The sequence below is a fragment of the Mchenga conophoros genome, linkage group LG3 (genome assembly GCF_057382185.1).
Source record: "Mchenga conophoros isolate Kocher_MC1m ecotype Shallow Benthic linkage group LG3, M_conophoros_male_GT1.1, whole genome shotgun sequence".
Classification (NCBI taxonomy): Eukaryota; Metazoa; Chordata; class Actinopteri; order Cichliformes; family Cichlidae; genus Mchenga; species Mchenga conophoros.
The window spans coordinates 28,579,383-28,723,561 of NC_140528.1; the positions used below are offsets into that span (position 1 = coordinate 28,579,383).

General features: G+C 43.4%; 5 protein-coding genes and 1 pseudogene across 7 annotated transcripts in view; 4 read left to right on the top strand and 2 right to left on the bottom strand.

The window, feature by feature from the left end:
- The window catches only part of LOC146577994 (muscle M-line assembly protein unc-89-like), an 11,354-nt gene extending 8,663 nt beyond the window's left edge, over positions 1–2,691 (bottom strand). For both annotated transcript variants that reach the window (XM_085256347.1, XM_085256339.1), the window contains exon 1: positions 2,533–2,691. In XM_085256347.1, the coding sequence (XP_085112473.1) occupies positions 2,533–2,569 (37 nt within the window). In that variant the 5' untranslated portion in view covers positions 2,570–2,691. The remainder of the gene's footprint in view (positions 1–2,532) is intronic.
- A 25,132-nt stretch (positions 2,692–27,823) lies between these two features.
- LOC146577995 (uncharacterized) lies at positions 27,824–90,798 on the bottom strand. The gene is made up of 10 exons (XM_085267744.1): positions 90,762–90,798; positions 79,294–79,335; positions 78,900–79,166; positions 78,589–78,825; positions 78,257–78,493; positions 41,008–41,085; positions 40,796–40,852; positions 30,452–30,517; positions 28,134–28,178; positions 27,824–28,047 (listed from the first exon to the last, which is right to left on the bottom strand). The coding sequence occupies exons 1-10, from the start codon at positions 90,796–90,798 to the stop codon at positions 28,040–28,042; spliced, it is 1,074 nt and encodes a 357-aa protein (XP_085123870.1). The 3' UTR covers positions 27,824–28,039.
- A 1,605-nt stretch (positions 90,799–92,403) lies between these two features.
- Positions 92,404–97,305, top strand: LOC146577996 (zinc finger BED domain-containing protein 4-like). Its single transcript, XM_085267745.1, has 5 exons — positions 92,404–92,420; positions 92,619–92,655; positions 94,127–94,724; positions 94,920–95,007; positions 97,233–97,305. Exons 1-5 carry the CDS (start codon positions 92,404–92,406, stop codon positions 97,303–97,305), a joined length of 813 nt encoding a protein of 270 aa, XP_085123871.1.
- On the top strand, positions 93,025–94,032 carry LOC146577997 (E3 SUMO-protein ligase ZBED1-like; annotated as a pseudogene).
- A 7,537-nt stretch (positions 97,306–104,842) lies between the features above and the next one.
- Positions 104,843–118,674, top strand: LOC146577998 (uncharacterized). 2 transcript variants are annotated; one of them, XM_085256708.1, is made up of 11 exons: positions 104,843–104,904; positions 105,276–105,361; positions 109,448–109,542; positions 114,676–114,717; positions 115,147–115,428; positions 115,503–115,742; positions 115,838–116,077; positions 116,599–116,667; positions 116,824–116,853; positions 116,937–116,978; positions 117,843–118,674. In XM_085256708.1, exons 3-11 carry the CDS (start codon positions 109,488–109,490, stop codon positions 118,067–118,069), a joined length of 1,227 nt encoding a protein of 408 aa, XP_085112834.1. In that variant the 5' UTR covers positions 104,843–104,904; positions 105,276–105,361; positions 109,448–109,487; the 3' UTR covers positions 118,070–118,674. The 2 variants fall into 2 exon arrangements, with proteins under 2 accessions (XP_085112834.1, XP_085112824.1); XM_085256698.1 differs by lacking the exon at positions 104,843–104,904 and having other exon boundaries at positions 104,912–105,361.
- Positions 118,675–131,190: 12,516 nt separating this feature from the next.
- Positions 131,191–144,179, top strand: part of LOC146577999 (uncharacterized) — a 14,341-nt gene continuing 1,352 nt past the window's right edge. Inside the window, exons 1-7 of the mRNA XM_085267746.1 lie at positions 131,191–131,221; positions 134,125–134,166; positions 134,364–134,633; positions 134,820–135,062; positions 135,146–135,340; positions 135,776–135,823; positions 135,989–136,045. Coding sequence (XP_085123872.1) covers positions 131,191–131,221; positions 134,125–134,166; positions 134,364–134,633; positions 134,820–135,062; positions 135,146–135,340; positions 135,776–135,823; positions 135,989–136,045 — 886 coding nt within the window. The remainder of the gene's footprint in view (positions 131,222–134,124; positions 134,167–134,363; positions 134,634–134,819; positions 135,063–135,145; positions 135,341–135,775; positions 135,824–135,988; positions 136,046–144,179) is intronic.

The following is a 144,179-nucleotide window of genomic DNA, read 5'->3' on the forward strand; positions in this document are numbered from 1 at the left end:
TGGATGGATGGATGGACAGAAAAGATAACATCATATATGTATATGTATTATGATTTATTCAACACACACACACAGTTAGGTATTGTAAGTTGGATGTAGACGGGCACATCCAGGCACAATTAGACTGGAGAAGGAGAGACCCCTATTTTACCTTGGGGAGTGGTAAGGGGGCCTCTCGGGGGGAGGCCTTGGAAGGTATATCTTCATGTGACTGTAAAGTGAAAAACAAGCTTGTAACGCTCTCTCTCTCTGGGGGGAGGAGTCAAGGATGAGCTGAAGGTATAGACCTCAACTTGCGTCTGTGAGCGTGTGTGGGCATGCTGCTATGAATAACATCAGCTGGAAGTGACTCAGGCTGTGACAAAAGATAAAAATGTATTTTACTAACTGAATGATTTTATGCTCTTCAGCATCAGTACTACATATATGTAGTATTTACATGTAGTACTCATATAAGATAGGATAAGACTTTATTGATCCCACAGTGGGGAAATTTGTGCGTTACCTCAGCTCAGGGACTGAGTACAAAAAATACAAAATAAGTACAAACAATGAAAAATAAGTAATATAATACACTATATACAACGGTAGCATACACAGTATGTGATTATGGATATGGTTGGAAATATGCAAGATATAAATTTAACTATTCTGCCACTACTATTCCTAAGTAAGTATTAGATATCTATAAGTACAGACATGTACACACACACACACACACACACACACACACACACACACACACAGTGCGCCCCAGGGTTGCTGTGGCTACAATGTAGCTGCCATTAGTGATGTGACGTTCTGTATCGAGGCTTCGGAGCGTGTGTCGAGTAATGGAGGGGGCGTTTCTGCGATGCGCGTATCGAGGCTTGCTTCATTTATGGGAGGAGCTGAAAATGATGACGTCCGAAGCCTCGCTGCCCGGCTGTACCACGTGACTGGTTCATGAAGTGGTTCGAACTTTGCCGCGAGCTATGACAGCGATATAAACCCCTCAGACTTCATTCAAAATGTGGGTGTTTGATGGAGAGTTGCGGTTAGTGAGAGTTTGGAGACAGTTTGGAGGTTTATGAGAGTGAGGAGAGAAAGTCAGGAGAGAATGGAGCCAGCTAAGAAGAGGAGGATGTCCTCCCCTGTGTGGGAACATTTTGATCTTATTCATCCCAACAAGGTATGTAAATTTCTACAGAAGATGTATTTCCATGATACTGATGGTGCAATAAAACTTATGTTTGTCTGTACTTTTGTACAAGGTGAAGTGTTTGCTATGTGCCAGGGAGCTGGGATATAACAACAACACCTCATCCATGCTTAGGCACTACAGAGCTTTGCATGAGAATAAGGGGGACACCGATTGTGGAGCAAGACCAGGTGAGCCATCAAATGCAATGATAATATAGGATGCAGTAATGTTACTAAATGATATAACAATATTATACAACTGTAATAAGTTACGTATGTGATATTTATATTTGTGCTTTGTCTTTATTGTCTTTCCTCAGGAGAACAATCTCAAATAGATGAAGACCTGGTTACCATGGTGATTGAGGACTCCCAGCTATTTAGCATTGTGGAGGACAAAGGATTCAAAAGATTTGTTAAATCATTAAATCCCAGCTATGTTCTCCCCACTAAAAAGGTCATAAAAGCAGTGAAAATTTAGTTTTTAGAGAATGAAATGTGGGCAGGACTGAGGCTCAAAGCCTCAGTGTGTAGCTGTCCATACCTCAACGTTACAAAAGCACAACTACTGTCCACACCCCAACCACACCTCACCTCACAGTAAATGATCATTTCCATTTTAGGCATTTCCAAATAATCATTTCCCATACTGCCAGCATAAATATACACAGTATACTGCCATCACTACAATATACATGTTTTACACACTCCTTTTGTTGTTGACATTTACAGGCTGTGTGCAAAATGCCACACTCTTCAAATTCATGCCAGCTATTATTTTTACGTCCAGTAGGTGTCCTGCTAGAGCAAATGAAGCTTCATGAAGCTTCGCGTTGGGGTGAACCAATTGGATGAAAAGCTTCAGTGCTTCATGAGGCTTCATCTGCCCATCACTAGCTGCCATCACCAGTGTGTGAATGTGTGCGTGAATGGGTGGATGACTGGATATGTAAAGCGCTATATAAATACAGGCCATTTACACACACGCGCGCGCTGCTCAGTATAACAGTGAACACTGGATCCAGAGTGCAGCCAGAGTCAGTGGGTGGAGCAGGAGGCTCACAGAGCGCCGCAGGCCCATGCTCGAGTCCACACAGGGCGTGTCCTGCCTGTTAGCCTTCACACTCACGGTTTCCTGCTGTCTGTACAATACACACGTTTAAATACACACACGATCGGTGTGTGTGTGACAAAACCAGCGGGAGGACGAGTTTCACAACTTCAACGACCTCCATGACAGATGATAGAATAATGAACGTAGCAGAGGACGGTTTTACTGACCCGCTACACACTCCGTACGAAGCCACACACCTCTGTGTGTGTGTGTGTGTGTGTGTGTGTGTTTCTTACCGAGTAACAGGAGCACGATCATCATCAGCAGCTTCATCCTCGTTAACAGTCCCGTTACAGCTGATCCTCACTGAACCACCGACAGCTGAATTCACCACACAACTCCCCGTTACTCTGCAGAAGATGGCGCACAAAGAAAACTGACTTTCGATTCCACCGGAAGTCTCCTCGCTGTGACCCTTCACAGTAAAAGCACTTTATCGCGTCGAATGCTGTTAATCTTGTGTGTGCTTGTGTTCTCGTTGCCTTGTGATACGTCAACAGTGACAGACCAAGTTCATGCTGTGTCCACATTCAGGGGTAGCATGCTTCGAAGGATCCGACTTACCTGGTCCACGGAGGAAGGGTCATTCTAAGGCCAGGTAGGCCGGAAGTGAGCGGCTGTGAAATTGGACAGCCTTCTAGCCTTCGTTTATTTTTGTTGTTGTTTTTTTGTATTAGCAAACAATATAACAATACACCACTTATTTGACAGTTCCACAAATTAACATGTACAAGTATAAGTGAATAAGAACAAAGCAGTAGTCAAAAACAAACAAAAAACATACAAAGAACAGTATAGATGAGGAATAAGCTCGAAGCAACATACATGTACAGTAAGGTGACATAATACATAAAGATACATATATACAATCTTGTTACATCAATCGAAAAGCTGCATCAAAAACTCAAGTAAGGCATGAGCTTTAAGTTGCACCTTTCTAATGAAGCCTTCCACAGCAGGACTTCATTTTTAAAGCCAACAAAAATTGGAGTAATTTTCAAGAAGCAACATTTGTGAATGAAAATTTTGCAAATATAATTAGGTTATTAATTCCAAATTAAATTTCTTTTTTATTTTATACTTGAAGACCAAATCTAATTACTTGAAAAGTTAGAAAAGGGCAGTTAATATTTTTAGAGGTTATCCCTTACTGAAAATCATCCCCAAAAGATCTGGAACTTTCACATGAATAAAAAAGATGCTCTGCTGTTTCAATATCATTATTGCAGAAGGTGCATGTGTTCGTATCTATGTTGAATTTCTTGTGAAGATAATCATTGGAAGGATATATGACATTTAAGATTTTGAGTTGATTTCCTTTTAATTTGGGTGGAATTGGAAAGGAGAGATATCAAGTCAAAAACTAAACATATATTTTCTTTTTGGTTGAGAAGGGAAAATTTGTTTGGTGAGAATTGTCTTTAAAGATTTATTATTACCTGTCTTTCCTTTAAATTGGCAATCATCAATTATCAAGGATGGTTCACTAATTATACGGGAAGAATGGGTCCATCTGAATCATTGCTGGGGGAATGGCTTTCACAACTTTAATGAATTTACTTTCAGTACATAATATGGCATATTTATCTATGAATTTGTAATATGATAACAAATTTCTGTCATTGCCTAACAGGTGTAAAACTGTCGAATTTTTTCTTTTTATCAATACACATCTGTTGTTCCAAATCGAATTTGTATGTGGAGAAAAATTATGCTTATATATCATTTTCCAGTACTAGAGGACCTGTTTGTGAAAATTTGATAGTTTCATTGGTAATTTGGAGATTTCAAAGTCACACTTTATAAGAAATTCAATGCCACCAAGCTTCTCGAAAATTACTTTGGAGAAATAAAACCAAATACTGTTTAAATTTGTTGTGAAAGATAGCAACCATTTTAGTTTGATGGAACCATCCATTGCTTCAAAATCAATTGCATTCAAACCTCCTTCTTCAAATGACTTCACTATATCATTCTTCCTAATATAATGTTGCTTGTTTCTCCAAATGTAATTGAAATTAATTTGATTTATATTATTGATTACTTTATTGGAAACATATAAACATTGCGATGGATAAATCAATCGAGAGATACCTTCTGTTTTAGTAAGGAAGACGTGTCCAAAGATAGAGAGGCCTCTTTGTAGCAAAAAAAAAATTTTTTTTTTGATTTTTTGATAATATGCTCAAAATTAAAGTTTTCTCTTAATTAATTTCTCTTAATAGCTATGTTAAGAAAGCTACCAGGTTGAATATCATGAATAGTTCATAATTCACATTTTCTAAGATTCAGGTACAAACGAGAGGCCTTTGAGAAAAGTGAAATTTCATTTAGTGCGAGAGTAACCTGTGACATTTTCTTTAAAAACAGTGTGGTATCATCTGCTAATTGACTTATGATCAATGGGGCTCCCATCAAATTCAGTGGTTGAAAATTTGGAGTGTGTTTCATAAAAATAGCTAAAGGTTCAGTTACAATAATGAAAAGTAAAGTAGAAGCTGGACACCCCTGACGGATTCCTTGTCTAACATTAAAACATTTAGATGTTCCAAAAGGTAAAGAAATAAACTATTGATGTCAGAGTATAATAAAGAAATTAAGTCTATGAACGTTTTACCAAAACCAAAATAGTTTAGAGCTTTTAAAATGAAAGGATGTTCGACCGTATCACACCCCTTATAAAAGTCTAAAAAAAGGATCACACCATCATTTTCGATTAAATGACTATAATCCAGTAAATCTAAAACCAATCTAATGTTATTGTGGCTAGAACAATTCTTAGCGGACAGGTCACAGGATCTTACTGGGAAAAGCAGAGGCGGTGGTGTGTGTTTCATGATCAACAACAGCTGGTGTGATTATGCGAACGTGCACCCGGTCAAATCCTTCTGCTCACCGGACCTGGAGTACCTGATGATTAAGTGCCGGCCATTCTGGCTACCGAGGGAATTTACAGCAGTGATTATTACGGCTGTTTACATACCCCCACAAGCCGACACTGACCGAGCACTCAGGGAACTGTACAGCGCGATCAGCAGCGAGGAAACCGCACACCCAGAGGCGGCGTTTATCACAGCCGGAGACTTTAATAAGGGAAACCTGAAGAAAGTCTCACCCAAACTCCACCAACACATCCATTTTAACACTCGTGGAGACCGGCTACTCGACCACTGCTACACCTCTTTCCGGGATGCGTACAAAGCCCTCCCCCGCGCCCCATTCGGCCAATCAGATCACCGCTCCATCCTGCTCCTGCCCGCCTACAGGCAGAAGCTGAAACAGGAAGCTCCAACCCGGAGGGCGGTGCACTGTTGGACGGACCAATCGGAGTCTGCGCTGCGGGACCGTTTTGATCACGCGGACTGGGAAATGTTTCACGTGGCTGCTAGGGACATTGATGAATACACAGACTCAGTCTGTGGATTTATCAGGAAATGCGTGGAAGATGTCGTCCCATCCAGAACAGTTAAATCCTTCCCAAATCAAAAACCCTGGATTAACGGAGATGTTCGCGTGGCACGGAGCACCGCTTTTGCCTCCGCGAACACATCGGACTACAAACACGCACATTACCAACTCCGGAAGACGATCAAAGCAGCCAAACGTGAGTACAGGGACAGGGTGGAGCAACAGTTTGACAACCCTCGGAGTAATATCAAAGCTGAATGTTTTTGGAAGTAGTTTTTAGTTTGTTTTTAGTTTGAGCTATTTTAGGGGGATATCTGTGTGTGCAGGTGACTATTACTGTGCAGAATTATTAGGCAACTTAACAAAAAACAAATATATACCCATTTCAATTATTTATTTTTACCAGTGAAACCAATATAACATCTCCACATTCACAAATATACATTTCTGACATTCAAAAACAAAACAAAAACAAATCAGCGACCAATATAGCCACCTTTCTTTGCAAGGACACTCAAAAGCCTGCCATCCATGGATTCTGTCAGTGTTTTGATCTGTTCACCATCAACATTGCGTGCAGCAGCAACCACAGCCTCCCAGACACTGTTCAGAGAGGTGTACTGTTTTCCCTCCTTGTAAATCTCACATTTGATGATGGACCACAGGTTCTCAATGGGGTTCAGCTCAGGTGAACAAGGAGGCCATGTCATTAGTTTTTCTTCTTTTATACCCTTTCTTGCAGCCACGCTGTGGAGTACTTGGACGCGTGTGATGGAGCATTGTCCTGCATGAAAATCATGTTGTTCTTGAAGGATGCAGACTTCTTCCTGTACCACTGCTTGAAGATGGTGTCTTCCAGAAACTGGCAGTAGGACTGGGAGTCGAGCTTGACTCCATCCTCAACCCGAAAAGGCCCCACAAGCTCATCTTTGATGATACCAGCCCAAACCAGTACTCCACCTCCACCTTGCTGGCGTCTGAGTGGGACTGGAGCTCTCTGCCCTTTACCAATCCAGCCACGGGCCCATCCATCTGGCCCATCAAGACTCACTCTCATTTCATCAGTCCATAAAACCTTAGAAAAACCAGTCTTGAGATATTTCTTGGCCCAGTCTTGACGTTTCAGCTTGTGTGTCTTGTTCAGTGGTGGTCGTCTTTCAGCCTTTCTTACCTTGGCCATGTCTCTGAGTATTGCACACCTTGTGCTTTTGGGCACTCCAGTGATGTTGCAGCTCTGAAATATGGCCAAACTGGTGGCAAGTGGCATCTTGGCAGCTGCACGCTTGACTTTTCTCAGTTCATGGGTAGTTATTTTGCGCCTTGGTTTTTCCACACGCTTCTTGCGACCCTGTTGACTATTTTGAATGAAACGCTTGATTGGTCGATGATCACGCTTCAGAAGCTTTGCAATTTTGAGACTGCTGCATCCCTCTGCAAGATATCTCACTATTTTTGACTTTTCTGAGCCTGTCAAGTCCTTCTTTTGACCCATTTTGCCAAAGGAAAGGACGTTGCCTAATAATTATGCACACCTGATATAGGGTGTTGATGTCATTAGACCACACCCCTTCTCATTACAGAGATGCACATCACCTAATATGCTTAATTGGTAGTAGGCTTTCGAGCCTATACAGCTTGGAGTAAGACAACATGCATGAAGAGGATGATGTGGACAAAATACTCATTTGCCTAATAATTCTGCACTCCCTGTATTTATAGGGTTGCACCAAAGAAGAAGAAGAAAAGAATGAGGAGGGGCTGATAATGAACATAACTACAGGCTTGGAGGTCCCAAAAGTCAGGTATAAAAGGAATGGTCTGGGGGTTTAGAACACATTTTGTGTAATTATAACAAGATGTGATTTATGACCCTGTTACATAAACACAATCACAGACTTTAGAGGGAAAACCAGCACACCGCAGACCACGGCTGTCTCTGTGTGAGGATCTAAACGTATTCTATCCTAGATTCAACACAGCGAACACCACGGCTGTATCCCAATTCAGGGTCTGCAGCCTTAAAGGCTGCATTTTAAGGCCGATTACGTCACAGTGGCGTGCCGAAGGCTGTCCCAATTCAAAGGCTGCTCGAAATGCGGCCCTCAAATGCGTCCTTCATTTCCCTGAATTTGGCCACTGTTGGCCACATGTCGGCAAAGTTATTTGCTATTAGCGATGTTTGTACGTTCAGCTTTTACTTGCTTTTAAAGCCTTTAAAATATAATAATACAATAGTCGACCTTAATCTTACAGAGTGTTACGTCCCCTGGCTAGTCTAGGGGGTTGAAGGGACGAACATAAAGGTGGATAGAGAAGGAGGAGCCAAGATGGTAATTTTAGAAGGTTTATTTAATACTGGTGATGGGGTCAGACTGAGGTATAACGTCAGGGAGAGCCAAGGCCAACATAACAAACAAAACATCCCTGATGTAGGAATAAAAGAAACTTACCTAACTCCAAAGAAACAAAAGATACAACCTATAACCATAACCTACCTAACAACACATAAACAGGAGAAAACAGGGTGTCAAAACAAAAGGCAGCTCTCCCCTACAAGCAGTCTGAACATGAAAACAACAATGCTCATGCAAGATACAAAGGCATGCAAGCCTGCACAGGTATGGCAACCAAAATGGCCAGAGGGCCCAGAAGCACAGCTCCACAGGCCTTAAATAGTGCTCTGCTGATTACCAATTAGCCGGACTCTGCACAGCATCCAATCAGAACAGAGGAGGTGGAGCCTGGACAAAACAAAGGGTTAGTAGGGAGAAGAGACATCCTCCTGGGGGATGTAACACAGAGAATCTGATGATTTTATGGATAATTAAAGTCAGTCATATATCCACAAACACAACAAGCTGAAAGTCAGTGATGCTGCTCGGTTTGCAGTCCTGAACATCACGGCACAAGCAGGATCCACTGCACTGTTAATGTGAGCTGTGTTATATTGCTGCCTCTGTTCGGTGGTGTCGAGCCAAACGGACTTTAACGTGTGTTTGAACGAGCTGACGGTTCACTCGTTAAGCTGAAAGAAAGATGCTTTAATCACAGCAGTCACACATGTGTCCACTGCACCATCTGGAACTCTTCTTGTTTACACTCGTAATAACACAAACACTAAATCCTGCTTCTCTGCTGCTGTTGTGTAGCAGTGTGTACACCTGAGACTGCCACCTGTCTGTCTGTCCTGCACTCTCTCTCTGTTTCTTTCTCTCTGATTGTGGAATAAAAATATGAACATGTGTTTATAAGTTACACTTGTGTTTGAATCCTGCAGCTTATCACACATTTGATTTCCATGTGTGACAACTGCAAGTGTCCAGAGTGAGGACAGACTGAGGGACCCACTGCTGCACATCATCTGTGAGGCTTTGCAGCCCTGATGATCCACCAGGACAAACTCAGCAGTGTGTGAGGAAGAGGAGGAGGAAGAGCCAGCAGCAGCTGACAGATGGAGAGAATAGACAGACTGTTCCCTGTTTGTGAAGGACTGCTAGGAAAGTTTAACATAACTGTCTGTGCTGAATCAGTCTTATTAGATAATGTTCAAATAATGTTATCATCCCAGTGTTTTCAGTGTGGGAGAAAGTACTCAGAGTACTCAGGGCCTTCAAGTTACACACTATGAAAGGCAGCAACAAGTTTAATGTTCAGAAACCTAAAGTCTGTATCAGCAGCAGGATGGAGCTAAAAATAAATGTTGGTTTCAGTTCTATGAAGCTTTGAGTATTTTGGATCAGTAGCTGCTGTGTTTGTTGCATCATATTGCTGTAATTGTTTATATGCTTTATATATTCTGAGCTAAGTTGATCTATAGTGTTACATCATATTCTATAAGGATGTTATGTGTTTGTAGACTTTCTGCCCAGTTTGACCCATTTAGCAGACGTCAGCCTGTTTAAGGCTCTGATATCTATTCTGTGTGACTTACAGCAGTTATGACATGGTCTGATTTTCTCACCCAATAAAGGAATATTTCATATATCAGTCGACTCTTCATTCTATCAGACACAGTTTTCATGGCTCGTACATTTGCTTTTTACACATGTATGTAATCTAGTACCAACATATTAAACAAACAATAATTGTCTCTTATATATAACACATCTGTATACACACTGTCACAGATACTCGTCTTTGAGTGAAGATTTAAGGTGATAGGGCATATAAATAACTGCAACTTGAATCTGTACTGTAGCCAGGGCTGGACTGGGACAAAAAAATCGGCCCGGGCATTTTGACTAGAGACCGGCCCACCAAAAATGTGACGTCATTCAGGGGTAAAACCGCAAAGGATTCTGGGAACTTGTGGCAAGAGGTACTAGCACATGCAGGCTTCCAATTGAACTCAGTTACACAGCGATAAAAAGAAACACAAAAAATGGCAAGAAGCTGTTGTATTATTAACTGCAATAGCCGGTGTTGTGCCAAAAAGGGATTGCTCTTATTTAAATTGCTATAAGTAACTTGTTGGGCTATAATATGTGAAACATATGTCAAATGCATCGCTCATGGATGACATAAAGTCATCTCTCCATCTCTCTCTGCTGCTCTTCTGTCTCCTCTGTCACAGACTTCTCCACTTTTGATGATAAATCAGCTGGTGCAACATGTAAGGATTGGCACAATTTGTTAAGATTTTGAGGAATTTGAGAAACTAACCTTAAGCATAAAATAAGATTTACTATCAGTAATTTCATAGCACCCGCCCAGCAGTATATAAACTCCGTCATGCTAGCTATTACGCAGTACCAGTTATTCTAAGCGCCTGTAAAAAGTCAGCACAACGAAAACAAACTCCAACTAAACTTGGTTTATATCTGACACAGACAGCAGGTCATAACTTCTTACCTGAAGTTCAGTTCCTCTGCCACTATGACCGGCGGCCGCCTCGGGTCTCTCCTCCTCTTGCCTCCCCTTTCCCTTATCCACCTGCTGGCCTCCACCACTTGCTGATGTTGCTAAATCTGTGGAAGCTATGCCATAGCTACCGCCAAACAATTCAGTTATTTTTACACATTTGGCAGCGTCTGCCTGAAGGGCTTGTTTCTTTTTGGCCCTAATTTTTTCTGCACCTCCTTTCTTTTTTTTGTTCTCCATTTTCTTTAGTTCGTCTATAAGATTGCTAAACAAGGGGGAGGGTGCATCTGACCTCCTCGGCTGTAATTGGTCCAGCCCAGAGTCGATCATGACCAATTGGCCAATCCAGCACCTTTCATTATTTATACCCTTCCAAAAAAAAAATCGATCGGCCAATAAAAACAAAAAATCGCCAGCTATGACTGTAGCTCAGTATTTGACAGAGTTCACTCACATGTGCTGTACCTGCACATGTGATGTGACAATAGAAGTGATTTGATTTGAGAGTTCAAACTCACTGCTGTAATAACTAATATTGATTAATATAATAACCATAATATTGGCCATCTAATATTTACACTGATTTTAGTCTCATGAACAACATTAACTAATTGTTATTTACTAACTAATCTTAAATGACTGTTCAGTACAGATATGAAGCCCAACTATCATGTTTTACAGTCCTGTGGTTTCAGCCTCAGATACTTATCAAAGCACACAAAGCTTGTGTAGAAACAAACAAACTAATGAACAAAATATGTTCTCCTTCATTTCTGTCAACCACACGTTTCCAGCTATCATGGTTGCTAGGCAACCTGGGCAGCGCGACGGAGGTTAGACCGTCCCATTTCACAAGCCTCGCACTTCCGGCCTTAGCGCTTTTTGAGCACGCGGCCCTTGAGGACCGTTGAGGCTGCGTACTTTAAGGCTGCAGACCCTGAATTGGGATACAGCCCATGAGACGGGACAGTGTGCGCACCGCGGATGACGTCAGTGCGCACACTGTGTCTGAGGAGGATGTGCGGAGGTGCTTCAGGAAGGTGAACGCGCGCAAAGCTACTGGTCCGGACGGGATTCCCGGCCGCGTCCTCAGGTCATGCGCGGCTCAGCTGGCTGGAGTGTTCACGCACATCTTCAACCTTTCCCTCTCTCTGTCTGTAGTCCCAGCCTGCTTCAAAATGGCCACCATCGTCCCTGTACCCAAATCCTCCACCATCTCCTCACTGGCGACCTGTAGCCCTGACCCCCATCGTAAGCAAATGCTTCGAGAAGCTGGTCAGGGACTTCATCTGCTCTGCACTACCCGACTCACTGGACCCTCTACAGTTCGCATACCGCCACAACAGGTCCACTGATGATGCCATAGCCCCAGAGGTGGGTCGAGTATCCAAAAATTGTACTCAAGTAAGAGTAGCATAACTTTAAAATATTATTACTCAAGTAAAAGTGAAAAGTAGTCGTCAACAAAGTTACTCAAGTAAGAGTAAAAAAGAACTTGGTGAAAAGACTACTCACGTAGCGAGTAACTGTTTGAAATGTCCGATTTATTTTTTTAAATAAATGCTATCAGACAAACAAAAATAAATAAATATACAAATTTTAGTATTTTCAAAAGGAATAAATGTAAAAACATCAACAAAATAAGGCACAACAATTCTAATTTACAGATTTCAGATTTTCACAACATTTTTCAAACAAGCTTTTTTCACCAATACCTACATTAAATAATATAGACATAAACAGTGCAAATAATTTCCAGTGACAAGATATGCTGTAAACTTTATATTCATCTTTGCTCCAAATGGCACAGCAGCCTCAGAGGAAACAGAACGAGGCATCTTCAACATGTGTTCATACAAGGCAGCTCAGGTTACCATAAGTTGTATGGGTGTGCATCTATTTCTGCATATTCATCAAAAATGTGCCATTTCTTCACTCAGTGAGGTGATGGTTCAGCTTCAGCAGCAGTTTGCTCTCAAGGTTCTTTCTGTGAAGCTGTAACTGTTTAGCAGTGAACAGGAGTCCTGCATGACTGAGACGTCCTTCACAAGCTCCAGATGCAGGAAGAGCTGTGTTGATTTTGATCGACAGCTTCTTGATGTGAGGAACGCCATGCAATAGATCCACACCTCCAGTGAATGGACCTGACCCCATGGATCCATCATCTTCGTCGGTTAGGCTGCTGTTTGTGCTGGCCTCATCCAGCTCTGAGTCTAGGTGATGTCTGATGAAGTGGAGACCTGTGGAAAGATGTAAGGTTTTCAAAAGAATTAGGTCTGATCATTATAGTGCTGTACACACTGCCAAGCTGCAGATGTTTGCTTGGAGCTAGCCTCCAAAACCTGGCCATACACTGTGTGATTTTTGGCCCATTTTGAGCCAATTTTTCAGTCGCGCAACCGTTTTGGGGATCGGCCCGTGTTTTGCCTTAATCGTGTGTAGTGGAGATATCAAAGATAGGCACGGCTGTGGCACTGACTCAGTCTTTGAGCACTACGGTCACCCCGGTGTGTCGGCCAGAACACCACTTAAGGCCAAATTGCCCAGAGTACGAAAGAAGGAGGGAGCTTGAGGTTCCGTTTGAGGCACTTTATTGTCACCGCTTAATTTCTGGGGCTGTAACACAGCGGGTGTACATAAGTGTGTGTCTGGGTGTGTGTGGTTTCCTACAAAGGAAATAAACAAGGGAAATAACAATAAATAAAGAGAATAGACAAGTCAAATACTCAAATATAAACATAATACAACATAGTTAACATAATCAAATATAAAGATCAGAAAAATATAACACACTTCAAACTGCTCACACTATGCAACTAAATAGCATTAGTGCGAGGTTAAGCAACCGTCAGTACACAGGAACTACTTCCGGTAGTTATACAAAATAAAAGCATCCCCCATTATAATCCGCTATCATGCTCTTATTGCGAAGGGCAAGCGGGACGCTATACTTCCGGTCAAACTACGTTCGCTATTTTATTAATCCTCGTACCTAATTGTTCGCTACAAACTCCGCTACTTCAAAGTAAACAATCACAAGCATCACATACAACATACAGAGAAGGTCTGATAACACAGGAATGACATTATGGACATACGAGCGACCGTACATGCGTCAACAAAGCTAAACCGGGGGCAAGCTAACAACATAAGTTAGCATATGAAATGAGGGTGAACTCAGGCGTTGCATGCGTGTCCTACCACTCCAACTATGGACTACATTAGCTCCTAAATGGTAACATACTACAGTACTGACACAACAAAGGCAAAATACGACACAGGTCACTACTTACTTGTCATTTACGCACACCTAACATGCCCCAGGAATCAGTGCACCCCCTCCGGACCAACACTGCCCAGCCGCCATTAAACTGCCCACCTTACTAACCGGATGATGTCACTAGAAGGTGGGCTGGCCCAAACTGACAGAAGATGGAACATTACATGAACTTATATAAACTTATAAACACCGGTAAAACTATTATATGAACTTTGGGGCCTTTTATACATCGTGTGTGCATTGTTTAGTATACATTGGGTAACGAAAAGCAGTTAACACCTCACGACCAGCTCCCAATCATCAATCGTATGGTTGCATGATAATCAAATCTGTTTGAAATCCTGTCGCCCCTCAACGCAGCCTCTCACACTGCGCACGCGCAAACACAGAAATGAAAGAGAAAAGGTGGAGCAGCACGGCAGTGCAGCGTGTGATCTGGACACAAGAGATGGAGGCACAACTTGTAGGATGAGGCAAGCTCATCCGAGTACGTAAGCGTAGAGCTGCCACTAGGGCTGCCACGATTAGTCGACTAGTCACGATTACGTCGACTATTAAAATCACCGACGACTGATTTAATAGTTGACGCGTCGTTTGAAGCTTTGTAAGATCCAAAAGACGCAGGAATAAGTAGCAGGATTTAAGAGTGTAATAACGGACTGAAACAGAAGATGGCAGCACTGCATGTACAAGGATGCCAGCTGCCGTTAAACCCCGAAGAAGAAGCAGCAGCTCTCTTCTGCTCTCCCAGAATTCATAGCGCGGCCCTGCTCAGTTTCCAACAATGGCGGCAGCTGGTTAGTTTTAATATTACTCTTATTATTCTTTCTGGGTCACAAAATAAACGTTTAACATATTTTCAGGCAGGAATGTAGCTGTGTAAACCTCAAATATCTGCTCAGTTTATCAAGACACCACATATTTTCAAAAGCGCTCCGACGTTTTCGGAGACGTCTGTTACCCACTAGCTCGATAGCTAGCCGGGGGCTAGGTCACTAGAGCCGTGAGAACACCGGACTCCCCGCAAATCGTTTTCAAACCCACCGCCGTCTTTCGCTACTCAGGTTAAACATGATATATGAGTCACTTAGATAACTTAAAATGTTATTGTTTGGCTTTTTTCAGTATTTTATTTGTTCCTGAGTAAATCGGTTTGGCTGAGATTAAAGTTATAGTTTTTGCACAGCTGAATAAATGTCAAGCTGATTGTCAGAAGTGTGAGATGCTGAGAATTTACTCCGGTGTCCTGTTATATTTTAGATAGCAAGGAGTTTATTAAACTTCACCGAAACAATCTGCAAATGTCATTAAAATTTAATAAACTATCATCTTGTCTTTATTTTTAGTTAGCACCTGAAACACTTCAAGCTGTAAGCTAATGATAGTTATATAAGAGCAGATACTGCTGGTGCAATAACCTGTAGTTTTACGTCCAATGGATGATGATCTGATTAGTCGACTAATCGCAAAAATAATCGGTGACTAGTCGACTATCAAAATAATCGTTTGTGGCAGCCCTAGCTGCCACCCAGGCAAAAGAAAAATAGAGCTATATCACGTTATAACGTTATAAAGTTTATTGTTCTAACAATAAACTTTTCATTTTCGTGCAATATACCTTTCAATATACCTTTCGTTATTACAATATACATAATTATCACGTTCGTACGAACGTGATAATTATGTATATTGTAATAACGTGATATTATATTGTTCAAACATGAAAAGTATATTGTTAGAACAATATACTTTTCACTTTTCTATTTTTCTTTTGCCTGGGTGGCAGCGCTACGCTTCCGTATCCGAGGCTTTTCTATGTGGCCTCACAAAATTATCACGACTACAACAACCATGAAAAGAGTTGGATGGACATTGCTGCTCAATCACAGCTGCCTGGTCAATGTTTTTCATTAGCAATTTAGCAAAGTTGATGGTGTGTGTGTGTGTGTTTGTGTGAGTAAAAGAGAGAGGGAGAGCCAGAGACAGATTTTGTATGATAAGCTTCATGTTACGGACGCACAGTTTGAGCACTCAGGTCGCATCAGAGCATCAGGCCGTATAGTGTGAGACCTGCATCGTGACCTATGAACTTCTAACCTCTGCGATTTAATTGTACAGTTTGAGCAGGAGCTGAATAACGTGACTGAAAAAAATCGCACAGTGTCTGCCCAGCTTAATGTAGACTGTTTAAACTAAACAAGCTGCTGCTTCACATAATAAACCCTGTCAGCCGCAGTATTGCTTCTGTTTTAACAGTTAAAGCAGTAGAGACGAGCTGTTTGCATGTGCGTGGAACTCTAGCGTCATTAACCAGGCTAGCTGTTAGCTTATAGCTCACGCTAGCTAACCAGTTAAAAGGACAGGTGCACAAAACACCCACAAACGTATCTCACTACAACGTAGCGCCGAAAATATGACTCGTAGCTCGAGCTCGACACAGCTGCCGTAACATCAGACTGACATCCAGCAAACCACAGCTAAAAAGATATTTAGAGAAAACTTACCGTTTCCTCAGGTTACACAGCTGAGTTGTTTCACGCTGAAAAGTTGTTGTTTTGGCTCTCACTGAAGACACCGACGCTGAAGACATAGCTGTTCTTTTGTGCTGCTTTTAAGAGAAACATTCTTAGTATCTGAGGAAAATGCTGTTAATCCTCTTCAGCTCTAGCGTAGACTCTGCCATGTTTTACTGGTGTCAAGCCAGCCTCCAATTCGAGACTTGCAGTCAAGCCAGCCTCCAGTTTGTTTTACGTTCCCTGTGTATTCAAAGTATTACGGGAATGGATGTGGAAACCGGATTTCAAAATAAAAGCCAACTTCGAGTGAATTAACAGATATGTTAAGAACATAATAACATATAATTTAGGCTTTTTTTTTTCTTTTTTTTCACAAACTCTAATGTTAGATCTATATGACACAGCCTTGTACCCTAATTGTGCCCTGTCACTATCAAGGCCATCTTATTTTGGATTTCAAAGTAAAAGCCCTGTGAATCTTCATTTTTGAACTACTCTTTCAATGACTTCATAATGCTCTTAAAAGCAAAAGTCGTATTTCCAAATACTATTTGAACTTTATATCAACACTTTCCAACCGCAGTCTTTTTCACAGTAATACCATATCAATATCAAGTCAGTCTGATTTTGCTTTTCATAGTAATGGCCCTTTGAAATTGCCGATATTTGACTTAATCTCCTAACGATTCAAAATGCTCTAAAATGGAAAATTCCTGTTTCCACAGGGTAATTCCACCTTAGATCAACAGTATACAGCCCCACAGTGATACCATATCAATATCAAGTCATTCTGATTATGCCTTCCAAAATAAAAGACTTTTCAAATTGTCCATAGTTGACCTACCTTTCAGTGATTTCAAAATGCTCTAAAATGGAAAATTCCTGTTTCCACAGGGTAATTCCACTTTAGATCAACAGTATACAACCCCACGGTGATACCATATCAATATCAAGTCATTCTGATTTTGCTTTCAAAAATAAAAGCCCTTTCAAATTGTCCATAATTGACCTAACTTTCAGTGATTTCAAAATGCTCTAAAATGAAAAATTCTTGTTTCCACAGGGTAATTCCACCTTAGATCAACAGTATACAGCCCCACAGTGACACCATATCAATATCAAGTCATTCTGATTTTATTTTCAAAAATAAAAGCCCTTTCAAATTGTCCACAATTGACCTAACTTTCAGTGATTTCAAAATGCTCTAAAATGGAAAATTCCTGTTTCCACAGGGTAATTCCACTTCATTCTAGGCGTAACTGAAAATTCTCTAATTTTAAATTTAAAAAATTCCCATCTACACGTGTAATTGCCAATTGTTTCATCATTATAAATTTTGTGGAAGAGCTCTTTAACTATTTTATTTACTTATTTCACAATTTTAACATACCCATCATCCATTAACAGATCTGCATTGAATTTCCAATAATGTTTTCTAAATTGCACTTTATTTTCAGGGTTAAGTTGAAGAGTAATAATACTGTGATCTGTCAACGGGGCTGCTGAGATGGAAACGTGTGAAACATATCTATATTTAAAAAGTCGAGCCCAGCCATAGATTTAGTCCATGGTTACCATTTGGTTTTATCCAAGAGAATTGCGTAACTGCAGGGTTTTTCTCTTTCCAAATATCACTTAAATTGTTTGAATCAATGAACTCTGTCAGAATTGGATTCCACTGATTAAAACTGTATCTGGGAGGATTTCTATCCTGCCATTCATTTGGAACAAGATTAAAGTCGCCACCTAGTAATACATGGTCTGTGTGATATAAATGTTTATACTCAGAAAGAACATCTGTTATTTTTTCCAGCATGAGCTTATTTTGAGTTACAGAAGCATACCCATAAACAATTACTAAAATCACGAATGATTCATCAATATCTAATACAACTGCCAGCCAGTGTCCTGAATTATCAGCCTGAAAAGTCATGACCTTCCCTGGACATCGGTAGAAACAGAGAGCTACTCCAGCATTGTGGTTGTATTCGTAGCTAAAGAGGATTCCCCTCCCCCCCACTGGTTTGGCCAGAAGGTGGCATCAGCGTCACCTGAGTGAGTTTCTTGTAATAAAGTGCAATTAGCTTTTAGTCCTTTGATGAACAGAAACATTGCTTTTCTTTTAACATTATCCCTGACACCTCTAACATTCAACGATATAAAGAATAAGCATGAGCATAACATTCATAATAAACAAAAATTTCCGTCTCACAAATCTGAGCATTTTTGGACTTATTCCATATTCCGTCTCAGTGTAGGCGCTTTGTGAACTGAATTATGACCAATTTCTGCCCTTCCGATCCGATGCTCAGTGTCCACAATGTCCTCCATGTTATCCGACCATTCTGGGCCAATCTTGGCAAGAATTTTAATCACCTCTTTTCTAATATCTTTGCCCATGCCTTCTTTCATTCCTTTGATCCTTAGGTTCCACCTTCGTGAATTCCGGTTTGCTCTCTTGCTTTTTCTTTGAATTCATCAACTTTTTTCCATAAGGTTGAGACTTCCTTCTCCAAACTGGCAATTTTACTTTTGCAGTCACAAATTTCAGCTGCATTGAATTCAATGGAATTAACAAGATTGGCAATCAACAAGGCATTCTCCGATAATTTGTTGTTAATGTCCGCCATTTTGTCATCTTGTTTATCAAATAACACATGGAGAGCTTGAATAGCTGGCAATATGTCACTCACTGTGGGACTGGGTTTAGCAAGTTTTTTCAGGTGGTCACCTTTAGACGGAGTTGAGAAAGGCGAGTCATTCATTTCCTCAAGATTTCTTTTTTCCCCCTGGCCACTTCCATGCTCCATGTCTGAGAGGTAGTAGTCATGGTCATCCGCAGGTGAAGGTTGTGTTTTTTCGTTGTGGGAAGACTTGTGTAAATGACCACGGCAGACCCGGGTGCACGTTCATGCTTTACAGCATACTTTATTAATATGCTGTAACAGTCGGAGGTTCTGAAATGGGACTTTACTGGATTATTAAATACTGTAAACTCTCTGAATGCAGCTGTATTCATCAGTGGACCTGTACCGCCGGTCAGAGGAGGAGACGAGAGATTCAGTTTTATTCCATACGTCATCCATCTGTGCTTGGTGCCAAGGCTGAGATAAACGAGGAGTTATCTCATAAAGAGGAACAAACAGTACTCCAAGAACAGACAAAGCCCAGCAGAAACCTTGAGGAGGAGCTCCATCTGCCCCCACCTGGGAAGAGCCTCAGAAAGGAGAGACATCTGAGGCAAGAAGAGGGGTCCCTATTTGCCTCCAACTCTCTCAACAACACCAACGACCAGGACCAGGGACCACGACCTTCCCCAGTCCCCAAAACCCCTGACAGGCCATCACCCTCCTCCCCCTCCCTTTCTCCCTCCTCCCCACACACCTGAAATTCACTGAGGAGATGATGGAGCGGGTCAATGCTGGGCTCAGATCTACCCCCCAGCCCAATCCCTTTTTGTCCCCCATAAACCCCCCCACCAGAGCAGCCAAAGGGTCGCCATCGAGCCCCACCCTCAACAGAGCAATCGAAGTCACACTGCCCAGCCTCGCCCCCCTTAGTTCCTCCTTACCACCTTCATGCCCTGTCTCCGCAGTCTGATGTGTGATGTGTGGAGGGTCCGAGCTGCGAGGATTATGGCAGTGGTGACTTTTCCCAGGAGAAGCTGGGACCCTGTTTACTAGAAGGTTTTAAAATCTCTGTACTTTCAGGTGACAGGAGACATGTGGCCTGGTCAAAACACAGAGAGCTGCACTCTAAAAGATCTTTAAACATAGTAAACATACCTTGTGTGCCACAGACTGCTCCCAAACACGAGGGGACAAGTAATGCCTCTAAAACACTTAAGTTGGCTTTATTAAACGTTAGATCTTTAGCTGGGAAAACATTTTTAATTAATGATTTAATCACTGAGCACAGCCTTGATTTTATGTTTCTAACTGAAACTTGGTTGGACCAAAGTAACAGTGGAGCTGTTCTCATCGAGACGACCCCTCCTAACTACAGTTTTATCAGTGAGGTCAGGGCGAGCAGGAGAGGAGGAGGGGTTGCTGTCTTATTTAATGAATCATTTCAATGTAAGCAGCTATCTCCTGGAAGTTTTCAGTCTTTTGAATATGTGGCTTTACAGCTGAAGGCCCCATCCAAAGTTGTGTTTCTTAATGTAAAAAAGAGAGTGTAGGAAAGCTGAGCGCAGATGGAGAAAAACAAACCTCCAGGTTCATTATGACATTTATAAAGAGAAACTTCACAATTATAATTTACAACTGAGGAATGCAAGGAGGTCCTACTTCTCTGACATCATCACTAAAAACAGCCATAATGCTCGGGTCTTATTTTCTACAGTTGACAGGCTAACAAACCCTCCTGTGCCAGTGGCAGCTGAACTTCATTCGACCATGGCCTGCAATGACTTTGCCAAATTCTTCACTGAAAAAATCCAAAAGATTAGACAAGCAATTGGTACATCAACAGCAGATCCAGGATATGTACTATGTCCACCAAAAAACCGTTTAAACACCATGAAACAGTTTCACCCTATTAACAGCAAAGACCTGGAGGACATCTTAGGTCAACTGAACTCCTCCTCCTGCTGTTTAGATGTCCTGCCAACAAGTTTTTTCAAAAAGGTCTCAAAGACTTTAGAGTCAGACCTGTTACAGATCGTCAACTTTTCTTTATTATCAGGTGTGTTTCCAGAATCACTAAAAGCTGCTGTAATCAAACCTATACTGAAAAAGGACAATCTTGACAAGACACAAATGAACAACTACAGGCCGATCTCAAATCTCCCATTTTTAAGTAAGATCATTGAAAAAGCAGTTTCTCAACAGCTCAGTTACTTCTTAACACAGAATAATTGCTACGATGCCTTCCAGTCAGGTTTTAGACAGAACCACAGCACTGAAACCGCTCTGACCAAAGTGTTTAATGACATATGTCTGAATACAGACAGTGGAAAAATGTCAGTCTTAGTTTTACTGGATCTCAGTGCAGCATTTGATACAGTTGACCACAACATATTACTCAAACGACTGGAGAACTGGGCAGGTCTTTCAGGAACTGTACTAAACTGGTTCAAAACATACGTAGAAAACAGGAAATACTTTGTATCAATAGGTAACTTCACATCTGAGCAGACAAGTATCACATGTGGAGTTCCCCAAGGTTCCATCTTGGGACCCCTTCTGTTTAACATCTACATGCTCCCACTGGCACAGATTATAAAGAACAACAAAATAAACTATCATAGCTATGCAGATGACACACAAATATATATCACAATGTCACCAGGAGACCGAGGCCCTGTACAGGCTCTTGGTAAATGCATTGAGGAAATTAATGACTGGTTGTGCCACAATTTTCTCCAGCTAAACAAAAACAAAACTGAGGTAATAGTCTTTGGTGCCAAAGAAAAACGATTACAGGTCACCAGAGAACTTCAATCTATACATCTAAAAACCACAAACCAGGCGAGAAATTTGGGTGTAGTGATGGATGCAGACCTAAACTTAGAAAAACACATTAAGACAATAACAAAGTCAGCTTACTATCACCTCAAGAATATATCAAGGATAAAAGATCTGATGTCTCAACAGGACCTGGAAAAACTAGTCCATGCATTCATCTTTAGTAGGCTTGATTACTGTAACAGCATCTTTACAGGTCTACCTAAAAAATCAGTCAGACAACTACAGCTCATTCAGAACTCTGCTGCTCGAGTCCTCACTAAGACCAAAAAAGTGGACCACATCAGTCCAGCTCTGAGGTCCTTACACTGGCTGCCTGTCCGTCAGAGGATAGACTTTAAAGTTCTGATGCTGGTCTATAAAGCTCTGAATGGTTAAGGATCAAAATACATCAATGACCTCCTGACCCAGTATGAACCTTCCAGATCCCTCAGGTCATCTGGATCCGGTCTTTTATCAGTTCCCAGAGTCAGAACCAGGCCAAAATCTACTCCCCCCTCCTGTGCTCTCTGCATGCTGACCTCCCGCTCGGGCTGAGCAGGTGGGTGAGCTGGTGGTGGTGGACCCAGTGGTTGCTCTGTGGCCCTCCTCCGGGGAGCAGGAACAGGCACATGCCCCGGACCTGTACAAGCCGCCCCCACCCGCGGACTGGGGATGGGTGCGGTGGCAGGCTGGGTCCCGGCTGGTCGCAACCTGGGGGCCGGCACGGGCACCTGAACAGACCGGATCTCCTCCACCCCAGCGCCATTGGGGAGCGCTGGTGGGGGTGGCGGCGGTGTCGGGCAGGACTGGATCAGCGCCACCAGATACTGACACCATCCTCTGCAGGTGGCGTTCAATCTGGTCCTGCAGCTCTTCCCGCCGGCGGCGCCACACCGCCGCCTGCTCCTGCTGCGTGGCCGCCAGCTCGGCCACTATTTGCACCAGCTCCTCCCTCTGGTGGCCCACTCCTGGGTCTGCGTGCCTCTCGTACTGGGTTTCGGCACCACTGTGAAAGACCACGGCAGACCCGGGTGCACGTTCATGCTTTGCAGCATACTTTATTAATACTGTTACGGTTGCTGTACATCCGCACCCAGAACTGCAGCTCTCCCGCTGCCAGCTCAACATAACAACAACCCCAACCACAGGACCCAGTATAATATTTAAGTCGATGTGGCGTGATTGCAGATGCCGTGCACGTGCGTCCGCCCTCCTTGCACGGCACCGCAGGCCATGCCCCGCCACAACTTGCTTTCCCTCTATCCTTTTTCTGTTATTTTGGCATCTTTATGAACTCAGCTTAAACTTTACAAGGGAAAAAACCAACAGAAAAAGAGGAATAAAAGGTACCTCGTGACAGAGCTACGTTCAAGACAACCGCTTAGTCTGCCATCTTTTCTAGATCAACAAACAATAATGTTTTTTCTTTCTAGCCTTTGTTCTACTTCCGCTTTTTCCCGCTCGCTAGCTACCCAGAAATGTCGCTGTTTTTTTGGACATTTTTGATTCTCGCAGATCTAGAAAAAGTTTATCGTCGTCGCTGGCATATTTTGTAACTTAGGCTCATCAGAGACAATCATTTCCAGGTAAAATCATTTTATGTAATCTACATGCATTTAGGAATTACTTAGTTACTTAGCCAGTTTCATGGATACTTTCAGTGACTGAGTGATTCCTACAAATTTACTGTATTATATAAAATATGCAGTGCAATATGCAATTACTTAAACTAAGTTTAAGAATATAATCCACCAATTGTTATCATCTTCAACGCCCTGTACCAACATAGAGCATAGCAGCTACCTGATCGCTACGCCAACAGAGTTCAGTTATCTTGTTCTTGATGCATGCTCAATCATCCAGTTAAGTAAATCTCCAGAAGTTGATTCTGTTCATGTGGATATAGCTACACTACGCTATGTCCAGATGAACAGAATCAACAGATGAACAGAATCCACTTTTGGAGGTCAATTATCTTGTTAATAATTTTACCTTCTCACTATGCATGATTCTGGATACTGTAGCTCCTGTGAAAAATAGAGCCTCAAATTAGAAGTACTTGACTCCGTGGTGTAATTCTCAAACACATATCCTAAAGGAGATAACTCGTAAGCTGGAGAGAAAATGGTGTGTCACAAATTTAGAACCAGCAGTCTTAGCTAATTATAGGCTAACCTTCCTCCAACCTTTCTTTCATTAAAAATCCTTGAAAGAGAAGTGGCTTATTTGAAGAGTTTCAGTCAGGTTTCAGAGCTCATCACAGCACAGAAACAGCTTTAGTGAAGGTTACAAATGATCTTCTTATGGCCTCTGACAGTGGACTCATCTCTGTGCTTGTCCTGCTAGACCTCAGTGCAGCGTTCGATACTGTCGACCATAATATCCTATTAGAGCGATTAGAACATGCTGTAGGTATTACAGGTACTGCGCTGCAGTGGTTTGTATCATATCTATCTAATAGACTCCAGTTTGTGCATGTAAATGGAGAGTCCTCTTCACACACTGAGGTTAATTATGGAGTTCCACAGGGTTCAGTGCTAGGACCAATTCTGTTTACATTATACATGCTTCCCTTAGGCAGCATCATTAGAAGACATAGCATACAAAACCAGAAAGACTGTCATGAGAAAATTTTGTCACTCCTCACTGACAAAAAATACTTATGAGCCCCTGAAACAAGACCTAGGAAGTGGTTACAGTAAGAGGGTGATAGTCTGTCTGAAGCAGTTAGAACAAGACAATGCTATTGACCGGACCTCATACTTAACTTCTCAGCACTGTGCTCTCTCGCACTTTTCTTGTTTTTACTTATTTTCTGCGCTTTTGGTCACTCAGACTACATCACTTTCTCCAGAGATCAATTGCTAAACGTCAGGCAGTCATCTCAAAATAGTTCATATCCATTTTTCATAAACTCAGAAAGTTTTTCAGAGACTTTAGTCGGCTCTCTGTGGCTCCCAGAGGAGACGCAGACGGGGGACTCACGCTGGTGCGCTGGTGAAACTACGTCTGCGAGGATTCCACACAACACTCCCCTCTATTCACCTAGCCAATCTCTGGTCTCTTCCAAACAAAGTTGAGGAATTACTGCTTTTAAAGTGGACTAACAAGGTCTTTGCACGCTCTGCTGCCCTCTGCTTCACTGAAACCTGTCTCAGTCAGACGCTGTGTTTAATCTGCAGGGCTTCCAACTTCACTGGGGGGACCGCGAAACGGAGCTTTCAGGGAAAACAAAGGGTGGTGGAGTCTGCTTCTACATTAACGAAGGTTGGTGTACTGATGTCACAGTGTTACAGAAGTACTGCAGCCCAAACCTGGAAACTTTTTGTCATGGTCCTGAGTCTGAGGATTCGGTGTTTTGTGTTTCTTTATATTATTCTATGTTCTTGTTTATTCTGTTTTGTCTTTTGTTTAGGTTTGCTATGTGTTAGTGTTTTTGTTTCATGCCTGCCTGTGTTACTCCGTGTCAGTCTTCACTACTCTGTGTAACCCGGTGTTCATTCTGCGTCTCTCTGCCATCCTTCTCTGTGCATTTTTCTCCTCCTCCCGTGAGTGTTTGGTTTCTGGTTAGGTCTTTAGTTTTCCCCAGTTTAGGTTTGTTAACTCCCCGCTCTGCTCGTCCGGTTTTTGTCACTTCTGTAAATAAACACTCACTCGCACCCTAGCCAGTGCCTGCATTTTGGATCCTTTTCTCAATACACCACACGACTGCTCCTCAGCTGTGACACTTTTTTCATCAACTGCAAACCATTTTATTCACGGCGGGAGTTTTCTTCCTTCATGCTGGTCGGTGTTTACATCCCTCCTCAGGCCAATGCAAACAACGCACTGTGCGAGCTGGCTGACCAGATTACCACCCTCGAAAGGGGCTCTCCAACTGGTGGGGGAGGCTGTTACATCTTCAGGAACTCACTCTGCAGAAGGGGGAGATACAGGAGAGGTGGAGGAAGATCTCAGCCTGGGTGTTTATTGTCTTGTGTAGTCTGGAAGATGAGTGGATGATGGGGTGGGTGCAGTTTTCTCTGTGGTGGGGTTGGGTGGACTGTCCCGGGCTCTGTGGGGCTGGGTGGTGCTTCTGAACTGGGCCCCGGTCCGGATGGGCCTGGGCCCCCTTTCCCTGGTGGGTTGCAGAGTGTGGGGGTGCCTACTGGGGTCAGCGGGGGAGCTGGCCCCAGGGAGGGGTCACTTGCCCCTCCCTTCCTTCCCTCCCCATCTCCAGCTGCCTCCCTCTTCCTGCTCCACCACAATCACCCACACATGCAGAGCCTTGGGGTAAAGGTGTGTCACCAGGGTGCAGAGGAGGCTACCCCCCCCCCTCTGTCCCCTTCTGTCCCCTTCTGGCTGCCTCTGCCTCAATTTTATCCCACAACTTAGACATTCACATTACTCACACTCTCCTTACACATACATATAGGATCTTGGGGGTGGGCACGCTACACGGAATCCAGGTTACCATCAGGGTGTACACCTCACCCCTGGCGTCGTTGCCCACCTCTCAATTTTAAATACACGTAGACATTGAGGGCTAGCAGGAGGGACTATGCGCTTACCTGCTGCTCTCTGGCAGGTAGCTCCATGCCCTCCTGGGTTTTAAATGCACCTTAGAACACACATGCATCAACACTACAGGGAGTGCAGAATTATTAGGCAAATGAGTATTTTGTATTTTGTCCACATCATCCTCTTCATGCAGTCCAGGATGAGACAAGAAACATCCACGAATACATCACGAAGATGGCCCCAACTGACAGTGTGCTCAGTGAATACCTCAGGCAGCAGAAACCCAAGAAAGTGGAGTAAGGCGAGGAACCATCATGGAAGGACAGGCCCCTGCACGGTATGTACCACCGGCAGATAGCGGAGGTGGCTGATACCCAGAAATCCTACCAGTGGCTGGACAAAGCTGGACTGAAAGACAGCACGGAGGCACTAATCATGGCAAAACAGGAACACAGCTGGGGTCTATCACACCAGGCAAGACCCCAGGTGCAGGCTGTGTAAAGATGCCCCAGAGACAATCCAGCACATAACAGCAGGGTGCAAGATGCTAGCAGGCAAGGCATACATGGAACGCCATAACCAAGTGGCCGGCATAGTGTACAGGAACATCTGTGCCGAGTATAACCTGGAAGTCCCGAGGTCAAAATGGGAGATGCCCCCAAGGGTGGTGGAGAATGACCGAGCTAAGATCCTGTGGGACTTCCAGATACAGACGGACAAGATGGTGGTGGCTAACCAACCGGACATAGTGGTGGTAGACAAACCGAAGAAGACGGCCGTAGTGATCGATGTAGCGGTTCAGAATGACAGCAATATCAGGAAGAAGGAACACGAGAAGCTGGAGAAATACCAAGGGCTCAGAGAAGAGCTCGAGAGGATGTGGAGGGTGAAGGTAACGGTGGTCCCCGTGGTAATCGGAGCACTAGGTGCGGTAACTCCCAAGCTAGGCGAGTGGCTCCAGTAGATCCCGGGAATAACATCGGAGATCTCTGTCCAGAAGAGCGCAGTCCTGGGAACAGCTAAGATACTGCGCAGGACCCTCAAGCTCCCAGGCCTCTGGTAGAGGACCCGAGCTTGAAGGATAAACCGCCCGCAGGGGCGTGCTGGATGTTTTTATATATATATGTGTGTGTGTGTGTATATATATATATATATATATATATATATATATATATATATATATATATATATGAGAGAGAGAGAGATATGGAGCTGTCAGTCTGAAATTATTCACAGTATGAAGGTAAAGCCATGCATACCTCCATTAAACATAATAAAGTTACACTGGGAAAAGCATCAGCTACCGATTGTGAGTGGGTCAGGAAGTCACTAACTGTCCATTTACTAACTCTGATGTGTTTAGGACAGCAAAGTACCAAACAGCGTGCTCGATTATCAAATTACTCAGGACTACAGGACTCAGCTCTGTCTGAGACACATCAGGACCTCACAGGGACTGACTGACACTGGCTGTTAGATGTAACAAATACAAACACCAGTCTGGGATGTTGGAATCAAACTTTTATTAAACACAGGTCCTTTCTTTATTACATGTATATGGATCCTTTAAAGTCATTCACATGTTTGTAGAAGAATGAAAACAGCAAAACTAATGATCCATGATCAACACTGACTAATTTAGATTCAGGAATAACTGATGATGTCTCAGTAGGCTCTGAAAAAGGAGCAGAGTGAAGGATGAAGGTCGTCCATCAGACTGAGTGTGTCCTCAGCTTCCTGTTCAGAGACAAACACCACTGATGTCAGCTCTCAGCTGTTCACCTCTGACCTTTATTTAAATAAAACCTGCGTGTAAATGTTACCTGCTCTGACTGATGAGTACACAGCACATGGATCAGCTGACTGCTCTGTAACACACACACACACACACACACACACACACACACACACACACACACACACACACACACACACACACACACACAGGGTTAGAGTATCACACACCTGTACAGTGGGGCAAAAAAATACCAGCTACTGTGTGTGCAAACCTGGTAAAGACCTATAGTAAACGTTTGACCTCTGTTATTGCCAACAAAGGTTATGTTACAAAGTATTGAGTTGTATTTTTGTTATTGACCAAATACTTATTTTCCACCCTGATTTACGGATAAATTCTTTACAAATCCTACCATGTGGATTCATGGATTTTTTTTTTTCACATTCTGTCTCTCACAGTTGAAGTGTACCTCTGGTGCAAATTACTGACCTCTGTCATCATTTTAGGTGGGGGAACTTGCACAATCGGTGGCTGACTAAATACTTTTTTGCCCCACTGTATGTGTGTTTCACATGTTTCCCACATAGCAAGCAGGTCTGGCCCAGATCTGGTATCAAGCCGGCACTGCTGGCTGACTTCTGGCATGATAAGACGTATGTCATCCATATATGGGCCAGGCCTGGCATACATGGCACTGTCTAGGTGATGGCATGCCATATCTGGTTCGATTGTGGTTTGGTTTATGTCGCCCAGGCTCATAGAAAACAGGCCTGGCCGGGATCCGGCATCAAGCTGGCACTTCTCACTGACTGGTGTCATGGCAGAGTGTATGTCAACCACATGCGGGCCAGGTCTGGCAATGATGCACTATTTATGTTCCTATTTTCCTATTTTAGTTAGAAGACCCAAATGCCATGTTGCAATACTATACTGCTATGGTAGCCAATGTTTCAAATGCAGGTTTGTGAGTGTATACTTTATCAAAAACCTAGTGAGGGTTTGCTCATCTTTGCCATTGGGTGGCTTTAGCTCAGGCGGTAGAGCAGGTCACCTATTGATCGGAAGGTTAGTGGTTCGATCCCTGTTCTCCTGTGTGTGTGTGTGTGTTGTTGTATAGAGCACTTATAGTAATCTGGGAGAGTTGAAAAATGCTATATAAGGTTCACTGTCCGAACAGAGTTTTGTCATGTTACTTTTGCACTATTATGCACATGTTGTTATTACATGGCTTAATTAAGGTACACATTAGGCTGACATCAGGGGCCAGAGCTGAAACTGTTCTGGGCCAGAATAGGGCCAGCAGTGTGTCTGCAACTGGCCTTGTGCTGGCCCATGTGTGGGTCACCTTTGACAAACCAGAGGGCCACCAAAGGGCCATCATTCTTTGCGGTATGTGGGCCATGTGTAAGCACATTGTGTGGACCATAGCTGGACCATACCAATTTTGCTATGTGGGTTATATTCCACAATTCCTCAGTGGTGCTCCTCACTCCCCCTACAGGCCATTCATGTATAGTCTACTTCTGTTACACACACCTCTGAGTCAGTGCAGATTTTTATGTATGCCAAAGAAAATCAGCTGGTGTTCTAAACACACACAGCCTGGAAGTAATGCATTTATTACTTCCAGGCTGGACTACTGTAATTCATTATTATCAGGAAGTCCTAAAATCTCGCTGAAAAGCCTTCAGCTAATCCAAAACGCTGCAGCAAGAGTACTGACAAGGACTAGAAAGAGAGAGCATATTTCTCCTGTTTTGGCTTCCCTTCATTGGCTTCCTGTTAAATCCAGAATTCAAAATCCTGCTCCTCACATACAAGGTCTTAAATAATCAGGCCCCATCTTATCTTAATGACCTTGTAGTACCATATCACCCTATTAGAGCACTTCGCTCTCGCTCTGCAGGCCTACTTGTTGTTCCTAGAGTATTTAAAAGTAGAATGGGAGGGAGAGCCTTCAGTTTTCAGGCTTTTTCAGGCTCTCTTCCACAGCATGTCTTTATCCTGTTTTTCTTCTCTCACCACAAATGGCCCCGCCCCTCCCTGAGCCTGATTCTGCTGGAAGTTTCTTCCTGTTAAAAGGGAGTTTTTCCTTCCCACTGTCGCCAAAGTGCTTGCTCACAGGGGGTCATATGATTGTTGGGTTTTCTCTGTATCTATTATTGTTGGGTTGACCTTACAATATAAAGCACCTTGAGGCGACTGTTGTTATGATTTATATAAATAAAATTGAATTGAACTGAAATTGAGCGGTGTCCTGTGGGGGCTGCTCTAGGTGTCTTTCCCATTGCTACGAGCCATTCAATCCCAATATATAAATAAATCAATATCAATATATAAATAAAATTGAATTGACTTATGGTAAGTACCATGCTTTGTCGTTATGGTGGTTACTATGGTTACCTTTCCTCTTGCCAGCTTTTTTCTTGCTTTTGATGACCACCTGACCATAAGCGACGTCCTCAGGACCTGAAGACAGAGAGATAGATTGAGTGACTCGAGACAGAGTCTGGTCACAGCCGATATCTACAGGCAAGCTGCTCTGTGAGGATTTTCAGTCCTGAAGGTAATGTTTTTTATTATTATTATTTTAAGATTTGCAGTTTTCTTTTTTTTAAATAGTTGAATTTTTTGATTGGGACAAATTTAATCAGTTGTTCATAAAGTTTGTTTCCATATTCTTGAAGCAGGTTGTAGCTGTCACATTGAAATGTAATTATTATGTGATTGCAATGTTCAAAATTAGGTGTTTAATCTGGTTCCGATGTTGTGTTGTTGCCACCTACTGGTAGACTTGAGTATGGCGCTTAGTGGTGCGAGTGTTTAATTAAGCGCACATGTCGGCATTGACTGAGAACTCCAGCAAGAAAGAGCAGGCTGGCTTATGTGCGGTGAACATATGGACAATATGGACTGCAATTGTTAATGAATGTTCAGTAGAAAGGTGCACACGGTATGTTTGTGCATTTAATTTGTTTGCACGTTTTTATTTGAGTTGTAATTTTATTTTGCTGATATAATATCTGTGTTTTCATTTCTTATTTAAACATAGTTTTTCCAAGGTGTTTGCTGGTGAAAAGAAGATTACTGGTTAAACATCAGTTGGACCATGGCCCTTTATTCTACTCGAAACATGAAAAACTCTCAGGAGCAGTTATATAGATTGACCTTTAATTAGACTGTCTTTGTCTTCAGAGAGATAGATACAGAGATGAAGAGATAGCGATAGAGATATATATTATATATCTCTCTCTATATATATATGTATACACAGAGGATGCAAAACTAACAACTCAGGAACTTCAGCAACACTTAACCCTGATGCACCCGCCAGGGGGAGAGCGGCGGGGTCGGGGGATGCGGGTCCCCCACGGAGGGAGGGAGGGATGGAGGGAGGAGGTCGGGGTCACGAGATCCCCCCGAGGGGATGGGACGGGATGGGAAGGGAGGGCGGGGCCGGGGGATGCGGATCCCCCGCCGAGGGAGGGAGGGAGGTCGGGAGGGAGGTCGGGAGGGAGGTCGGGAGGGAGGTCGGAGGTCGGGGTCGCGAGATCCCCCCGAGGTGATGGGACGGGATGAGAGAGAGAGAGAGAGAGAGAGAGAGCGAGAGACATGAGTTTGACAGAGAGCACACGTGCAAGCACGGACGATAAAGTTTTGTAAAAGGTGGCCGAGAAACACCCCGGCGAAAGCACAGCGCGTCGCGCGGAGAGATGATAAGAGCTCGGATGGCGGGTACTAAGCGCGTCTGGGTTACAGGTTACAGAGGCGGTGTCCGGGCGCGTGCTGTACAACAACAACAACAACAACAACAACAACAACGGCAACAAGGTGCCAACGAGAAAGAAGAAGACGAAGAAGACAATGTCACGCACTAGACCGTGGGAGCCAAAGAGCACTAAGGTCGGTACAGGCGGATCGCAATCGCCGGCGGTGTCATCGTTCTCCTCCTCCTCCTCCCGCTCACCATCACCGTCACCGTCGCCATCGCCAGCGCATTTGGCGTACGCTGCGTGGTCGGCTCCGGTCGCTCCATTGTTGCGACCGGCCACGTTTCGCTATCGAGGGCTAGGGGTCGAGGAAGACCAAGAGCAGCGGCGGCAGCAGCAGCAGCAGCGGCGGAAGCAGCAGCAGCAGCTACAGGAGAACTTGGAGGAGGACGAGAGCGAGGAGGAAGAGGAGCAAGAGGCCGAGGGGGACGACAACAACGACTCGACGGCCCGAACGCTCGCAGACGACGAGGAGGAGCGCTACTCGGAGGATCAGGAGGACGAAAACGATGGGGTGGATAGGTATTTCGGGGAAGAGGATCGCGGTTACGAAATGGCGTCGCAACTCTGCCAGGACGGCGGCTCGCAAGGCGAGTCGAACCGCCGAGAGGGAGAGGAAGAAGCAGGCGCCGACCCGGGGCGGGGGACTCGGGAGATTTGGCGAGAGGACGACGCCGGCCGCGCTGCAGGTGGCGTTCATGATCCTGGGCGCGATCGCGGCCGCGGCACTGTCGGTGAAACTCGCGACGCGGATGTAGCCGACGATTACGACTACGACGATGACGAAGAAGACAAAGACTATGAAGAAGAAGAAGAAGAAGAAGAAGACGTCCTCGCCGATGATGATGATGATGAAGAAGAAGAAGAAAAAGAAGAAGATGTCCTCGCCGATGATTATAACGATGACAATGAAGAAGACAAAGACTATGAAGAAGAAGAATTAGAAGAAGAAGAAGAAGAAGAAGAAGACGAAGACGTCCTCGCCGATGATGATGATGATGAAGAAGAAGAAGAAAAAGAAGAAGATGTCCTCGCTGATGATTATAACGATGACGATGAAGAAGAAGACAAAGACTATGAAGAAGAAGAAGAAGAAGAAGAATTAGAAGAAGAAGACAACGACGACCTCGACCCGCCAGGACGAGGCCCCACCGAAGAGGCCGTGGCGGCGGCGCGAGACGAGGCCTCCGCGTTCATGGCCTACTTCCCGCCGGAGATAGAGGACTCGGTGATCGCCATGACCAACCTGGAAGCGGACAGGCGCAGGCCCGCCATCGACGGATGGAAGCCCATGGGCCGCGTCGAGTTCCGAGCCTACGTGGGGCTGCTTGTGCTCGCCGGCGTGTACAGGTCCCGGGGAGAGGCCTGCGAGAGCCTGTGGCACGCCGAGAGCGGCAGGTCCATGTTCAGAGCCGCGATGCCGCTCAAGACCTTTCGAGCCTACTCCAGCGCGCTGCGCTTCGACGACAGAGAGACCAGACGGGCCAGGCGAGGCGACGGCGGCGGCGAGGGCGATAGCTACGACAAACTGGCCCCCATCAGAGCCGTGTGGGACGAGTGGTGCGCGAGGTTGCCCGCCATGTACCGCCCGGGACCGGAGGTCACCGTCGACGAGAGACTGGTGCCGTTCAGAGGTACGTACTACGTGGTGTGTGTGTGTGTGTGTGTGTGTGTGTGTGTGTGTGTGTGTGTGACTGGGGGAAGAGAGGAGGAATAGGAGCGGGAATGGCGAAAACAGGCTAGCTCGCTTTGTTGTATACTCGTGTTGGGTTCCGCGTTTGTGCTTTCGCATGACTCTTTATGTCTTCCACGCTTGCAAGCAAGCAAGCGCGTTCTCTGTCAAACTCACGTCTCTTCTCCTTGCGTTTCTGCCCCAATCTCCCCCACACTTTCCCACATCTCTCTCTCTCTCTATCTCTCTCCATCCATCCATCCATCCATCTCCATCTCTCTCTCTCTCTCTCTCTCTCTCTCTCTCCATCTCCATCTCTCTCTCTCTCTCTCTCTCTCTCTCTCCATCTCCATCTCTCTCTCTCTCTCTCCATCTCCATCTCTCTCTCTCTCTCTCCATCTCTCTCTCTCTCTCTCTCTCTCTCTCTCTCTCCATCTCCATCTCTCTCTCTCTCTCTCTCAATCTCCATCTCCATCTCTCTCTCTCTCTCTCTCTCCATCTCTCTCTCTCTCTCTCTCTCTCTCTCTCTCCATCTCCATCTCTCTCTCTCTCTCTCTCAATCTCCATCTCTCTCTCTCTCTCTCTCCATCTCTCTCTCTCTCTCTCTCTCCATCTCTCTCTCTCTCTCTCTCTCTCTCCATCTCCATCTCCATCTCTCTCTCTCTCTCTCTCAATCTCCATCTCCATCTCTCTCTCTCTCTCTCTCAATCTCCATCTCCATCTCTCTCTCTCCATCTCCATCTCTCTCTCCATCTCTCTCTCTCTCTCCATTTCCATCTCTCTCTCTCTCTCTCTCTCTCTCCATCTCTCTCTCTCTCTCTCTCTCTCTCTCTCCATCTCCATCTCTCTCTCTCTCTCTCCATCTCCATCTCTCTCTCTCTCTCTCTCTCTCTCTCTCTCCATCTCTCTCTCTCTCTCTCTCTCTCTCTCTCTCCATCTCCATCTCTCTCTCTCTCTATCTCCATCTCCATCTCTCTCTCTCTCTCTCTCTCCATCTCTCTCTCTCTCTCTCTCTCTCTCTCCATCTCCATCTCTCTCTCTCTCTCTCTCAATCTCCATCTCCATCTCTCTCTCTCTCTCCATCTCTCTCTCTCTCTCTCTCTCCATCTCTCTCTCTCTCTCTCTCTCTCTCCATCTCCATCTCCATCTCTCTCTCTCCATCTCCATCTCTCTCTCCATCTCCATCTCTCTCTCTCCATCTCCATCTCTCTCTCCATCTCTCTCTCTCTCTCCATTTCCATCTCTCTCTCCATCTCTCTCTCTCTCTCTCTCTCCATCTCTCTCTCTTTCTCTCTCTCTCTCTCCATCAGGACGGTGTCCGTTCAGACAGTACATGCCCAGCAAGCCGGCCAGGTACGGGATCAAGATATGGGTGGCGTGCGACGCGCGTTCCAGCTACGCGTGGAAGATGCAAGTCTACACCGGCAAGCCCGACAAGCGCGGCCCTCCCGAAAAGCACCTGGCCACTCGAGTGGTCGTGGACCTCACCGAGGGACTGACTCCGGGACGCAACGTCACGTGCGACAACTTTTTCACCTCGCGCGAGCTCGCCGACAGGCTCTATCGCGAGAGAGGCCACACCGTGCTGGGCACTCTGCGATCGAACAGACCCGAGATCCCCAGAGAGCTGCGCTGCGTCAAGGGCAGGGCCGTGGGCTCCGTCGAATCCGTGGTACTCGGCGGCTCCGCGGGACGAGGAGGAGGAGGAGGACGAGGGCCCGACACGATCATCCTCTCCTACGTGGCCAAGAAGAACAAGAACGTGCTGCTCCTCACCACAGCTCCTCGTTACCACCATCGCTCCGGCCCCGAGCCCCGGCCTAGCCGCTGCCGCAGCAGCAGCAGCAGCAGCGGCGGCGGCGGCAACAGAAGCAGCGGCGGCAACAGAAGCAGCGACAGAAGCGGCGCAAAACCGCCCTTGGTGCTGCATTACAACCGCACCAAGGGAGGCGTCGACAACCTGGACAAGGTCGTGAGCACGTACAGCTGCAGGAGAAAGACCCGCAGGTGGCCCGTGGCCCTTTTCCACAACATGGTCGACGTGGCGGCCTACAACGCGTTCGTGCTGTGGAGGGAAATTCACCCTGACTGGATGCCGGGCAAGCTCAACAGTCGACGGCTCTTCCTCGAGCGACTGGGCAAAGCGCTGATACAGTGGGATGCAAACGTTTGGGCAACCTTGTTAATAGACATCATTTTCCTGTATAAATCGTTGGTTGTTACAATAAAAAATGTCAGTTAAATATCATACAGGAGACACACACAGTGATATTTGAGAAGTGAAAAGAAGTTTACTGGATTTACAGAAAGTGTGCAATAATTGTTTAAACAAAATCAAGCAGGTGCATCAATTTGGGCACCACAAAAAAGAAATGAAATGAATATTTAGTGTATATCAATGTGTGTGTCTCCTATATGATATATGGGGTGCCTTTGTCTGGACGTGCTTCCCATCCAGAGCTGCACAGCACAGAGGGAAGTTCCAGCGCTCCTGGAATCCCTCTGTGATGGACCGCCAGTCTCCAGGTGAAGGCACAGCCATGAAGTCGTCCACTAGACAGTCCCAGATGGCCGTCGCTGCCTGGGGGGTGATCTGACACACCGACTCTGTAACTGAACGCTTGGTGCTGAAGGAGTCCGCGGTGACAAGGAACCTGGACAAAATTGTTCAAAATCAGTATTATGAGTACTGCAGTTACAAAATACATTATTCAAATTCCAAAATACTTTTGTGATGTCAGATTTAAATCACAAAACTTAAATCTTACATAAAACATTTTGTAATTATAAGGATAATTACAAAATGTATATTAGATAATATCTAAAACAGTTGTGTTTTATTTTAACTTTAACATATCATAATTTGATTGGTAGCAACTTTCACAACTACAGTGAGCCAATCACTCATAATTCCTAAACATGTCAATCAGGTAGGAATGAAGTAAGACATTAATAGAAATAAAGAGTTGTGTGTTGACATGTAGCCCTTTCCTTGCTTAAATCATTAATATTTTTGAAAAATTAATCTGTGATAAGACAGCTTATCAAGATAGAACCATGTAACTAAAGATGAACCAAACTGTTCAGTTTTATCTAACTCTGTTTTAATAAAGGCTGGTGACCCCTGCTATAGAGTCTGACAGCTGCAGGGATTATATACAAATATTCAACTATCCCAGAATTAAACCAGGTCTAAATAAAAAGGAGTGAGTATCACTACAAAGGTTAACTCAGTGGTCCTAATGCTACAGTTTGATATCAGCAAACACCGAGCGCATACATTGATGTGACACCACAGCCATGCTATCATTCAAACACTGATAACAGCATAAATCAAATTAAATCAGGACTTGATGAGACCTTCTGAGTATCACTAGAAATATTATAAAGAGTCGTCTCTATACCACAGTTTGCTTTCAGTAAACACCGACAGCATTCACTGTTAGCATAGCACATCCATGTTAGCAGTGTTAATATGGATGGTTTAGCATATATTAGCACAGGTATCAATAAAGGACTACCGTATTAAACACTTTTACTAACCTCAGGCAGACGGACAGGCGCTCTGCAGGTGGGATTGAGCGCCTGTAATTGGTGTCTAGGCGGGCGATTCTGGGACCGACGCGGGACAGCAGGTCCTCAAACTGGCCGACGGTGATAGCGCTGGAATCGACTGTCATCCAGGCGCAGCTCCTGGAGCAAGTGGTGAAACTCACCAAACTGCTCACACCTCTGGAGGACCTGATGGACCCAGGTACGGCGAGGACGTCCTTAACGCCGCTACTCTGCTCTCCACAGTAAATAGAGAAGGGAGACTCTCTCTTCAAGCGCTAGCTCGACAGCTGCCATCTTGCAAAGATACCAGTCTGGCACAACTTCCTCCCACATCCCTCCCACATTTCCGGTTCACGCGCGTTAAAATATGATATTTTGGGGCGCGATGGATTTTTCTTGGACACGCGTAGAGGTGCGAATGTGCAGGCGTCAAGTTAGGGGCGTTTGGGGCTTTTTTCTCGCGCCCATCGCGTTCGGTGTGAACACACCGTTAAAGACTAAGAGCGCACTCTGGGGAAAGAATAACATTGGACAGGTTAAGGGAAAAAATACTAAAATCTATCCCCCGGGGGTTTATTGTATGTTTTGTATATGTGTGTTTTCATGAAGGTAAAAAGGGTTGTATGTGAATTTCCTGCAATTGTTTAATACATTTTCTAACCCTGAGATCCTGTGCTGGGTTTATTGCATGGTGTCTTATCATTTGAGTATTCAGATGTATTGGCCTTAATCGGTTAAGTGTATTTCCTTAGCCTCCGCTTGTCTGTGTAGACACGAGAATCATATTGTAGCGACCGTGGGTTAGTGGAGCTAAACTGGCTAAACTGCTCACTAGCTAAAACGGCTAGCGGGGCGCTAGCAGCTATCGCTAAACTTCACAACGGATGGAGAGCGCTCGTGCCTCATACACCGCACGACCCCGAGCGTCTCAGCAGCAGACTGATAATCCCCAAATGATCCAGCAGGAGGCAGTAGTGGTTCACACCAGCCATTTATTTACAATCTTTTTCTACTACAACGTAACGCTGCTGACACCGAACCCCTATCACGCTACCACCACATAGAGTCGCAGTGTCAGCCAACCATGCCAATTCAACCCACTCCACAGAACACACATCAACTTCACTGTGGCTTACATTAACATAACACTAACACAACATGCGAATCAAACACATAGGAACTAGCAGAACGATAGAAAACACAGACAACACAATACCCAGAATGCACCTGGCTAACAACCCCAGCCAGGTCATTACAATATGAACCCTAGACTGATATTTATTTTTGAGATGTATCTTTTATCACAGAATGTTTAAGTAGAGTCAAGACTGCACCCGAGGGCATAAGGGGGGTCTTATCAGCCGGTGGTAAAAGTGTTACACAAATATAAATTTATTTTACCAAAAACGCCAGAATCTCAGGTTTAACCTCACAAAATGTCGACAACAACCAAAAAGCTAAAACAATAAATGAGAGCAGATACACGGATTCTGAACAAAGACGTAAACACAGAGCAAAGACCCGCCAATGCATCAGAATCAGTGAGATGTCAGCTTTCTCACCCAATGGCACATACACGGACACGCTGTCTGGGCTGAAAGCCGACAGCTCACAGATCCTGATGCTTCAGCGGGTCTGTGCTCTGTTTTTCATCCTTTCTGCGCTAGATTGTGAAACTGCAGGTTTCATCTCTCTCCAACCAAAATTGACTGAACGGGCAGCCAAAGAATATCCAAACTATACTTCACATAAACATTGCCATGAATTCCTTCTTACTTTTGCTGTTTTGCTTCTACCACAATAAAATCACACTTCATGCACAGCTCTCTCTCTCAGTGTACTTCAAGAACAGTTTCTCATCTAAAAAGCTGTGTTATCTGTATTATTTGCTTGCCTATTACACACCAGTCTACCGTTATGTACAGCGCTTGTCATGGTCCTGGGTCATTAGACCCAGTGTTTTGTGTGTTATGTTTTGGGTTAATTCTTGTTTTCTTATTCTTAGGGGTTTTGTGTTTACAGTTTTGTATACCTTCCTGTGTCCTCCCCCAGTGCTCTGTTTATGTCCCTGAGTTTGTGTTTGTGAATTTCCTATTTTACTTTTACAGTTTAGTTTATGCAGTCCTCATTTCCTGTTTGCCACTTTGCCACTCAGTCAATAAAGCTCACTTGCAGCACAGCTTTTGCCAGCATTTGGGTCTTTTCTTCACAACACCACACAACTGCCGCAGCGGCCGTGTGCCGTTTTTTTTTTTTTTTTTTTTAATTTAACTGACTCCTGACAATAAAGTCTTATTTCTCCTGTTTAATATTGAAGAAATTTAACCTTTTTAAAATTATGCGAAGTTGTAAAACGGTTAGCTGTGTCTATAATCAAACCTCTGTAACTTTGCTCTCCTTCACTTCAGCAGCATCAGGTAATGTTTATATGTTGATTCATGGTTTTCTTCAGTTTTTGTTCTACTGCAGAATATTTTTAAGGTTTTCTGCTATAAAAAGTCAGGCCAGGAAAATCTGCTTCATGTTCTTCTGTTTTATCCTCAGTTACTTTGACACATCTGCTGTGATGCTCACACCTCTGATGAAGTCTCACAGTGTCAGCTTAGTATTTATAGATACAAAAATATGGATATGTACTGATTAGTGATCAGAATTATAATATTTCTGACTGAGGCAAAATTTCCCCGATTCAAATCAAATAGATCGAATCCATTCAGGACCTTGTGAATCACAATCAAACTGATTCTAGAAATCAGTGATGACACCCAGCCCTAAATATTATACAACAATCTTATAACATGTTGTGAGTATGCTTGTGCTGTCAGGTCCCTGCCTCCACATGATTATGTAATTAACCACAGGTACGTTTATATATAATATACTATATTATCAACAGGGATCAACAGGGGGTCCATGACCCTCTTGGGGGCACTCCCAAAGGACCTAAAGTAAGTTACTCTTAGAACAGAAGAAGCTTTTTGGATGAAACGTCTTCAAGAAACACAAAGTTCAGATGCTTTTCTTTCCAAGCTCCTTAGACTGAATCAGTTACTGAAGCAGTGACGTGCTGACTAAAGATTTGGATGTGATTGGTCACGTGACTCTGCTCAAACCAAACCTCGGCACAGTGTTTCTGAAACAGTGTGTTGAATTTTTTTTCTACACATGTGCTTCGGCTTCAAACGGGTCATCACTACTAGTCGTGAGTTTGTGGGTGTTACAGTCTTAGTTTCTAGTTTGTCTTTTGTTTGTTTCTTTTAATGTTTCTTTGTAGCTGACTTTGACTTTAGTAAATCAGTAATAAAGCTGGTACTTTATTTCTGCTGCCTCCGAGTCCTGTGTTTGGGTCCTACCCATGCCTGCCACACAGCCAACCGTAACATCTACAGAAAAGGTCTGATTTGAGCTTGGTGTCTTAAAATCTATTTCTTTTTCTAATATTTCTAACAGAACACAACCTTGTACAGCTAAGTACGAAATTACTGAATAAAGTTACCTGAGAAGGTAACTTGGATTGCCTGCATGTTCCTGTGTTTAAGGCTCACAGTTTGTACATGTCCCTTATGAACATACTGATGACACAAAGCTAACTGTGGAAACAGACATGCCAAAGGGGAAAACTAAGAGTAACAATAACAGAATATTAGAATAGTAATAATGATAATAACAATCATAATAGAACAACAGAACAAACATGTAAGAGAAAATAATCGCCATCATCATCACCACCTGTTTTATGTTCATTTGTACCTGAAGTGTGAGTCCTCACATCAGAGTAGACGGCTCGTGGATCAGCAGCATGTTTGTCTGGAACACACAGATTTACAGACATTCATAGAGGCAGTAGTTTTCAGCCTTCAGTAGTACAAGCAGCCCTTTTAACACAGATTTAAAGAGTACAGTATGTGGCTACATAACATGCTTGTCTTATTTTGATGACAGCACACATGGTGACAGCCTACCTCTCCTGTTGGCTCTCTGCTTGATCGTGACATCAGCATAGGTCACATCCACAGGAGGAGGAGACGGGTTTTTACTTCCTGAGAAGAGAGGAGGGGGAAACACATGAACATGATTGTGGTGACCCTCAGTATGTGTGAAATCTGTGTTTAGGACTGATCTTTGTGGTCCTTGTTGTGTTAGCCAATGTTGGGAGACATTATCTTCAAAAGTAACTTATTACTTTACAACATAATTAAACATTTATGCTAAGTGTTACTTACTGAGAAGATTAGCTTGTTAGAGTTTTTTGCTTTTCCAAGACAATCATTTATCTTGTTGACACTAACATGTTATTACAGACTGAAGTACTCTGTGCTGGATATGATGGACTCTATGAAGAAACGTTTTTAATAAAATATACTTATTCTAGGAATCAGCTGGAGCACTTCTGCCTTGCTCTACAATAAATCCTAAGATAAGATAAGATAACCTTTATTAGTCCCACACGTGGGAAATTTGTTTCGTCACAGCAGGAAGTGGACAGTGCAAAAGTTATGAAGCAAAAATTAGAATACAATAAGAATAAATACAGTACACAGCTGTACAGAATAGAATAGAATAAAATACTATATACAGTAGAATAAAATAGAATAAAATATACAATAAGATAAAAATAGAATACAAATGCTATATACAACTGAGTAAAAATACAACGATAAAGAACTGAAAGGTGATGAAACGTAATGTCACCAATGTATTCTTTTTACACTACATAGTGACATCTTCCTCACTAAAAGAATAAACTGAGACATAGTATAGCTTTTTGTGTCAGGGGCGGCCCAAATACACATTTTATTTTGAAAGGTCACAGAGGAAATTGCCCGCCATAATTGCATGTTTGGATGAGTAAAACCCACTGATCTGGACAGAGGTGACCCAGTCAGTTAATTTTTATGTAGGTTCAGAGGGTCAGCACAGTAATCAGATTACACCTGTTCATATCAGGTGAGTGAGAGCTTTCATACCTTTAAGTTTACTGCAGAGGAACAGAAACAAAACCAGAACCAGAACCAGGAGAAGCCCAGAGACCAGACCTGCTACAACCGGGACCAGGAGAGAGGGAGGAGGACAGGGAGGACACGTAAGAGCAGTTTCTACAGGACGATGAACGTTTGTGGAGGTGCTTGGAGGAGGACAGTGAGGAGGAGGAGGACAGTGAGGGGGAGGAGGATGGATGATTTTGGGAGGATCTGGAGGAGAGATGATGAAGATGGTTCAGTCAGTTTATTATCAGGTCACAATGTTATCAGCTTTTAAACAGGAAGTGATGTCAGTGTTCTGACCTCTGACCCTCAGAGAGCTCTGAGGAGACTTTCCACCCTGATTAGTAGAACAGTAGAGACCTTCATCAGCCTGCGTGATGTTAGTGATGATGTGCTCTGGTTTATGACCAACAGAACTTCCTTTGATGAAGAAATAAGCTGCGACTGTGGCACCATTCCTCTGTCTGCAGCGCAGAATGACATCACTTCCTGTCCTCACAGGAAGTGCAGGGATCTCCAGGATGACAGCTTTATCTGACCATCAGAGACAAACAGAGTTAATGAGAGCAGAGTCACACAGAGACAGAGACACAGCTGGAACATCTCACCTTTAGTGTCTGATTGGACACTGAAGGAGACGTTGTCACTCTGCTGTCCAGAGGAGTCCTCACACCAGAAGGTTTCACTGGGAGGACAAACAGCCACAACAGAGTAGGAACCAAGAAGCCTCCCAAAGTCTGCAGCTGCTCCACAGTCCTCAGTGAGTCCTCCTCTGCTCCTCTTCACTGTCCATCCATCAGCTGTCTGTCCATCATCAACACAACTCAGATACACTGAAGATCCTCTGAAGACCTGCTGAAGGTTTGGACTGACAGACAGAGACACTGGAGGACACACACACACACACACACACACACACACACACACACACACACACACACACACACACACACACACACACAGTAAGTGTATTTGTGTTCTTGTTGGAGTCTCACTGATTGTTTCACTTCATCTCCTCACCTGCAGAAACAGTCGGTGCAGACAGCAGCAGCACACACACACCTGCAACAGGAGGTCAGAGGTCACTAAAGGTAAAGGTCAGAGGCTCCACCACCACCATGTGTACCTGCACAGGTGAGGAGCTTTTCCCTCTCTGTGAACAGGACCAAACAGATAAGCAGATGTCTGTGACAGTCACACTGATGGGCCTGCAGTCATTACAAAATCACATTAAAGTTAGAACAGTTATGAGGGAGATGAGTGTGAGCAGAGAGGTGGCATTAGACACCAGAGTCTTGGAGGGAAAAGTGAATGTTAGCTCAGAATTGAACATGTTTTAACACTCAGATTAGACCACAAAATCTGATAGGCACCTAAATACATCTGCATAATCCTTCCCAACACCCTGGAGGACAGCAGGGAGAATTTAGATGCTCTCCACGATTAGATTAGATAAAACTTTATTAATCCCTCTTAATCGATCCTGCATAATCCATCATACAAAATGTAATCAAATGGAAAAGTCTCTTTTTAAAACTTGTTTTATTAGTTTTAATCTTTTAACTTTATGCATCAAGCAAAAATTTAATTATCTGCAACATTTTCTGCACATTCCAGCACATAAAATAAAATATTTTTTGTGTTTACACTCAGTCTTTCAAATAGATGCAAGTAAAACACAGCAGAAAATAAATAAAGTCAAAGACTCAGCGGTGCTGTTGCTCTATTTTCACCTGTAAAGCAGGAGTGGGGTAGGCGGAGGGTTACCCTGGTGCAGGTGTGCCGCGGTCAGTGGAAGAATCCGTGAGTTTCTCTGTGAGTTTCCCATTACGTCGTAGCTACTCGGTGCTTGTTGGAAGTTTAGGGGTTTTTTCGCTGTAAAAAGTTTTCTTCCCACGCACGATGGACGCTAATGTTTTTGTCACTTTTTATGGAATCAAACTCAAAGTAAGGTCAGTACTTCCACGCTTTAAACGCTGCACGCTCATACTCTCTCCCACAATCGATATGTGATCCATTGTTGATCTGCACACAGCTGTTGTCACTAACGTCGCACTCGCTTACGTCACTGTCATGAGACATTCTCGCAAAAAAATCACGGTTTTAGTAACGCAGTAACGCAGCGTTCCTACGGGAAAGTAACGGTAATCTAATTACCGTTTTTGCAATAGTAATCCCTTACTTTACTCGTTACTTGAAAAAAGTAATCGGATTACAGTAACAGGTTACGTGTTACTGCCCATCTCTGGTGCTAGGTTTTGGCCCACATCAGTGTAAAATTGTATGTAACCATGAATAACATGCTGCTGTGTGTCCACCAGGAGAGACTGGACAGTACAGATGTAAAACAAATATGCCAGCAGTTTATTTCAGCTAACGAGAGGAGCAGGCATGTGTTTGGCTGCTTCACATAGTGGACATTGAGTTGTTGTGTGGGACATGTAGTCCATGTCTGTTGCTGTAACAGTAGTTCATGTTTAGAATAAGAAATCCCAGCTCACTGAGTTGATCGGGGCAATAGTGCCTAAAATGTTGCATAATTTTGCTGAGAGATCTTTTACTCTGTGTTAATCTTAGATGAGTAGTTTTATGTAGAAAAGCCACCAGGTCATTCAGTGTTCCCTTAGTGCTGATGTATCAGAGATGTTGGTGTAACTGAACTTAACTTAAAGTCATATTCTGTTATTGTCATGACTGTATTTGAAGCTATTTTTATGTTTGTATGATACCTGATTCATATGGAATATGGTTGAAGTAAACTAAAGCCTAAAATACTTCAGTCAGTCATTTGTTTAATAGTAATTTAACATTATATAATTCACATATAAAACTATGAATTATCATTTTGAATGGTTTAAAAGCATGTAGAATAGGATATGTAGGCAAGTATATTTCTCCTTTTTTATTAAGAAGCAAAGACAAAAAGGAAAAAAATAAGAAACAGGGCAGGTTCGGTGGTTGAATCATCCGTCCCCACCAACGCCAAAACCAAATCTACGCCCTTGGTTGAAACATTTTATGATCCTCTTTAACAACATGGATCATCCAGTTGTCTTTATGTCTGCCGCAGTACATGCACCACATTTGCTCACTATCAGAAAGAGCCAAACAGCCCTCGTGCAGTGAGGAGCTGTAAAGAGAAGCAGATGCTCTGTTTCTAAAAATGTTTTAAGCTTGTTTCAAAGATTCTGTACAGCAGCTTTAGATGTTTTCCAAAAGCACACACACACTTATCAGTGTTTCTCACACTTTTTACAGTGTGGACCACCTGAGAAAATGTCAAGCTCTCCCAATCACCACTATAACAGCATGAAACTCATAAATCTTACAACACAAAATTAGTCTTATTAAATTAGTAAAATTAATATCTGCAGTAAAGAGTTTTTTTCATACATTGCATACATTGTACCATAGGCAAAGTTGCCTCCATTTTTTTTTTATAATTTTTTAAAATATTTTGTACATTTTAAGGGCTCTTCTGTTTTTGGAGTGCATTTCTTTATATTATACAAACACATTAAAAGTGAATCTCTGTCCAAAAAATGCACTCAGTTTACTTTTGACTCACTATGAGCATCACTCATTATTCTCTCCCAGTAATTAAGGTTAATATAATGTATTTTTGTATTCTATGTATTCATTTATATAACCATTATCTGATTTGATGGTTTTGTTACAGCCTTTTTATTAAAAAAAAGTGTTTTTCTTTTCTTTCACAAAGGTGGGGATTAAAATGTGTTAAAATGTACAAAGCAGTGATGTCATGTTTTGTGACGAGGACCCAGGCACAGAGAGACTTGTTGAATTTAAGAATCTTATGATTTAAATAATCAGGCCCCATCTTATTTTAATGACCTTGTAGTACCATATCACCCTATTAGAGCACTTCGCTCTCGCTCTGCAGGCCTACTTGTTGTTCCTAGAGTATTCAAAAGTAGAACAGCTCGATCCAGTTTAATGACAGTTTAGATCAAATTTCATCTCCAGCTTTGTGAGTCAGAAAGAGCTTCCTGTTATTTCTTAGTTCAGTGCAGTGAATCTCTATTAAATGGATAATAAATAAATGAGCGCAGCAGCTCTGAGTTTGACTCACCGAGGAGCAGAGAGACACACGGAGTCTTCATTATGTCTGGATGACGACTGAACATCAGTCTGAGAAGCACAGAGACGCCTGCAGCTTCATCACTTCCCCTTTAACACATGCAGTCTCACTAAATGTCGCCACACTGAGGGGTTGGTGAGGGCGGGGCTTGCTTTAATGAGCCGCAGCCTGTAGTTTTCATTTACAAAGATTAAAATCATCATGTTACCATATGATCTGTCCCACCACCTGATACAGGTGCTCAGGACGTTTCCATTCATCCCTTTTCTCAAACATTTATCCAGTTCACCGTTGTAGAGTGGGCTGAAGCCTGTCCTGTCATACGATGAGAGATGGGGTGGTAGAGGCTGGCAGTCCACCTTTACAAACAAAGCTTCATTCTTGTGTTTCTTCAGGTAAAATTTCCCTTCACCAAAGTCCTTATATCACAAATTTAAAGTTTGTGGTTGGCTCAGGTTGAACATCAAACACTATTTCCTTGCCAACAGTGAAGATAAATCCTGAACTCTCAGTCACACATTATAAAGTGTGTGATCAGCAGTAGTGATGGGATTTCCGGCTCTTTTTAGAGAACCGGCTCTTTCGGCTCCGAACCGGCTCTTCAGGTTGTTTTGTTGCTTTAATTAATTTATTATTAACAACAATATAAAATTATGCACAAAAGGAATTACTAACGTAAAAAAAAGTGGTTTTATTTATATATGTTTATATATAAATATATGCGGTGGCCCCTAGAGACAAAACACGTACAAACTCCAAAACACATTTCTAGCATGAACTGAACTTCCAAAGCAGAGCTACTAGATCACTTAAATTACACAATTGAAAGCATGTGTGTGTTGTTTGTGTATTTATACACAGGCACTCGTATATATTCAAATAATTTTAAAAAAAGTTCATTTACCTGTTACTACCACACACCAAATCCCGTTGTTGGTACTTGCTGGCTTGTGTAGCCACAAGATAACAAAAGCTCAACACTGCGCCCAGCATCCTGGAGCACTTCTGTTGTCTTTTGTACGTGTTTTGAGTTTTTATATGCTTCTGAGTTTTTACGTGCTTCGGAGTTCGTACGTGATTTGAAGTTTGTATGTGCTTTGTCTGTAGGGGCCACTGTAAATATACTTTTATTTTTTCACGCCACATAAAATGTAATAAATAAATCATATAATACAAAAATCAACTATTCACATTTCAACTTTTAACTATTTAAATTTTCAGCTGTTTCCTTTTACAAATTTAAAGTGAAACAACACAAAACACTGCAAAACACAACACAATTAAATATAAATTATAATATGAAAACACAAAGAAGATGCATATTCTCTGTCATATGGACCTGCATGAATAAACTTTCTGAATCTTTTATCATCTGCAACCGAAAATAGTTGTGGATGATTACTATACCTTTCTAATGTGACGTTGTTGTCCCTGCCTCTCTTTCTCTCTCCCTCCTGCTCTGTTCCTGTGCTACTGAGTGTAACTACCGCCCCTCCCCCCTCTGCCCAGCGTAAAGCACAAGGCTCACGTGCAGAGTGAAGCGGGAAAAAAGTGCGAGAGAGAGAGAGAGAGGCTGAGAGAAAGAAAGAAAAAAAAAACCCACGTGACGGCTCGCGATAAGGAGCCGGCTCTCGTCGTTCACGTCAAAGAGTCGGCTCTAAGAGCCATTTCGTTCGCGAACGACCCATCACTAGTATGAGGTGTAATTTTAGACTACCGTATTTTCACAACCATAAGGCGCACTTAAAAGTCTTAGATTTTCTTCAAAAAGTACGGCGCGCCCTATAGCGCAGTGCGCCCTGTGTGTTGTAAGGAGGACGTAGTAGAGAACACCATGAGAACGCTAAAGGGTGAAGTGTGTGCGTTGACTTTATCGCACATACCTGTATAAAAGAACAGGTATGTGCATTATGCAGGACATCGTTGTTTTAACAACCCTGAAAATGGCAAAGAGACACGCTTACGAAGCACAGTTTAAACTGAAGGCCATCAGCTACGCGGAGAAACATGGAAATCGAGCAGCGGCGAGAGAATTTAAGATTAACGAATCGATGGTTCGCAAATGGAGGAAGCTAGAAAACAAGCTCCGACAGGTCAAGAATACGCAGCTGAGTTTCCGCGGACATAAGGCGATCATCGAGCAAAGAGCGAGCGGGAGAAGCGTTTCGACGGTCACCATTTGGCTAAAAGCAGTTTCACTTTCACTTTTTATGAAACGGTGCCATTTTCCATCCGGACCAGGACTACGGTAGCGCAGCAACTTCCAGCGGATTATAAGGAAAAGCTGGCCATCTTCCGCTCCTACTGCAGCAAACACATCGGCGACAAACACATCCAGCGATGGATGACCGATGGAGACCACAGTTTCACCAAGAGTGGAAGGCAGCGCCGGGCGAGTTACGCCACAATTTGCCAATGGATTGTAGATGCTTGGGCTAACATGGCTGCTGGCACTGTTGTTCGAGCTTTCGCAAAAGCCGGCATCATTTCCGAGGAGCCGCACGGCACGGAAAGTGACTCTGACGGTGAAGAAAGTGAACCTGGCATGTTTGATGGAGATTTAGCGCAGCTGTTCAATTCAGAGGATGAGGACTTCGATGGGTTTGATTGATGATAAAAATGTGAGTACCAAACTTTGTTTTGCTCCTGCTTTATTTTTAAATACGCACACTTGTATGCTTGTGTGTTGTTGATGATGACGATTACTGGTAATAAAAATGTGAGTAAGGTACCGAACTCAGGTTTGCTCCCACTTTATTTTTAAATACGCATACGGTACTTGTATGCGCCCTATGGTCCAGTGCGCCTTATGTGTGTGTTAAATACAGTAATGGCACACATAACTGAGACTGCGCCTTTTAGCACAGTGCGTCTTATGGTCGTGAAAATACGGTAATAACATACTTTGTTCAACTCATATTTCATATTCAGATAAATATATTTGTTTGTGACTAATGGCACTTCTCCATCTTTGTCTTCATCCATTAAATGCAAAAAGAAAAGAGCAGCTGCTGAAAAGCTCCAACATCACAAATTCACCACCTGACATGTAACTTTGTTTTGAAATATTGAGTATCAAATGACACAGAAAGACATCTGGAACATGTAAATCACCCTGCTTTGTGACTGAAATCCGTGTTTTATCTGAGTGCGTCTGAACTGAAAAGGAGGCTTACAAGCATCACATGACAAATTGATTAAAAGTGGTAAGAACATGAAAACAGGAACCAAAGAGAAAAGGAGGAAGCAGCACAACAGAAATAGACAGAAGTTACTGAGAAAGGAAACAACACAGAGCTGAATGATGGTGTTAGATACATTCTTCTTCTTTTGTTTTTGCCTGTCCTCCCCAGCACTTTAGCATCAGAATTATTGTTTGAAGGCCAAGAAAAATACCCAACATTTTGACCCTTTACTACGCTGGTCCACTTGATTTTTGAGTTTATTAGATTTCTGCTAGGACTTTTTTATTATTTTGAATTATTTTTTATTTTCCGTTACTACAATCAGAACGGACAGGACCAGAGGATGGGAAAGAGAAAGACAGAAACAATGCATGGACATCCCAACAAAGATAGTTTGTGCCTGTGAACACCTGTGTGTGTGAGCGCGCTTATACTCAAAGGTTTCTCCATGTTACTGTTTAATAGTAGGTGTGGGGAGTCATAGCCCTGCCTTCCAGGTTAGGAAGCAGGCACGGAGGAGAACCAGGCCCCGGACATCTAGAGGCCCCAAAGCACTTGTAAGCGCCCAAGGAGGACCACTGGAGGGACAGTTGCGCCACCCACCTAGAAAAGAGCTGCCGGGCTACCCTCGGATGGCTACTCCAGAGCAGACCGAGCCCCAGACCAAAGACCTGAGATCCAAGGGAAGGCTGCCGTTTAAAGTTTTAAATGCTTCAAAAAAACCATTCTAACTAAAGTTCAACGTACAGCACTCCGTGGTTAGTCAAAGAGCCGAAATTGTCTAAACATTTAAATATTTTATCGACTCACTCAAAAACAGAGTGTACTTTATGTAAACAAGGTCTGGTGGCCTTATATTGCAAAATGAAGGGTGATTTTGTGGTAATGTGTTAATCTTAAGTAAAACTAAGGTGTAACGCTGAATTGATTGACAATTTATACTTTGTACTTTAAAAACCACTCAAAAGAAGTGAGGATATTTTTGACTCCTGAGGACCACAGGTGAATGGCAAATGGGAAGACATTATGAGGGTTAAGAACAACCCTCCTGCTGATGGAGAGAACAGTGTTTGAGTCTGTCCACAGTGAAAAACACCGGCTGACCTCTGATGTTGGACAGAAGCACAGGAGTACAGGAGAAATCCTCACAGACACTATGTTTATGGTGTTTGCACTGCACGTTTGTGAAGCTCTGTCAAATATTAACTATAGATTCCTGATAACCTTTTGTTTATAAATGAAGGAGCTTCAGTGTGTTTAAGTTTAGCTCTCTGTGGCTCCAACCACTCAGCGTTCCTTCTTTCTTAAAGCCCTCTCACACACTTAGACTGGTCCTGCTTACACATCAGTATTCTGCAAACATTAAAGGAGTCATGTTTGCTTCTGCTGTGAGTTGTTGTGTGAAGCAGGCAGGACTGGACCCAAACACAGACTCATGGATGCAAAAATAAGCTCAAAACTCAACGAACGGAGAATACAAAACTAGACTGGGGAACACAGGAAGCTAAACCAACAAACACAGCACACAGCCAGGTATGAGGGAGATACCTGGACAGAGGGAAACACAGGACTTACACAAGGAATAGCAAGGGTAGAGAAACAACAGGGAAACACAGCTAATCAGACACAATGAGACAGAGGAAGCAAAACCGAACATAACACACATTACAAAGTAAGAGAGGAAGTCACATGTACACGCAGACATGAAAACATATGACTGACATGAGACTGGATGAGACGGAAGACAGGGAGACAAACACAACACCAGGTAAGAGAGACACACAGAGACACACCTGAGAGGGCGAGGGAGAGGGGGGAGGGGCATGAAACATAGAAACAGAAAAGGGACACAAGACACAAGGACAGCTCGGATCTCAGCTGACCCTTCTCACCCTGGACACAGTCTGTTTGACCTGCTCCCCTCAGGCAGGAGGCTCCGGTCCATTCGCACCAGAACCTCTCGCCACAAGAACAGTTTCTTCCCCTCTGCTGTTGGACACATGAACAATAAACGTATGACTGTTCCCGCCACTAACACATGACCCTACGCTGTGTTCACTGCATCATTCCATGTTTGGCACTGATCACCACCTGCACTCATGTATATATCTTTCTACGTAGCACTCTTAATTCTTATTCTCATGTATATATCTCATGTATATCTCATGCACATATCTTTCTACGTAGCACTTTTAATTATTATTCCTACTTTTATTTTTTCATGTCTATTTAAGTGCTATTTATGACACTATGTTTGCACTGAAGCACCGCAGCAATTTCCTAATGTTGTAAACCTGCTCAACATTTGGCAATAAACCCCTTTCTGATTCTGATTCTGATTCTGACAGACACACAACTGGAACCTAAATGAAGAAGGAACTAAAACATAGGAGACTAGTATATTAACCTTAAATAATAATACATAACAGACACCAAAATACAAGAAAACACAAGAAAACGCTGTGTCAAATGATCAGAACCATGACATCTAATATCTCTATGTTGTGTCTTACTTTCTGTCTGTTTTCTGCTTCTCTTGTAGCTGAGACTTGTTTGAGTCTCCAAGGCCTGCTGACCTTCAGTTTCATTAATAAGTACTGTTAGGTACAGATGAATGAATGCTGCAGTTTAAATACTGAACGATTAATTGAATTTATCATGAGTTGCAATATGACAGTTGTATTTATAAAACCTTTATTAACACACAAAGCTCAATTTATGATCCGTATATGTATAAACGTTCATGTAAATACTAATCACTCACACAGACTTTATAAATGACTCCATATATCATTAAGTTTCTAAATAAGCAGATTGTGTTTGATTGTTAATCAGCTAAACATTTATATCCAACATTGACAATGTGAAAGTATATAAAGCCACAAGAGGAGGGAGTCCAAAACCCACAAACAGATTTAAACATGTGTGAAATCATTTGTGAACAAATTTAAAAACATATGAAACAATTTTATAAACACACACGCATCACAACCTGAGTAAATATGAGTCATTTATGAGCTTTAACTTTTTTTGACTTTAACATCAGCGGTCCCCAACCTTTTTTGCACCATGAACTGGTTTATGTCCACCAATATTTTCACTGACCGGCCTTTAAGGTATCGCGGATAAATACAATAAAATAAAACGAGTACTGATACAAAAAAAAGAGAGGAAAAGATAATTTATTCATAACACACAGGAAAATACCCAGGGAATCTGAGTTAAGGATGAAAATCCTGAAAAACCATAAATTTCACACCTGAGCCTCAACTCTGGCGGCCCGGTACCAAACGACTCACGGCCCGGTACTGGTCCATGGCCCGGGGTTTGGGGACCACTGTTTAACATTCAAAAACTTTCTGGTAAATTTCAGTTTCTTCAGGTTTGAGATCTTTTCATTCAATAAAGCATGAGTTTTGAGACTCTTTAATGCTCTCGGCTCTGCAGAACTCAAGTTTAAGATGTACAATCTGAATATTAGTTCAGGTTTTGATGTGTGCTCTAATTTAATTTAAATATCTCTGCAGATGCAACAGTCACAGGCAGAGTGCAGACTGTACGGCTCCACAAAGATAAGGGTTAGGGAGCCTAGCTGTTTCTTTTATTAACACAGCCAAAAATTATCTTGATTAAATGATCCATGGAAGGAAAGAAATGTACCAAAACTTTTATCCAGATTATAATTTTGAAATAATGGACCCAGATCACAGGAAAGGATGAATATGAATGGGTGGAGAGGGTGGAGAGGAGCTGCAGGCTGAAAATCAGACATCACCACCAAAGTTCGTCATCAGCCAAGAAACACACGAAGCAGGAAAAGAGACAAAAACTGATTCAGGATCAGAAGGTAGAAACATGCAGGCTACAAATCCAGACTGAGGAGAATCCTCTGCTCTATGACTAGGTAAAAGCATCAGAAAGACCTCTGAGACATTTCATTGGTCCCACAGCCAACAGAGGGTGGAGTCATTACAGGTGCTCCACCCTTAGCAGCTGAACACTCTCAGGCACGTCAAAGCAAACACAGCTTCAAAGCTTCAACACAAACACTCTACAGCTCAGAAGGCATGCTCAGTGGTGACATCAGCAGTGACATCATCACCATCTTTATCCAGTCCCTGGCCTCCTCTATCACGCTGGCTCATCTCTATGGAGACGGATGGTTTGTTCGTTGTCTTCCTGCTCCAGCAGATGGACAGCAGCAGACCAGTGGAGATGAAGTATGGACAGAAGATCACTAGATGGCAGACGAGTCTGAGCACAGACTCACAGGGAAGAGGAGGAGGACCTAAAAGAGGGCACAGAGGAGTTAGGCAGTGTTCTTGTACTCCAAGTACTGCATACAGTACACATATAGCTAACCTGTCTTTAACCACACTGACCCTGTTATCTGGATGTAACAGAGTTAGAAAATAGCTTAATGAATTTCCTCAAAATTGATGTGTTTTGTGAATAGTTGGAGCCACCTGGTGGACAAACACAGCAACTGCAACTGTTAAGGTTCCAAATTGCTGCACAGCGCATGCCTCAGCAAAGGACAAAAACTCCCAAGCTGGTGGTAGGTGCTTGTGAGCGATACTGTTGTCAATTTGTATGTGTATTAATGAAAACATTCTTATAGTGGTAATTGTCAACATGTATTTTGATTATAAGCAGTACTAGCATGTATCCTGAAAGTTACAGGCATTTTGATGCATGGGTAGTAACTTTATTCACGAGTAGCATTTTAGTTAGCATGCTAAGCTGATACTCGTTAGCTAGTCGGGTGCTTTTTGACTTGCACTCAGCTCTAATGCTTCTCTATGAGATTGTAATTGTTCTAATTCTTTTTAACAGAACTGAATGTTGCAGTTGCTTTGCACACTGTTAATGAAGACTGTGTGCTGTTTTCTTTGTACCAGGTAGGCGCTGTTAAGTATAAGTTTTAATAGAGATTGACAGACCACGTGACTTTCGCGCATTGCATGCCGTGAACTCGTGGCAAAACAATCCAAGTACCGCATCAAATGCAAGTATTTGCAGCACCGCAAAACGTTCATTCTTCAGTTCCAATAAATTCTTGCTTTTTCTTTGCCCCCCAAAAAGGTATGTACAAAACGAAGGAGAACAATGCCGGTCCGTACAAAGACAGACTTGATGAAAAGTCAAAGAAAAGATACGAGGAAAAAAATCAAACCAGTGAAAGGGTCAGACCCATACGAGCACACAGAGGGACAAAATACATGCTGCCCAACTTTCACCACGCTCATATTTATAATTATACGGTTCTTGGAGTGAGTGCATGCACTCATGAAGTTTAGTAACTTCAGGTCACTGCAACAAGCCCAGGTACAGTTTACCGACGGATGGGTGCAGGACCTTGAAATGCACCGTGTAGAAAGTAAAGACCATCGTACGTATCATAAGTTTACCAGTCTCACAAATCGTCGTCATAAATACACATTCGTTAACCGTTTATTAATATAACCTTTGAGCTCAACGGTAATTAATTAGTAGTGGAAATAATTTCTGGTAGCATCACAGAAATGTAGCAGTGACAACAATACTGTATGCTGTAATCGTACTGGGCAATTAGTGATACAAAACAACTGTTTTATCCTGTGAATAAAAGTATATGTTTTTGTCAATGTACCATAATAACAGAAGCGAAACGCAATATTGTGTCAGGACAATTCACTATTTATGCACAATAAACAAAGGAGCATAGCGCGACAATTTCTGTTCAGCGCCAGACTTGCTTGTAACCTATATTACCAATTATGTTAAGAAAAATGACGTATTAACTACAACAGCAGACTGACCTTTGTGTAAATGCTTGGAGCAGACTAACCTGTGAGCTGGAGGGTTCTGGGACGTTATATTTTGTCTTTGAATGGCTGCAATCCAGTCGCCTCTTTGTTACTTCGGAAACATGGCTCGAACAATTTCTCTTCAACGACGTAATCCGATAACAACCGATCTCTTTACCCGTCGGCTTTCCGTGGCTGTCATGCGACCGGCTATTGCAGTTAAGAATACAACAGCTTCTTGACATTTTTTGTGTTTCTTTTTATCGCTGTGTGACTGATTTTAATTGAAAGCCTGCGTGCGCTAGTACCTCTTGCCACGAGTTCCCAGAATTCTTTGAGGTTTTACCCCTGAGTGACGTCACATTTTCAATCTCTATTGATGCTGTTGTATAGAGAAAACAGGTTTTTTGTATCACTAATTTTCCAGTGCGATTACAGCATACAATATTATTGTCACTGCTACATTTCTGTGATGCTACCAGAGATTATTTCCACTACTAATTAATTACCGTTGAGCTCAAAGGTTATATTAATAAACGTTTAACGAATGTGTATTTATGACGACGATTTGTGAGACTGGTAAACTTATGATACGTACGATGGTCTTTCGATCTGCATGGTGCATTTCAAGGTCCTGCACCCATCCGTCGGTAAACTGTACCTGGGCTTGTTGCAGTGACCTGAAGTTACTAAACTTCACGAGTGTATGCACTCACTCAAAGAACCGTATGAGCGTGGTGAAAGTTGGGCAGCACGCTAATGTATTTTGTCCCTCTGTGTGCTCGTAAGGGTCTGACCCTTTCACTGGTTTGATTTTTTTCCTTGTATCTTTTCTTTGACTTTTCATTAAGTCTGTCTTTGTACGGACCGGCATTATTCTCCTTCGTTTTGTACATACCTTTTTGGGGGGCAAAGAAAAAGCAAGAATTTATTGGAACCGAAGAATGAACGTTTTGCGGTGCTGCAAATGCTTGCATTTGATGCAGGTACTTGGATTGTTTTGCCACGAGTTCACGGCATGCAATGCGCGAAAGTCACGTGGTCTGTCAATCTCTATAGGAAAACAATGATGAACAATGATGATTGTTTTATAATAGAAAAGCTGTTTTTATATGTTATTGTTTTTGTTGGTTAGGAAAAAGGAGAAAAATAAATAAATAATACTGCTACTATACGATCACAGGTTTGGTTTCAGCTAGAACTTTTAAAGGAAAGACTGTTGATGTTCTGTTGTATGTGTTATATTTGCAAAAGGACAAAAACTCCCAAGCTGGTGAACTGAATGTTGTAGTTGCTTTGCACACTGTTAATGAAGACTGTGTGCTGTTTTCTTTGTACCAGTTGCCAGAATAAAGAGGGAGCCCAGAGTAAGGGCAAGTCCAGCGTTGCAGTGCCGTCCTTTCTACATGGGCATATCACACCACTTGCACAATAGACTCACAGAACAGCAACAGCTACTGTAGTATCCTGACTGGTTTTATGCTCAGAAACTGGACTATGAATCACAACTTAAACTGCAACTGTGAGACTCACCAGGATATTCTTCAAAGAAAACATTAATTCCGTAGCGCAACAGGTTACAGGACTGAATCTCCACACAGCTTTGCGCATCTAGCTCCATGCAGGCGGATGCAGTGGGGGAACTTGCACAATCGGTGGCTGACTAAATACTTTTTTGCCCCACTGTATGTCACTCAGCTTGATTTAGCCTTTGGAGTTGTTGAGGACGGTGAAGAGCTTTACACTGCCTTTCTTGGCTCGAATCAAAACAGCGGAAAAAACCCATCTGCCTTCTTGAACCGTCTTCACAGCCTTCTCACATGAGTCATTTCTAGAGGGGGAGCCCCTCCTGCAAATGTAAATGAACTGCTTCTTAAGCAATTATTAGAGGTTGCTGGGACCAAAGCTTGATAATAAGTCTCCAGCTTGAAGCAAAAAAGAGCTTTCCACCCTCATTTTCAGAGCTTCTCCTCATGTTAAGGACTGAGGAAGAGCGTCATTTCGCCAAGTTGGACCGCATGAAGAAACATTTGGGTGCAACAAAGGCTGCTGCACATGCACACTCAGTTTTTAGTATGCCTGCCTTTGGCCAAGCGCCACTTGCGACTCCTACTCCAACCGACAGTGAAGCTGCGAAATTCGAACAAAAAGTTAATGCGCTCACAAAGCAAGTTGAACAGTTAACTTTAACTCAAAGGCCAAGGAGCACCACCCCAAGTACTGAACCTCTTGTAAGTACTAAATCCAAATCTGTGAACCCAAAACCGAATGAAACTGCCAAGCTTGAAAGTCAAATAGCCGAGTTGACGAAACAAGTCCAAATGCTTGTCCAAAGCCAAAGACATTCAACCAAACCTGAGAAATATGAGCCCAAAATTCTCTAGCTGTCAACACCAGAAACTCACAGGCATTTGCTAAAGTTCCTGGCACACCTAGGGCATGGTTTTGCTTTACGTGTGGGGAAGACAATCACATCGCAGTAAGCTGTACAAATGACGCTAATCCCACACTTGTCTGAGAAAAGCATGCAGAGTTGAGAAAGAAACAGACTGATTTTGCAGCACGACAGGCCACAGCCCCGTTTGCTTTAAACTAGTGGCAGCTCCTGTCGTGGGACACCCAGGAGCTGAAACCCTTGATTCCCCCAGTCCCGAGACATTAGCTTGTGGTCCTGAAGTGCAAATCACAGAACCCATTCATCCCATAGACAGCCTAGATCCTAACTTCCTCTTCCCTCAAGGTCTCATAGGCCCACACTGTGCAGCCTCAGTACTTGTTGACGGGGTACCCTGTGAATCCATAATGGACTCAGGCTCACAGGTTACGACCATTTCTGAGTCTTTTCACAAGATGCACCTTTCCCACCTTCCCATCCAGCCAATACATGCTCTTCTTGAAATTGAAGGAGCAGGAGGGCAAAACGTGCCATACTTGGGTTATGTTCAGACTTGCATTAAATTTCCCAAAAACATTGCAGGCAAAGAACAACAATTAGCTGTCTTGGCCCTTGTTGTTCCTGAGTGTCACTTTAACAGTAGAATTCCACTGTTGATAGGGACAAATGTGCTTTTACGGGTTTATGGACAGTTAGTGCATCAAGATGGTCCCAAGTTCATTCGTAAGCTACACTCTAAGCAGTTTGCAGCGATCCTTCAACATATTGCCCAAGTACAAAGAAATTATACTCATTCCTGCCCTGTCATGTTGCATAGCAAGGGGGCAGTGACAATCCCTGCAAGACACAAACAATGCCTAATGGGAAATGTGAGGTTAAGAAAGAACAACCGGAACACAAGTTTTGTTCTTGAGCCGCATGAGCAGTACAAGTTACCAGGTGGATTGCTTCTTGAATCGGCTTTAGTAGACATTCCTTTTAATTCCAGCAGTAAAGTACCTGTCATTGTACACAATGTTAGTGAACATGCTGTTACGTTGCAGTCAAATAGCATTGTCGCTCAAGCTTGTGCAGCCCAACACGTTTCCCCACTAGCATCGAGTCAAACTCGGAATCCTCCAAGTCAAAATGAACCAGACAGCGACCACCTCACATTCAACCTTGATGATTCTCTCATCCCAGAGCAATGGAAAGAGCGAATTCTGGGAAAACTGAGATCCATCCCTGAAGTTTTTGCTCTCGATGACATGTCCCATGGCCACACCACAGCTGTGAAGCACCAAATCAAATTGAACAATGAAACACCTTTCAAAGAGCAGCCAAGGCCCATACACCCAAGTGACAGAGAAGCTGTCAAACAACATCTAAGAGAATTACTGGATGCAGGCATCATTCGAGAGTCACAAAGTCCTTTCGCCTCACCAGTTGTATTGGTAAGGAAAAAGAATGGCTCGATAAGGCTATGCATAGATTACTGTAAACTAAATCTAAGAACTATTCAAGATGCATATGCCCTGCCAAATAATGAGGAGACATTCACAGCTCTGAGTGGAGCTAAATGGTTTTCGGTCATGGAACTTAAGTCCGGTTACTATCAGGTGGAGGTAGCCGAGGAGGACAAGCCTAAGACAGCCTTTGTGTGTCCTCTTGGCTTCTATGAATTTAATAGGATGCCACAGGGTGTTACAAATGCCCCAAGTACCTTCCATCGCCTGATGGAGAAGTGTGTGGGTGATCTCCACCTCACCGAAGTGCTTGTCTTTTTAGACGACCTGATTGTGTTCTCAGACACATTAGAAGAGCACGAATCCAGGCTAATGAAAGTTCTTACTCGCTTGAGAGACTACGGTCTTAAATTATCCCCAGAAAAATGCCACTTCTTCAAAACATCTGTGAAGTATTTAGGGCATGTTGTGGATGCTCACGGAGTCCACACCAATCCCGAAAAGATCTCTGCTCTGAAATGTTGGCCGCGTCCATCCAATTTCAAAGAGCTTAAATGTTTTTAGGCTTCGCTGGATACTATAGGCGTTTCGTTGAAGGGTACTCCAAGATAGCCAAACCGTTGAATCGTCTCACTGCCGGTTACCGGCCACCGAAGAAGAGAGGCAAGAGTTACAAGAGAGAACCGCCCAGACTTTCTTACAGTCCCACTCAGCCTCTCGGGGAACAATGGACTCATGAGTGTGAAACCTCGTTCCGAACAATAATCGAAAAGCTGACTTCTGCACCAATTCCTGCTTTTGCCAACCCACAACTCCCCTATGTATTGCACACGGATGCTTGTCGAGATGGGCTGGGAGCTGCGCTCTATCAGGAGCAAGAGGGGAGGCTGAGAGCAGTTGCTTACGCTAGCACTCTTTCTAAGAATGAACAGAACTATCCCACACACACTTGAATTCTTAGCCCTCAAGTGGGCTGTGTGTGAAAAGTTCAATGACTACCTTTATGGTTCTAGCTTCACAGTCCTGACTGACAATAACCCGCTAACTTGTGTTTTGACAACTGCGAAATTAGATGCGGCAGGACACAGGTGGTTGGCTGCCTTGTCTACTTACAATTTCAATATTAAGTACAGGGCAGGTCAAGCAAACGAAGATGCTGATGGGTTGTCACGGCGGCCCCAAGAGCCTCCTCATGAAGATGAGGCATTTGTCAAAGAAAAAGCTCGTATTGATGACATGAAAGAACGTCTCATTAACATGCCAAACAATCTTGACCATGAAACGTTTTCTGCCTTGTGTCAGCGTCACTCGGTGTCATGCCTTTCAGAAACCCTCTCAGTTGTCAAGAGTCTTGCTATTGACCCCAGCTCAGTCACTGAGGCTTATGGAGAAGACATCTTACCCTCAATGACAGATGCTGATTGGTGCGCTGCACAAAAGGATGATCCTTCTCTCACTCGTGTTATAGCCCTGTTGGGAAGAGGCTTGAAACCCAGCCCCAAAGCAAATCTTGAATCGTCAGATGTTAAACTCCTTCTGAAATGATGGAACAAACTCGAGCTCAATAATGGCGTGCTTTACAGGAAATTCAATGACAGAGATTCCCTTGTGTACCAGTTAGTACTGCCCCAAAAGTACCGCGACAGAGCCCTGCAATGTGTACATGACGACGTTGGTCACCTCGGGTTTGAGCGTGCCTTACATCTCACTCGGGCAAGGTTCTACTGGCCATGAATGGCTCAGTCCATTGAAGAGAAGTGTAAGAAATGCTCACGTTGTCCCATGAGGAAGGCCCTTCCCCAAAAGGCTGCTCCACTACAGAATATCCAGGCAACTTACCCTCTTGAGCTAGTGTGCATTGATTACTTGTGTATTGAGCCCGATAGTCGAGACAGCAGAAATATGTTAGTATTGACGGACCATTTCACAAAATTTGCAGTCGTGGTCCTGACAAAAGATCAAAAGGCTAAGACAATAGCCAGGGCTCTTTGGGATCACCTTATCATCCCCTATGGTATCCCTAGCCGTCTGCTTAGTGACCAAGGCAGAGATTTTGAATCTAAGCTTGTGAAAGAGCTCTGCACATTGATTGGGACAAGCAAAATTCACAAAACGCCCTATCATCCACGAGGAAACCCGGTGGAAAGGTACAATAGGACTCTCTTAGACATGTTAGGCACACTGGAGGACAAAGACAAGTACCATTGGAAAGACTTTGTTAGGCCATTAACACATGCCTACAACTGTACACAAAATGACACAACAGGGTACTGTCCATACGAACTTATGTTTGGCAGACAGCCGAGGTTGCCTTTTGATCTTGTCCTGGGTACTCACCCGGGCAAAACCAGTCCAAAGTCTTACTCTGACTATGTTAAAGGTCTTCGCCAAAACCTCCAAGAGAGTTACACCCTTGCCAGCGAACACTCACAAAAGATGGGTGAGAAGAATAAAATGAGGTTTGATAAAAAGTTCAAAGCTGCAGAACTGTTTCCAGGTGACAGAGTTTTAGTACCTTTAACTCACCTGCAGAAACAGTCAGAGCAGACAGCAGCAGCACACACGCACCTGTAACAGGAGGACAGAGGTCACTGAGGGTCACTAAAGGTCAGAGGTCATGATGAGGACAGACAGGTGTAATAACATCAGCTCACCTGCAGCAGTCAGCAGAAACAGGCCTGAAACTGAAGAACACACTGATCAGAGATCAAATGATCACATGACCAAAGAGAACCATTCAGACTGCAGTGATTGGCTGCTGTTCCCACAATAATTCATAGTGCCATCCAGTGGTGGAAACACAGATAATATCTTGATGCATGCTCAATCATCCAGGTAAGTAAATGCCAAAAAGTTGATTCTTTTCATCCTGACGTTTTCAGTGGGAGAAACGTTTCGTCACTCATCCAAGTGACCCCTTCAGTCTCAACTAACTGCAGTTTCCCTCATAATCAGTACATCTACATAATAACTGAAATTGCACCACTAAAGGAACAATGGGCTGGAAGTTCAGTTTAACATCATTAATATGCAAATTATCATCACCATTGTGTAACAACGACTGACCAAAGACCACTGATCAAAAATCATTGAATGTTGATCATTTGTCAAAGCTGCAAATGCACCTAAAGAAAGCTCCAGTGATCCAGGAGAGAAGTGTAATAATAGTTGCTAGTGAGGAAGCTACCCACAGGGGGGCACTTAGAAATCAATAACACAAAGAAGGAGTGAGTGAGTGCAAGAGAAAATAAACAGCTAGCTAAAGCTAGTGTAGCCGGTCTGGCCTTAAACTCTTATTGCCGTTAGTTCTCTGCGTTGTGTTGTGCGAATGACCAGAGGAGTCAGCTCTCACTTTGCCAGCTGAGTGGATTTATTCTCCCAGAACTGTTTAAAATAAAAACAAAACAGTACAGCAACTTCACTTTACTGGACTTCTGCATGAACACCTCTCCTCAGCGGGGCCTCTAGGCGACTGAGCTGCAACATTACAACGAATCCAATTACCAAATAATACTGCTAAAATGTATTTATATTCATATATAACAAACAAAAATGCACTGCATCGTGAACATATAGTGACAATTACCTCATCAACAAAATTATACTTTAGGGAGACTTCATTTACCAGTGGCAATTTTACATATTTACAGTAAGTTGAAACAGTGAACATGAATCACAAACAAACAAAAGATATAACCAGTTCACATGACACAAAAATAAAAGAGGGAGCTCACATACCTGTTTAAAATAAAAACAAAACAGTACAGCAACTTCACTTTACTGGACTTCTGCATGAACACCTTCAAGGGAGAGAGAAGGATAGCGGACCACATGAGAAGCCACCTGCATGCTCCTATGCTCTCATCTGAGACATGCTAACTAGCATGTTACAATAAAGTGCTGTACTCGACAGAGAAACAATAATTCGCACTAAAACATCAAACAGAACTATGAGACAAAATGCACAAAGGGAACGAGCAGTGTTTGAATTACTTTTAGTTACTTTAACTGTGTTTATTCGCTCTGTAACTGAGAACACTAGCGTACGCTCACCTCTCCTCAGTGGGGCCTCTAGGCGACTGAGGAAAATAGCGCGCAGCTACAGGAAGTGACTTCGTGGGAAGTCAAAGGTCACACAAACAAAATAAAAGCTCCCAAAATATAAATACAGAAAATAAACATATACATAACCAATACTGACAAAGCAAGATAACACTGCAGGATGGATCTTTGGTGAAATATAAATTATTTTTCAATACACCTGTTACATCAGCACAATGTGCCATTCATGATGTTTTATTCAGAGGAATAAGAACATTACAAGAAGGGTAACCACTGCCTAAGCAAAAACCCGTAACAATCCTGTATGTGTCACTAGTAGTACTTTGTAGTAAAACATGAGTATGAACTTATACAAAATTCAATTCAATTCAATTGAATTTTATTTATATAGCGCCAAATCACAACAAACGTCACCTCAAGGCACTTCATAGGTACAGAGAAAAACTCAACAATCATTTGACCCCCTATGAGCAGCACTTTGGCGACAGTGGGAAGGAAAAACTCCCTTTTAACAGGAAGAAACCTCCAGCAGAACCAGGCTCAGGGAGGGGCGGGGCCATCTGCTGCGACCGGTTGGTGTGAGAGAAGGAAGACAGGATAAAGACATGATGTGGAAGAGAGACAGAGGTTAATAACAGATATGATTCAATGCAGAGAGGTCTGTTAACGCATACTGAGTGAGAAAGGTGACTGGAAAGGAAAAACTCAATGCATCGTGGGAATCCCCGGCAGCCTACGTCTATTGCAGCATAACTAAGGGAGGATTCAGGGTCACCTGGTCCAGCCCTAACTATATGCTTTAGCAAAAAGCAAAGTTTTAAGCCTAATCTTGAAAGTAGAGATAGTGACGACGGTAAGTGACGGAAGTGACGAAAGTGACGAGTAAGGTAAGCGACCCATGTTGTAGGTGACGTCAGACGCCGGAGATTTGGCGGAATTTAAAAAAAAAAAAGCAAATGGTAGCATAGAGTTTAACAAAGGTTTTTCAAGCTTCAGTATTACCAAATATACTAATCAATTGTCATATAACTAACAACATCTGTTTTATCATCTCTAACACCCTGGAGGACAACGGGGAGAGTTTAGACGCTCTCCAAGATTACATCGACCGCTGTTTTCAAGATTTAGTAATGAAGAAGGCCCAGAGTACATCCTCCCCGACCAAAATTGAGACGCCGTCATCGAAGAGATGTCACCCAGCAGACTCCCCCGGTACAACATCGCCTGCCGGCAAAGACATCGCAGACATCCTGGAGTCAATCAACAAGCGATTGTCCAGTTTCGATGCGAGGCTGTCCCTGGTGGAGATTTTACACCGGGAATTTAAATCTCTGAGAGAATCCCTGGAATTCAGCCAGCAGCAGGTGGAAACGCTTGCCGCTGAAAATGCCACGCTACGGGAGTCGGTCAAATCTCTCACCGATAACGTGACCCAGCTAAACATTGAAAATAAAAAAATAAAAGAGTCCGTTATCGATCTACAAGCCCGTAGCATGAGAGATAATCTTGTGTTCTCTGGTATTCCAGAATCTACCGGAGAGGATGCGGAGGCAACGGTGAAAAGCTTCATCAAAATCCACCTGAAGCTGCCGGAGGACACCGTAAAGAACATCGACTTCGATAGAGTACATCGCTTGGGGGGCGTGCGATCGCGGACCGGGAGACCACGGCCTATTGTGGCCAAATTCGGGCAATTCAAACAGAAGGAACAGGTGAAGAGTCGCGGCAGAGAGCTGAAAGGAACGGACTTCAGCGTGAACGACCAGTTCCCCAAAGAGATCCTGGAACGACGCAAGGTCCTGTTCCCAGTTCGACGTAGCTTTATCCAGAAAGGCTCCCGTGCTGTCATCGCTGTGGACCGGCTCTACGTGGACGGACAGCTGTACCGCGACCCCGGCACCACACCGTGGTTATACTGACTGCACTCCAGATAAGAACCCGCTACACTCTTTTCTTATTCATTCACACTTTCTCCTTTAACATTTGTTTAACCTAGTAATATCAATATGATGTCATAGCAGATATAACACCGTCACCCTCCGTCATTGCTTTAATTGGAATGTTTCCGTTTCGTTTCTTTTTTGTTGTTGTTGCTCACAGTTCATGTGGTTTCTTTCTTTCTCTTGTCTTTCACTGCTGTGGTCACCTACTTCCCCACTCACCTACAAACAACACCCTCTATTTCTCCATATTTTCACAACACGATCACGCAAACACATCCGCTCAACGGCAGCACATTTACAACAGCCTCACAGCACGCACAGACTTGCAGGACACATAAGCAAGCCACGCTTGTTCATATTAGTGAATATTCACACATAGTCAGACTTATGGAGCCTCTCACCACACTTTTTTTTCTCTCTCTCTCTTTCTATTTACAAACAAGGGATGTTTCCACACTCTCTCCACCTGTCTAAACGAAACACCCAGCGTACATCATTAGACATACACACACAATTATGGGCATTCTGAGGTTTGTCACATGGAATGTAAATGGAGCTGGCACCAGAGGAAAGAGGTTAAAGATATTTAACCAACTTAAAAAACTACAGGCAGATGTTGTTTTATTACAAGAAACTCACAGACCTGTCACAGGTTTAAACGAACTTAAAACACCAGGGCCCTATTTCAGGAAGCCGGTTTAGAAAACTCAGAGTGAAAAACGATACTCATTGTTGAGTAACCCCGAACTGTCCAACTCGGAATATTCGGTTTCAGAAAGGCTGATAACAATTAGTTCAGTCAACGCGGAGTTGCTTTAACCCCAAGTGAAGCGCGCGGACGAGGATACATAAAGCCCTGATTAGTGGAGCACAGATTAAGCGAGTCACCATGGAGACGGAGGGAAAGAAGGCGCGGTCAATGTATTTTACAGCGCTTGAGGCTGAAATTCTGATGGCAGCATATGCCGATAACATGCAAATTCCGCGGAAAAAAGTAACACAGCCACAGCTGCAAAAGAAAGTGAGCATGCACGGCAAAACATAGCCGACAGAGTCAATGCGTGAGTGTTAATATAAACATTGATCTAGGGATTTCCACCCATTTAACACGTTATTTTATCATATGTTATTTTTTATTTTATACATTTTATTTTGTGATGTGATGTGAGCGCAGGTGCAACCCAACAGGCCCCAAACGTGCCTGGCAGCAAGTAAAAATGAAATATAAAAATATAGTCCAAACAGGTAAGGTGTAATTGTATTATGAGCCATAGTGCTTGGTCTGTTTGTCCCATGTAAATCAATTGCAGTTAGAGGCTACATTAATTTTCTTTCTGTAAGCACTTATTGAAATTATCTGAGCACATTACAAGTACATATTTGCTTACTCTGTATGCTCAAATGTGGCCCGTTATAGCCAACAGAAAAAAAGGCCTGAAAAACAGGTGGGGGTCCTCCACCACCACCACTCACAGAGGCTGAGCAGTTGGCCCTCAGCCAAAACAGTGGGCGCCCTGTGGCCGAAGGCATCTCTGCGGGGACATCCTCTGAGTCAATAACCCCGCAAGACACAAGTGCCTACATAAGGGGTAAATTCAAAATAATACATGATGTGCATACATCCTTTCTTCACAGTCACCTTTGCAGTGCTGCTCATTCATCTGATAAACTCTTTACCATAATGGATTATTTTGTAGTGAAGTTATTTTCCTACTGATTTTGCCTTCCCTCAGCCTTGGTTGTCTTTGAGAGCATAATGACAATGAAGTGTAAGGTGATAGGTATGTTTGTTAATTGCCATTTGGTCCCTTGTAAGTTATAAGTGACCTGTATGAACCTCATATTCTATCAGTTGATGGTGATGGTGTACTGCATCTGGTGCAGCCTCCTGTTGAGCCAGACCAACATGCAGTTGTGAGTAATACTCCACAGATTATATGAGTTTACAGTAGAACAGCAATGTTGTTTATTTCTTTACTGCAGGAAAATAATGAAGAAACATTGACAGCTGTTACAGAGGAGGAAGCAACAGAGACACTTTATGAGGTTTACATCTTTTAATACTTTGTGTACAGGAAATACAGGCGACCAATAAAGCCAGTTGAACAAAAAACCTGTTTATTCTTCTTTCAACATGTTGAGGTGATGGGTCAAAAGAAATGATTGTGACATATGGTGTCTCTGACTGCGCTTCCATCTTGTATGTCCGTGGGAGGGTCAGGATGTTCATGGTTTGGATCACTGCTGATGTTTGGTTCAGAAGGACAGTGTTCTCCTCTAATTGTGGCAATGTTGTGAAGAATCACACATGCCACAATAATGTCACATGCCCTTTCTGGGGTGACCCTGAGTCTTTGCAGGCACTGGAACCGGGCCTTAAGCATTCCGATAGTCATTTCAACTCTGGCTCTTGTCCTGCAATTAGCCAGATTATATCGCTGCTGTGGGCCCGGTTCAGGGTCAGGGTAAGGGGTAAGCAAATAGGGTAAACATGGATACCCCCTATCACCAAGCAAGTAGCCAGTGAACTCTCCTAAGACAGAAGGATACACTTCAGTTCAAATGTCCCTGAAGCAATTGGTCTTTATATATTTTAAAGTATTCTCAACTCACCATGTCCAAATTTTGTGCTCAGTGTACATTCACGGAATATTTGTGAGTCATGGACAGAGCCTGGCCACTTGGCTTCCACATTTGTGATAATGTTGGCAGCATCATATATGATCTTCACAGTGCAGAGAACACAAATTAGCATCCATTACTATGATGAAATAATTTGTTAGTTTGAAATGCTACAGGGAACTATGTACCTGTACATTAATGCTGTGGAAAGACTTCCTGTTCACATAGTCTCCTTCATTTACTGAAGGAGCAATGATTGGAATGTGAGTGCCATCTGTACAGCCAATCACGCCTGGGAACCCTGAAAATAAATGTAAAATTTAAGTAGTAGTTCAAGTATCACCACATCATGAATTAAGTTTTGTTCATCCTGCTACCTGCAATTTTGTGGCATCCCTCTTTGATAAATCTTGTGGGTCTATGACCGGGGAACACCACAAACGAGTACAGGAGACGTTTCAGTGCAACTGTAACATTCCTGACTGCCCGACAGACGGTAGCCATGGAAACGTGCTCAGCGTCACCAATATTATACAGAAAGCTCCCGTTTGCAAAAAAACGGAGTGCGATACAAATAATATGTAATGAACTGAGAGCATGTCCGCGATGTGTCACATGCGTAATATATGGCCTGAGGATGTTATCCAAATAACTTAGAGATTGTGCTGAGAAACGGTAACGTTCGCACAGAAAATCATCAGGAAATGATAAAATGTCCAAACGCGCTCTGATCACTCTCTCCCGGCGGTGAGCTCTGCGGCGAATTTGGGCTTCACGATCTACTGGCTCTTCAAGGAAGGAACACGCCATGTCTGACACTTCCTACTGTCAGGTTTCCGACAAAGGGGCGGAGACAGTCAGGGTTAGTTGTAGTAAACCTGCTAGGGGGCAGGTTAGCTTCACGGAGTGTGTCGTCATAGTGACTCACTCAGGCTTCATCTGAACTCGCTTTGTGAAACCGAAAACCCAGAGTTTTCGTTAACTCAGGGTATACTTACTCAGTTTTTCCACTAAACCGGCTTCCTGAAACAGGGCCCTGAGTTTCCTAACGTGTTTGCAGCCTGTTATAATTCTAGACAACGGGGAGTAGCAATTTTAATACATAAAAATGTTAATTTTACAGTACTCGATACAGTTATAGATCCAGAGGGTAGATTTCTAATTATTAAACTATCAATATTGAACAAAAAACTATGTATTGTAAGTATATATGGTCCAAATGTTGATGAACCCTCATTCTTCCACGGATTTTTTAGTGCACTCTCTGAACACCTCGATTGCGCACTCATTCTTGGCGGTGACCTCAACCTTGGACTAAATGAAGAAATGGATAGGCTCAACACAACAGGAACTCAGCGCAATTGGCAATCCACAAATATAATCAAACAGTATATGAGCGACTTTGGCCTTCGTGATGCATGGCGCTCCCTTCACCCCAACAGTAAGGAATATACTTTTTTCTCGCATGTTCATCACTCCTATTCTCGTCTGGATTATTTTTTGGTCAGCAGCTCACTGCTGAGCGACATTTCAGACACTGAGATTCATCCTATAGCTGTCAGCGATCATGCTCCTGTATCTTTAAAACTAATGCACAAGAATAATACTACGCCAAGTAAAAACTGGAGATTTAATACATCACTGCTTAAAGATGAAGACTTTATTAAATATTTTAAAAAGGAATGGACTTCATATTTAGACTTTAATGACACTCCCGGAATATCTGCTTCTGTTCTATGGGAAGCAGGGAAAGCTGTGATGAGAGGTAAAATAATTTCTTTCTCATCACACAAAAAGAAAGAAGAAAACAAAAATATTCAGGAATTAGAAAAAACCATCAAATCACTAGAAGAAGCCTACGCGTCCCACCAAGATCAGGAAACATTGAACAAAATATGCAAAACAAAACTAGAATTAGATAAAATTATTAATAAAAAAACACAATTCCTTATACAAAGACTACGCTTGCAGAATTTTGAACACAGTAACAAATCAGGTCGATTTCTAGCTAACCAGTTAAAAATAAAGAAAGAAAAAACAACTATATGTGCTGCTAAAGATTTATCGGGGAACACAATATATGACCCTGGAAGAATAAACAACATTTTTAGGGATTTCTATGAAACTTTATACTCACCACAAATAAACCCATCTAAAAATGAAATTGATCGGTTTCTTGACAACGTAACTCTCCCAAAATTACTAGACAGTCAAGCAATGGAACTGGATTCGCCACTGACGCCAAGTGAATTCCAGGAAGCCCTGATAAGTATGCCCAATAATAAGGCTCCAGGTCCAGACGGCTTCCCTGCAGAATTCTACAAAGAATTCTGGACAATTCTGGCACCAGTATTCCACGGCATGTTGCAGGAAATCGAGGAAAATGGCAGACTACCACCAAATATGAACTCTGCCAACATTAGTCTCCTGCTAAAACCAGGCAAAGACCCTTTATTTCCCTCAAGCTATCGTCCAATTTCTCTTTTAAATGTAGACCTTAAAATAATCTGCAAAGCTCTCTCAAAGAGATTAGAGAAAATAACCCCCCTCTTAATTCATCCTGACCAAACTGGTTTCATAAAAGGTCGGCACTCCTCAACAAACACTCGTAGATTACTTAATTTAATAGACTACTCATACAATAAAAACGTTGAAACCATAATATTATCTCTAGATGCAGAAAAAGCATTTGACAGAGTTAACTGGAAATTTTTATTCGCAACTTTACACAAATTTGGTTTTGGAAACTCTTTCATAAACTGGATAAGAATATTATACAATTCCCCAACAGCTCGTATCAGAACAAATGACCAGACATCCTCCAGCTTCTGTCTCCTGAGGGGCACCAGACAGGGATGCCCACTCTCCCCTTCACTTTTTGCAATTTTTATCGAACCTCTAGCAGCAGCATTTAGACAGGCTACAACAATTAAGGGCATAAAATGTAAGAACATAGAACATAAAATCAGTCTCTATGCGGATGATGCGTTGCTTTTTCTGCAAAACACACAAACCAACCTCTCAGAGGTAATTACTCTAATAAACTGGTTTTCAAGAGTTTCAGATTATTCAATTAACTGGCCAAAATCTACAGTTCTCCCCATTAACTGCTCCTTCCATAATTCTTCCTCTGCCCCACTGCAATCCGGAAATATTAAATATTTAGGTATTAATGTTTCTCCTAAGCTTTCAGACTTAACTAAATTAAACCACATCCCACTTCTAAAGAAAGTAGAAGGCGATCTGACTAGATGGAAATCTTTACCCATATCACTCATGGGAAGGGTCGCCACTATAAAAATGATGATCTTGCCAAAAATAAATTACTTATCTTTGATGATCCCTAACAAACCATCACAAGATTGGTTCAGATCTCTGGATTCATATATTTCCAAATTCCTTTGGAAAGATAAACCCCCGCGTATCAGCGTAAAAACGCTACAAAGAACCAGGGATAGAGGAGGATTAGATCTGCCTAATTTTCACCAATACTTCTTAGCCAACAGGCTTCAGTTCATCTCAGAATGCTCAAAACATACCTTCCTAGATGAGCCCTGGCTAGATGTTGAACAGGCACTATGCAAGGATCTAGAGATTTCAGACCTACCATTTATTAGCTCAAACATCCAACGACATGAATGCTTTAAAAGTATCAACATCAGCTTCTCTCTGACAGCATGGTGGGAGTTTCTAAAAATAACGGAGTCTTCACTAATCCCATGCAAACGTACACCTATCTGGAATAACCCTGACATATTACAAAACAATAATATGATTAATTTCCCAGAATGGAGTTGTAAAGGAATTAAATACTTAGAACATATATTAGAGGGAACAGAATTTATCCCATTTGACAGACTAGTTGCACAATATGGGATCAACAAGAAAATTTTTTTGGAATATCAACAAATTAAATCCATAATAAAAAAGAAATTTAACCTCAGTCAAGTTGAATTACAAACACCACCAAGTGCGGAACATTTCCTTACTCTTAAATCCCCCAAATTAGTATCTAAAATATACAGAACACTTTCTAAATTAGATGAATCAATATCCCTTCCTACTGCAAAGTGGGAAGCAGATTTATCAGTCAGCTTAGACCAAAACTTCTGGTCTCAGGTATGCTTAAAAACTTTTAAATTAATTAAAAATCCCAGTCTGCAATTAATACAATACAAAATACTACATAGAGTGCACTATACAGGTCATCGGATGTTCAAGATGGGCTTTACATCTTCCAACAACTGCTCACACTGTCAAAGCAATTCACCAGACAATTACATCCACGCTCTTTGGTTCTGTCCACCAGTTCAGAAGTTTTGGCGCGAGATATGTGAAGACTTATCAAAGTGTCTGAAATGTAACATTCCAACTTCCCCCTTAGTGTGTTTGTTGGGCAGCTTAGATAATGTCACTTCAGAAAAGAATATCGCCCATATGGTTTTCACTGCCCTATGCATAGCCAAGAAAACTGTCCTCATGAACTGGAAAAATAAAAATAATCTTAATTCTAACCAATATAGAAATTATCTATTAGATTACATTAGTCTTGACACAGCCTCGGCCACCACATCAGATCAATTGCTCTGGGCTCCTTTGATCGGCTCCATCACCTAGTGGGGGTGGGGGGTCATAGTTTGGTCCCGCCTTCAATGTTGTGATTGGTGTGGGGGCAGGGACAGGCTTAGGGCGTCGGGGGGTTCCCCGGAGGCATCTTCCTTGGGGGGCTCAACCCGGGGTAGCGGTCATGTCCGGTTGGGGGCTCTTTTCTGACTATTTCCTCGTGGCTGCGTGCAGCGGGGCTAGGGGAGGGTCTGTGATGATGGACGTGGGTTACTGACCTGGTAGCCTGTCTGCCCCTGGGTGGGTCCGGGATGGGCGTGAGGGTCTGGGGGTGCTCCGTCTCTGGGCCGGGGCCCTGGCCGGGCCTCGGGGCCTTGGGTCCTGGTTTGTGTGTTGCCGGGGTTGTGGGCAGGTGGGTGCATGGGGGCCCATCCCTGGCGCAGGGTGCCGCCGGTGTGTCGAGCCGCCTGTGGGGCTCTTCAACCGGTGGGGGAGATTGTCACACCTTGCAGGAGCTTTCCTCTCCTCAGGAACTCTCTGCAGGAGGGGGAGATACAGGAGAGGTGGAGGAAGATCTCAGCCTGGGCGTCTATTGTCTCATGTAGTCTGGAAGACGAGTGGATGGTGGGGTGGGTGCAGTTTTCTCTGTGGTGGGGTTGGGTGGACTGTCCCGGGCTCTGTGGGGCCGGGGGGCGCTGCTGCGCTGGGCCCCGGTCTGGATGGGCCTGGGCCCCCTTTCCCTGGCGGGTCGCGGAGTATGGGAGTGCCTACTGGGGTCAGTGGGGGAGCTGGCCCCAGGGAGGGGTCACCTGCCCCTCCCTTCCTTCCCTCCCCATCTCCAGCTGCCTCCCTCCTCCCGCTCCACCACAACCACCCACACATGCAGGGCCTTGGAGTAGGGGTATGTCACCAGACCAGGGTGCAGAGGAGGCTACCCCCCCCCCCCCCCCCTCTGTCCCCTTCTGGCTGCCTCTGCCTCAATTTTATCCCACAACTTAGACATTCACATTACTCACACCCTCATTACACATACATATAGGATCTTGGGGGTGGGCACAATACACGGAGTCCAAGTTACCATCAGGGTGTACACCTCACCCCTGGCATCGTTGCCCACCTCTCAATTTTAAATACACGTAGAAATTGAGGGCTAACAGGAGGGGCTGTGCGCTTACCTGCTGCTCTCTGGCAGGTAGCTCCATGCCCTCCTGGGTTTTAATTGCACCTTAGAACACACATGCATCAACACTACAATGAGCGGGTGGAGGGAGGTTTGGAGTCTTCTCTCACCCCCGTTCTCTGCGGCCTGCTGGAGCGGGGGGGCTAGGAGGAGTTGGCCGTCCGGCTGCGGTCTGGGGTGTGGGGCCTCCCTGCTGCTGCGGAGTCGGGGCGGTCTGCCTCTCCCCACCGCAGGGAAAAGGGTAACACCACCTGGGTCTGGGTGCGGTTCCCCCCTCCAGGGGCAAGGGTACCTAGACCCGGTTTGTAGAGTACGCTTGGGGAGTGTGATCGTGTGTACAGCGTCTCTTTATGTCTGTCTCCACGTCGGTTGAGTGTGAAGTGCACATGAGAGCATGAGGGTGGGAATGGATGTTTGTGTCTGTGTGTGCCTGTATGTTTGTGTCTATATGTCAGGTTGGGTATCAGACGCCACCTCTCTGGGGACATCTCGGGCCCTCCAAGGTTTGGAGGCCTATCTCCACCCACCACCACTTCCCCTGCCGGTGGCGGACTCCCTCAGGTGTCGGTGCGTTGGTGGTTCTTTGTATCTGGGGGTGGGCGTCCGGGTACACACCTGCTCACTCCTTGGGGGCCGCTTATTGGGGCTTGCTCGGGCCATTTCGGAGGTGGGGTGCCCCCGGCCTCTCGGCCTGGGGCTCGGTCACTCAGGCACAGCTGGCTGCCGGCGGAGCTCACGGGCGCGTCACTGCAACTCCCCCTGGCTTCTGATCCGCGGCTGCTGAATGAGCCCTCATCTGGGACTCTCCTCAGCTCTTACTGGGACAGTGGCGCGGCTGCCCCTCTGTGGGTCTTCCTTGGTCTCTTGTGTTCTGGGGGCCTCTGGATGTCTGGAGTTTTGATCTCCTCCATACCTGCTTGATACCATAAAGGACGGGGCTGTGGCTCCCCACACTCCCTAGCAGATCATTACATGGAGAAACCTTTGGAATGCAAGCATGCTGATCCACACAGGTATGCACACAGGTGTACACATGGGTATTCACAGACGCGGACTACAGCTTTCTTGGCTGCTGCCTCAAAGCACATTGTGCGCTGTCTATCTTGCGTGTTGCACAATATCGTTTATTATTTAGTAACTATTGATATCTATGGCTTGCTAGTTTATTGTGATGGTGCTTTTTTTCCCCACTATTATGTTGCTCTTTGTTGTTTGCTGTCTCCTCTGGTTTTTTTTCTCCATACAGGTGACCCAGGAGTTTTTATTTTTTATTTTTATTTTTTTCTCTCTTCCCCCCCTTCTCACCGTCTCTGCTCCCCTTTGGTTTTCTTTCTTTCTCTCCCCCTCTTTCTTTCATTCTTTCCCCCTGTCCTATCCCACAGTCATGTCTGTCCCGTTTGCAACTGAAAATAAAATAAATTCATAATTATAATAAAGGTCAATCAAATGGACCAATATGGCAAGGCCATGATGATCCACTTGGTAAAATAAATCCGCTTGGCATCTTTCTTGGCCTCAAGACAACAATTCTGATGGCTATAGATCCAAACGGGACAAAAAAAAAAAAAGAAAGTAGAGATAGTGTCTGTCTCCTGAATCCAAACTGGAAGCTGGTTCCACAGAAGAGGGGCCTGAAAACTGAAGGCTCTGCCTCCCATTCTACTTTTAAATACTCTAGGAACAACAAGTAGGCCTATTAGAGCGAAGTGCTCTAATAGGGTGATATGGTACTACAAGGTCATTAAGATAAGATGGGGCCTGATTATTTAAGACCTTGTATGTGAGGAGCAGGATTTTGAATTCAATTCTGGATTTAACAGGAAGCCAAAAACAGGAGAAATCTGCTCTCTCTTTAGAGCTTAGTCCCTGTCAGGACTCTTGCTGCAGCATTTTGGATTAGTTGAAGGCTTTTCAGGGAGTTTTTAGGACATCCTGATAATAATGAATTACAGTCGTCCAGCCTGGAAGTAATAAATGCATGAACTAGTTTTTCAGCGTCACTCTGAGACAGGATATTTCTAATTTTAGAGATGTTGCGCAAATGGAAGAAAGCAGTCTTACATATTTGTTTAATATGTGTGTTGAAGGACATGTCCTGGTCAAAAATGACTGGAGGGTTCCTCACAGCGTTACTAATAACTAATTGGTGTGTGTTACCCGGCTTCATGGATAGATAGAGCTGTGTGTCATCTGCATAGCAGTGAAAATTTATGCTATGTCTTCTAATGATGCTGCCTAGGGGAAGCATGTATAATGTAAACAGAATTGGTCCTAGCACCGAACCCTGTGGAACTCCATAATTATTTATTATTTATTTATTGATTATAAGATACACTATATATCGGTTTCATATCGGTATCGGCAGATATTCAAATTTATGATATTGTATCTGACAAAAAAAGTGGTATCGTGCCATCTCTAGTATTTAGTAGCCAAAAACTGATCCACCCAAAGGATCGGGTCCCCCGACACAAACAGAGTAATATAGTGTACACTGTTAAGTGCCAGGAGGAATGCCAGTATTTATACATTGTCTTTATCCTGTCTTCTTTCTCTCACCCCAACCGGTCGCAGCAGATGGCCCCGCCCCTCCCTGAGCCTGGTTCTGCCGGAGGTTTCAACCTGTTAAAAGGGAGTTTTTCCTTCCCGCTTTTGCCAAAGTGCTTGCCCATAAGGGGTCATATGATTGTTGGGTTTTTCTCTGTATCTATTATTGTAGGGTCTACCTTACAATATAAAGTGCCTTGAGGCGACTGTTGTTGTGATTAGGTGCTATATAAATAAAATTGAATTGAATTGAATACATTGCAGAAACCAAACAACCTCTGAATAAGCGGATGGCACAACACAGAAGAGCCACCTCGTCAGGCCAGGACTCTGCAGTCTGTTTACACCTACAGGCCAGTGGACACTCTTTCAATGATGAGGATGTACACATCCTGGACAGGGAGGAACGCTGGTTTGAGTGTGGAGTCAAGGAGGCCATTTACATGAAAAGGGAAAGACCATCTCTGAATCGAGGAGGGGCCTAAGGGTACATCTTTCGCCATCTTACAATGCTGTGATTGCAGCCATTCCCCAACTCTCTGTGAATGGTATTCATGGTTATTGATCAACGGGCTTTGATCAGAGACCATGACTGATGAAACATTTCTCCCCCTGAAAACGCTACATCCAGATGAACAGAATCAACCTTTTGGGATACAGAGGTAATAATTTTGGAGAAATGTTTAAAGAGAAGATTTGAAGTAATATGAAGGAGACTCACAGCAGAGGCAGATGATCCATCTCAGACACTTCTTTGCAGGTTCTTCACAGTTGTGACCTCCATAACACCACAGTCCACTCGTCTCACCCTGGCTAGGTATCGAGCTGGTGGGTAACAGGCGTCTTGGAAAACGTCGGAGCACTATTGCAAATATGTGATATCTTAATAAACTGAGCAGATATTTGAAGTTTACACAGCTACATTCTCGCCTGAAAATATCTTAAAAGTTTATTTTGTGACCCAGAAAGACTAATAAAAGTTATATTAAAATGAAGTAGCTGCCGCTATTGTTGGAAACTGGAATTTCCTGGCCGCGCTATGAATTATGGGATATTGCGGGGCACGAAGGATACACCCAACCAATCCTTCAAATCTGGGGAAAAGGAGGACACATTTGTTGGGCACATTTGGAGCAGCCTTCAAATTTGGACAAGCCTTCGTCACATTGCTGTAACGTAATTGACTAAAAATGCGTTATCTTAAGGATGCTACCCTTAAATTTGGGCATAGCTACAGATTCTTAGGATCCAGTTTAAAGTTTTACAGGTTCAATGTGAAGCTGTTCATTAGAAACAAACAGCAGCAGTACTGAGCTCAGACATTCACTGCTGTTCAGATCTTTATTTTGTAGCTCTGTCACACATCACCAGTTTAACCAGTTTCTCCACCTTTGATCTCAGTTGACTTTATAAGAATGTGACATTTTTCTGGTTAATATTATTATGTTCTTTACATACAGCACTTCACACCTCCAGACTCACTAACAGCTTCTCACCCTGGGCAGTTCAGACTGTTATCCTCCTGCCCACCCACCTATCTGAGCCGTGGTCTGACTAACCCTCATCACTCAGGCCACTCATGCATGGACCCTATTCAGACCAAGTCCTTTTAAACTGTCTCAAAGAAACAGTCCTCCATTGTGTGCCTTTCTTTGTTTTTGTATATATCACTCTAGTATTTATTTCTGTTTATTTTTTCTATTTTTACAATGACAATTAAATGCTGTTCTATTCTATTCTATTCTATTCTATATTTTGATCACTATCTGATCATTTCTCTGTTATAAGTGACCCCTATAGGGATCATTTTTATTTTGAAGAACAATCATGTGATCCATGAAATAACCGTTTTTGATTGATCAGATTCTCAAGCCCCGCCCCTTTCCTGTGAATTTGTAGGTTAAACCCCAAGCTAACTTAGCGAGCTGATAACCAGCTTTGTGTGACTGCTTATTATGATCAGCAATGTTGGGATAAGTGATTCCAGATAATAGAAAGATACCTTTGGTATGTTTAACTTGTTTCTTTTTAGAGGAACAGAACTCCTGTTTAGTTTTTCCTCTTTCTCCTCATCATTTTGCATCATGTAAGAAAAATTTATTTTATTTTCTATGAACAATGTTATTTACAAAGGTATTAAAAACAGATCAGACAAACTGACATGATTAAAATAAAACAACACAAAACACAGAAAATTAAACAAATGTCTGTCTGACCAGATCTGTTTTCAGCTGAACATATAAGTGCTCGTATGAAATGAAGTAAAATTAATTATTTATTTCAGAAGGTCCAATGGGAAACTTAATTCATGGGTGAGTCTAAACACCCTATGGCTAATAACTGTAGTGATCAGATTACACCTGTTCATATCAGGTGACTGAAAGCTTTCATACCTTTAAGTTTCCAGCAGAGGAACAGAACCAAACCTAGAACTAGAACCAGGAGAAGCCCAGAAACCAGACCTGCAACAATGGGGACCAGGAGAGAGGGAGGAGGAGGAGGAGGACAGGTGGATGCTGGGAGAGGAGGATAAGTAAGAGGAGGAGCAAAGTTTGAGGAGGTTCTTGGAGAAGGACAATGAGGAGGGGGAGGACAGTGAGGAGGGGGAGGATGGATGATTTTGGGAGGATCTGGAGGAGAGTTGATGAAGATGGTTCAGTCAGTTTATTATCAGGTCACATTGTTACATCATTTTTTAAACAGGAAGTGATGTCAGTGTTCTGACCTCTGACCCTCAGAGAGCTCTGAGGAGACTTTGCACCCTGTTCAGTAGAACACCAGTAGAGACCTTCATCAGCCTGCGTGATGTTAGTGATGTTGTGCTTTGCTTCAAGACCATGGCGACTTCCTTTGGTGAAGAAATAAGCTTCGACCGTGTCACCATTCCTCTGTCTGCAGCGCAGAATGACATCACTTCCTGTCCTCACAGGAAGTGCAGGGATCTCCAGGATGACAGCTTTATCTGACCATCAGAGACAAACAGAGTTAATGAGAGCAGAGTCACACAGAGACAGAGACACAGCTGGAACGTCTCACCTGTAGTTTCTGATTGGACACTGAGGGAGACGTTGTCACTCTTCTGTCCAGAGGAGTCCTCACACCAGAAGGTTTCACTGGGAGGACAAACAGCCACAACAGCGTAGGAACCAAGAAGCCTCCCAAAGCCTCCACAGTCCTCAGTGCGTCCTCCTCTGCTCCTCTTCACTGTCCATCCTTCAGCTGTCTGTCCATCATCAACACAACTCAGAGACACTAAAGATCCTCTGAAGACCTGCTGAAGGTTTGGACCAACAGACAGAGACACTGGAGGACACACACACACACACACACACACACACACACACACACACACACACACACACACACACACAGTAAGTGTATTTGTGTTCTTGTTGGAGTCTCACTGATTGTTTTCACTCCATCAACTCACCTGCAGAAACAGTCGGTGCAGACAGCAGCAGCACACACACACCTGCAACAGGAGGTCAGAGGTCAGTAAAGGTCAGAGGTCAGTAAAGGTCAGAGGCTCCTCCACCTTGTGTACCTGCACAGGTGAGGAGCTTCTTTCTCTGTGTGAATGTGACCAAACAGATAAGCAGACGTCTGTGACAGTCACACTGATGGGACTGCAGTCATTACAAAATCACATGAAAGTTAGAACAGTTATGAGGGAGATGAGTGTGAGCAGAGAGGTGGCATTAGACACCAGAGTCTTGGAGGAAAAAGTGAATGTTAGCTCAGAATTGAACATGTTTTAACACTTATATTAGACCAAAAAACCTGATAGGCACCTAAATACATCTGCATAATCCTTCCCAACACCGTGGAGGACAGCAGGGAGAATTTAGATGCTCTCCAACATTAGATTAGATAAAACCATGACAAGCGCCGTTCCTTCGCTTGACCCCAGTTGCTCTTGTCTGCTTCCTCGTAACACTGCTCTTTATTGAGGTTACATGAATATGCATAGGTTCATTAACATAGGATATCTTATATAGATATACATGTGAACAAAGAGTACCGTCTGTGTGTGTGTGTGCGTGTGCGTGTGGGGTGAAGCTGTGACCCCATAAAATGACTTCCCAAAATCTGCTGGCCTGGAAGTCGAGCAGTTCATCTAAACAAAAGGCACATATTTCCCAATACAAATGACAATAATAAAATATAAATCCAACAATAGGAATAATCAGGGAATTGCACATTTCAACTATTTTGAGTCTATTGCACCGCTGAATATAGAATAAAAATTGCACAGTGAAAAGTGCACTACAGCTTAGTTGTTCCCCCCTCCTTTGTCCTCCTGTCTCCCCTCCCTCTCCCCTCCAGAGAGGAGTTAAACAGTCTGATGGCGTGTGGGACAAAGGACTTTTTGAGTCTGTTGGTCCTTGACTTTGGGAGAAGCAACCTGTCACTGAACAGACTCTTCTGGTGTTTTATGGCCGTGTGCAGACGATGCCCAGCATTGCCCATAATGTCCAACAGTTTCTTTAGGACAAAAAAAGACCCTGTGATAGCCCATTAGACTGGATGTAGACCGGTGTATTGGTATACAATATACACAGAATAATAGTAGCTTTATTATTCTTAATATTTATGTGATTTTAATGCTGATCTCACAGACACCAGTTCTCAGTTTACTAACCACTTAGCCCACTTTTGTGAAGATAATAATCTTATCTTGTCTACCAAAGTGTTATTGCCTGCAGGCAGCTATACATACATAAGTGAAGCCTGGCATAGTACATCATGGTTGGACCACTGTATCTGTACAGCTGAGGGACATGCAGCTTTAGCAAACATGACTATTAGGTATGAGGTAACTGTGTCAGATCATATACCTTTTGGTTTTACTGTGAATGTGGGATAAATGCCAGCAACAACTGGAAACAATATTGCTACCAGTGTAAAATTAGACTGGTCAGCTTGTAGTGAAGGGGACGTCTTAGCTTATCATAGTAACACCGATATACACCTGAACAACATTTCTTTGCCCAAAGAAGCTGGACAAGGATGTTAACTGTAAGAATGCTGTGCATAAACATGAACTCTGCTCCATGTATGATGATATAGTGACTGCTCTGCATTAATGTGGTACACTGTTTGATAAACAATATAAGCTTAAGAAACCTAACATTAGACCTGGAAAGAACATGTAGCCATGTACCATGATGAAGCTTGTGTAGCTTATAAATGTTGGGCCATGGCTGGAAGACCTAAACAAGGCCCAGAATTTGAACAGAAAAAATGTGTGAATGTCAGATATAAATGTGCTGTTCGCTTCATAACTCAAAATGAGCTGAGAGCAGATTCTTTGGCTACTCGTTGCTGGAACGTTGAGCCACCAGCGTCAGTTATTCTGTGATCAGCAAGCCTGAGACTATTAGTCTTCATGCGACCTTGTACTAAATAGATTTTTCTGTGTTTGTAGATCTTCCCTGGACCCGTCCCTGTATCGTTGAGTGAGCGAGTGAGCGAGAGGAGCATTGGAGGAAAAGGAAGGGGATCGTTGCTGAGAGAGTGGAGTGTGTTTTCGGACCCTTCCCCTCCCCCTCGGACCCTGGAGCCATGGACCCCTCTCCCAAACACTTTGTATATATTATCACCTGGAGAAATCACTGTAAATAAATGCACTGTCAGCTTTTTCAAAGGTCTCCTGGTCTGCGCCTGAGTCCGCCTACAAAACCCTGTCAGGAGAGCATTACAGCGCGTTGTTTTACTGTATAAAAAGTGAATCATATGAGGACAATTCTGACATGAGTAATGACACAATAAGTGTAAGGACACATGAAGTATATTGTCATGGTGCTGGGCCGTTGACCCAGCGTTTTGTGTTTTATGATTATTTTCCTGTGTTCTAGTTATTCTGATTTTGGTATTCTGTGTCCTCCCCTTGTGCCCTGTTCGTGTTCTGGGTTTCCTGTTTTATTCTGAAGGTCTCCGTCTGTTGTCATTGTGTTCAGCTTGTATCCTCAGGTCGTCTTGTGTATTAGAATCAGCTGTGCTTCCACCTGTATGTCATTACCTGGTCTCCTTGTTTGTGTGTGTATATATAGTGGGTGTCAGTCTGTGCTTGTTGTCGGCTCGTCTGTGTTCCAAGGTGTTTCGTTCCTCTGTCTGCCCTCACCCTATTTCGTATGTTCTCAGGTTTGTTATTTAGTTTTCCCAGTTTAGGTTTCTTTAGTCATTTGTCATTCCTCACTTACGGTGGCTGGGAAGTGCAAATCGCAACAAATTAAAAAACCCCACAACAAATTAAAAATCCTTGACGGAAAGGGATTGTCTGAAATACCGGAAGTGACACAAGCGTGATGTCACGAGAGGGGGCGTGGCCAGGATTTTTGGTTGGTTGGTTTAGGATTTTGTTGTGGGCTTTTTGTATTTTGTTGCGGTTTTTTAATTTGTTGCGATTTGCACTTCCCAGCCACCGTACTCACTGCCTGTTCTGTAACTCCATCACTTGGAAATAAATGTCACTTGCATCATCAATCTACTGCCTGCATTTTGGGTCCTCTTTCCCTCCAACACCACATGGCTCGCCTCGGCAGCCGTGACATATATGAATTCATTCATAGTTATCTGATAATAAAGCTTCAGGGTTGGATCACATTTAAAACAGTTTAAGTTTAAGGCTAGTTCCTCTTCTAGCACTCTGCTTCACAGGGTTTATGATTCATGGAAGACTACCAGACTCAATGCTGTGTATTTTACTGGTACCAGTTATGAAGGACAAAGCTGCAAAAGTGAGCTGTCTGGATAATAAGAAGAAATGGAAAAGAAAGGAATTGTCATGGTCTACGGTGGGTGGCTGGAATTTCCATAAGGCTCCTGAACTAACCTGGGATCCGCCCCTGGGCAGGGCCAACTCCAGCTCCTGCACATCTGGAGCCTATTGCAGGCAATCAAGCCAGAGGGATTTAAACCACACGTTGATGTTCATTCACTGCCAGTTCGTCATCAACACATGTTGGTAACAGGCCATTATGCTTCAAGTTCTTGCTGTGATCTATCTTGTTAACACGACTCTCTTGTGCTACAGTTGCTGGATTCACCTTGGCTCACGCTCCACCTCCGGACTCAGGATACCAAGCAATCATTCTGAAAATCTCTCTGTGCCTCACCTGCCTGCCCTCCTGCCATCACACTCCATCTGAAGCCCTGGATCTCAGGCCAGCCTTTCCACGCCACTCAGCCTCCCCTGGATTCTCATCACCCCCCTCTCAACACTCCATGTCCCCTACTGCAAGTAAGAATTGCTGCTCTTACAACTGGCCACTTCAGAGCTGCCTCCACCACCTCCCTAACTCTATCTTCTCCCTTCAGTGTGACTGTTCCCTACTCAGCTCCACTCCGCATCTCAGGCCTCATTCCCTCGCCCTAGCCACGTTCCCCAGGCCACGCCTCATCCAAACTCCACGTCTTATTGTTTTTTTTGTCTTTGCTACGTTTTCTTTTTTGAACTTAAGCCTAATAAATTGTTATATCATCAGCTGTCTCCGCTCTGGGTTTCTGCACCTGAGTCCTGTTCAGTACAGGCTGCCCAGCCCCGTGACAGGAATTAAAAGGGAATAAAAAAAAAAACTCTCATGGCAGCCCAAGGTGTATGTGATGCTCGTTCTGAGTATACTGTTGGAGCCCACTGCACTGTATTTGGGGAGTAGGGGTAACAGTGTGAACTGATAGACCCCACAAAGCCCCATGAAGGGTTTTGTGGAGAAACACAAAGTGCTGGTGGCTCACGTAGTTGTGCAGCCTTGCAAACCCTCTAGCATCCTGATCAGAGTCTTTAACCCTGGGGCTGTTACTTTAAAGTGGGTTGCCGTGGCTGGGGTTCTTCAGCCTGTGCAAGTCCTGGAGGGGTTGGCGAATTACCCACCAAGGGTCTTGGCAGCCCTCAAGCTTGATAGCACTGCCCCTGCTTTTGTGCCAAGCCATTTGCAGGCCCTGTATGCTGAGAGCAGCCCCGGTTTGACACACGTTGCCCGTTGGGGACTAGCAGGCCTGCTGGGGTCCTATGGTGATGTCTTCTCACTGGCCCAAATGACCTTGGTTGCACCAGTGTCGTCCAGCATGACATCTTGACCATGTCAGTGCCACCAGTTAAGCACCCGCCATGCAGGATGGCAGGAGACAAACAAATAGCGGCCGACCAGCATGTACAGCAGAGCCTGCGACTGGGCTAACTCAGCCTAGCAATAGCTAGCTGCTCCAATTGTTATGGTGAAAAAGAAATATCAGTCTCAGACTGTGTGTGGACTATAGACCACTAAATGAGCGCACTCTTAAAGACGCTTATCCCCTGCCATGCATCCAGGATACCCTTGACACGCTTTCCACTGCCAACTACTTCAGTACACTAGACCTGACATCAGGATACTGGCAGGTAGAAAGCACCTGCATTTTGTACCTGTAAGGGATTGTTCGAGTGGAATGTGATGCTTTTTGGACTATGCAATGCACCAGCCAGATTCCAAAGGCTAAATCAACAGAGTCCTGCCCGGGCTGCTGTGGGAGACCTGCTTAGTGTACCTTAATGACATCATTGTCCTGGGTCAGGATGGCACCCAGATGCTGGAGCAGCTCGAGCAAGTGTTCATCAGATTGTGTGGAGCCAACCTAAAACTGAAGCCATCAAAATGCTGCTTGTTCCTGGAGCAGGTTGCCAATCTGGGCCAGATCATCTCTGCTGGAGGTATTTCCACAGATCCCCTGATAGTTCAACAAGTGGCGGAATGGCATACACCGCGGACCATCACAGAAGTGCATCAGTTTGTTCACTTAGCTTCATACTATTACTACATACTACTACATTGTGGAGATATAATTGTCATGTTTTGGCTGTGTGGCAGGCAGTAGAGGACCCAAACGCAAACTCACGGGGACAGAACTTGAACTCAAAAGCACAGCTTTAATTGCTGGAAAATAGAACACAGGCAATACAAAACTAAACTGGGAAAAGCTAATCATAAAGTATAGACACGGGGAGAATCACACACAGCATGAGGGACGACGTGACACTGACTCAGAGAAACACAGGGTTTAAATACACTGGGGAGTAACGAGGGGAATGAGACACAGAAGGAGGGCACAGCTGGGAGAAATCAGGACTGACGAGACAAGCAAAGCAGGACGCATTCACATAAGACACCGACCATCAAAGTAAAACAGGAAGTATCACACAGAGACGCGAACTTGACACAGTGGAGACAGCAACTAAGAAATACAGAGACATAAACCATAAGGCAGAGGTCTAAGAACCAAAATACACAGGGAAATACTCAGCTGGGAACACAAGAGACTAGACTAGAGAGAGTAACAAAAGACCAACCATGAGAACATAATGCACAATGCAGAGTGACAGAAAACAAACTCAAACATGCAAAGACACACACTTACACAGAACAGAGGGGACACAGAGAGACATGAAGGGCAAGGGATCAAAACTAGAAACCATAGAATAAATCACACAAGGACAATAATACAAACATCACAAAGAACTAAAAACGCTGGGTCAGGAGACCCAGGACCGTGACAATAATAGCCATTCCCCTACACATATATGAAATATTATATATTTTTAATATTTATATATCGCTCAATTACAAATATCTAGAATATTACAGAGGTGGCATATATGATTGAAATTTTACTCTAAACTGTGAAACATTGTTATTTATTATTTTACTGTACAAAAGATGTAACTATTGCATTTCTTGTTAAATGCTCAATAATCAAGGTAAGTAAATCCCCAAAAGGTTGATTCTGTTCATCTGGATGTAACGTTTTCAGTGCGAGAAACATTTCGTCACTCATCCAGGTGACTTCTTCAGTCTCAGCTGACTGCAGGTTTCCCCAATCTTATAAACAGGACATTTGCATAATGACTGAAACTAGCACCACTGAAGGAACGAATGGGCTGGGAGGTCAGTACCTTGATCATTGGTACGCATATTGTCAAGACCATTGATCAACAACAACTGATCAAAAACCATGAGTACAATTCACAGAGAGTTGGGGAATGGCTGCGAGTGGTGCAGTGGTGCTAGTTTCAGTTATTATCCAAATGTACTGTTTATAAGATTATAAACAGTACATTATGCAAATGTACTGTTAGGGGTTAGGGGTTAGGACCCTAACAGTACATTTGCATAATGTACTGTTATGCAAATGTACTGCATAACATTCTTCACTTCATCCATGTAGGCCGCCTCATCGTTGTTGGAGATGGCACCCAACACCACTGTGTCGTCAGCAAACTTCACAATGGTGTTGGAGCCATGGGTGGCCACACAGTCTGAAGTGTAGAGGGAGTAGAGCAGTGGCGAGAGGACACATCCCTGAGGTGCTCCTGTGTTGATGGTGATGCTGTTAGAGACGCATCTACCCACCCTCACCACCTGAGTTCTGCCAGTGAGGAAGTCCAACACCCATGCACACAGACACATTTTGCTTTTCCAGGAAGGTCATTAATTGGCTGTGAACTAACTTTTCAAGAATTTTGGAAAGAAAAGGTGGTTTGGAGATAGGCCTGTAATTTGCAAGAACCGTAGGATCAAGAGCAGTTTTTTTAATCAGGGGATTGACTACTGCATGTTTAAAATCTTTAGAGACTACACCTGACATCAAACTGTGGTTTACCAGCTCGAGAACCAAAGGTCCGACTGTAGGTAACACCTCTTTTAAAAGTCAAGGAGGAACAGCATGGTTTGGAGACCCAGCAGGCTTAAAACGACCCGGTCTCAAACCTTTTAAAGACAGCAGCGCAGGAAGCAGAGACTGATGGGTCATGAGCAGAAGGGGAGAGATTTGATTCTCAATAAAAATGTGTAATAAACTTTCACAGGCTTCAGATGAGGGCTCGATACAGTCAATATGTGGTGCACTAAGAACAGAGTTAATAGTTTTAAATAAAACATAAGGATTGTGACAGTTTGACAGAATAATGTCAGATAAGTGTTTTCTTTTGGCATCTTTTACAGTTCTTTGATATTGTCCCCAAAAGTCCTTCAGCATCTGAAATGACACTTGTAGTTTGTCCGTTTTCGACTTGTGCTCAGCTCGACGACACTTGCGTCTGACAGCTCGGATCATGTCGTTCAGCCAGGGCTCAGATTTAGTTTTAGGTAGTCTGGTTTTTAATGGCGCCACAGTGTCCAAGGCAGTCTGACAAGTGGAATAAAACCATGAGCTCAGTTCCCCAGTCTGGCTGCATAAAAACTTTTACAGTTCTGGTTAAAAACAGCTGGAAACTGGTCAGCAGTGGAGGAGTTAAAAACGCAACAGCACCGAGCAGCAGCTGTGAGCAGGGTTGCATCACCGGCTGTTAACAACAATGGCAAGCCCCCCTCCTTTCTGCGGATCAGGCTTTCAAATGAATTAAAAGTCTGTCTGGGGCTTTCGTTGACTGATAGACTGGTGTGGATGATTGCTGCCACACCACCTTCTTGGCCTGTACTTCGTACTGTGTATTGCGGCTCCTCCACCCAACGGGCACGGCAGGCCAAACATGAGAACGCTGATGATGCTCAGCAATAAACACATTAATGCACTTATGTACTATTTGTTCCTTTTATTCCACATGGTACTGTCCACTATACAAAATCAGCACATAGGATCAACTTTTAAACAAACGCGCAGATTTCACAAACACAAGAACTGCAACTCACAAAGTCTTACTGTCACGATCCAGGGTCTTTCGACCCAGCGTTTTAAGTTTTAGTTTATTTTCTATGTTTATGGTTTATGTTTAAGTTCATTAGGTTATATAAGATCATTTGTTTATTAGATTCCCCTTGTGTATCCAACCCCTGTTAAGTCTCCCTTGTCCTTCATGTGAGTGCAACCACATTTATCACCTAATACACCCATGAGTCACGCCCAACACCCGTGCACCAATACAGAGTGTGCATTTAAAACCAACCCTCTTAATCCAAAAAAGGAACAACTCATATGGCTCCTACACTGTGTGTTTATCTTCATGGAAACTTGGCTGAATGACATGATCTCCCACGTGGACATTCAGCTAATGGGGCAACACAATATCCAGGAATGCTGGTACATCTGGAAAAGGACACGGCGGCGGTGGCCTGTATGTTTAAATCAACACAGGTATAATCAACAAGCAGTGCTCTGCTGAAGGAATTTATGGCAGAGATGTGAAGGCCCTATTATTTGCCAAGGGAGTTCAGTATCATTGTTATTGTGGCAGTGTACATTCCCCCTGAAGCTAAGGAAGCTCTACGCAAGCTGTATGAGGCTGTCAGTGACCTGCAATCTGACCAACCTGAAAGATTTTTAATTTTCACTGGGTACTTCTGTCAAATGCAGACACCACAAGGATGCTCGGAGGTACAGTGAAAAGAAACAATTTATTTTGGCACTAAAAAGTGGCACACATTGAAAGTGGTGAACGAAAATGAAACACTACACATGAACTAAGGACGAGAGGGAAAACAATTGGCCTCTGGACCCTTTAATTTACTAAACCAACGCAAAACTTCCTATTAGAGCACTAAGAACTTGTAACTAAATACTGGCAAGAACTACGAGACAAAACTACTACTAGGAATGCTGAGAAAGAAGACAAAGCTATGAAGCACTAGGATTGGCTAGGACACAATGATAATTAAGCATGAAAACAAGATTCACACCACATGTGCAGCGGCAGAGTCCAAAGGAAAAAGTCTCTTTGGTTGGCTGGGGAAAAACAGCCTGAGCACGGCTCCAGGAAATTTTCCGGAGCGGGCACACAAGGTACTATTCAATTCAATTCAATTTTATTTATATACCACCAAATCACAACAACAGTTGCTTCAAGGCGCTTTATATTGTACAGTAGATTGTACAATAATAGATAGAGAGGAAAAACCCAACAATCATATGACCCCCTATGAGCAGCACTTTGGCGACAGTGGGAAGGAAAAACTCCCTTTTAACAGGAAGAAACCTCCAGCAGAACCAGGCTCAGGGAGGGGCGGGGCCATCTCAAATCAAATCAAATCAAATCACTTTTATTGTCACATCACATGTGCAGGTACATTGGTACAGCACATGTGAGTGAAATTCTTGTGTGCGAGCTTCACAAGCAACAGAGTTGTGCAAAATACAATAATGTAAACAAGCAAAATACAAGAATGGCTACATCTGAAACTAATAAATATATGTACAATATATAATAGTGTATGCATTTCTGGATGTGTATACTAAATGTTTTCCAATGTGTGTGTATACACATATTTTACAAATTAAATAGAGCAAACAATAAAATAAAATATATAAAAATATACAGAGTTGAGACATGTGCAAAACAGTGGCATTACTGTACAGTATGGAGTGCTGTGATTGGTTGGGGTGAGAGAAGGAAAACAGGATGAAAGACATGCATCATGGGAATCCCCGGCAGCCTACGTCTATTGCAGCATAACTAAGGGAGGATTCAGGGTCACCTGGTCCAGCCCTAACTATATGCTTTAGCAAAAAGGAAAGTTTGAAGCCTAATCTTAAAAGTAGAGATAGTGTCTGTCTCCTGAATCCAAACTGGAAGCTGGTTCCACAGAAGAGGGGCCTGAAAACTGAAGGCTCTCCCTCCCATTCTACTTTTAAATACTCTAGGAACAACAAGTAGGCCTGCAGAGCGAGAGCGAAGTGCTCTAATAGGGTGATATGGTACTACAAGGTCATTAAGATAAGATGGGGCCTGATTATTTAAGACCTTGTATGTGAGGAGCAGGATTTTGAATTCTGGATTTAACAGGAAGTCAAAACAGGAGAAATCTGCTCTCTCTTTCTAGTCCCTGTCAGGACTCTTGCTGCAGCATTTTGGATCAGCTGAAGGCTTTTCAGGGAGTTTTTTGGACATCCTGATAATAATGAATTATAGTCGTCCAGCCTGGAAGTAATAAATGCATGAACTAGTTTTTCAGCGTCACTCTGAGACAGGATATTTCTAATTTTAGAGATGTTGCACAAATGGAAGAAAGCAGTCTTACATATTTGTTTAATATGTGCATTGAAGGACATGTCCTGGTCAAAAATGACTCCAAGGTTCCTCACAGCGCTACTGGAGGCCAAGGTAATGCCATCCAGAGTAAGAATCTGCTTAGATACCATATTTCTAAGCTTTTCAGGGCCGAGTACAATAACCTCAGTTTGATCTGAATTAAGAAGCAGAAAGTTAGCGGCCATCCAGGTCTTTATGTCTTTAAGACATTCCTGCAGTTTAACTCATTGGTGTGTGTTATCTGGCTTCATCGGCGTCATCTGCATAGCATCATCCACAACTATTTTCTGTTGTGGATGATAAAGGATTCAGAAAGTTTATTCATGCAGTGAATCCAATGCAATTGTATACAATTCCAAGCAGGAAAATTTGCACGTGCTTCAGAGTTTGTACGTGCTTTGTCTCTAGGGGGCCACCGTAAAGATAAGATAAGATAAGATAAGATAAGATAAGATAAGATAAGATAACCTTTATTAGTCCCACACGTGGGAAATTTGTTTTGTCACAGCAGGAAGTGGACAGTGCAAAAGTTATGAGGCAAAAATATACTTTTATTCATTCACTCCACATAAAATGCAATAAATATATTATAAAATACAGAAATCAACTCCTAATTAGTGGAGTTTATACCTGATACTTGGGAGTGCAGCCTTTTCTAAAGTCATACAAATATCCAGTAATTAATTCATTCTGTCATGACAGCCATTATTTCTGACCCTGTAAACAGCCATAAACCTGTCACCATGACTGTAATGAAGATGGATGATAAGATGTAGCCAGTTTTGTCTAATAATAGATTAATTACCATGTTGACATATTATATATGTTATATTATGTTATAATATACAGACTGTGAGCTGCTGTCAGAGTCTCTGCTGGAAATAAATGAGTGAGGGACTCACCGAGGAGGAGGAGCAGAGGGGTGGCTGCTGGCTTCATGGTGTCTGGATGTAGACTGAGCACGTGGGCTCTGAGCTACGGAGAGATGCCCGCTTTCATCACTTCCTGTTCTCACGTCAGCGTGCTGCTGTGTGTCCGGCTCACAAAGGTCCTTCATGAAGTGTCCCAGCTGTCCTTCTCAGTCCATCACAGCTCAGTGTGTGAAAGCAGCACCTCAGAGAGCACAGGCTGACTATGGCTCTGCTCATTAAAGACCCTACCAGAGCAAACCCAACAATCATATGACCCTCTATGAGCAGTCGTTCAGCGATAGTAGGATGTTTGATGAATTTAGTTATTGGAGTGAGCCCATGAGGAAGAGGCAGAAAGACAAGAGGCCATCCTGAATATCAGATTTCTCTGGAGAGTAATGATGCTCGTGTCCTCACTGCTCTGCAGCTCAGTAACATTAATGATGTTACACAGCAGGAATATAAAACAACAGCATGATGCTTTGGTCACAAATACACGATGTAGTGAGTAATCATCATCTTTGCTTCTGTTGCTGTTTGAACTGTTAAAGGTGTTTGTTGTCCTGAATTTAAAGAGAGCAGACTGCAGCAGTTTCAGATCCTCTCTCTGATCACCAGGAGAATAATAACGAGGAGACGACTTCAACATGATTCATCTGCAGCTTTGAACAACTTCCTCATAATAAAACAATTAACTCATTCACTGCCATTGACGTCTATAGACGTCAATTGAAAAACTCTTCAAAAAAAGCTCTTCAAAAATGAGTAAAAATGCTCAAAAACCTTGGCAGTGGGGAGTTACCTGATTTGAAAATGGCTGGCAGTGAATGAGTTAATATATAATTCTTTATTTATCCAGGTAAAAAATCTCATTGAGATTAAAAATCTCATTTCCAAGAGAGACCTGGCATCATAGCAACAAAAGTCACATACCACATAGGTATATAACATTTAAAACAAATACAATATCGCATACAAACATGTGTAAAATATACAATAACAGATCAAATACAAAAAGAGTACATTAAAAACAATCACACTGAGTAAAAGAGCTGTTCTCTCGTTCTTTTAAGACAGACTTAAACTCTCCCAAGGTAACCAAGTCTGATCATTTCAGTTCCTTCTGCAGATTATTCCAGGAAGCAGGGGCAGCGTATTTAAAAGCCTTTTCCCCCATTCTGTTCTGATCTTTGGGACAATCAGTTGTATGATTTTGTTCGAACGAAGGTTGTATTGGTTGTGGTTTTTACACATATAAACACATAAATAAGATGGAACCAGCCCAAGGAGAGATTTATAGATAAAAATCAACCAATGGGAGAGTCTACGAATATGCAAAGATGGACATTTAGCAGCAGCATACAGAGAACAATGATGTACACGACTTCCATAGCCAGTAATAAAACGTAAAGCACAATGGTACACAGTATCCAAGCTCTTTAGGTAGTGGGCAGGTGCATTCATAAAAAGCAGGTCACCATAATCCAATAAAGGTAAAAAGGTTGAACGAATCAAATGTTTTCTCACTTGGAGGGAGAAACAGGATTGGTTTCTAAAAAAGTAACCTAGTTTTAGTTTTAACTTCGACACAAGCCTTTGAATGTGAGTCCTAAATGACAAATTCTGATCTATAATGATCCCTAGATACTTGTAAGATGTGACCATTTCAATTTCAGATCCTTGAATTGTTTTAATCTTAGGAGACGTAGCTAACAACTCTTTGCCATTTGAGAATAACATGAACTTGGATTTCTCTGCATTTAACACCAACTTAAGTTGAGTTAAATGAAGAATGTTTAATTATATGATTATAATGAGATGATCATGATGACCACGTGTCTTTCACAGAGACTACATTTGTTGTGCAGATGATAAAACAGCAGAGGTTTTGTCTTGTACAGTTTGTCACTTTAGGTGTGAACAAGCTGTTTTCACACCATTTAAAGCAGAAGTCAGACTGCAGATAAGATCAGCTCAGTCCTCACAAACAGAGCTGATCTTATCATGATGGTTACTTCTGTTTTTAATGTGAAAACAGTTCACTCACAGCTGAGGTGTCAAACTGTCCTTCACAGGACTTCTGCTTTTCTTTAGTTTTAATAAATTCATTGTTTGCACATTTTTATCTCTTCAACTCTGAGATCACACAGGAAAAACAGGAACAAGACTTCTTACTCTGTCTTAAACTGAAAGGAAGAAAATAGCAAAAACAACCTGCAGCTGTCGCCTGTGACAAAGTGGATGAGCAGTTGCAATGGTCTCCATTTGTCCCATATGTGTTTACCTTAGTGATGTGACGTTCTGTATCGAGGCTTCAAAGCTTGTGTTGAGTAATGGAGGGGGCGTTTCCGCGATGCGCAAGACCAGGTGAGCCATCAAATGCCATGATAATACAGCATGCAGTAATGTTACTAAATGATATAACAATATTATACAGCTGTAATAAGTTACGTGTGTGATATTTATATTTGTGCTTTGTCTTTATTGTCTTTCCTCAGGAGAACAATCTCAAATAGATGAAGACCTGGTCAGCATGGTGATTGAGGACTCCCAGCCATTTAGCATTGTGGAGGAAAACGGATTTAAAGATTTGTTAAATCATTAAATCCTAGCTATGTTCTCCCCACTAAAAAGGTCATAAAAGCAGTGAAAATTTAGTTTCTACAGAGTTAAATGTGAACAGGCAGGACTGAGGCTCAAAGCCTCAGTGTGTAGCTACACTACACACTGCTTCACAGCCACGTCGTACTTGTGAACAAAATGTTTTACTTTCCTTTAGGCCCTGAAAGTCATGGTGGAGGCCAGGTACCAGGAGATGAAGGAGAAAGCTAAGGCCAGCGTTGAGAAGGCAGCATCTGTGAGTCTGACATCAGATATGTGGACCTCCATCAACACAGAGGCCTATCTTGCAGTCACCTGACATTTTGTTGATGAGTCCAGCACATTGAACACCGTTGTTTTAGGAGTGCAATATTTTCCTAATGCACACACTGCAGAAAACATTGCACAGGTGAAAGGCACACTCATGGCAGAATGGGCAATTACTGACAAAGTCACATGCCTAGTAACAGATGGGGCTGCCAATATGGGGGCTTGTGCAAGGGAGCTAAGACTTAAACATGCCAAATGCATAGCTCACACCCTGAACTTAGTGGTGAAGAAGGCCCTTGACCAGACCCCTGAGCTCTCTGACATCCGAGCCAAGTCCAGGAAGATCGTGGGATATTTCAGGAGCAGTACCTCTGCAAAGGTAAGTTCTTAAGTGGCTTAATTACAGTTTCTTTAATTCTACTTATGTGTATAGTTCTGCTCCCTTGACAATCTAATGTATGCTTTTTTAAATTGTATTTTGTAAGGAGAGGCTTTCAGTCGTGCAGGAACAACTAAGGAAGCCTCAACACAAACTACTACAGGAGGTGGAAACCCGCTGGAACAGCACTTACAATATGCTGCAAAGACTTTTCGAGCAAAGGGAGCCAGTGGGTGCTGCTTTGGCAAGTCTCACAACAGACATCCCACCTCTGTCATCTGAGGAATTTGGTATAATTTCAGAGTGTCTGGTTGTCCTAGCACCATTTAACGATGCAACCACTGAGCTCTCTCAGGAAAAAAGGGTGCCTGGGTCAAAGGTCATACCTTTGCTCACGATGCTGGATCATTGCCTCAATGAACAAATGGAAAAACCACCATCCATTGGATCTTCTCTGGCTCAGAAGCTGAGGATGCTATTGAGAGAGAAGCTAGATAAAATACAGACCATGAGCATTATGTTCCTTGCGACACTGCTGGACCCAAGGTTCAGAAAACTCGGGTTTCTCAGCCCTGCAAGAGCTAGCGAAGCAGAAAAAAGACTGAAAGCAGAATGTGCTTCCGTAATGAGGGCCTCCACCACCTCTTCCTCCGCACCACCACCACAGCCATCAACGTCACAATCTGTTGAGGCTGTTTCCCACGGTACCATTGTTATTGCATTTTAGTTGCATTTATATAAACTGAATGTTGGGTTTTCCACTGTATCTATTATTGTATGATCTACTGTACAATATAAAGCGCCTTGAGGCGACTGTTGTTATTATTTGGCACTATAGAAATAACATTGAATTGGAAATTGAATTGGTAGTATCTCATAAGACTCTCCTTTTTGTTTAGGTAACAACCTGTGGCGTCGCCTGGATGAGAGTGTCAGGCAGACACAGACACAAAATGTGACAGCAGACGCAAATATTGAGGTCCAACGGTACCTGATGGAGCCAAATATTGGAAGGCTGGAGGACCCCCTTAAATACTGGGGGAGACAGAAATATGTCTACCCTCACTTATATAAGTTAGCACTGACATACCTGTGTACCCCTGCCTCATCTGTGCCCTGTGAGCGAGTGTTTTCAAAGGCAGGGGAAATATTGTCCAAAAAAAGAAATCGCCTACGACCTGCCACAGTGGAGAAACTGTTGTTTTTAAATAAAAACCAATGATGTGTCCCCTAAACACTAATCACTGTCCTTGCCTCAATGTTACAAAAGCACAACCACTGTCCACACCTCACAGTAAATGATCATTTCCATTTTAAGCATTTCCAAATAATCCTGCTAGAGCAAATGAAGCTTCAAGAAGCTTCGCGTTGGGGTGAACCAATTGGATGAAAAGCTTCAGTGCTTCATGAGGCTTCATCTGCCCATCACTAGTGTAAGCGTTTTGTTGCCGGCAAATCAAACATTCTGCAAATTAAGACAAATACTCAGTTACATATTTCTTTATATTTTATTATGTTACAGATCAAGTCATTCGTTCATACTTTGTTTGTCTTTTCAGTCTTCATGAGGGTCAGGTGTGGGGAAACGCCCGCCTGGCATTTCCTCATTTTAAAGTCCTGCTGATGTCACAGGTCAAACCAAGTGGAGGGGTTTCTTTTTCCATAGAGATGCTTCCTTTTGCTTGTGTTAAGGTTTAAAGGGATTTGTTGAATGTTTTTCCTTTCATTAATACTGCCATTTAGTTGTGTAAATGTGCATATTAGAAGTGTGTAGAGGTTTTGTGTTTTTAGATCATCTGTGTAGCGTTTTAGATCCCTCAGTTTGAGTGAGTGGTACAGGCTGGGCAATTGGAGGGAAATTAATGTCCCTATTTAAAGCCAGTCTCTACCAGATGCAGGAGGAGGTGAGCCGTGTTATCAGAGCCATGGTATGTTGAGTTTTGTGAATTGAAGGGAAGTTTTGTCAAGTTACACAATAAATTAAGTTCACTGTAAATAAATTGATCACCTCTGGAAATATGAAATGTCTGCGTAGTCTGCTTCTCTACCTTCCTTGACGTTCGTGTCTGACTACTATACATCGCCTCATTTAAACTGTTTTTAAACTGAAATCCTAAAAAAACAAAAAAAACCATCACAGCATTTAATCCTTTTACACTGAGAAACAAAGAACATGTAGATTTACACCACCCAGGTCCTGATTGAGGGCCAGTAAGGGTGATTGATCCATTTAATTCATTCATCTGTCAAGTTCAAATAACTGAACACTGAAGCATCACAGACTTGTCCATCTCCACAGAGTTGATCCAGCCCTAACTATATGCTTTAGCAAAAAGGAAAGTTTGAAGCCTAATCTTGAAAGTAGAGATAGTGTCTGTCTCCTGAATCCAAACTGGAAGCTGGTTCCACAGAAGAGGGGCCTGAAAACTGAAGGCTCTGCCTCCCATTCTACTTTTAAATACTCTAGGAACAACAAGTAGGCCTGCAGAGCGAGAGCGAAGTGCTCTAATAGGGTGATATGGTACTACAAGGTCATTAAGATCAGATGGGGCCTAAAAACTGAAGCCTCTTGGCTTGTCCAAATTCAGGATCTGGATCCTTGGAAATGTTGGAAATATGAAGCCACGGTTTGCCTACTACATACCAGTGAAACAAACACTAAGCAGCTCATTAGAATCAGAATTATGGAAGAATTCAGTATCACAGCAGTCTTGTGAAACTGACTCTGAGGCTTTTGGAGACACAAGTGACGGACAAAGTCCAACAAGTTTTTCATTGAAAATCCAGGACGCCTGAAGCTAATTCTGTACCAGGATGCATTTGAAATTGTTAATCCTCTTGGCTCCGCTAAGAAAAAACACAGAGTGGTTGCAGTCTATCTGTCAGTGGCAAATTTGCCTGCTCATTTGTAGTCCAATACTGATCACATGTCCCTTGTCTTACTATGTGGAGAGAATGACCTTAAAAAATTTGGAAACGCAAAGGTTTTCTTAAAAGTGGTAGAAGATTTAAAAGATTTGGAGGAAAATGGTATCGTTTCTGGTGATGAAATAGTCAAAGCAGCTTTGTACAGCATTGCTGGTGATAATTTGGGTTCACACAACATTGGTGGGTTTATTGAGAACTTCAATCGCTCTGAATACTTTTGCAGATACTGTGAAATCACACGCAGTGAGTTTCAGAGTAATGATCCAAATGTCTGTGGTCCACAGCGCACACCTGAAAGCTACAATTCTGCTGTGGGCGATCTACAAGCTGAAGGCAGTCAAGAAATCAAAGGGATAAAGGTAAACTCTGTTTTTAATACCTTGAAATCTTTTCATGTTTGCCAACCTGGTTTACCACCTTGTCTTGGCCCTGACATATTTGAGGGAGTCTTAGCCTATGATAGTGCACTGTACTTGAAGTATTTTATTAAGACAAAGAAATGGTTTACATGTGCACTTTTGAACCGGCGCATTAAACAGTTCAAGTACAAAGGAGCTGATGCGCCAACAGAGCCGTGTGCTGTCAACCCAGATTTAACCAAGCTTTCAGGTCAAGCCATTCAGAACTGGAATTTCTTAAGGTTGCTACCTGTTATAATTGGTGATAAAGTCCAAAATCCAAAGGCAGCTAATGCTCCAGCTTAAAGACATAGTTGAAATGATTTGTGCACAAAACATCTCACTGTCATAGGTGGTCTATGTTGACATTATAATCCATGAATATTTGGATTCAAGAAAGTGTTTATTTCCAGAGAGTGTACTAAAACCTAAACACCATTTCCTCTGTCACTATCCTGCACTTGTGTGTTTTGAAAATAAACATAGTTACTTCAAAAGATGTGCCAGGAGTTTGAAAAACTTTAAAAACATCTGCCAAACCTTATCTGAAAGACATCAGATGTTTCAGGCATATCTTTCAGCTGGGCCAGGATGCAGTCAGTTTCTGCAAGTGAAGGACAGTTGCACCTTCAACCCCGACCTCTACAGTGATGCCATGAAATATGCAATGAGACAGTTTGGCTTTGCAGGAAATGATACTAGTGTTTGCACAGAGATACAGTATAAAGGTACATCGTATAAAAAGGGGAATTTCCTTGTGTCAAAAAATGAGGGGTCCATTGAGTTTGGAGAGCTTCTTATTATTTTAATCAAAAATGATGCAGCAGTGTATTTTGTGTTGGATGCACACCAAGCTGAGTATCTTTCTGAATACCACGTGTACTCTGTGACAAAGGACAGTACAAGGCTGCGATGTCTTAACATTACTGACTTGGTTGACTTTTATCCATTACCATCATACTTTGTTAATGGCCACCAAGTCATTCCTCTTAAACACAGTGTGTTGTCAAAATAAGCTTTTTTTTTTAATGTCGCCACTGTTGTTGGGAAACCATATTAAAATGCATAACTGCAATGATTAAAAATGTTGTGATGGGAGGGGAAAAATGAAAGTGAATTACCTTTTCCTTTTATATATGCAGAAAATAAAAGGTGTAAACCATCCCTCGTGCCCCGAAAGCAGAAATTCATCTTATTTATATATGCACAGTGTTACTTGACTAAATATAATATTACTTTTGCCTTTTGTCAGCGCGTCATTCTTCGTTGATTCCAGAAATGACTGACTTTGAACCAACGTTTCTAAGGACTGCAATCAATGAGGTCCTGCCTGACCTTCCAGAAGTGACAAAGGATATTCTTGAAGAAACTTTACAATCAATTGGGGTAGAGACAAATGATGATTTTCAGTTCATTGAAGAATCTGATTTGCACTCAGCTTTGAGGCCAGTTCAAGCACGAAAAGCCATTGCTGCTTGGAAACTGAGATGTAAGTCAAGTATTGTAGTGAATGATACAAACAGCACTAGAAGTTGCCTGCATAAATTGAACCCTTTTTGCTGTGTGTGTGTGTGTTTGTTTGCGGGTTTGCAGGAAAAGTGAAGAGATGGGAATATGTCCATGTCATGAAACAGCCACTCGCTTCAGCCAAATCCGACATCTTCCGCTGTAGAATACGACTGTGCAGCAAACTGGCGTGAAATGACGTGCAGCTGCACTACAGCGACGTTAAAGCGGCAGATCTCCAAAAGTTGATTCTGTTCATCTGGACGCATCAGTCTTATAAACAGTAAATTTGCATAATGACTGAAACCAGCCCACTGAAGGAACAATGGGCTGGGAGGTCAGTTCCTTAATCACAGTATTGCAAATTCTCATGACCACTGATCAAGTCAAGTCAAGTCAACTTTAATTGTCAATTCTGCCACATGTACAGGACATACAGAGAATAGAAATTGCGTTACTCTCAAACCCTAGTGATTAGAAAAATGCAAATAAAATAATTAAAAAGTAAAAATTTAAATAAATTTAAATAAATACAATACAATTTTACGTATAACAAAAAAAGCTATGCAATATACAATATACAATATTCAAGTAAGGAGGCATAGTGGTGCAAAATAGGCAAATAGTGCAAATGGAGATTTGGTAATGTACGGTAAGAGATAGTGTAACAACAAAGTCTTATGAGGTAATGGCAGTCCAATGCTCCACAAGGTGACTGGAGCAGGCCAGTGAGTGCGTGTGTGTGTGTGTTTGTGTGTGTGTGACAGAGTTCAGTGAGACCGTGGAGGAGAGAGGGGAGAGGGGGGCAGAATCGGGAGGGAGTTAAGCTTCCTGACAGCCTGATGGATGAAGCTGTCCTTCAGCCTGCTGGTCCTGGCCTGGAGACTCCGCAGTCTCCTCCCCGACGGCAGCAGCTTGAAGAAGCTTTGCATTGGGTGCGTGGGATCAGCCGCTATGCAAAGGGCTTTTTTAGTGAGACGGGTGCTGTAAATGTCCTGGAGGGAGGGGAGAGAGACACCAATGATCCTCTCTGCAGCTCTCACTATGCGTTGGAGGGTTCTATGACAGGACGCATTGCAGGCTCCAAACCACACAGTGATGCAGCTCGACAGGATGCTCTCGATGGTGCCTCTGTAGAAAGTGTGCATGATGGGGGCTGGTGCTCCTGCTCTTCTTAGTTTGCGGAGAAAGAAGAGACGCTGCTGTGATTTCTTGGCCAGTGCTGTGGTGTTGTACGTCCAGGAGAGATCCTCTGTGATGTGCACACCCAAGAACTTGGTGCTGCTCACTCTCTCCACAGACGCTCCGTCAATGGTCAGAGGAGCATGTTGGGTGTGCATTCTCCTGAAGTCCACAACAATCTCCTTCGTCTTCTCCACATTCAGAGAGAGATTGTTGTCAGCACACCACGTGGCCAGGCGTCTCACCTCACTTCTGTAGTCGGTCTCATCCCTGTTGCTAATGAGACCCACCACCGTTGTGTCGTCCGCAAACTTGATGAAGAGGTTGGAGCTGTATGATGGAGTGCAGTCATGGGTCAGCAGAGTGAAGAGGAGGGGGCTCAGCACACATCCCTGCGGGGCCCCCGTGTTTAAAATGATGGTGCTGGATGTATTACTGCCGACCCGTACTGCTTGAGGTCTTCCGGTGAGGAAATCCAACAGCCAGTTGCACAGTGAGGTGTTGAGCCCCAGCTGGACCAGTTTTTGAGTGAGCTGTTGGGGGATTATAGTGTTGAATGCTGAACTGAAATCTATGAACAGCATTCGAACATATGAGTCATTTTTGTCCAGGTGTGTGAGTGCCGAGTGGAGTGCAGTGGAAATGGCATCATCGGTTGAGCGGTTGGGCCGATACGCAAACTGGAAGGGATCCAGGGAGGGGGGCAGGACAGTCTTGATGTGTTGCATGACTAGTCGTTCGAAGCACTTCATCAGGATGGGAGTAAGTGCAACAGGACGGTAGTCATTAAAGCAGGAGGGAGATGACTTTTTTGGAACCGGAATGATTGTGGTGGCTTTAAAACATGTGGGGACGACAGCCTGGATGAGTGATATGTTGAAGATGTCTGTGAAGACATCAGTGAGTTCCACTGCACAGTCTCTCAGTACACGACCAGGAATGTTGTCAGGACCCGGAGCTTTACGTGCATTGATCCTGCTGAGGGATCTCCTCACGCTGTCCGGGGACAGAGTCATCACCTGGTCACCAGGAGGGGGTGGGGTCTTCTGTGCAGTGGTGCTGTTTTGGACTTCAAAGCGAGCAAAGAAAGTGTTCAGCTCGTTCAGCAGGGGGATAGTGCTATCACAGGTCTGTGGTGGGGGCTTGTAATCTGTGATGGTCTGAATGCCCCGCCACAGGCTCCGTGAGTCTCTGCTGTCTTTGAAGTGATGAGATATTTTCCTGGAGTACTGTCTCTTAGCCTCTCTGATGCCACGGGAAAGGTTGGCCCTAGCTGTCCTCAGGCTCGCCTCGTCTCCATCTCTGAAGGCAACATTCCGAGCTTTCAGCAGCCTGTAGACCTCTCCTGTCATCCATGGTTTTTGATTGGCCCGGACAGTTATGGTTTTCGTGACTGTTACATCCTCAATACACTTGTTGATGTAGGCTGTAACAGTCTCTGCGTACTCCTGGAGGTCAGTGGTGTTGTTATAGGTGGCAGCCTGCTTAAACATGTTCCAGTCTGTGGTGTTGAAGCAGTCCTGTAAAGCCTCTGAAGACCCTTCTGGCCACACTTGTATCCGCTTACGAACCGGTTTGGTGGCTTTGACGAGCGGTCTGTAAGCAGGCTACAGTGTCATAGATGCAGTTTGAAGTGTTGAAATGAGAAAAGCCCAAGTGAACACAGAAAGTGTTGTAGCAGTGTTTTATGATAATGATAAAGCATATATGAGATGATGTGGACAGTGTTTATTATTAAAGTGGGGAAGATCACAGGTATCACAGGGCAACTGTACACATGGAGAAAGGAGTTTCTCTACAGAAGACAGGAAGGAAATAAGTGTTCAGTAGAATATGGAGTAGAGTCAGTCCTTTATTATTGATTATTTTCACTGATGATCAGTGATGTGTTTCATAATATAGACAGTGGGATGGGATTTTCCCCTCGTGCAGATGATGGTGCTGTGTGTGGAAGAGAGGAAGGAACTTAGAGTTTATTACTGCAAAGATACAGGAAGTGATTTTGAAGCTGAAGGATGGTCACATGAGTGGGGTTTTAAATTTTCATTGGATCAGACCAAGGCTGTGTTTTTACAGGGAAAAGAATAAAACTAAACTAAAGTTATATAATCAAGAGTGAAGCAATTAAAATAATGTCTTGGGGTCTGGTTTGATGAGGACTAGTCCTTTTCTTTTTTCCTCTTCCAGTCTGTTTGCCTCTCAGAGCCACTGTGAGGCTGATTTTATGCTCACCATGTTGCTGGTGGCCCATGGGTCGGTCGTGCACTTCTTAGCTCTTGTATCTTTGTGCGTCCTGTCATATTCTCCTATGTTGTAGGATGCTAACAGTGTGTATAAATGACTACATGTGTGTCATAATGGTGCAGCAGGTATATTTACAGATTCAGGTTTCAGCCTCTGCCTTTGACTCAAAGGTGATAAAGTCTGAAGGATAAATGTTTACTCGTCATCTTAGGTTTCTTCTTTTAAACACTCAGACTGTGTCCAACCATGGACCTGATCACTGATCTATGTACAGAGTCATAAAGCTGATGTTTGCAGTGTGAAAACGTCTTTAAGAACATTTGTCAGCCTCATCAGCTTCATTTCTATCAGCCCTGCAGTATTTTTAGCCTCCCATCTCCCCTCTGCATCACTTCTTCTTTGTGTGGTTTCCTGCTGATCTGAGGACAGCTGTCCTTATTTTAACTGTGAGTTTCGGCTCTGTGGGCTCTCCTGGTTCCTCTTCAGATTGTGACAGATGTCAGGGATTAAACACGATTATATTTAACATGGGCAGCACGGTGGTTAGCACTGTTGCCGCACAGCAAGAAGGTCCCTAGTTCAGTTCCACCATCAGGCCGGGGTCTTTCTGTGTGGAGTTTGCATGTTCTCCCCGTGTTTTCTCTCCGGGTACTCCGGCTTCCTCCCACCGTCCAGCTTGTTGGGATAGGTTAATTGGTTAATCCAAATTGCCCATAGGTTTGAATGTGAGTGCGAATGGTTGTCTGTCCCTGTGTGTTGGCCCTGCGACAGACTGGTGACCTGTCCAGGGTGTACCCCGCCTCTCGCCCTATGACAGCTGGGATAGGCTCCAGCGCCCCCTGCGACCCTGAAAAGGATAAGTGGAAGCGAATGGATGGATGGATTTAACATCAAGGGAATCATAGCTGATTTCATCACATGTTTACACAGGTCTTTAAAACACTCCTGTTGGATCCACAACAGGATCCACTGTTGAGGTCACTAACAAACATATCTGTGGTTTCTCCACACTGACCCGATTGTCACATCAGTCACATGTCAGAGTAAAGGCCCTGTCTCTCAGTCCTGTGGCTCCATCTAGCTGTTTATAATATTCATAATCATTTCAGTTTGTGGTCAGTACAAAGTGAATGTTTCTCTTATAAACAGCCCACACTCCCAGGTTTCCTGTGTGTTTTAACTCCATCTCCCTGGATCTTTGACTCTTCTGTGAGCCCTGACTTTAAAGTTGAAAAGATCTTCACAGACTTGAATGTCCTAAATCTGTAAAAATTTCCAGCTCACAGGGACAGCAGCCTAAAAGTTCAGCTCACCGATGCTGCTGAGCTCTGAATGTGACTGACACTCTTTAATAAACCATCCCTCTGCAGATGTTCATACAGCTGTTTTACTGCTACTCTGGAGCGTTTCAGTGGGAACTCACCTGGAGGGTCTTCACACAGGTTTCTTAGGAGGACAAAGCTACGAGCACAAACAGCAGGGTAGAAAAATCCCAGTCTGTCCAACTAATCAGAGGGCTCCTTACATCACACAGTGTGGTTTATTTACATAATCAGAGCTAATCTGATAGCTAATCCAGGAGCTAATCCAATTGTTAACCCAAAGGTAATCTCGTTGCTAATATAATGTGTATGTGCTAATCAGTGAGCGAACAGGAAAGACAAAAGTAGTGAGGAATGAATGAGGAATTTAAATGTCAGACACAAAGGTTTTTTAAAAATATTCATTTATTTCTCTGTTCTTAACTGTGTTTAACAAATTTATGAAAATCATTTTTTTGATTTCCATCCATCTGTCTTCTTCCACTTATCCAGGGCCAGGTCACGGGAGCCAGCTGAGAGATTAAATCTGTATCTGTATAATCTGCATTATACTTGATGACAAGATGGCGCCGGTGTGTGTGGCTGCTCGTCTGTCGTTGTCAAGCTTGTTCATGTTTATATTATTTCTAATTTGTGTGATCAACAAAAAAAAGTCTCTGCTGGGGCATCATCACCAGACACTACTGGACCAACCTGTGGTCGAAAATATTGTGTCCTTTGGAGCTGGTGGGCAGCAACCCTGCCCCCAGTTGTATCTCGGGTTACCTGTACTGGGTTTCCACGCTACCTTCCGGGCAAAGGCGTCACAGTCGCCGGGGTAAACAAAGCGGTGGGCTGGTGAAGCTAAAGGTTGATCTAAGGAATTACTAAGGAATTGTGTTAATTGGATTACTTCCAGGATTTTTTGTGTCTCGGCGTTTCCTGGATCCTATTGATGCCTTCTTGGAGCCTGTGGTCGGCGTTGATGATGCTCCTCGGCCTCGCTGCCCATGCCCTCCCAGGCTAAACCTCCACCGTCAACACAATGGCGTGTCCAGCGGGGTGGCCTGGGGGGGCACAGGCCACCCCCCAAACCAGACTGGCCACCCCAGGTGCCACCCCAAAGGCAAAACAATAAAATTCAATCAAATATCAAATGTCCGATTATGTTTTCACGGTGACGCTCAGATATCCGAGTGTAAGTGAATGCAGCATCGCTTCTGCGCTATGCGCATCACGTTAGCAAAGGTAGGAGAGCCAAGCGCGAAAGAACTGCAGGAAACTATTCTTCGGTGAAAGAAAACGAGGACAGAATAAATGTCCCGGTAAGTAATATTAAGTTTGTTGAGTTTAGTAAACTTCGGTGAAATTAGAATACCAAGGAAAAAATAACACTTAAAGAATTATTGCAGCCGTGGAATATTTCAGACAGTATGCTACTGAGGGCAGCTAACATAAGAGTTATGAGTTATAAGATATAATCTAAGTCGTAACATTGCTGTATGGAGCTGCAGATTTGGTTGCAGGTTAACATAGCTGGACTGGCCATCGGGCATACCGGGCATGTGCCCGGTGACTTATTTTTTATTTTTTTTGTAATGGCATGAACAATGAGAGGTGGTGGATTGGCCAGATGCAGGTCGATGTGTAAAAATAACTCAGTTGTTTGATGGTGGCTATGGCGGGGCTTCCACAGAGGCAACAGGTGGATGAAGGAAGGGGAGGCAGGAGGAGAGCCCCGAGGCAGCCACCAGTCCGAGTGTCAGGTGAACTGAACTTCAGGTAAGAAGTTATGACCTGCAGTCTATCTGGGTCAGATATAAACTAAGTTTAGGTGGAGTTTATTTTCATGTTGCTGACTTTTTACTGTCAGTTCCAATAACTCGTACTGCCCGAGCTAGCATGACGGAGTTTCTGTACAGCTGTTCAGTTGCTATGATGTTACTGATAGTGAACTTTATTTTATTCATAAGGTTAGTTAGTAGAGTTGCCAACGGCTCCTTAAAAAAATGGAATGGTCCCTCAATCAGAGAAAATATTACACGTTTGTATTGAGCTGAGAAGAGACGCAGTTTGTCCCGGACTTTAGCTAGAATGGAAAAAGACACAAAGCTGGATTTATTCTGTCTTTACGCTGCACAGCTGCCTCTTCTCCTCTCATTCTCCCCCCTCCCTCTCCTGTTTCTACTTCAATCATGAAACTGATCAATGATCAGCTGATCGGCTCTCTTGTTTGTTTATCGCTCACTTTGCACCAGAAAGAGGAAACCAGCAGATGTCGCGCTAAACAACAGCAGCACGTTTAAGCTTGATCAGCTGTTGTTAGAATGTATTTAATATTAATTTCTAGTATCAGCTGATGTTTGCTGGAGCCACAGCTGTAAAGCTGCTGGTCATGATGTCGGTTTGGATATGTGGTGAGAGGGAAACATGAAGATGAAACCAGGAGATGTCCTTACTGAACCATCAGAGCTGTGATGGAGAAACAGGTTTACCTTTTAGGTGACATGAATGAGTTGAAGTTATGAACTGTTTCTGAGAGACAAATAACACCAGGATTCTTTTCTAAGCAGCTAACAGCTGGTAACTGTGCAGGGGCGGGTCTAGCAAAGTTTTGCCAGGGGGCCAGGTAGGGCATTAACAGGGAGAGGGGGGCACAAAGAAATACTTTTCTTTCTTATTCTCATTTAAAATATCTCGCTTTTATTAAATAATTATCTGAATCTTACAACCAAAGTTTTTATCTGATGTAAAATGTATAGAAATCATACATATACCAACAAGACTGTACATCACTGTCACAACAGGGTTTGTTTTCATTCAAAGTCTTTATGGCTTTAATACCTGGTGGGTCGATCTGTAGTCAAAATGCCCGATTTTCTGTCCCAGTCCAGCCCTGCAGGTTAATACTGGCAGTGTCACCATGCCAGCTGACTGTATTTTATCATCAGCCAGTGTTGTTCTTTATCAATATTACCAAAGTTTACCATAAGGCAGCATAGAAAGTATTTACTTGCTTTCAGGTTTTATTCAAATGTTAGTCTTTTCAGTTGTTTCTCCACTTTTTTCCTGTTTCAAAATCAAACACCAGTTTGTGAGAAGATTATCTTCTTTTTTTAACAGGCAGATAAAGTTTTGCATTGGCTAATTTGTCAATTGTTTGTTACAGATGTTCATATTTTAATATTCAAAAATGTTTTTGCCCAAAACATATGTGCACTACATGTCAGTAAAAATACTATGCAAATATTGCTGTCCTTGAATGCTGAGTAAACACTGACTGATTGTATCTCTTGTACTTTATCAACGCAGTATCTAAAAACTTTGCACCGTAGTGGTTAAAATCTCATTCTAATAAGAGTTAAAAGTGCATTTGGTTATTAGGTTTACAGGGTTATTGAATTATGGTTAACGGTTGGTAGAATTGTTTTTAACATTATCTGCCAATTACATCTGCCACCCTTCTCCAAATCTGTGCCCCTACCTGGCCCCCCCAACAAAAGTTTTCTAGACACGCCACTGCTCTGAACACACAGTGAACCTGCTGTTCTTGGAGGCTAAATGTGTGGGGCTGTGCTCACAGGAGGCTGTGGGCAGTGTGCATGGTGGGGATGTCTGCAGTTCTCTTGAAGCGGGGAGTTCCTCTGCTAATGAGATGTCCATGTTATCTGTATTTGTCCCATTACCTTTGTAGTTGGTGATGTGTTTCAGGCCCTCCCATACCCTTCTGGAGTCGTATTCAGAGAGGAGATCTGATAACTTGTTTGAATAGTCCAGTTTTGCTGCTCTTGCTCTGCTGTACATGTCCTGGTCCCCAGATTTGTATGTACAGGGTGGGCCATTTCTATGGATACACCGTAATAACATGGGAATGGTTGGTGATATTAAAGTCCTGTTTGTGGCACATTAGTATATGTGAGGGGGCAAACTCCTCAAGATGGGCGGTGACCATGGTGGCCATTTAGAAGTCGGCCATCTTGGATACAACTTTTGTTTTTTCAATAAGAAGAGGGCCATGTGACACATCAAACTTATTGGTAATGTCACAAGAAAAACAATGGTGTGCTTGGTTTCAACGTAACTTTATTCTTTCATGAGTTATTTATAAGTTTCTGACCACTTATAAAATGTGTTCAATGTGCTCCCCATTGTGTTGGATTGTCAATGCAAACCTCTTCTCCCACTCTTCACACACTGATAGCAACACCACAGGAGAAATGCCAGCACAGGCATCCAGTATCCGTAGTTTCAGGTGCTGCACATCTCGTATCTTCACATCATAGGCAATTGCCTTCAGATGACCCCAAAGATAAAAGTCTAAGGGGGTCAGATTCGGAGACCTTGGGGGCCATTCAACTGGCCCACGACGACCAATCCACTTTCCAGGAAACTGATCATCTAGGAATGCTCGGACCTGCACCCATAATGTGGTGGTGCACCATCTTGCTGGAAAAACTCAGGGAACGTGCCAGCTTCAGTGCATAAAGAGGGAAACACATCATCATCTAGCAATTTCAAATATCCAGAGGCCTTGAGGTTTCCACTGATGAAGAATGGACCCACTATCGTTGTGCCCCATATACCACACCAAACCATCACTTTTGTTGGTCCAACAGTCTTGGAGGGATCCATCCAATGTGGGTTAGTGTCAGACCATTAGCGGTGGTTTTGTTTGTTAACTTCACCATTCACATAAAAGTTTGCCTCATCACTGAACAAAATCTTCTGCGTGAACTGAGGGTCCTGTTCCAATTTTTTTTTGCCCATTCTGCAAATTCTGTGGCCGATCTGGGTCATCCTCGCTGAGATGCTGCAGTAGCTGGAGTTTGTAAGGGTGCCATTTGTGAGTAGCTAATATCCGCTGAAGGGATGTTGGACTAATGCCGCTCTCCAGTGACATGCGGCGAGTGCTACGCTGTGGGCTCTTGCTGAATGAAGCTAGGACAGCCACTGATGTTTCTTCATTAGTGACAGTTTTCTTGCGTCCACATTTTGGCAAATCCAACACTGAACCAGTTTCACGAAACTTAGCCAGCAGTTTGCTAACTGTAGCATGGAGATGGGTGGTCTCGTAGGGTGTCTGCATTGAAATCTGCTGCAATGACCCGGTTACTGCGTTCACCAGATATCAACATGATTTCACTCCTCACGTGTTAACCTCTTCGACATGTCAATGGCTGTGAACAAAGAGAAACTTGAAAATAACTCATGAAAGAATAAAGTTACGTTGAAACCAAGCACACCATTGTTGTTCTTGTGACATTACCAATAAGTTTGATGTGTCACATGACCCTCTTCCTATTGAAAAAACAAAAGTTGTATCCAAGATGGCCGACTTCTAAATGGCCACCATGGTCACCACCCATCTTGAGGAGTTTGCCCCCTCACATATACTAATGTGCCACAAACAGGACTTTAATATCACCAACCATTCCCATGTTGTTACGCTGTATCCATATAAATGGCCCACCGTGTAGAGTTGTGTGCCTTTGACATGCCTGAAGCTTACTTGTCATCCAGGGTTTACGGTCTGTCGCACACGCTTTTCCGTGGTGACAGTGTCCATGCAGTGTTTGATGTAACCCAGCACTGCGGTTGTGTGAGTCTCTAGGTCATCCTGTTCAGATACACTCTGTGCGCAAAACAGCCCTGCAGCTGAGCTTCCTCAGAAAAGGTGTTAATGGTTCTGATGGTGGGCTTTGTCCTTTTCCTGAGTGGTGTGTGTGCTGGGACAATGATGAACTTTAGCTTGGTACATGATAACTACAGGCTGCGGCGCAGTAAAGTAAGCCCCGCCCTCACCAACCACACAGTGTGGCCACATGGAGCTCAGCCAGTGAAACACTTCATGTGTTAAACTTGTTAAAGGGGAAGTGATGAAGCTGAAGGCGTCTCTCTGCTCAGACTGATGTTCAGTCGTCATCCAGACACCATGAAGACTCCGTGTGTCTCTCTGCTCCTCGGTGAGTCAAACTCAGAGCTGCTGCTCATTTATTCATCAGCATTAAACTGAAGGGAACCTCTGCTACACACAGCCGGGAATGTGGGGAACTGTGATGCAGGACAGAGACACAGACACTAAATCCACACTGTGAAATCTCATCAGCTCCCAGAACTAAAAAAAAACTAATAAAACTTGTTGCCTCAAAAAAACAGAGTAAAGCTTAAGACGACTATATTAGGACAACTTATTCATTAAGTGTAGAGTTCTAAGAATAACTTGATGATTCTGACTGTGTAACACTGATTGTTCACCCACTGACAAACATGAAGTTCTGCTACATCAAAAAACAACTTGTAGTAACTTATATTAATATAACACTGTATGCAAATGTGAACAAAAGAGAATAATTAACAACACTTCTTGTAGGGGTGTTTAAATCAGCACAACTTTTATTTTGAAATGTAAAACAATATATCAGCCAACATCCTGGACACTGTTCTGCTGAACAACAACAGTTATGCTGTCATCACTGTTAATGTTACAATGAAACGACGTCTCAGATTTAATTATTCTTATTATTAGTTTATTATTATTAGTTAAGGCTTTCCACAACTTTATTCTGGTGATCTGCAGAATAATTTGGCCACAAAACAAATGTCACTGTTCAAAAAGTTGCAGACTTCACTATATACAGTGCAGACAGTGTGGACCCTCTAAACTAAGTCTGTAGGATATGATCTTTGAATGAATGCAGACCAAACTGTCGTTGTATTTACTTACACAGCATGTCTTGTAGGATTAACTGGAGTCATCAGCAACAGCACAGAGCAGTCACATCTCAGGTCTAATAACAGAAGACAGGAAACTAAAGCACAAAGGAAGCAGCAAGTAAAGCAGTTTGATGTAAAGTATGATTAAAGTTCAGCCTGATTAACATAAATGTGACAGCTACTAACATATTGTGGGAAGTAAACTGTAACCAAAATACTTCCCACTCAGCTGATGTCTTTCTGTCCAACAGCTGCTCTTCTAGACTTGTAAGAGTTTGATGTGATGTGAAAAGCTGCCACAAAGAATTAAAATAAATACAGAGGTTAAGAAGATGCAGTTCATATGTTGTAAAAGTGGGTTGAAAACAAGCTCCGCCCCTAACAGCTGGGCTCTTATCTGGTATCTGCTCACGTTTCTATTTCAAACAATCAACAGAAAACTTCACTGAGAGATTTTATATGTTTTTAAAGCTGTGGCTTAATTTTTAAGTAACATGAGCCCAGAGGCAGCAGCAACACTAGGCTAACACTAGCTAGCTAGCAAGTTCATAAACCTGGTGCTAAACTGAGAGAAGGCACAAAAACAGTTTGAATAAGAGTAAAGATTTACTCACTGAGTCAGTGTATCAGGTAAAGATCCACAGCAATGCCAACAATGATCTCTTGAGCTGAAGCTTCTCCAGCTTTGCTCAACATATTCCAGAAAAAAATGGCGGCACCATGAACGAACCATTACGCGGACTGATCTGTGAGAGGAGGACGGTGGTGACGTGGCATTTTCAAACCATATAGTCAAAACTTCCAGCTTACTGAGTTTTTCTAATTTAAGACAACTCAAATAAACTGATCAGCTCTTTGAATAAAAAGTACTGGTAACTTACGTAACCTGAGATCTAATAACAAGCTGATGAAAATTGAGTTCAGTCTACTTAATGTTTACCATCGTTTAATAACAGTTTACAAAAACAATGCCATCAGGTCATGAATTTAAATAAAAACTTTGGACTTTTATACACATTAATAATTCGCCAGTACACCAGAGTGACTACACGCTAATAATTATGGTTAAACAAGCAGGAAGAGCATTTTAAAATACTGATTTCAGTGGTCTAGGACACTGTGTACATGAAACGGTGTATAAAACACAACACTTGGTGATTAAACCATAAAATAGTTTCATTAAAAAGGAATAGAATAGAATAATCCTTTAATTGTCCCACAGGGGAAATTAGGGTTTAACAGCGGCAAGAAAGACACATATACAAACAAACAGTACACAAGACACAGGACAGAAACATACACAATTTTTACATATTTACATGAAGGACAATGGTTACCAAAAACTGAGTACCATACCATTATTAAAGTAAATTAAATTAAATACAGATAAGAGGCAAACCTTGGTTATAGTGTGAATCGGTTGATTAACTTATTGCAGTTACAGCATTGATGTAAACATCTGTGTTTGTTGGGAGCAGTTCAGATTGTGCAGTCTGACAGCTGCAGGGAGGAAGGACCTGCAGAAACGCTCCTTCATGCATCGAGGATGCAGCAGTCTGTCACTGCAGCAGCTCTTCAGCAACATCTGCATGCATGGGCTGGGAGACTCTGTCCATCAGAGATGTTATTTTGGCCAGAGTCCTTCTGTCTCCACCACCTGCACTGGGTCCAGGTGCATCCCAGCACAGAGCTGGCCTTCCTGATGAGTTTATCCAGCCTCTTCCTCTCAGCTGTCGATAAACTGCTGCTCCAACATACAACACTGTAAAAAATGACACCACAGAGTCATAGAAGGTCTTTAAAAGCGCTCCCTGGACTCCAAATGACCTCAGCCGCCTCAGCAGGTAGAGTCTGCTCTGACCCTTCCTGTAAAGAGCATCAGTGTTGTGGCTCCAGTCCAGTTTATTATTCAGGTGAACACCCAGGTACCTATAAGAGTCCACTATCTCAATGTCCACTCCCTGGATGTTCACCGGTGTCAGTGTGGTGGGTCTGCTGACACCAGTCCACAAAGTCCAGAGTCCACTGTCTGTACTCTGAGTCGTCCTCACCTGTGATGAGGCGACTATGGCAGAGTCGTCAGAGAACTTCTGTAGGTGGCAGCGTGGGGAGTTGATGGAGACGTCTGCAGTGTAGAGGGTGAAGAGGAACGGTGCCAGCACAGTTCCCTGTGGGGCCCCCGTACTGCAGACCAGCGTGTCAGAGACACAGCCCTGTGTCCTCACATACTGTGGGCGTTCTGTGAGGTAGTCCAGCATCCACTGGGACATGTGGTGGTCCACTCCCGATAGCTCCAGCTTGTCTCTCAGAAGTCGTGGCTGGATGGTGTTGAAAGCACTGCAGAAATCAAAGAACATGATCCTCACAGTCCTTCCAGGCTTCTCCAGGTGAGTCAGAGCTCGGTGCAGGAGGTAGATGATGGCGTCCTTTGACCAAATTCAGCGTCGTAGCCTGACTATGCCACTGTTATGTATGTGATTGGTCTTTAGAACCAATGTCACCGTTTCACAGACAAGACTACAGGCCTTCCTGGAGGTGATTTCCTTTACGGGAAAATAGGAATATTCAGGTAAATACGTGAAAAAGTGCACACTCCTCAGGAAATAGCATCTCTGTATTACTGCTGCCTCATTTCACTCACCTTTAAAACCATGTGTCTTGGGAGTGATGGGGGTAGGTACAGGTCTGTGCGTGGGTGGATTTTCAGTGCTGACTCTTCCATCCACCTTAAAGAGCTCAGCACAGGCCACAGAGAGCACCCTGTTCTCAATATGATGCTAATCCTACTAACTACATGTGACTTCCTGCTGACTTCCACTCGACTGGAAACCAGTGAGAAAACAACCAAATATTTCCAAAGAAAAAAACTTGAATGCTGATCATAAACCCTGGAGAACTGCTGCTCAAGAGCACTTCAACCTCCCTCCGTGATACTTTGACCTTGGCCTCCAGTCTCCTTCTCCATGGAGGCCACTGCTGCTTGTAGCATCTCACTGATCTCTCCTGCCGTGGTGTAGATGAGCTGGTTGCAGTAGGTGTGGTCCTGCATTCACATCATCTAGTAGATCTTCTGAGGGTACTTCATGTAGTCTTGGTAACTGTGTGTGTGTGTGTGTGTGTGTGTGTGTGTGTGTGTGTGTGTGTGTATGCGTGTGTGTGTTTGTATGCGTGTGTGTGTGTGTGTGTGTGTGTGAGCCATACACACAATAGAGATAGAAACCCATCTGTTCTCTGATTGTTAAATTTGTGATTGACATGACATTGACCAATGAGCTGAAAGGAAGAAAAACAAGCGAGGGAACTTGAGTGAAGAGTTTTACACGTAGTTTTTGCTTTTTATCTGTAATCTGACCTTAATTAAAACATTGTAACTTGTGTACATATTTTTACACACATTCTCATCTATGGATGCACAAACAGAGTTTTCAGATATTTTGGTTTACAGGGTTAAAACTGAGTTCACTACTAGGCAGTCTGATTTAAAATATTTATGAGCACAATTTGAAACAAACCCAAAATGCTGTTCCTACTGTGGGAACTCTGTCTGATCATTTGACGTAACAACATGGCTTACGTCCTTTCTGACATAAAGCCTGGTTTATTTATTTTTCTCAGTGCTGTATAACCACCAGGAAGGATGATTCCCACGATACATGTTCTGGTCAGGTGTCCCTACGATGTACCAAAGACAAGGATAGGTGTGTGTGTGTGTGTGTGTGTGTGTGTGTGTGTGTGTGTGTGTGTGTGTGTGTGTGTGTGTGTGCGTGTGTGTGTGTGTGCGTGTGCGTGCGTGTGCGTGTGTGTATGTGTAATGACCATGTAAACCAGGTGTATTAAACTATAGTTTAAAGAGGTCGTGTCAGAGACGATGTCTTGAAGTCCAGAGGATCAACATAAATACACAGATGCAGATGTAGATGCAACATAGCAGTAAACACACATGTAAGACTGTTCTTATGCATGATGCTACATTTCAACATAACACAATGTGATGCATGTTCAAAGGGAGATAAATAAAAAGAGAAAGAACTTGAACGTCCTCTTTTCTGTTTCACACACTGACTGTGTCTCAGTTATACTGGTAACACATCTCAACCACAGTTTCCACTCTCCTGTGCTTTTGCATGTTTCTGCTCTGTGAGTAAACTGAGCTCTAGCTTGTGCTGCCAGGATTTTAACCCTGGCTGACTCTGAGCCTCACACACATGTGGAGGAGCTCACTGATGAGCTGGGAACCACATTTAGCTGTGATCATGTTGAGTGTGGAGAAAAGTGCTTTAGTGTGTGGAGCCAAACATGGTGACGATGCTCAGAGTCAAAGCTGAGAAACTCTGCCTGCTTGTGACCTCTGACCTTTAGTGACCTCTGACCTCCTGTTGCAGGTGTGTGTGTGCTGCTGCTGTCTGCACCGACTGTTTCTGCAGGTGAGTTGATGATGTGAAAACCATCAGTGAGACTCCAACAAGAACACAAATACACTTACTGTGTGTGTGTGTGTGTGTGTGTGTGTGCGCGTGTGTGTGTTCGTGTGCGTGTGTGTGTGCGTGTGTCTGTGTGCGTGTGTGTGTCTGTGTGCGTGTGTGTGTCTGTGTGCGTGTGTGTGCGTGTGTGCGTGTGTGCGTGTGTGTGTTCGTGTGCGTGTGTGTGTGCGTGTGTGTGCGTGTGTGTGCGTGTGTGCGTGTGTGTGTGCGTGTCTGTGTGTGTGTGTGTGTGTCTGTGTGCGTGTGTGTCTGTGTGTGTGTGTGTGTGTGTGCGTGTGTGTGCGTGTGTGCGTGTGTGTGTGCGTGTCTGTGTGTGTGTGTGTGTGTCTGTGTGCGTGTGTGTCTGTGTGTGTGTGTGTGTGTGTCCTCCAGTGTCTCTGTCTGTCAGTCCAAACCTTCAGCAGGTCTTCAGAGGATCTTCTTCAGTGTCTCTGAGTTGTGTTGATGATGGACAGACAGCTGATGGATGGACAGTGAAGAGGACCAGAGGAGGACTCACTGAGGACTGTGGAGCAGCTGGTTCAGAGTTCTGGATGAAGTTTGGTTCCTCGTGTTTTGTGGATCTTTCTGCTCCCAGTGAAACCTTCTGGTGTGAGGACTCCTCTGGACAGCAGAGTGACAACGTCTCCCTCAGTGTCCAATCAGACACTACAGGTGAGATGTTCCAGCTGTGTCTCTGTCTCTGTGTGACTCTGCTCTCATTAACTCTGTTTGTCTCTGATGGTCAGATAAAGATGTCATCCTGGAGATCCCTGCACTTCCTGTGAGGACAGGAAGTGATGTCATTCTGCGCTGCAGGAAGAGGAATGGTGCCACAGTCAGAGCTTATTTCTTCATCAAAGGAAGTTCTGTTGGTCATAAACCACCAGAGCACAACATCACTAACATCACGCAGGCTGATGAAGGTCTCTACTGGTGTTCTACTGATGAGGGTGGAAAGTCTCCTCAGAGCTCTCTGAGGGTCAGAGGTCAGAACACTGACATCACTTCCTGTTTAAAAAATGATGTAACATTGTGACCTGATAATAAACTGACTGAACCATCTTCATCATCTCTCCTCCAGATCCTCCCAAAATCATCCATCCTCCTCCCCCTCACTGTCCTCCTCCTCCTCACTGTCCTCCTCCTCCAAGCACCTCCACAAACGTTGCTCCTCCTGTAAAAACTGCTCTTACATGTCCTCCCTGTACTTCTCCTCCTCCTCCTCCCTCTCTCCTGGTCCCAGTTGCAGGAGGTGTGGTCTCCGTGGTTCTCCTGGTTCTGGTTCTGGGTGGAGTCCTGTTCCTCTGCAGTAAACTAAAAGGTGATAAACCTGCACAGAAGTAAAAGTCCTGTTCCTTTATCGCTTAAAGCTGACGAGAGCAGCCGCGCTCCCGTCAACTCTTTTAAAACCTGCTGCAGGACGAGTTGGAACAATAATGTTTGTGCGTCTGAAAACAGAGGAGTTGTGTTTACACATCACACATTCAGCTGGTCCCAGGTTTCCTTCCACTCATGTGTCTGCAGGAACAACAAGTTCACAGCACTTCCTACTGTCTGACAAACACCATCAGAGGGCCCGGTGGTGCCAGTGTCCGGCAGCCTCGCCTCTGTCAGTGCGCCCCAGGGTGGCTGTGGCTACAATGTAGCTGCCATCACCAGTGTGTGAATGTGTGTGTGAATGGGTGGATGACTGGATATGTAAAGCGCTTTGGGGTCCTTAGGGACGAGTAAAGCGCTGTATAAATACAGGCCATTTACCATCACGCTGTCAGCACGAACCATCACATGAGTTCGATGTGCACCATTACTCCTCCTGTGCTGATGTTGCTCTGTGTGATGTAGGAGGTCGGGGAGCAGAGCTGTGGAGCTGTGGAGGTGACGGCTGTCTGAGACGGAGCGTCTGCCTCTGCTGTGAGTCTCCTTCATGCTTCTCCACATGTATTATCTGTGTTTCCACCACTGGAGGGCGCTGTGGGTTATTGATGTGTGGGAACAGCCAATCACTGCAGTCTGAATGCTTCTCTTTGGTCATGTGACCATTTGATCTCTGATCAGTGCGTTCTTCAGTTTCAGGCCTGTTTCTGCTGACTGCTGCAGGTGAGCTGATGTTCCTACACCTGTCTGTCCTCATCATGACCTCTGACCTTTGGTGACCTTTAGTGACCTCTGTCCTGTTGCAGGTGTGTGTGTGCTGCTGCTGTCTGCTCTGACCGTTTCTACAGGTGAGTTGAAGGTAACGGGAACTCTGAGGTGATGTAGGTGCTCTGTGGTGGCTGCTCCATCATCATGTCTAACAATCCTCTGTCAGCCTCTTCTTCTTCTTCTCTCCTTTATCTGACTTAATGTTGACAGCTGATAAATAAAGCTTCAGCTTCTCTGTTCAGGTTTTCATGCTAACAGTAAGAGCTGCTGTTTTTAATGTTTCACTGCTGTTTGAACAACTTTTAAACGTTGTGACTTTTTGACACCACGTCATTCTGAACTTCTGAGAGACCTTTTTAGAGAAAACGATGTGTGTTATGGCACAAAGCTGGTCTGCTCCTTTGTTCAGGGTCTGACTGGGATGTTGGTTCTGATTCTGAACACATTAAAAGGCTCCATCAGCTTCTGGAGTCACAGCCGCTCTTCTTTTTCTTGAGCCTGGACTTTTTGCAGCAGTTTGTGGGATCTTCAAGAGTCACAGGCTGCAAATTTGTCCATGATGATGAGTCATGTGTTTCTAGCAGCAGGGTCTGAAACTGCAGTATGAGGTTCTGAGACCAGCTACAAACATGAGAAACAAGCACAGAGGACTGCAGACGACAGGAAGTTATAAAACTAAATCAGACTCAGGGTTAGCTAACACGTCTAAGGAGGCTGGAAGGAAACTTCTTGTCTGCAGGAGGACACTTCCACCTCCTGAGGGTGGAAGAAAAAAGGAGACTTCTGAAAGTTTGGTGAAGACGGTTCAGCTCAGATCCTCCAACATGACTGAGCATCACTCAACATCCTCAGAGCACAGACGACTTAAAATCAGACAAAACAGGCTACCCTGACCTCCTCTGTGTCCTCCTCCTGACTCCCCTCTCTGTGTCCTCCTCTTTCAGCTCCTCCTCCTCCCTGTGAGTCTGTGCTCAGACTCGTCTGCCATCTAGTGGTCTTCTGTCCGTACTGCATCTCCACTGGTCTGCTGCTGTCCATGTGCTGCAGCAGGAAGACACCGAACAAACCGGCCGTCTCCATGGAGATGAGCCAGTGTGATGGAGGAGGTCAGGGACTGGCTGAAGATGGTGATGATGTCACTGCTGATGTCACCACTGAGCATGCCTTCTGAGCTGCAGACTGACAGCATCTGCAGTATTTCTGTATCTTGGTTCCTCTTTTGCTGTGTTGGAGAAAAGTTCTAGTGTTTGCTGTCAGTATGTCTTAGTTAGGTTTGAGTTTATCGCTTCATCCCTGTTTCCTGTGTAAGTCTGTCCTCTGTGCATGTCTCTTAAGTCATGTGTCCTCTGTCTGTATTGTGCCTCCTGTACATTCTCCCAGTGCATCATGTGCGTCTCCTCCCGTTGTCCTCCAAGTTCGTCTAGTTCTTCCGTTCTTCCCTCCCGTCTCCTGTGTCATGTTGTGTGAATTAGTGTTTCCTGTTTTACTTTGACAGTGCCACGTCCTGTGTTCAGTGTGTATAGCTTTGCTTCCTGTGTGTCGTCAGGTCCACTCTCCCTAATGACCCTTGTGTGCTTATGTTGTGTCTGTTTTCCTCTGTCAGTTTGCCTGTTTCCTGTGTCTCTCACGTCATGGTCTAGTTCATCCTGGTCTCATGTTCCAGTTTTCCTTGTTTTTTGCTTTATTTTCCCCAGTTTAGTCAGTGAGTCCAGTCCTGGTTTCACATTTTATGTATGTCAACATTTCCAGCCTCAATAAATGACTCTCCTTCCGTTCAACCTCACTCTCGCCTCAGTTGTCTACATTTGGCTCCTCCTCTTCTCTCCACATGATGTGTTGTTGCCGATTGTGACGCCGTGGAGCTCTGATGTGTAAGTCAGTAAGTTTACCTCAGCATACGAGGTGAAAAACTAACTTCATCGTCTTTAAATTTGTTACTGAGGTCTGGACGATGAACACAGCCCTGTAAACCCTCCCACTGATACTACAGGATATTCTCTTACCCAATAGCATGGTCACTGCTAAATAAACACAAAATCATACATGTTTCCATGAAAAATGTCCTGATGCACGCTCAGTGATCCAGGTAAGGAGATCCCTAAAGGTTGACCATAGATCTGACCTGTGTGACCTCTGAGGCTCCATCACTGAGTGTATTCAGCAGATACAGACACAAACATTTCCTCTGTTCATGTCAGTGTGCAGTGCTGTTTACACAGCATCCACCTGACCGCTGAGACTGGGAGGAGTCACAGCTCCTGGGTGGGCAGGGCCAGGAAAACTACCAGATTAAACCTGTGGACCCAGCTGCTGTGGATCCAGCTGCTGTGGATCCAGCTGCTGTGGAGCTCTCAGTGGAATATCCTGAGCAATAACTTCAGATTTAATTGAGGTTAACTGCGTTTGTGCTTGCTGCTTCTTCGTACGAGGGTCAGAGTTCACAGGTCAGATGCATCACTCAGATCCAGGTTTGTCCAGAGACAACGACGGCTGCAGGACCTGAGCCAGAGAGCAGCAGGACTGACTCCACCCAACTGTGCTGGACGCTGAAATATGTAAATAACTACTGAACATATTTAACTCACACTAGAAGAGAGAAAACGTCGACTGTTAAAACTGAGAAAATGAACCACGTTAATAAAATGAGCTCCTTTTTAATTGGCTGACATAGAAAGAGCATGTTAGAGAGGCAGGCAGACAGACATGTTCCTCACTGTGAACATCTCATCATCTACAGAACATGATCTCATCAGGAGACTCAGGGTTCAGTTAACCTTTGACCTTCAGCAGAGCTGCTTTGACCTTTGACCTCCAGATGAGACCACAATGGAGGAACAGCGTTGTCTCCTCAACAGAGGATCGGTTTGATCAGACACTGCTGGGACTGAGGAGTCTTTCTAATTCGTCGGTTTATGTGGAAATGAACGTCTTCAGGAAAGATAAGCTCAGCTCTGGTTAAAAACAAGCTGTCGTGTTCATTGTGCTCATTCATGAACACCACCAAGTCATTGGTTCAGGTATGTGGATGACACCTGGGTGAAAATCAAATCTCAGGATGCTCCACATTTCACATTAACTCGGTGGACCGACACATCAGATTCAAATGTCAAAGCTGGAAAGGCTCCTAAAGAAAGCTCCAGCCGATCCAGGAGAGAAGGACAACCTCTGCCTAAGCAAAAACCTGGAGTGATCCCGTACGTGTCAGGAGTATCGGAGCAGTTCAGATGCATTTTTGCTAAACACCGCATCTCTGTGGCTTTTACACCCCAAAACACGCTGCGCCAAAAACTGGTCCACCCTAAGGATCAGGTCCCCCGACACAAACAGAGTAACATAGTGTACGCTGCTAAGTGCAGGAGGATTGCCAGGATCTATACATCGGGGAAATCGAACCACCTCTGGCTAAGAGGATGGCACAACACAGAAGAGCCACCTCGTCAGGCCAGGACTCTGCAGTCTGTTCACACCTACAGGTGGGCTTTGATCAGAGGGTTTTGGTCAGTGGTCATGAGAAATGCATATTAATGATGAACTGACCTCCCAGCCCATTGTTCCCTCAGTGGGCTGGTTTCAGTCATTATACAAATCTACTGTTTATAAGATTGAAACCTGCAGTCAGCTGAGACTGAAGACGTCACCTGATGATGACGAAACGTTTCTCCCACAAAATGCTACGTCCAGATGAACAGAATCAACTTTTGGAGATTTACTTTCCTGGATGATTGAGATGCATCAAGACATCTCGACCAATTTTTTAAAAAATGGCAACACACGCATTTGTTTGTGTAGGGCGAGGGGAACGTTTCGGGAGTGAGGGCAGCGAGACAGAGTGAGCAAGAGAGAGACAGAGAGATTTGTGATGTTTAGTGTGGAGTGTTAGTGTGTTGTGTTGTCTTGTGTAATTAGTGTGTAGTGTATTCGTTGTTGTATGTTGTGTGTCAGTGAGGGCACTAATGAACGTCACAAATGCAGATTACAGTGAACGCCGTCTCCAGCTGGGAAACGGGAGGAGTGATACAGCTCCTGCTGTCAGACCTGCAGGAGGTGTCCTGCTCTCCTCTGTCTTATAGTGGACAGGAATCAATTTTTAATGGTACAAATCATTTGTGTGCCTTCTTATTTAATGCAGAACACCTGTATTGTTCTGTAAATAGTTTGAAATGGTTATTAAAAAAAACACATTTGCTGCAATTTCAGGTAAATATCTGCATGTAACGTTGTTCTTTGCACAACTTGTGCATAGGGTTTTAAAATTTCATTTACAATTTATGTTTGCATTTCAAGCTATAAAACTGATTCGTTTTTACAGTGACAAAAAGAACTTTTCTCTACTCTGATTTTATGTTTTTGTCTGAATTTAGATCAGTATGTTAAAATGGAAAAAATAACAGGAAATTCAAACATGTGAGGTTGTGCTGAGAATAATGAGACCAAACAAGGCGAGATAAACACTTTTAAAGGTGAGACGTGGAGGTAAAATCAAAAGTAGTCAAAAACAGCCAGTTATACCCTAAAAATGGTTAAAATTTAAATTCTAAATGTTGTGATGGATAATTATAACCAATATCTACTAAAGTATTTTTTAATGACCTCATTTTAAATTGCAGACTGAAAGCTGTATGTTGATTGAGACCAGTCTCTATCTAACTGCAGGAGTGGAGCTGTGTTCCACTGGCCTAGAAATATTTAGTTGTAAACTGAAAACTCTAAGGTACTGGAGTCACACTTTCTTCAACTTCCACCTTTGCTAAACCCCGCTGTATAGCTTTCAGGTCTGTTTCAGCATCAACGTGCTGATGGGCAACTGGATGTTTGTTTGCTGTTTCATCCACCACATCTATGTACAAGCAGTTTTGTTTTATATTCCAAAGCTAAGTGAAACCCAACTTAAATAGTTTATTCTTTTACTTAAGAGAGTGTGAAGTGTGTGAATATACAGGCCATTTACCATTTACTCAGTGACTAAAGATGCACAGCAGACTGAGAACTTCATTCTGTACTTAAGTAAAAATACTACTGTTAAAAATACTCCAAGTACTAATTCAACTTCTTTACTCAAGTAAAAGTAAAAAGTAGTGGCTGTGAAATGAGAGTAAAAAGAGCTGATTGAAGAACATTTCTAACACGTGTTTATACAAAGCTAACTGAACCATGTGCTACATCAACGTGATAATAAAATAATATTATTCACTTTGTTTCTAATAAATATTCCCAGCTTGAATCAGACAAGTTGAACATGAGCAGAGAAAAAGAAGCAAATCCAAATATTCCTGTGTTCAGTTTTGTCCATTTACAGGCCGACTGTGCCTCTAAACAGGAACATGAGCAGGAAGAGGCTGAAGTGGATTCAGCAGGTGGAGGATGCCTAACATCAGCTGGAAAGATTTACTGTGACGTTTGTTTGCTGTTTTCGCCTCGTGCACGAGAACATCACCAAATAAACTCCAGACAGTTTTTAATATTTCACTGTTCAAGAGCAAAAAGACTGACGGACTGTGTTTAAGGCCACCTCACAAATGTCACACATGAAATATTCAGTGTTTATTTGCTGGTTTGTTGGCAGCAGCTCCTTAAAGTCTGTCACACATCTGTTTGACCGTCTCCAGTTAATCTGAGACACCAGTTAATCTGAGACACCAGTTAATCTGTAACACCAGCATCAGGCGGCTCAGCTGATCTCTGGTGTGTAGCTGCTGTGCTGCGGTCCCATTCCTCAGTGAAAGCAACAGCAGAACAAAAACTCTCTCCATCCACATGTTTGAAAAGAAAGCTTTTAAACAGATGGACACACTCAGTAAAGGACAAAGAAATAAGTAAGAAAAAATTAGAGTAAAGAGTAAAAGCAGGAGCAACTGAAACAGGCTGCATGCTAGCTGACGCATGCTAGCTGACGCATGCTAGCTGACGCATGCTAGCTGACGCATGCTAGCTGCCGCATGCTAGCTGACGCATGAGCACTAGAACTGTTCAACTTCATTGTTATGATTTTAGCACCGAGTTACATGAAATCCTGCATCAAAAAGAACAACACAGCGATCACAGACATGTTTCTGCCAACAAACCAACATTAACCCAGAAAAGCCTCTAAAACAACCTGCTGTGGTTTGGAGTAGAGATTCCTGAATTTACCAGGTGCACCTGAAGGCAGCACAATTTAAACCGTAAATAATGATGTAGGTGCGCAAATCCTTTTCAAGCATCACACCATCAAATGAGCCGGCTTACGTTTGTTGCACTTCTACACCAAGTTTTACGCTCGCGTTTCTTCGTTGCTGATTTTTGTTCCACAAACCAAAAGAACAAAGATTCAACCTTTAATATATTTTCATGTGTGTTTCAAGCACTGTGACATATCACACACACACATGCTGAGTGTGTCACTGATAAAGCTGTGACACAGCAGCTCACTCAGTCCAGTCCAGGTAACAGACTCACCTGTTAGCAGCAGCTCTGCCCTCACAGAGCTCAGCTGCTTATTTCAGTCAGCAGGAAACATTAATATTATGGACTACAGCCGTCTGTCAGGGCCCTTCAAGGACACAACGTCACACACAGGTTTAAACTGTTAGACTCATGAATACCCACAACGTTCGATGCACATTTCTCTTTAACAGGAGCAAACGGCCTGATCAGATAATATAAGAACTCATAAAAGCTCATTTATGTAAATCTCTGCTTGGACCAGTGAAACAGTCTCACACTGATTAAACACCATCACTACTTCAGTAATGACAGAGGGGCGTAGGCGTGCTCGTGGGACAGCTTCCTCCAGCTGTGGAAACCAGATGTGGAAGCAGACTCCCTGATGTTGCAGTCCAACACCAGTGTGAGCAGAGAGGACTCAGCTGCTGGGCGGAGCTTATCTTCCTGTCCTGTTCAAATCCAGCATGAAACTCTTCTTATGTTCCCTCTTCAGTCTGATCCTGTCTAACAAACATCACTGTTCACCTCCTCCTCCCTCTGTGACTCCTTCATGTCCACTTTACTCCTCAGTAAGTCTCCACAGCTCCAAGCCAGCTCTGCATTCATAGTCCATGTTTATCTAAGTTAGTTCATCACGGGTCCTTCCTGCTCTGATTGGAGCTCTGAGGTCAGAGGGGTGTTTCATGATGTTTGTCTGATCTTCTCTGACGCTTCCTGATAGTCAGCAGCTTTGAACTTTAACTCAAATGAAGCATTTTCACTCCATCAGCAGAAACAGCAGAAACACGATCATCATCTTTATAAACTTCTAATGTTAGACAAACAGCTGCAGAACATCTGGCTGAGGTTAGTTAGCTGTTAGCTGTTAGCAGAGGAAGGCCAAAGCAAAGCTGCATCCTCATCTTCCTCAGGGCTGAATAAACAACAGATACTGTATATACACACAGGCTGCTCTTCATCACCAGCTCCTCCTCCCCAGACTGTTTCTTCAGCAGTCAGAGGTTGCTGTGCCCCTGAGGACACAGAGGACAGTCAGACACTCACATGGGTCGGTGGGTTTGATGCTGGAGTCTGTCCCAGCTGTGCCAGCTGATCAACATCCTACAAACAGACTGATCGGTTCTCTGATCTGTGATCGATCAGCTGGAACTAGGATGAGGACCAGAGCCAAGAATAAAACCAGGTTCATACATTCATACCTGCACGGGCAGGTGAGTTCCTGTGATCATGTGACTATATGAGTGTATATCATGTCTGTGTGACTCCACGTGTTTAAACTCTGACTGTGATCAGTTTAGTTCACTATAAACGAACATGCACAGCAGCTCCTGGGAGACACACAAGTTGTACATGAAACACAAACAGATGTGTTTCATATGGAAACGCTGTCTGAGATTAACAGCTGAGAGTGAAACAGATGCACAGTATGAGTTACTACCTGCTGCCACCGACAGCTCCCACACAGCTCCGTTACTCTGCTGAAGGAGGCGCCTGCAGTCTCCTCCCTGTTGGACAGGAAACACTGACAGGGGGCGTTTCCCAACAATAAACGATGATGTCATTAATCTAATGATGTCATTAGTCTACATTAACAAATGAGAGACCACGACAGAGGGAGATATAACAACTCTTCCCAGCTTTCTGGTTTATGAATCTGCCCTGGTTTGAATGTAATGCTCGTTTTTTTAAACGTTGCAAATAAAAGTTCGTATGAATCTTGGTTCTTTAAACACATGGCACTTTATAAAAATTAGGGGTTGTTTATGAACTGCTTCATTAAATGTATTCTACAAAGTGTTCAGAAAATGGAGATGACTGAATTCACATGTGTTCATAATGTAATAATGTGTTTCTCATTTCTCCAGTAACATTAGTATGTAAGTATTAGAGATGGCACGATACCACTTTTTTATGTCCGATACCGATATCATAAATTTGGATATCTGCCGATACCGATATGAATCCGATATAGTGTTTTTAATCAATAAAACTGTTTTTTAATATCTTGCTGCCGTTTCTATAAGTTAATACTCAAAAAACAAACAAACACTAAAGCTATCCTGTTATACCTGTTTGCAAAAACTGTTTCATAGTTCAGCAACACTGATCAATCTAATAAACTTAAACCTGCTCCATCCTCCATATTCTGGTATTTTAAAGAGTACTTAGCAGAAATATTAAGCAACCTAACTAATAGGGTTGCAAACTCCCAGCAAGAAAATAGGGAACCACCCTCCACCTCATGATGCTTAATCGACATAATCAACTTAACTCATTCACTGCCAGCCATTTCCAAACGTATGCTTTCAATTGACGTCTATAGCCGTCAATGGCAGTGAATGAGTTAAATTTAATGCAAGTGTGAAAGAAATGCACAGAAATCAATTATTTTTTTAAGAATAATTAAATAGATTCAACATCTTTCTTCAACAGAACTGCAGACTGCACAGATGGTACCTTCCCAAAGGAAAAAGTACTATAGCTTACTAGGGTATATTAGACTTAATAGTTACTATATACAGTAATGGACTTCTATACATTTTACATAAGATTAAATCTTTGGGTTTAAGATTCAGATAATTATTTATTAAAAGCTAGACATTTTAAATGAGAATAAGAAAGAAAAGTATGTCTTTGTGCCCCCTTTTCCCTGTTAATGTCCTATCGGCCCCCCTGGCTAAACTTTGCTAGATCCGCCCCTGCACAGTTACCAGCGTCAGCTACGTAGAAAAAGATCCTGGTGTAGAAAGTAATAATAAATAAATTCTAACAACAGCTTATCAAGTTTAAACGTTCTGCTGTTGTTCAGCCGCTGGTTTCCTCTTTCTGGTGCAAAGTGGGCCAAAAACAAACAAGAGAGACGGACTCAGACAGAAAAGCCGATCAGCTGATCATTAAGCAGTTTCATGATTGAAGTAGCAGCAGGAGAGAGAGAGAGAGAGAGGCAGTCGCTCCATATATCGGTTGTTAAGCTTAACGTGGGAATGCTTTACAAACATTCAGAGATGAACTTACACACTTGCTTTACTTCTCTCTGGGATCACGTCCTCAGAGATGAAATGCTGGTTTGGTAGCGAGGCTCCAAATGCTCAACCAGACTGCCGAGACGTCTCGCACGCCACAGCCGCTCTATCATGTGAGCACACTGCTACGAGGAGCTAAGGTTATGAGCTGAATTTCGCTGTGTTTTACGCAAGTTTTGTGAGGTGCTTTCGTGATATTTAATGGATCGATTACATTTTTTATTTCTCTCCGATATCCGATCCAGTCATTTAGGTCAGTATCGGACCGATACCGATACGTAATATCGGATCGGTCCATCTCTAGTAAGTATGTGACTAATGGGACCACCCAGCTAATAAAGGTGGCAGTACAGTCGGGGGCGGGGCTTATTATTAAAATATATTATAAAGTGGTTGTCACGAGGACCGAACGGACTCAAGTTACAGGCTGTAGTATCAGGTAAATGTTAACAGGTAGGAACGTTTGTGCTGGGTTGTTGTGAGGGAGGGGATGAAAAAATACTAAAGGACGCTCAGCGGAGTAATGGCGTCTCGCGTGTCTGTGAGTTATCCCTCCAGTCAGATAACATTCATAACCTCAAATAACGTAACACAGACCAGCTCGTTAGAATAAAGTCAACAGTTTATTCACAGACACCAGGTGAAAGCCTACTCTGATGACATGGTCCAAAAAATAAATAAATTGTGGCCACAAAATACTACTTCGTGGGCACGAAATAAGTATAACGTGCATGTTAATGATATTACATTCACAATACTTTCATTTTAATTTTCACTTAATGTCGTTCACAATATATTTGATATTGTCAGTGCTGGTCTTAAATGCCGGTATATTTGAAATGTAAAAGATATAAAATGATTCCACAGAAAGTACAATACCTTACAGTGTATACAAGTATGAGTAGGTCATTGAATCAGTGTCTGTTGTGAGAAGTAAGTTGCCTGCAATGGTATTTAAGGTCCAGCAGGTGTCAGTATGGAGCAACACTGTGTCGACACAGTGTCGATACAGTTTGGGGAATGTGCTGAAACGCTTCACGAGGCCTCATCTACCCATCACTACGTGCCACGATGAAGAGAGTATAACCTGCTAGCAGAAAACCAGCAGCCTGGCACAGTTAGCTGAAGATCTGACAGAAGGCTTCTTCTTCTTCATATTGTTTTATTGGCAAACACCAACATGGTGCATTACCACCACCAACTGGTGTGGATTGTCTGACAGACGGTTGTCGTCAGTGCTGGTCTTAAATGCCGGTGACTTGATTGCAGTCAAGTGTGAAGGCTGATTGGAGTCTCCACCCGAAGGTGGAGCCCAGCAGAGTGGAAAAACCCCAGACTCACCCAGACAATGACAAAGTTGTTTTAGTCTGTTTTCTTCTATGTCTCCTGGTTTATTAGTCTTTCCTGTCTTCTGTGTAAGTCTGTCTTGTCCTCTGTTTGGTTACGCCCGTGCTTTAATCTCCTCAGCCTGTCATGTGCTTCATGTCTGTGTTCCACATCCTATTGTCAAGCTTGTGTTATTATGTCAACGTCTTTCCATGTTTCCTGTTTTATTTTGTTTTATTTTATTTTGAAGAGTCTGGTTTTTCCATGTTCAGTGGGCTGAGTTTTACTTTTCCCAGTGGCATCATGGGTTGTATCCCAATTCAGGGTCTGCAGCCTTAAAGGCCGCATTTTAAGGCCGATTACATCACCGCAACGCGAAAAAGGCTGTCCCAATTCAAAGGCTGCTCGAAATGCAGCCCTCAAATGCGTCCTTCATTTCCCTGAATTTTAAGGATGTGGCGGTGTAGACTTCATGGCCCAACATATCCCAGAATGCATAGCGCGGCGATGGGTGTGGATAATTTTGCCGAAGAAAAAAAAACAAATGGCGGAAGCGGGACGGCCAAAGTAAGTACAGAACATGATGTCACTTATTTATGTGCGAATGTTTAATAATGAAGAACATTAAAACATTACTGTTGGCCACATGTGATGTGACATTAGTGATGTTTGTACTTTCAGTGGTTACTTGGTTTTAATAATAGTCGACCTTAATCTGACAGAGAATGTGATGATTTTATGGATAATTAAAGTCAGTCATATATCCACAAACACAACAAGCTGAAAGTCACTGATGCTGCTCGGTTTGCAGTCCTGAACATCACGGCACAAGCAGGATCCACTGCACTGTTAATGTGAGCTATGTTATATTGCTGCCTCTGTTCGGTGGTGTCGAGCCAAACGCACTTTAACGTGTGTTTGAACGAGCTGACGGTTCACTCGTTAAGCTGAAAGAAAGATGCTTTAATCACAGGAGTCACACATGTGTCCACTGCACCATCTGGAACTCTTCTTGTTTACACTCGTAATAACACAAACACTAAATCCTGCTTCTCTGGTGCTGTTGTGTAGCAGTGTGTACACCTGAGACTGTCACCTGTCTGTCTGTCCTGCACTCTCTCTCTGTTTCTTTCTCTCTGATTGTGGAATAAAAGTATGAACATGTGTTTATAAGTTACACTTGTGTCTGAATCCTGCAGCTTATCACACATTTGATTTCCATGTGTGACGACTGCAAGTGTCCAGAGTGAGGACAGACTGAGGGACCCACTGCTGCACATCATCTGTGAGGCTTTGCAGCCCTGATGATCCACCAGGACAAACTCAGCAGTGTGTGAGGAAGAGGAGGAGGAAGAGCCAGCAGCAGCTGACAGATGGAGAGAATAGACAGACTGTTCCCTGTTTGTGAAGGACTGCTAGGAAAGTTTAACATAACTGTCTGTGCTGAATCAGTCTTATTAGGTAATGTTCAAATAATGTGATCATCCCAGTGTTTCCAGTGTGGGAGAAAGTACTCAGGGCCTTCAAGTTACACACTATGAAAGGCAGCAACAAGTTTAATGTTCACACCCACCCCTTTCACAAGCCTTGCACTTCCGACCTTCTCGGTCTTCCAAGGACATGGCCCACGTAGACTGCGAAGGATGAAGACACCGGTACAGCCATAGTGTCTAAAATGTAACCTTCCAACCCCCCCTTCAGTTGGATTATTGCACAACTTAGATTGGTGGTTCTTGGTGTTTGGGGCTGGGTGCTCAGGTGTCTACTGGCTCTGTTAGCCCCCTTCTGGGAGATGGGGGAGGCCCTGTGACTTTAAAGCAAAGAAAATAAAGGAGCTCATCAGTGACTCATGGAGCACATCCTCAAAGACATGTGCATGGTTGAAGATAATGAATAATCAAGTGTTTGAAGTTCAGACCTGATAAACTTGTTTCTTTACAGACTTTAATAAGAAGAGCTAACAGTGGTTGAATTATCTCAGTGTGCTGTGATAATGTTAGCAGACCACAGCGCTCTGAGCTAAATCTTTCAGTCTGTCAGTATTCGCTGTGGTTCATGTTTCCAGTACACAGAGTCAGAGATCTCAGTCTCTGTCTCTGCGGTCACTTCTGCTGAGGCTAAAGCATCATCAACATGCATGTTTAAGCGTACGTTATGAAAGCAGGTACACGCCTCGGTGGGATGAGCTGTTGTCACACAGTACGTGACAGTCTTGATAAGATCAGTTCAGCTCTGTGCTGCTGTCTTTGTTCTTCTCTGTTTGCCCTTCAAATCATCTTCTGTTGTTTTTGTCTTTAATGAAACGCCCACGTTAAACTGAACTGAACCATCGATCACATCCTGCAAACGCATTGTTGCACGGCCTGATGACCTTCAAAGAAAAGCTATTAAACTTCTGACACTGGTGCTTTGGTTGAACACATCAACCAACCTGAATCCCATTAATCACAATTCCTACTAGAAATATTTCATAAAAGTCAAACAATTATTCTGGGCCCATAAAAGGTCAAATGTGGGCTCTGGGGGTATGAAGTGACTAGAGGTGGGTGAGAAGGCATAAGATTAGAATTTATGATTAAAGATCTTCTAAGCCATGTTTTTAGGTGTAAAATGTAGAAAACGTTTGGAAACAGCAGATAATGAGCTTTTTTTAAATTGTCGTATTAAACTTAAGTAATGACAGAGTGAAAGCAACATTATCACTCTGCCAGTCAGTCTGTATCTCCACCTCACCCTGTAGTCAATGAGAGATGCTAAACAGCTGCACTCAAACTACAACACCAGCGTTCAGCTGAACCAGGTCTGTTTTAAAAATGAGACACTGAGTCTCAGCAGGACTACCTGTGGCATCAATAGTTAAATAATAAAAACTAACGGCTCTCCTTCGATCTGCAAAGACTCATTGGAGTTCTACCTCTGCTTCTTCTCTATAGCACAGCTACATGCTAACCACACAGTTCTCTAAGAGACGTCCTGTTTTCTGCGCTGTAACTTGAGGTAAACCTACGTCGTTGTGTTGACACAATCTTCAAGTTTTGTGATTGGTCTATTCCATACAGCCGACTCTGTTTTAATGGATGAGTGAGAGAATAACTTCAAGGATGAGGAATAATAATCACAGTATAAAGACTCACAGATGGCAGAATCCTGGAGGGAGATTGCTGAAAGTGCTGGAATGAACCTGAGCAATGAGCATGTTTCAGGCTCTACAGAGACACAGACACATCAGACACGTCTTTCTGAAGCATCGTCTCCAGGATTAGAGTAACTGCTATCATCAGCACCCTCATAACCAAGGCACAAATATCATATTAGACAAATACAACCTGAGTAAATAACCAATGCAATTTTTAAAATGAGAATTTCATTTATTAAGGCAAAAAGTTATCGAAACTTAACCAGGCGCTGTGTGGGTGTGCTTCTCATCAGTGGAGCGTTTGCTCAGGCAGTGAAAGTGTCACCAAGGAAGTTGTGAAGCTGAAGACGTCTACGCTGCTCAGACTTAAAGCATTCAGTCACCATGAAGACCCCGTCTGCCTCTCTGCTCCTTGGTGAGTCAAATGTTTATCTACTCATTGATTCACGATCTGAGCTTCAACACACACTCGCAGAGGAAAAAACACATTTACATTAGAAATAGAGGACACCAGACTATCATCAGACTTAACTGCATCAATTAGAGATGGTATTCATTAGAAAATACCAAAAATCGTGGGCCAGAGCTAATAATAACTGAAATCAGGTGTTTTTAATCTTATGACCGCAGACTGCTTTTAGAAACATCAATGAAAGAATGGACCTTTCTAAAGAGCTCAGTGAACACGAGGCTAGTACTGTAACAGGGTCATACCGTTGAAACACGTTGGTTTGTGAATTTTTTTATTCTAAATGTTGTCTAAGGAGCTTGGAAAGAGCGTCTGGACTTCTTTAAGTTCCTTTAAGGTGTTTCATCCAAGCAGCTTCTTCAGTTCTTGGGTCAAATGGTGGAGAGTGCCAGATTTAAGCCCTATGGGACTGTATCCCCAAGAGGGACATGGACCCCCTATTGATCCTAATCACATGAGCCAAGGTGTGAAAACGGGTGTAGGTCACAATCAGCCAAGGTTTCAGGTGAGCTCATTGTGAAACCTAGCCCCACCCTATCATGTGATTTCCTGAGGTCAGTTAACACATGGCCCACATACCACAACGAATTTGGTGGCCCAGATCAGGTTAGCCAGAGGTGGCCCACACATGGGCCAGCACAAGGCCAGTTGCAGACACACTGGTGGCCAAGTGTGCTGACAATCAAGCCAAACACCAACATCATCAAATATACAGTTGAAACCAGATATTTACACACTCTTCAGATAAAAACACTTTTTTTAATTGTCAAACATCAAATCAGACTAAATGTTGATTTTTTTTAGAAAAAGATTGATAAATATAAAAAACATATTTGTTGAATATAAGAGTAAAGAGAGAAATTGTTTGTATTTCTTAATTGCAAATGGACTCAAATTGTATTCAAACTGAGCCACACTTATGGAGCTCCACAGTTCTTTTCCTGGTGTTTTGGTTGACATCTCCTGATGTTCCCATGTCACAGAAACAGGCTCTGTGTTTTGCCTTATATGCATCCACAGCTGTGCCACCAGTTTACTCACATGGACTCTACTAACCAATCAGAAGCTTCTTCAGCTCAGAATGGAATCGTCTGGAGTTTTCTTATTAATTAACAATAAACTTAGTGTATATGTACTCCTACATTTGATGAAAGTGATAAAAATAGAAGCTCTGTCTCTCTTTATTCTGACATTTAACTAATTCGAAAGATATTTCAATATTTATTTATCTAAAACAAAACAAGTTTACTCTAAATTGATGTTTAAAAGTAAAAAAAAGTTTTTATGTTTTTTCCATAAAGTGTAAACATCTGGTTTAAACTGTGAATATACTGCTGTGTGTTGAAATTCCTCTTGTTTTCCATAGAAATATACTGAACAACATCCAAAGCATAATATATAAAATAACATCTACCTGAGTTTTTTCTTTGAAAGAAGCTCCTTATGTCCATTGTTGTGTTCATCAGTACACAACTGAAACCAATTTAGAGAGTTTGTTTAGCCGTGGAGGGTAACAACTGAAAATATGAAATGTAAGCTAAGACTCTCTAAAAAATCAGCATTGCTGTTCGGCTTTTTATTTATTCATTTGTTGATTCACCCGAAGAGCAAGTAACGCAACCAAGTGATCAGTTTGATATCAATATTCGTGATACACCGTCATATTTACATTATTAGTTCAGTACGAATGATTTGCTTTGGTTCCTGGTCGAACTTAAGCTCTCCTCTGTCTGCAGCAAACTCGCAGGCAACAGCTTCTCCCCCCTCGCTCTCAGTCGCCTAGTGCCTGAGCTCGGATCATACCAAAATTAGGGGGAATTTACAACTGTACACTATATGCTTCGAATATTGTGTGTAGTTTTTGTTTTATACAGTTGTCAGTCAGGCATCTAACCATGAAACAAATTACACTCCAAAAGACCCCGGGCTTCTGCCCAGTAAGCCACCCCCCTGCTCCACCGATGGTTGACTCCAAATCTCCCGAACACTATGTCGATCTGAGAAAGCAAGACCGAGACAGCAAGACCAAGACCAAAGTCTGTCAAGACCAAGACGAGACCAAAAGTGGTCTGAAACATCCAACTCTAGGGTCTTCTAACTAAAATAGGAAAATAGGTACATAAACAGTGCCATCATTGTCAGACCTGGCCCACATCTGGTTGACATACACCCTGCCATGACACCAGTCATTCAGAAGTGCCAGCTTGATGCCGGATCTGGGCCAGACCTGTTTTCTATGAGCCTGGGTCACATAAACCAAACCATAATCGAGCTAGATGCGGTATGCCTCTGGCAGTGTCATAAACAGTGCCATCTATGTCAGGCCTGGCCCATATCTGGATGACTTACCATGCCAGACGTTAGCCAGCAGTGCCGGCTTGACACTAGATCCGGCCCAGACCTGTGTGCTATGTGGGAAGTGAAATTATTTCACAGTTTAAACATTTAGTAATTACAGCAGCTCAGCCAGGAAGTATCAGACCGGTATCTACAGTTACAGAAGATAGTCATCGAGTCCCAAGGCACATGGTGTGAAAGGTCAGGTGAAAGGCAGAGCTCCAAACATCCTCTTAACATCAGCACAGACACTGTTCACCAGAAGTGTCATCAGAATAAGTTTTTTTTTTCTTTGGGAAGTGAGAAGACTAACTGCTGTAGTTTGAAAGCTAAATTATTCTCTTGATATAAAAATAGAAACTGCACTAAAAGCTCACATCCAACATTTCTGAGCCTGAAAGAAGAACGGCTCATGCAAATACCAAATTCCCTTGGAAGACCCTTCCAGGGGTAACTTGTCCCTAATAACCAATGACCTCTGACCTTTAGTGACCTCTGACCTCCTGTTGCAGGTGTGTGTGTGCTGCTGCTGTCTGCACCGACTGTTTCTGCAGGTGAGTTGATGATGTGAAAACAATCAGTGAGACTCCAACAAGAACACAAATACACTTACTGTGTGTGTGTGTGTGTCTGTGTGTGTCTGTGTGTGTGTGTGTGTGTGTGTGTGTGTGTCTGTGTGTCTGTGTGTGTGTGTGTGTGTGTGTGTGTGTGTGTGTGTGTGTGTGTGTGTGTGTGTGTGTGTGTCCTCCAGTGTCTCTGTCTGTCAGTCCAAACCTTCAGCAGGTCTTCAGAGGATCTTCTTCAGTGTCTCTGAGTTGTGTTGATGATGGACAGACAGCTGATGGATGGACAGTGAAGAGGACCAGAGGAGGACCCACTGAGGACTGTGGAGCAGCTGCAGGCTTTGGGAGGGTTCATGGTTCCTCCTGTGTTCTGGATCACTCCGTCTCCTCTGATGGACGTTACTTCTGTGAGAACTCATCTGGACAGCAGAGCGATGAAGTGTCCATCAGTGTTTCAGGTAGAGACAGGGAGATGTTGCAGCTGTGTCTCTGTGCAGATGTTTCCAGATGTTGGATACATGTCTGTCAGTGAGCTGAGAGTGTGAGACTGTCACTGTGGAAGACAGCAAGGTGCTCATTCAGACAGGAAGCAGCTCGTCTGAGAGGAGCTCTTGACTCTGCTCTGTTTGTGTTTCTGTTGTCAGATAAAGTTGTGATCCTGGAGATTCCTGCACTTCCTGTGTGGACAGGAAGTGATGTCACACTGCGTTGCAGAGAGAGGAGCGGTGACACAGCTGCTGCTTATTTCTCCTTTAATGGACGTCATGTTGGAGCTGGAACAGCAGCAGAGCTTGTCATCAGAAGGGTCAAACAGTCTGATGAAGGTCTCTACTCTTGTGCTACTGAAGCATTTGGATCGTCTCCCCAGAGCTTTCTGAGGGTCAGAGGTCAGAAGAGTGACATCACTTCCTGTTTACAGACATGATCTCCTGATAAAATGATTGAACCGTCTGCATCACTTCTCCTGCAGATCCTCCTCAGCACAGGAGCTCAGACTCCACTCCTCCTGTGAACTCTTCTGCTGACACTGCTTCATCACCTCCTCAGGGTCTCACCTCCTTTCTCACTGCACTCATAGCAGGCCTGGTTCCTGTGGTTCTTCTGGTTCTGCTCTTGGTTCTAGTTCCACTTCTTTTCCACTGCAAAAAGCAAAATGAAGCAAATGGTACGTCACATTGACTTTATATCTTTTATTTTTTATCACAACAAGGAGCCCAGCTGCTGCAGTCTGAGGCCAGATGTTTCTATGTTGGTTGATCTCAGCTGCTCCTTTAAGAGAACTTTTGGTTTGATAAAGCTTCAGATGTTTCAGTGAGTGAAACAGCTGGACTACAGGTAGGCTAGCTGAGCAACCAGACTTATTTCCTATGCAGTCATATTTCTGAAGTGTGATCACACTGAGGTTTGGAAACATCTGACTGAAATGATGGAAAGAGGCTTGAGGTTGTGGGTTTCTGTGTTTCCTCTGAAGGCTGTCTGCTTTGACCTTGGGGTCAGTTACCTTTGTCTGGAAATGGCTTCAAGAACCTTCCCACAATGTTAACAAATGTCTCTCTAAAATCACTGCTGTCTTTATTGTTGGTATTGTGTTAACACACAGCTGAACGCTCCAGACCACCAAACTGCCAGAACATCTACTTCGTTACAGGTGAACCAGAATCAGTCAGAATCCGTCAGTGTGGCTCAGTATGAGTCAGTATGTTTGAGGTTCTGTGTAGACTGCAGCCGATTACAGATTTGAAACATCATCTGTTTGTGTTTCCTCTGCTTGTAGTTGCAACATGACCTGAGTGTGTGTGTTTGCATTTTCCAGATACACATCAAGCTGATACACATGTTGTCTACTCTGACGTGAGGATTCTCACTGCAGGTACCAATGAATCAAATGAATTTTGTTAATTTTGTTAGATCAGGTTTTTTTTTCATAACAATAAATGTGCAGCACAGCGGAGAGAAAAACAGAGCAGATCAGGGAAGAAGGTAGGAAATACAAAATGTAGTCAGATTAATGGGGCTGAACACAGATTCACACCACACTTTACAGGATGAAGGGGTATAAATACTTTTTCAAGACACTGTACATAGAACACAAACATCTGGATGGGAGTCCAGCAGCTGAGCCAAGACCTGAAGGGGGTCGGTATGAGAAAGTGGACTGTTGGCAAGAGGCGAGTCACAGTTTAACAGATTTAATATCACAGAATGAGGATCGATGAGAGACTTAAGGGTTACGACGACTGGGAGAAAGAAACTGTTCTGATGGCGCTTATGTCAGGGTGGTGTCACAAACAGTTCACATCTGGGGTGGGACGGGTTCAAGAGCCCGAGAGGCTGAAGGTGATTTCTGCTCTGGTGTCAGGTTGCTGTGGGGAAAGGCCACAGAGCTCTGAGTTAATCACTTCCTTAGTAACTGATGTGGAAGAAGAGAAAAGAGGCTTGATCTGTTTCACTGCAGGAAACTTCACCTCTTTGAATTTACATGCAGTGAGTGAGAAGTTAAGCTTCATGTGTGTGAGCTGCCTCTGGCAGTCTGAACCTACACATGACTGCGGGACACGTATGATGCTTCTTACTCCTTTGTTGTTTTTCTGTGTGTGTTGCAGAGCAGCCAGCTGATCCAGGTGTTGTGTATTCAGCACTGAGAGCAGGTGACATTTACACACAAATGTAAAGTTTTCAATTCAATTTTATTTATACAATAAAACACAACAACAATCAGCTCATGGTGCTTCATACTGTAAGGTGGACCCTAGAGTAATACGTGCAGAGAAAAACCCAACAATCATATGACCCCCTATGAGCAGCACTTTGGCGACAGTGGGAAGGAAAAACTCCCTTTTAACAGGAAGAAACCTCCGGCAGAACCAGGCTCAGGGAGGGGCGGGGCCATCTGCTGTGATTGGTTGGGGTGAGAGAAGGAAGACAGGATAAAGACATGCTGTGGAAGAGAGACAGAGGTTAAAAACAGATATGATTCAATGCAGAGAGGTCTGTTAACACATAGTGAGTGAGAATGTGAGCCCCTCCTATATATATATATATATATATATATATATAAAAAACACCCAGCACGCCCCTGCGGGCGGTTGATCCTTCAAGCTCGGGTCCTCTACCAGAGGCCTGGGAGCTTGAGGGTCCTGCGCAGTATCTTAGCTGTTCCCAGGACTGCGCTCTTCTGGACAGAGATCTCCGATGTTATTCCCGGGATCTGCTGGAGCCACTCGCCTAGCTTGGGAGTCACCGCACCTAGTGCTCCGATTACCACGGGGACCACCGTTACCTTCACCCTCCACATCCTCTCGAGCTCTTCTCTGAGCCCTTGGTATTTCTCCAGCTTCTCGTGTTCCTTCTTCCTGATATTGCTGTCATTCGGAACCGCTACATCGATCACTACGGCCGTCTTCTTCTGTTTGTCTACCACCACTATGTCCGGTTGGTTAGCCACCACCATTTTGTCCGTCTGTATCTGGAAGTCCCACAGGATCTTAGCTCGGTCATTCTCCACCACCCTTGGGGGCATCTCCCATTTTGACCTCGGGACTTCCAGGTTATACTCGGCACAGATGTTCCTGTACACTATGCATGCCACTTGGTTATGGCGTTCCATGTATGCCTTGCCTGCTAGCATCTTGCACCCTGCTGTTATGTGCTGGATTGTCTCTGGGGCATCTTTACACAGCCTGCACCTGGGGTCTTGCCTGGTGTGATAGACCCCAGCCTCTATGGATCTTGTGCTCAGAGCTTATATATATATATATATATATATATATATATATATATATATATATATATATATATATATATATATATATATATATATATATATATATATAGGAGGGGTGGGGCCATCTGCTGTGATTGGTTGGGGTGAGAGAAGGAAGACAGGATAAAGACATGCTGTGGAAGAGAGACAGAGGTTAATAACAGATATGATGCAGAGAGGTCTTGCTGCTGCTGCAGGAGCAGACTGATCAACACTGACTTCTTTTCTTTGTTTGCGTGACACATGATTGAGGTCCGTTCTCTCCGCTGACACACCTGTGTGTGATAACCTACCTGCTGCTCATTAACCTGACTCCTCCAGCCACTACTTAGAGCATCGGCTCAGTGTTTCTGTTTGTTGGATCAGTACTACTTGCGTCAGCTGCCCCGGCTCTTTTCTACTCTCGTATTCTCTTGGCCTTTCTCCTTACTGATTCTAATCGCCTGTTTCTTTGTATGTAGATTTCCTTGGACCTGTCCCTGATTCTGCCCTGGATCCCTGAGTCAGCATTGGACTGCCTTCAGATTATACAGAAAGCTGATGCATTCTGCTCAAACATTACTCCAGTTTTGGCTTCTCTTCATTGGTTGCCAGTAAATGTTAAACTTTTAGTCAGAACTTTTAGAGCTCTTCACGGTGAAGCTCCCCAGTACATCTCTGACCTGTTTAAACCTCACGCTTCATCCTGAGCACTTAGGCCTTCAGGTCACTGTTGGTCCCACGTACTCGGTTCAAAACACCAGTGGATTGTGCTTTTCAGGCAGCGGCACCAAGGTCGTCTCCCCCGCTGTGTTTACGCTGAATCCACTCAGTGTCTTTAAAAAGCAGCTGAAGGCATTTCTGTACAGACAAGCTTTTAATTAATTCATGGTTGCATATTATTATTTTATTGATACTTCTGCTTTTATTGAGGAGCAGTTTGTGGTTTTTATCTGTGAGTGTGTGATCTACTGTGAACACATTTTACTTATGGTACTGTAAGGTCATTAAGATCAGACGGGCTGCTGTGAGGAGCTGACATCATGTTTGTCTCTGAACAGGAAGCTGAGGACACCCTGGGCCTGATGGACCTTCATCCTTCCTCTGCTCCTCTTCTTCATGCTGCCTGTGCTTTAGTCTGTTTAAAATACAGCTGTTAGCTGTCACCTGTGCACACAGTAACATCTGCTCAGGAAGCAGGTTCAGTAACTCTGAGTTTCCTGTTGTCACCTGTGCAGGTTTCAGACTTGCACACAGACACTGTGTGCACCGTGCTGCACTCTAACACACTCTCACACTGATGGAGGCTGCAGGCTCTTTAGCACAGAGGTCCTCTGACTGCCAATCCACAGTCTCTGATTGGTGGGGACCCGCTGCACCCCTGAGCCTGAGATGAGCCGACAGCGCCCTCTGCTGGTTTCAGTTTGAGCTGCTGCTGATCGTCCACAGACCATCGTTGTTCATTCCTTTTCCTCCTACATGCTCTCCTTCACACTCTTTACATGTTTGTACTAAAGATCAGGAGTCATGGCTTTCTGGATGTGTGTCATCTGTTGCCATGGTAACTGACCCTGTTCAAGTTATCCTTCTTACTGGGACCAAAAGCTGAGTTTCCTTCATCTGAGGATTAACAAACTCAGAGTTTCACTCAAACCTGCTTCCTGTAAGAGAAACTGTGTGTGTGTGTGTGTGTGTCTGTGTGTGTGTGTGTGTGTGTGTGTGTGTCTGTGTGTGTGTGTGTGTGTGTGTGTCTGTGTCTGTGTCTGTGTGTGTGTCTGTGTGTGTGTGTGTGTCTGTGTGTGTGTGTGTGTGTCTGTGTGTGTGTGTGTGTGTCTGTGTGTGTCTGTGTGTGTGTGTGTGTGTGTGTGTCTGTGTGTCTGTGTGTGTCTGTGTGTCTGTGTGTCTGTGTGTGTGTGTGTGTGTGTGTGTGTCTGTGTGTGTCTGTGTGTGTGTGTGTGTGTGTGTGTCTGTGTGTCTGTGTGTGTCTGTGTGTCTGTGTGTCTGTGTGTGTGTGTGTCTGTGTGTCTGTGTGTCTGTGTGTGTGTCTGTGTGTGTGTGTGTCTGTGTGTCTGTGTGTCTGTGTGTGTGTGTGTCTGTGTGTCTGTGTGTCTGTGTGTGTGTGTGTGTGTGTGTTTGTGTCTGTGTGTGTGTGTGTAATCTTTTTTGCTTTTGTTTTTCAATGATTTTTTAAAAATGTTTTCTAAACGTTTGATTGGATAAAAAGAATAAAACTCTTTGTTTGTTTTGGGGAACCTTTGTATCATCATTATCAGATCTGTCCTGTGTCAGTGGAAGAATCAGCACACCTGTCTGATGTTTCCCTCTGAGCTCTTTATTGTAAAACATTTACAGGTCTGAGCTCCATCAGAGTACATGTGGGTCCGACCTGCTGCTGTGCTGAGCTGCCACAGCCCTGCTGAGGGAACAAGTCCTGGTCCTGAGCCAAAGTCCAGTCTGAGGTCTGAGAGACTCTGTGTTCTCTGAACTGTTCAAATATCTCTGTGTGTAGTCACACTGAGAGTTTTTTATCATCACACTGAATAAAATAATAATAAGACTGCAATAAAAACATTTCAGTCTCTAAAATCACAATAATCATGATCTATACTGAAATCCGTCCTGATTTAAATTCTGATTACCGTATTTCCCAGACTACAGAGCGCACCTGAATATTAGCCGCACAAGCTAAAATCAGGGGAAAATCCTGTTTTGTACATACATTAGCCGCACCTGACCAAAAGCTGCAGGTGTTTCAATGTTGACTTATCATATGTAAGAGAATATGCACAAAGGGAATTGTCAGCAAAGAGATGGCTGTTTGGAGACACACCCCTTTTATTAATATTTTGAAAAACAAGTTATGGGTACATATTTGCACAACTTTTTAGGTATATGTACAAGTAGTGGTAATTACAAGTAGGAAACATGTACTGTGCTTCATAAATGAGTAACAAATGTAGTACGTAACAATAACCTACAGCACACCAGAAAAATAGATTCAGACTACCTTTTAGGCTCAGGTGCAGCGACACGGCTTTAACAAGAAGAAAAGTCAATCATTCACCATCTTTCTCTTCTTCCTGCGCACTGAAACCACCAAAGTCCTCTCCTCCAGTGTTGGAAACGAACAGGCTCAGGATGGCTTCGTCATCCACTCTCAGCTTCTCTCCTTCGTTGTCACTTTCAAAACCAAAGAAATCCTCGTTGTCAGTGTCAGAGTCGAACACCCTCAGAAGGACCGTGGCGGTGTCCTCCTCTCCATCATGCAGCAGTCCAGCCCTTCGAAACCCGTTGGTGATCGTGGATGTTTTCGCACTTTTCCACGCTGTCAGATTCCACCGGTGGAGTTGAGCATAACTTGCTTTTCGCAAGTTTATCACCGCACATCATCCACGCCTCCCGCTGAACGTGTAGCGCTACTTTGAAGTTTGTTTTTCGCGCTACTTGTACGGCACTATGTTGTCTGGCGGATGGACATGTGACCAACACACCACTCTTGAACCCCAATACTGTGTGTCTGATCACATGCCCTTCCGCCAGGCAACGTAGTGCCGTACAACAGTGGAACAAACAAAACAAATCGTCTTACGATATCACAAAAATCATGGACAATCCATAGAAAAGCCGCACCTGACTAAAAGCCGCAGGGTTCAAAGCTGGTGCAAAAAGTAGCGGCTTATAGCCCGACAATTACGGTATAATAATCATGATGATCATTTTGGCAGTGCTGATGCATGCTGGACTCCTGCCTCACACAACCTCAGTGAGGAGTTAATAATCCAAGTTAACTCCTGCAGGAGGAGAATGTGAGGATCATGGGTCGATCAGATGATCATGAAGGAGTCCACAGTTTTATGATTTAGCTGATGTCAGCACTGACAACATCAAAAAAACAAATGAACCATCATCTCCTCATGAAGTGGATTCAAAGACTGTTTGGATTTACAGATATGGCTGTAAAATACGATGAATATCAGATAATCACCAACTGCAGATGCTGATCATCTAAATCCATCAGAGTTCATCACGACTGAAGCTTCTAAACACATTTACACATCAGTGTGTCCAGCTCCAACTACACACTGTTGTTCTTTGATTTGAAGCTTCAGATTTATGGAAAAACGTGTGTTGGGATCAGCACTTTAGCCTGCATGCACTCAGCTCCCTGTTTGTTGGAGAAACACACGGTTTACACAGGCAGAGGGTCAAAGGTCACGGGCAGGGCTGGACTGGGACAAAAAATCGGAACACACACATGTAAAGGAAGCACTCAAAACGTGCGGCTATCCTAAATGGGCGTTCTTAAAGTCAGCAAAGAGGCACAGAAAAGAAGACCAGACACCAGCGAGGGAGGATAAGAAGGACAGACGCATGTCTGTGAAGGTTCTCAGTCATCCAGGTCATCGTAGTCTATGGAGCTTGGAAAGAAAAGCGTCTGGACTTCTTTGAGCCAAAACAGGAGAAATCTGCTCTCTCTTTCTAGTCCCTGTCAGGACTCTTGCTGCAGCATTTTGGATCAGCTGAAGGCTTTTCAGGGAGTTTTTTGGACATCCTGATAATAATGAATTGCAGTCGTCCAGCCTGGAAGTAATAAATGCATGAACTCTGTCAGTGCGCCCCAGGGTGGCTGTGGCTACAATGTAGCTGCCAGTGTGTGAATGTGTGTGTGAATATGTGGATGACTGGATATGTAAAGCGCTATATAAATACAGGCCATTTACCATTTACCATGAACTAGTTTTTCAGCATCACTCTGAGACAGGATATTTCTAACTTTAGAGATGTTGCACAAATGGAAGAAAGCAGTCTTACATATTTGTTTAATATGTGGTCCTCTTTGCTGACTTTACAGTGTACAGTGCAGCGAGGAATGCTCAGACCTCTACATTGGAGAGACCAAACAGCCACTTCACAAGCGCATGGCACAACACAGAAGAGCCACCTCCACAGGACAAGACTCAGCAGTCCATCTGCATCTTAAGGATAAAGGTCACTCTTTCGAGGGTGCCAATGTTCACATTTTGGACAGAGAGGACAGACGGTTTTAAAGAGGAGTGAAAGAAGCTTCTATGTCCACTGTGAGCGACCATCATTGAACAGAGGCGGGGGTTTACGACACCAACTCTCTGCCATCTATAATCCAGTTTTGAGATCCTTCCCAGACGCCTTAACGCCCACTCACATCCTGGGCCATCTGACCTCAGGAATTCGCATGATAAGGTGGGGCCAGGTTTCACAATGAACTCACCCGAAACTCTGGCTGATTGGGACCCACGCCCAGTTTCACACCTTGGCTCAGGCGATTAGAGGATCATCAGGGGGTCCTTTTGTCCCTCTGTGGGGGGAAACTGCCACTAGGTTTATATCTGGGACTCTCCACCATTTGACCTTAGAACTGAAGAAGCTTCTCGGATGAGAGGTGAAACGTCTTCAAGCAACTTAAAGAAGTCCAGACACTTTTCTTTGCAAGCTCCTTTGACTACGATGACCTGGATGACTGAGAACCTTCACAGACTTAACCCCGAAGAAGTTAAAGTTCTCATCGACAATATTCTACTAGCCATCAAAATTAATTCTTCTATGCTATCGGTTCAACAAATTCACGATCACATGGCAAAGTATGTGAGTATACCAGAAAGCTGAGTTTTGAGTTTGTGAATTCAATTAATGAAATAGTGCAGAATGAGACAATGTGTGAAGTTAAAAATGCACCTCGGCACACCCTGATCATAGATGAGAGCACAGACATAACAGTGCACAAAATGCTAGTCCTGTATATTAAATACAGGGAGGAAAATAACGCCAACCATAAAACTGTGTTTGGTGGCATCATCCAGCACGGCTATTGTACAGGCAATAACTCAGTTTTACACCAAACATGAACTAGAAATGCAGAGAATGGTGATGCTGACCTCCGATGGTGCCTCAGCAATGCTAGGAAAGCACAACGGAGTTGCAGCTTTAGAAAATACCACACTTAACTGAACAACACTGTGTAGCCCATAGAGAGGACTTGGGCATTGATGATGCGTGGAAAGATGTACCTTTGATGCGTGATGTGGAAACTCTTCTTAGAACAGTTTACTCCACTTTCTCTAGATCCACCGTAAAGAGGGGAAAATTGGAAGACCTAGTGTTAAGGTTCAAACATTGAGGAAGGAGAGTACAAACAACCTGGTCCAGAAGAGCTTGGTCAAACAATTGATTCTAATGAAATACACGCGTGGGAAGACCAGCTCCGTTCGCAGACAGCGCTGATCTC

What these genes read in the sequence shown, in the direction of transcription:
- LOC146577995 (XM_085267744.1), bottom strand. Translation starts at nt 90,798, where the DNA reads ATGAAGCCAGCAGCCACCCCTCTGCTCCTCCTCCTCG. An exon ending in CCTCTGCTGGAAACTTAAAG is followed by an intron (nt 41,086 to 78,256) that starts GTATGAAAGCTT and finishes CTCTCTTCTCAG; the next exon opens with GAAGTAAAAACCCGTCTCCT. An exon ending in AAAAGCTGGCAAGAGGAAAG is followed by an intron (nt 28,179 to 30,451) that starts GTAACCATAGTA and finishes TGTGTGTTACAG; the next exon opens with AGCAGTCAGCTGATCCATGT.
- LOC146577996 (XM_085267745.1), top strand. An exon ending in CAGATGATAAAACAGCAGAG is followed by an intron (nt 92,656 to 94,126) that starts GTTTTGTCTTGT and finishes GTATTTTGTAAG; the next exon opens with GAGAGGCTTTCAGTCGTGCA. An exon ending in TGTTGAGGCTGTTTCCCACG is followed by an intron (nt 94,725 to 94,919) that starts GTACCATTGTTA and finishes CTTTTTGTTTAG; the next exon opens with GTAACAACCTGTGGCGTCGC.
- LOC146577998 (XM_085256698.1), top strand. Translation starts at nt 105,249, where the DNA reads ATGGTGGCTATGGCGGGGCTTCCACAGAGGCAACAGGTGGATGAAGGA. An exon ending in ACGGAGCGTCTGCCTCTGCT is followed by an intron (nt 116,668 to 116,823) that starts GTGAGTCTCCTT and finishes TGCGTTCTTCAG; the next exon opens with TTTCAGGCCTGTTTCTGCTG. An exon ending in TGCTCTGACCGTTTCTACAG is followed by an intron (nt 116,979 to 117,842) that starts GTGAGTTGAAGG and finishes CTCCTCTTTCAG; the next exon opens with CTCCTCCTCCTCCCTGTGAG.